General features: G+C 40.5%; 3 protein-coding genes across 10 annotated transcripts in view; 2 read left to right on the forward strand and 1 right to left on the reverse strand.

The window, feature by feature from the left end:
• The window catches only part of SYNCRIP (synaptotagmin binding cytoplasmic RNA interacting protein), a 26,834-nt gene extending 24,696 nt beyond the window's left edge, over nt 1–2,138 (forward strand). For all 3 annotated transcript variants that reach the window (XM_075708386.1, XM_075708387.1, XM_075708388.1), the window contains exon 12: nt 1–2,138. This exon is cut by the window's left edge. The gene's annotated coding sequence lies outside the window, so the exon portion shown is untranslated.
• Nucleotides 2,139–17,920: 15,782 nt separating this feature from the next.
• SNX14 (sorting nexin 14) lies at nt 17,921–74,555 on the forward strand. Of its 6 annotated transcripts, XM_075708483.1 has the most exons (30): nt 17,977–18,004; nt 18,116–18,236; nt 19,095–19,171; nt 19,282–19,360; nt 23,022–23,144; nt 26,179–26,222; nt 31,499–31,586; nt 35,520–35,604; nt 38,659–38,815; nt 39,120–39,195; nt 40,061–40,105; nt 40,192–40,272; nt 40,417–40,531; nt 41,956–42,111; nt 42,402–42,526; nt 43,614–43,672; nt 47,280–47,306; nt 51,331–51,460; nt 56,590–56,791; nt 57,762–57,845; nt 57,982–58,082; nt 58,362–58,473; nt 60,259–60,299; nt 60,473–60,592; nt 68,117–68,240; nt 68,744–68,908; nt 69,982–70,077; nt 70,764–70,855; nt 71,009–71,065; nt 73,813–74,555. In XM_075708483.1, exons 2-30 carry the CDS (start codon nt 18,132–18,134, stop codon nt 73,849–73,851), a joined length of 2,805 nt encoding a protein of 934 aa, XP_075564598.1. In that variant the 5' UTR covers nt 17,977–18,004; nt 18,116–18,131; the 3' UTR covers nt 73,852–74,555. The 6 variants fall into 6 exon arrangements, with proteins under 6 accessions (XP_075564596.1, XP_075564597.1, XP_075564598.1 ...); XM_075708481.1 differs by lacking the exon at nt 23,022–23,144 and having other exon boundaries at nt 17,921–18,004; XM_075708482.1 differs by lacking the exons at nt 23,022–23,144; nt 47,280–47,306 and having other exon boundaries at nt 17,921–18,004.
• A 1,981-nt stretch (nt 74,556–76,536) lies between these two features.
• On the reverse strand, nt 76,537–103,227 carry NT5E (5'-nucleotidase ecto). Its single transcript, XM_075707728.1, has 9 exons — nt 102,877–103,227; nt 97,979–98,201; nt 91,503–91,691; nt 86,177–86,374; nt 84,483–84,634; nt 80,957–81,065; nt 80,042–80,191; nt 78,293–78,493; nt 76,537–76,694 (listed from the first exon to the last, which is right to left on the reverse strand). The coding sequence occupies exons 1-9, from the start codon at nt 103,225–103,227 to the stop codon at nt 76,537–76,539; spliced, it is 1,731 nt and encodes a 576-aa protein (XP_075563843.1).
• Between the last annotated feature and the right edge of the window lie 40,952 nt (nt 103,228–144,179).

Here is a 144,179-nt window from a genome sequence, read left to right on the forward strand (position 1 = left end):
AGCAACTTGTACTAAATACTGCAGTGTCCCTTTATAAAAGGTCAGACTAAAACTGACAACTGTACAGTGAAGCCTGACATTTGGATATTTTGAAGTTTTTCATAAATCATAGAATAGCATATGGCTGTAGTTTAGCTTTTTAGGTAAAAGGTATGTTTTCATTAGTGCATTTCTTAATGCTGATCACTGTAAAAACGTGTGGATCAGCTTTCCATTTCTCTTATGCAGATCATGATAACCTGTAGAGTAGAGTAGAGTACAATCATTTGTGCTATGTTTTTAATTTTCTAAAGCACCTTGATGACAGTGAGTGTTCAGTGGTGAAGCATCCTCTATTGAACCACCCTTAAAGACAAAACAAAAACAAAAGAACCTTGCCAAGTCCAACTTCATATAGGTAAAAGATAAAATTATGACTGACTTCGGACTTGGCATAAAGAGCTTCCCTTAACCCCCTGCCCAAAGGGATACTGCAGTTATACTACATACCCATAGGCACCACAATGAAAATTGAAGCTTATACCTAGTTAAGGTTTTATACACACCAGTTCCCCCAGTAAATGCAAATTTTAACAAAATTAGACATGTCATATGTTGAAAATGCTCATGGCAAACAATCATTTTGCATTCCTGCAAATAAAATTGTTTTATACTGTAAGCTGGAGGCGAGTGTAACTTATTTTTGTAATAAAGTTTTTATTTTTTTTATGTGTCATTAATATAAATGTGTGTTAGTACAGAGATCTTCTGGTTAAAAACTTAGAATCGCACACATTTCAGTATGTTTACTTGTATTTACATAATTTTTAGAATAGTGGTTGCCAATAGCCTGTATGTTTCACAATGATTTTTTTTTTTTTTGTTATCTTAATAAACCATTTTAGTATGTTGTATGTCAATTACTGGGATAGCTGGGACATGAAGTGTAATTTAAAATTGTCAAGTATTCATTGGAATATGTAAATGTGCCTTGCCAGTTTTGAACTTTAAGACAAAGTAAGCGAATGATGGTGAAATGAGTAGTCAATGCGTAAGAGACATTTGCTACCACAGTTTCATATACTGCCCTTGCTAAAGAAAAGTAACCTTTTCCTCAGATTTGAGCATAAAAGTATATAGTTGCATTAGCTTCCGAATTTTCAAATCTAGGGATAGAATATTAGGCTTATGGAAGGTGGGTTTGCTAATTGTAGCCTTAAGTATAATTTTGAATTTCAATGTAATCCTTGGTGCTGGCATTCCCAGTGCCAAGGAGTTTAAATGCTCCCTTCAAAGAGGTTGCCATGCCTACTGGCACTTTTACTGTCATATGGTTTTATAAGGAACACTGTCAAGATGTGGAAACCAATTTCGAACTTGCTATAGAATGAAAACACTGGGGGCTGTAGGAGAGGGGAAGTGCTCAGATTTCTTAATCTTGAAATCTCTCCATTGCTGAAAAACATAAAACACTTGTGGGATCACAAGTGCTAGTGACTAGTTCTTAGTCTGGAAATATGTTGGGGGGGGATAATGTATTTATGGAATTATAACAGTTGATGGAAGTGCGTAAAAACATTGCTATTGAGGCACTACATGTGTTGAAATTGTGGATCATATCCTTAATTTCAGCTCTGATAAAAGCATGGGGGACTATTGTTAAAAATTTTTTTAAAAAAAAGGCAAAATTGACAGGAAAGTGTTTTTAATGGAATGCAAGCAATGGTGAGTGAGCAAAATACCAAGATCTTGACAGTGTTCCCTCTAATTATGAACTCAAGCCATTATAACTTTTAAAATTAAATATGATTTGCACTGTTCTGATATTGGTGCAGTTTTTTAGCAAAATGATCGGAAAACTAAATTGCATGTGGTGATTAATATTGTGGGGAAAAAATCAAAAAAATGTTATTTTCAAAGCTTTAAATTTGATTGTGTAAAGAAAAAACGTTCATTATTAAGTGGAAATACTGGTAAGAATGGGCAAGTGCATATATACAACATCAGTTTGGTTGCACTTGGGTGTTGGTAAACTTGAAATGTTCTACAGCAATAATGCATCTCATACTAGGTGCTTTGGTGACAAATGGACATATAACACACAGTTGTTTTTGGCATGTTGAAGGCAAGTGTTGACTTAATGTATTATGCTGCCTCTGTTTATTCTCACAGGAGGCTTTCTTTACTGAAACACCTGCAAAGGTTTGAGTATAAGCTAGCGTAGTTCCACATTGGTTTGTAACATATTCCTAAATTTGAAGTCTAGTTGAATTTAATAAGAAATTGGAAACTACTGCTGCTTAACACTTCTGGTTTATAAACACTCCAATACACAGCTTTTTAAACTATACTCTTGTTTTAATATTCATTTTTGTTTGAAGGGTTTCACACAGGACATACAGCTGTCCTTTTTTTTTTTAAAAAAAAAAAGAGGAGATGTGTTATGACCATAACTTAAGTTTGTGTTTTTAGTGTTTGGAGGAAGGCTGTTATTACAGATACTAAGACCAGTTTCTGAATTTCTGCATTGTATGACTCTTGCCTAAATACTGTCTTAAAACCTAAAATAAGGAATACTAATTTTGTTCTTGTTTGGGGTGAGGGGTGTGACAGAGTCTAAAATAAACTTAGCCTCCTCTGAAGGTAGAATTCCCAACTTAATATTTCAGGATAGAAATTTTATATATGGCTGCAAATTTCCCCCCGCCTTGTGCCTTTGATAATGCTTCAGAGGCTTAACTTCTCTGTTCAGCCTAGCATTTACTTCAATGCTTCCGTACGTTAGTGAGGGGAAACTTGTTTTTTAAAGAAATAAAACTGAAAGGCAACATGGACATAAACACATACAACATTTTCTGAAAAGAGTGTGTTCAAATTGATACATTCCATGAAATTAAGACTGTTATTCCCTCACTTGTCTTAGTGAAAACTTAGTGGGAAATGTTAATTGTTTAAAATAGAATAGCAAGTTTTGGAAGTAGGCAGTAAGGCAATAAACTTTACAGTGTAGTGTTCTGAGAATTGAAATCAGTAAAGGTGGAGCTTGAGTTTGTGTTCATAGCCTGAAGCTTATGAATCCCAACTTTATGACTGGCTGTGATGGACTTGAAAGTCTGTCTTCGCCAAGTGTCTTGCTGAATTAATTCCAGCACTAGCACATGACATCTCTTGGCTGGGGCTAGCTAGTTGCATTAGTTGGGCAGAGGAAGCACCAGATTGTACGTTGTCATTTGCTCTGTCAGATGAAAATGGTGTGTGGCAAAAGGAGGGGAAGTTGAGCTGAAGAGTCCTTGGTCCTTAATTTGGGTAGTGGGGGGAGAATGAATAAATTAATTGTTACTTTACATCCATCTAGTGCAAACAAAGCTTCTTAGAAGCTCTGATGTTAAACTTTTTTTCTGGGAGACTGATTTTTCATGTAGTTATCTGGTGAACACTTTGCAAGTGTGTAATTAGACTTGTGTTATAAAACCCACAGGGTGAAAGAGTGACTTTTCTTCGGTGCTCCTTTGCCTTGATTGTTACAATAGAGAGTTAGGTTGAAAAGTGCCACAAGGACTAGCTTGTTATTTTACTTGGAATTTGGAGAGAGGGGTGATTGTCCAATGTAATGATATCTTTTTCTTGCCAACTGGTTACTGTTTTTTTCCACAAACATGCATATTTTTAAATGTCCAGCTCTCAAATGTATGTTGCACAGCTGAGCTCATCTGGAAGCATTGGGTTACTTTGATTATTTAAAGCTATCTTCATGAAAGCTTCTTTAGATGGTCAGACTTTCAGATACATGGTAAAAGCTTTTTTTTTTTTTTTAAAAAGGCATCTGTGACAGTCTAGAAAACACAGTCATAGTATGTAGGTGATAGGTAATTAAATACAGCTTGAATATTTAAAATTTGAATCACAAGATACATTTCAGTTCCAAGAGTTGTTTCATTCCTGAATGTTCATGAAACTTGGTGTCTGCTCTAAAGCCAACACTTACTTTCTGACAGTCATTTAGGTAAAACTTGCCGTGTCAGAAATCTGGATTCCCTCTAGTCTGAGAATGATATATTTGGCTGATTAATGGTGACAGTTCACTACTTCTGTTTGCACAGTTAGTGTGACAATACAATTTTACTTGTGTTGGTCACTAATGTGTAGAAAAGATACTGAACCTTACCACTTATTTTCCTTGTGCTAAGGAAGTTATGAAATGCATTCTTAGTTCTGTTACACAGCCAGTAGAATAGCTGATGCCATTTGACTGCGCAGAAGATAATGGTAAGTAAAAATAGACATTCTAGTACTTAAATGACTTGCAGTACCTAAAATCCAACTTTAGTAGACTGTTTAATTGACGACTCATCTGCAGTTACTAGGGAGGTTGTGGGTTTTAACTCTTCAATTTTAGTGTGTCCACTTCAATGCTAAGTGAATGTTGAGTGTAAATCTGTTGAGTGCAATCTGATAGTGTTTAATGTTAAATACTTCAGATCTAAAAATCTCTGAAATGCTTCATAGATCATTCAGTGTGTATTTTTAAACTGATGGGTTAGCAATCATAGTAGTTCAAGGGATTTTCTATGAACACAGTCAGTCATTGAAAGCCAGGAACAGAATATATCAGGTACTGGGTTCCTGGTTCCAAGTGTAGCATTTCCAGTATTGTTCTGCTACGTAAAGTAACATTTTTCAGATCCCCCCCTCCCCCCCCTTTAGTGGAATGAAGAATGCACCTAATTCTGTCACTAGTAGTGGTTATTTAAAAACGGTATGACTAAACGTAGCTAATTTGGGATTAAAAAGCTTCCTCTGAGAATTCAACAAAGGCAATATTATAGATAACCCATTAGTAAATTAGGGCTTTTCTTAAGGTGCAATTTCAGCATACTTAAGAATGAAGCTCTGTATTAGAAAACACTGGTGAGAGCTAGTCTAAAATAAATTATAATTAATGTTTTCATAATGCAGATGTATCACAATTGGAAGGTGATTTTAATCTTTAATACTATAGCATTTGAGGTGACAGATAAAAATACCTAGTCCTTGCATCTGGAAGAGCTGAAGTGGCTATTAAAGGACAGTTCCTGTTTCAGATTGTGGCCAAAGGCTTCCATAGGATAGTGCAGTGAAACCTTTTTTGTTTCAGTGCAAACAGTTGCTCTAACAAGCTAACCTGTTTCCAATCCACAGTTTTCAACGGAATTTTTGAGTTTTGTATAGGCGCTTAAATTGATATTTTCAGCAGAAGACAAACCTCCAGTGACAATCACTGGTGTATATGTGACTAGTACTTTCACCAAGTGGTGACTGATAAGTAACTTTGACTTAAACTAGTCTAGTGAAACTGTCTTTTATTCGTATTACCTACACTTTTACAGAAGTATGTTAGTTTACCTTGCTTTTGAATTAGCTGCTTAAAAGCTACTTTGAAGAAAACCACAGCATGTACATTGTTAAAATCTGTCAAAATTTGCAAATGAAGACATATGCTGCATGTTTCATGCTACTGGAAGACTAGACTTGAACATAAAGGGGAGGAAAAAAGTCTCCACTTCTCTCACTGGAAGTCCTGAAGGTACAACAAGCTTTAGGTGGCTTTAGGCTTTAGCAGTGAGTACAGTGGAAGCTGGATTCATGTAGTTGATTAATCTCTGCTGCCTTGCTCCACTACGTTTTCATAATGCTAACATAACCTCTCAGAAAATTATTTTTTAAAAAACAAACCAAAACATCTCATTATGGGATTAATTCCAGTGAGATCAATCTTCCAGTTAAAATTAAGAAGGATCTGGAAGGTCTTAAATCCATCGGATTTAGAGTAACTTCCTTGTGTGTGTTTGGAAGTTGGTTTTGCATACAAGTGATCTTGCAATGGGAATGGTGTAATAAATGGGGCTTTGCATATTTTTTTTTTAATGGTATACTAATCTGAAATTGATAGAGTTTGGTTTGTTGATGTTCTTAGCCATTCAGGTGGTCATATTTCTATCCAAGAAAATTATGCTAATATTTGTACAGCATGAACTGATCAGTAAGTCTCAGATCCAATAATTGCTTCTTTGAGGTAGTTGGTCTTTTCTTAGGTTAACTGTTGAAATCAGCACAGATTTCTAATAGGAAGTAGAGTTTTGTTTTCTTAATAGCAGCATCTCAACTTCCACAGTTTATTGCCCTCAGTGTAACATTCCTAAAGAGTAGTGCTTTCATTGAGTAACGAGTGAGGAGGAGCATAGAGACAATGGTGAAAAAGCATTGCCTACTAAGCTTTTGCGAAGTGAAGCCTCCCGGTTTGTAATGCGCTTTGAGGTGCATTAAGGTGTACTCGCCACACGGGTACAAACAGCATTGAGGTAAATCAGGTAGTCTCTGGAGGAACAAGAGACAGGCATGCATAATGTGTTTTAAGCCTCTCCTAAATTTCTAAGTCCTTTTGAAGCAAACTTTTTCTGCTTTAATACATGAAGATGAAAGCATGTAAGGTTCCAATTCTGCATGCAGTTTAAAGATACAAGGACACGTTAACTTAGCAGTTCTGGTTTTAAGGTCAGATGGCGGGGTAGAGTTAGAGCCCAGTAATCAAGGTATGTATTTTAGAATCATGGTAATTTTTTGACTCTCTGAAGAAGGGCCTTTTTATTAAACAGAGATTTGATCTATCTTAGAATCCCTGTATCTAGCAAAAAATATATATGGGGGGGACACGACCCAACACAGCACCCTCCTTCCCCCATCTCTGAAAGGTGTTTAGGAGAGGACTTGAATATGCAACACGTTCTAAGGGCATGCGGGTTAAATAGGTGATAGGTGTTGAATTCTTAGATATGCGGCAAGTGAGATGAATGTGATAATCTTGGAACTTCTGCCTCTTGACCACATGTTAAAAATAATGTAGAGATCTCAGGTTTCACAAATAAACTAAAATTGTGTTTAATGTTCAGTTTAAAAAAAGAACAGGCATATCTTGACTCAGACTTCTTGAAGGGCAAAAAGTGTCCCTGCGAAAAGGAAAACTTAAATGGTCTTCTGTAAATACCTTTGTTTTTTCTAAAGCAACCAGATGACAACCAGGGAAGTTCCTCCTCAGCGGAATACAAAGGAGTTCATTTGTCTTGTATTTGAAAGGTTGACCTAGAAGTGATAGACTCGCAAACACTCCCTACTTGGGAAGGCTCTTAACAAAGCGTATTCTTTTTTGCTCCCTGAGAAAATATAAGGTGATGTAACAGTTGGGAAAAGAAAACATCTACCTGTGGGCACAAGACGGCCATTAAATGTGCCTGAACTACACTACTGGCAAGTTTGTAGGCTAGGGTTAAAGGCAAAATAGCCAGGGAAACAACCTGGCAAACCGCAATGGAGAACAACTTCATTTAGCTGTGTTACAGCTTTGTAGGGTCTTTCCTGCTATTAATCAGTCTGTCCTTTTCCTGTGCAAGGTAGGCACACTAAGGCAGGCACCATCTAGCAGCCACAGCGTGATGTGAAGGAAATGTCAGGTGATGGATCTTGCCCAGATTCAAACATCAGGTCGAAAGCAGACACAGGGTCCTTGGATTACATGTCAAAAGGTAAGAAGATCCTGTCCTGCCTGTCATAATCATCAGGGCCACTTTATCTTGGTAGAAATTTCAGAAGAAAATTGTCTGGAAGTATCCTTGGAGGAGGTTTTGAACACAGCAAAATATAAAAATGGTGGAAAAACCCCATTACTAGCCTATTGCTGCTATTTCAAATGTCCTGTTCTGAGAGGCAAGTGATATCCTAGAGCTGCTGTTTGTAAAACCGCTATTTAGAAGCGGTGAACTAACAGTCTCAGCCCCAGGGAAGCAAAGAGCCAGTCTTGAATATCTGATATACCTGTTCCAAAGATAGACCTTTTTTTTCAGTATAGCTGAGGAGTTCTTCCATCTCTTTTTACTGGTATAACCTGTGTGCCACTCAGTGCCCTTAATAATCCCTTAAAGGGTGCACGAAAGTAGGGTAATTGAGGAAAAACTTTAATAGGGCCTGATGATGCTTCCTCATTCAGTGATGCTTGAGGGAATGCAGTGTTCATAGCAAAACTTGCATGTAAAGTCTTGATTTGAATGTCTTAGTGCAGGGGACAAAGTGAGAATAGGTGTTCCACTTGTAAAGCTGGGGTGAACCAGTGCCTACTCAGTAGCCCCTTTGCAGATTTCAAATTCAGGATGGGCCCAAAGAGCTCCAAAGTACAGCGTTGTACAGAGTTGCATTTTTTTCTGGAAAAGCGTGCACTAGAAGCCCAGCATTCTGAGAGAGAGAAGTGGCTGATTTTTTCTTGGGACCAAGCCAGGACTTCAGCTCATCAAAGACCTGGTAGTGCAGGTAGCCCAAATAGGTGTATTCTCAGAAATAAAGCTACTTACAATGAACGGTATGTGCTTGGAAATGGACATCAGGGACCTCAAGAGAGAGGAAAGAGTTAAGAGCCAGTATGAAGGTTGCTGAACTTTGAAGTTGTTCAGTTTCCTCAAGTCTAGGCTAGAGCTTACATGTCCTAATACAAGAAAATACACTTTCTTAATCAATAAAAGGAATTTTATTCTAAGGCTGTCAAATGCAAAAGCCTGTATCAGATTATAAGGTAGGAGAAGGCTGAAGAAGGAATGTGGTAAGGTAGAATACACTGCCTAAATTTTAGTTTGCCAGGATGGTCTCTCCTTACTGAGTTAAAAGAGGGTCAAGTATAGGTAAGGCTTTGTATCTTGTTCATCAGCACTCAGGATATACAGAAGCATTTGTTTTCATGGACAGCTTTCAGTGGGGAAAAGTTGTCATTTTCTCTGCAGGTAAGCATGGTGAACAGCATCTCTGAAGACCCAATGGGAGACGGGAACATTCCTGACCGTAGAAGTAATGCAAAGTGAGCATCCAGTGGAGATCGGTGCATATTCTAAGTTCTTGGTGAAATTCAGGTGAGCAGCTTTGAACTTTGAACACCTTGGACTAAATGCATTAACTCCATGTCTCCTCACTGTCAAAACTGCTTCTCCGGATAATCCATGACTTCAGTTTTGTTCCTTTCTTTTGCTGGCTTTTAACTATTGCCCTTGGGCTTCAGGGAAGAAGAGAGTCATTACTGTATAGGTAGCTTGACTTCTCCTCCAGACCTAAGAAACAACTGAAGGGGAAAATGGAGAGGGGAGCACTGCTGGGCATTGGTCCCCACCGCTGTGGGCCAAGGAGAACACCAGATCCATGGACTTTTCCGAATTGAGACTGGTATTCCAAGTTTCCTGACCATAATATATCCCAGAAACACACTGGATGTAGACAGTACACCACAGTATGGTGATAGGTTAGTACTTGATCTACAGTTTATTGTATCCGAGCTGAATGGTGATCGGTGGAGAACTTACTACTTGTCCTAGATAAGTAATGGTTATGAGACTCATACATGGGCTGCTAGGAACCTGGATGCTATTAGAGAATTCTTTCTCCATTTTGATATCTTCTGAAGCAAAATCTACTTTCTTGAGGGGAAAAAAAAAAATTCTTCCCTCTTGCATCTGAACTGCACTGACCCCAACTTGAGGTCTATCTGAGGCCTCCCAGTTCTGTGTGGTGTTATGAGCTGCATCGTATATGCATCTGTTGAAATCCCAAAGACCTCAGTCTTCACTTGTACCGCCCTGGGGGGGAGGGATACTACAAACTGGACCTACGGAGAATACCCCAAACTTGAGATTAGACTGGAGGACTCAAGGCTTCTTAAGGGGAAGAAAATGTTACTACTTACAGTTTGATATGAAAGATGGTAAACTGATTTTCATATTAAAATGCCCCTTTATTATATATACTTTAAAATACATACGTATCTGTGAAAGAGGAAAAATTTCATGCCTAGTATTTTGAACTTACTTTTGTACTTCTGTAGAACAACAAAGATAAGCCAGGTTGCTTACATAGTAGTAAATCATTCAGTCACAACAGAAATTGATTGAGGAAGTTTTAGAGTAATACTGAGTGTTAATAATAGTTCCCCATACAGTATCAGACCTTACTAGTTTCAATGCCTTACCTAGCTAGAATACTAGTTACTTAAAGAAAACAAAAAGCAAAGCAAAACTTCAAGTAATGGAGTTTCACAAAAATTAGCTAAGTCTCCCAAGTAGTCCTTGTTTCTTGATTTCACAATTTGTCCCTTTTCCAAACAGCTCAAAGTCATCTTACCTGCCTAAGCATGCACTCTCCCTCCCCAAAGGACACTTTAGGGAAAACCACCGTGCAGGTGTGCACCATAGCCAGGAACTGCATTTGCAGAACATCTGGAGGAATCACAAGTAACTGTTCTTCGCTGCTCCAGAAGAGAGACCATGGCTTTCTGTCCTGCCAAGGTATGTCTGCTGATAGGCCCATGGAGGGATCGTCTGCTTCTACAGAAGTACCATTAATGCCAGTGCTAGAGCTGAAGTGGTACATACTAATAGATCACTTTTCTATTAAATATGCCAGCATTCTGGGGGGAAGAAAGGTTTGGCATACCTTCAGGAACTTCGGCAGCTGTCTGATAAAGACAGCATTGATAGGTTATGAGCTGTAAAGAAGCCTGGCCTTGCAGAGCTTGGTACTGAGCCCCACTTCTTAAATTCTCTTACTAAAACTATCATATTACTCTTGTTGTGGAGCTTTACCATGGGCCTATATACTTAAGTTATACCACAAAATTAGTAATACAGGCAAGCTGCCCATGTGCTTCAAAAAATTGTTTTCAAAAAGCCTTAAAACTCATCCTTTTGTATGAGGAAGAATAGTCCTCTGTTCAGGCTCTCATGTATCATCTTGCACATTCTGTCTGTTAGCATAAATCAGAACAGTTTTGCTTTTTTTGTATATTCAATATTCTTGCTAGGGAAACATAACATTTATGTCCTATTGCTTTTTGTTTTCTCCTCTGAAAATGCCTCAGTTCTTGCTGTACGTCATTTAAATGGGGGGAAAATGTTAAATTGATTCCATACATGCTCAGCCAACAAATGGTAAACAAAACAATATCCTGGTTATACAACTGGTTCTGTAACAATTCCTGTAAAGTGTTTGACGAAAGACTTAACTGAAGTGCAAGTAACTTTTTGAGGGTGATAATTAATGTTGCTTAACTCTTAACCTTATACTGCTTTTACATACTTCGTGTTGTTGGATAAACTGGTTGCTCGAACTAAAAATATCTCTGACCTGACAAAAACACTCAAGGCATTTACTGCTGTATCCACAGAAGCTAAAGCAATGGACTTCAGGATACCAGCTCACCAGTCACCAAAAAAAGCCCCACAGATCTCACCACTATGTTTACATGATCATTATCACCACATACAATGGACACATTAGTATCAGTAGAAAGCTTTGTCTAAATACAAGCTGGCTTACAACAGCAGGCTTTAGTTACAATTAGTCTTATTCCCACTTTTGACGAGTTCTGCATGTTGATGAGAACTTCCTGAATATGTGAAGACTTTAGGTCGGGATTTTTTTTCCCCCACTCTTTTTCTTCTAAGGTGGGAAAAAAAATGAATCCATCAAAAATTAAGAGTTGTGTCCAATGAGCGAAAAAGGATCATAAATCTTCATAGGTTAAAATGTTAAAATACACTGAGGTGGGGCAAAAAATAGTTAAGGAACAATTTCAGAAGGCACCAGTTCTACTAATAAAAATGATTTTGAATGGTGTTTTGTTGAACAGTTTTGTTCCCCCTGTTGCAGCCTGACCCTACTCCAGCACTACAAAACAGAGGAGGTAATGAAACTGGAAAAGGATAGGGAGAACAATAAAGATCATAAAAGGTACGAAAGTGCTCTCATGTGAAGAACAATTCACTGGAGCAGGAATCTTCATTTTGGAAAAGATGGTTTGCTCAGGTGGCCAAAGTATTTTGATAAAGTGATAAGCAGCAATTGTGCTGAGTAGGGAATGATTTTTTACCATCTCTAATACTAAATGAAACACATGAACATTTGGAGAGCTGTATCTTTACTCACACGAGTGTAAATAAGTGGTGGAACTCCTTGCTGCATGATTTTTGTGGATGCTAAAGTTCATGGCTGTTTAAAAAACAACTTGAAACTTAGGAAAAAAAATTCTTCCTCAGGGTATCCCCAAGACTGCGAATCAAGAGTAAAAGAATGTTCTGGGAAAACATTAAGATATTCTTGTTATGCTTTTACAACTTTTTCCTAGGTGTGTGTCCCCTGATGGCCATCATCACAAACAGGATGCTCACCTAGTTGAACCTTTGCTGATCCACTACAAATCTATGAAGTATCTGATGAAAAACTTGCACTAGCTTTAAATTCTCCAGGTTTCATTGTAGTTATGAGGCATAGATGCTGCAACACTTTGCAATGATTTAACAAACACGTGTCGCCTTACAAGGATTTTCTTGCTGCTTTTTACTTTAGCTGAAACAAGGGAACTTGAGCCAAAGTTCCTCCTCAAACTCCCTACTTAAAAATTTCCCCCATGACCTCAAAGTTGGTCAGTGGAAGTTCCCTTCAGGACCTGACATAGCTGTTTTCACAAAGTGTATATCCAGGGCAGGGTTTTCTTTATCCCTGTAGAAAGTACACAGCTTAATTTTCATTTAGATTGAGCTCTTAAGTATGTGCTATGGCACTGTTTTAACTATTTGCATTTGTACAGCTCCTTATTTCTTTCACAAACTTTTTCTTACACATTTTTTAACATCCAGCTACCTTTCCCCCCCCCCCCCCCCCCCCCCGTTCCTCTCTGATCAGCATAGGTTTTTGGAAGGAATTATGTTTTCCAGATCTTCCCCCTGCACATACCAACCAGTTCAGCTACCTCACTTAATACTAGATTAAGGTGCATATCCAGAGAGCTTATCTTTTACTCAGGTGAACTAATATAAAATTTCCATAGACTACACCTTTGCCAAATGTTGCCACAAACCTAATATTAATTTCTTAAAGCATTTTTCCTGTCTCCTGTATAGGTCTAGTGCCTCTCTTTATGCCTCATATTCCTTAATGGGGTGTTTTGCCCTTTTTTTTTTTTTTTTTTAATTTTGCAGGCCTCTATTTCTTATTGTCTGTAGTCATCTACACCCACCTTGCAACTTTTTGCTCTATATCCTTCTCTTTTAATGTCCCATAAACTGTAGTTTATGACAGGACAAATTATTTTCATCTCTAATATCTAAATTTTCTCCAGTATCTAGTCTGTGAAAAAATGTATTCAACAAATCCTTCTCGTGTAAGCTGTTTGAAGAAAAGCTCTGTGTATATATATATATATTAGTGTTGCTCTGACCCTTTTTACTTTCTCCTTGAGAGTTACACGTTCCTCAAGGCAAAATTGCCTCTAGCACACTGCCATTTTTTTTCCTTCTTCTTCTTCCCAGTGCTACAATTTCCCAAATGGACTTTGCTTGTCCCAGTGAAATTCTAACACATTCAGTACTCCTCAGCACCTCTTTGGTTTGCCCACCATTGTTCCTGCTGGGCATACTAAACTGGCCCTCTGGAAAGTCTCTCACTTGAAGTGAGTTCTTTTACTTTAATTTCCTTACCAGAACAGTCTCCCTTCCTTTTTTCCCCTGCCGGTCTTTATTCTGCCTGGTGCCAGTCAGTGACTTCATGGCTTCAGTCCTAAACACAGTCTGGTAGGTATTTTCAGGTCTTCTAATTGAATTGTATTTTACAGTCCCTTTTTTTTTTAAAAAAAAAAAAAAGAAAGAAAAGTAATGATGAATTTTGGCTGGCCTGTTATAATTGAAACCCCCTAGCCCCTCCCCTTCAACTTTAGTTGCCTGCTGAATCTGTTTCTGAACAAACAAAAAAGTTTTTAAATCTCTGTAATGTCAGTTGGCAGTTCATTCCCCTGCAATTGTAGAGACCAGTGATTTTTTGGAGTCTTAGAATTGTTGAGTCATTTAGGTTGGAAAAGACCTTTAAGATCATCCAGTCCAACCATAAACCTAACACTGCCAAGTCCACCACTAAACCATGTCCCTAAGCACCACATCTACACGTCTTTTAAATACCTCCAGGGATGGGGACTCAATCACTTCCCTGGGCAGCCTGTTCCAATGCTTGATGAACCTTTCCGGTGCAGAAACTTTTCATAATATCCAGTCTAATTCAATCCTTTGAGAACTATGTCACCCATCTTTTTTTAAACAGTTTCTCCCTTCCACCTGCTGTTTTGCTCCTTACTCTTCTGGAGCAGCTGAGCTTCCCCCATTCTTCTAGAAGACAACTTGTGTGGGATTTTTCCAGGAATCCAAAGCCCTAAAGCCCCTGGTGCTGTATCCAGCAGGTACTTTTTGCCCCAGGTTATCGTTTCCTCATCCAGTTTGCTTTAATCTTACAGTCTGAGGGTCAATGTATGGTCCATAATGTGGCGGTCCAGGAAGCAAATTTAAGAACCTACGCCAACCAATGGCAGCCCACATTCCCGTACAGCTGGCAAGCATGGGTCTGTGTGGGTGGTGCCAGGAGCTGACTCCCAAATGCCATAAATCTGACCATTAGCAGTTTATTAACTCCTTGACAAATGAATGTGACAGTATTTATAAATGTAAAGCTAATTTTGTTTACTTAAGTGCTAATAATTATCATACTACCCAAATCCAACCAGGAATGCATATCAAATGGTCAGCCTCTATTCTTCCCCCAAAGTTTGAGTGTTCCTTCAATACAGAAAATTACTTCAATAAAGAAAAAATACATTTAGCACTCCTAAATATCAGTTTTCATGTTAAGTTTTTTTTGCGCACAGCTGAATTATCTGAACTCACAGAATGAAACCGGTATCTGTTGATGGTATGATACCCTTTAAGTTTTGAACTTAAGTCTAAAGTGCCTACTTTAATGCTTAATTTTCCTGGGATCTGAGTCACCAACTTCAGTTTCACTTTTTTGTTTAAGCTTAGCTATTTGCTAAATATTTTAAATGAACTTTCTCTAAAGTTTTCTGCTAAATGGCTGAAATTAAAGGTTAATATGAAGTCTTCAATTTAAACTTCTGGAAGGGGCCCACAAAAATGATCAGGGAATAATTTACAAAAGGGAAATTCCTTGTTGGGTAAATATGAAGGATTACATTATCTAAGTTAGCCTGGACAACTGCATCCTTGAGAAAGATAAGTATGTCATGCTTTGAAAATGAGATGTTCTAGGCTGACTTGGTTTTTTTTTTAGATACTGGAGAGCAAAAGCAGACTTGCAGAGTAAATTAAATGCAATCAGCTGGCGAGAATCTGTGTATTATGGTTCACTGCCTGGTTTATTAAAACAAGTTTGGGTTTTTTTTAAGCTTAAAAAAAGCACATTGGTAAACAGAATCTCAGCCTTATAACTGATACTATTCAGCCAACAAGTGTAGTTTTATATTTTATGTTGAAAAATCTTTTTTTGAATGCTAGAATATGCAATCTTCTGTTGCTATTAAAAAAAAAAATGGAGAACTGACTGCATAAGAGGACTTGAATGATCAGTGAAAGATCTTTCTACATTTTAAGTATTAAAATAAAATCTAGCTTTCCAGAATAACCCAGTCTTGGCCATGTTGCTTCAGAGCCCATCTCCGGATGCACGTTTTCCCCTTCAGTTCTCCAGTTAACCAGAGAACCTTCCTAATAATTTACATGAAGAGAGAAAGACTTGCTATTGCTGGGGAACGGATAAAGTTCTTATTTCTCACACAAAATCAATAGAATTTTGAAAAGCTTGGTGTTGTCAATACTTCACTTTTGTTCTTCCATGCTTTATTTTGTTGGAAAACAAACTTAAGTTACATCTTTCAGAACAATCTGAGTAGTCACAGGGGCAAGGGTTACAGAGGGTGATGTGCAATGCTAACGCTGCTGTCTCTGGCAGAGCAAGCGGGATGGGATAAAGCAGGTTGTTGTAGTGTCTGTGAATTGAAGGAAATCGCACAGCTTCTCAGATGATAAGGTACAATTAGTGCCAAATGTGAATGGGGCAGTTTTACACTAAACAAACATAACCCTGAACAATGAAGCTAGAAATTAAAGAAACTTTACCCAGAGTAGAGAACACAAATGGAAGCAGGAGTTTGACTTCTGTTCCTGCTGGTTTGCTGTGCAAGTCACTTGCAGAGACATGATGCTGTTCCATCTTCATGAAATATTTTAAGAATTAGATTTTTTGAAAGTTATTCCTTATTAAAAACACTGCAAAATAAATGACTAAAAATGACAAGCAGTAAAGCTGAGGACAAAGCAAGCAGCTAATAAAAAAATGCATCTTCTGAGGAAAATTTATTTTCTCTTAAATAGACTGTATGGAGATTTGCTGTGTGTATGCATCTTATTTGTTGGGTGTTTTTTTTCCCTAATAGAAAACATGTGGACTGACATGAAATAATACTGTGCAGACATTCTTAAAAGAAATTCAATCTGACCATGGGCTTTTGCCAAGCTCTCTGAGAAAGGTCAACATACTGAAGTCAAACTGCAGCATTTCACCTGCTCTAGAGGTCAAGGGAAGTGTTGCATAAAATGACAAACATCTGAGAGAAGAGTCTGAAAGCTATTTTCAGCTTTTGATTTCTAGATATTGACTCACCTTCCAAGTACTGACTTTTCCTTAACAGCATAGTTGCGGGGTTTTCACTGAAGGTTTGCAAACATGACTCTTCTGAACACAAGTATTTCATCCTTTGCCCAAATATGCCTGTGTGGTGCTAGTGCAAATGAATATAAAAGGCAACAGCAACTTCTCAAAACAAGTCAAAAATAAAAGCAGGCACTTCTCCTCGAGCAGGTCTTTTTTGTATTTGCAGCCTGGAAGCCCCTCTCTCAGTAAGATTTCCCAGGAGCAGTTGTTCAAACACTTTTATTTTGTCCATTGAACTAATCTTCCCATAACCAGTAGTGGCATACTAGTTTCTTTGAGCTTCCTAAGACTGAGTAACTACAGAGTTGCTGAAGGCATTCAAGCAATTTGAAAGCTTGTGACTTACACTGTCCCTGAAGGCAGTTATTTACGTGAAGCTGGTTTTAAATTGTTCTCACTAGCAATAATCTACATTCCAGAAAGAGTGTATTTTCAATGTCTTAACCTTGTATACTTACTGATGATAAGGAGGGGTCTGTTAACATTTCCTACCCTGTTACTTTTCCATATAAGCCATTAATGAAGTTTTGAGAGGTGTTTCTACGGTTTTAGTGTCCCAGTCACTAAAGGACTTCGTTCAGTCATCATCTAAATATAGAACATTTAATCAGATGCAGCAGTTTCTGGCTGCTTGGCGCTGGGAGCCCCTGTTGTCCAGAACCTAAGTATTTATAACTAGGTAAGCTTTCTGTCATCAGAGATCTTCTAGTTACAGGGCTTAGCGCAGTATGTTACACAGCAGAGCTCCAAATGCCACCCGAGCGCGTCACGGCAGCGCTGCCGGGGGATCCCTCCGGGACCCGGCTGCTGCCCCAGGCCCGACCGAGCTCCCCCCGGCCTGGGCGCCCGCTCCTCCTCCGCTCTCCCCTCAGAGAAGCGCGACCCGCGGCCGACCTTGCCGCCGCTTCTCCCCGTGCCCCGGGACGCTGCGCTGGGGCCGGCTGGGGCCGGGCCCGCCCGCCGCGGCCTACCGCCGGCCCGCCCGCCTCCGCCATGCCCGCCTCCCCCGAGCTGCGGCGCCGCGGGGCGGGGAGGGGGGTTAGGAGAGGCGGGAGCGCCCGGCCCGGCAGCCGCCCCTTGCTCCTGGCCGGCGGGGCCGGGGCGCCTCACCCACCTCCCGCCGCCGCCGCCGCCGCCGCCTCGGGCCGCCCCCCGCCACCAACATGGCCGCCCGTCACGTGGCCGCCCGTCACGTGGCGCCGGGAGCGGAAGCGGCGCGGCGCGGCCTCCCCCTGCCCCCGGCTGCCGCCCCGGCCCCGCGCGGGGCAGCGGCCGCCATGGGCTGGGTGCGGGCGGCCGGGCAGCGGCTGCGGCAGCGGCTGCGGGGCGCAGAGGTGCTGCGGGAGACCTGCCGGCAGTACCCGCTCTTCTGCTGCCTCCTCCTGGGGCTGTGCGCCGCCACCCTCCTCCTCAACCGGTAACCCGGCCGGGAGGGCTGGGGCGGGGCGGGGGAGCCGGGCCGGGCCCAGTGTGGCGCTGGTGCCTTCTCACGCAGTCGTATTTCCTCCCTGGTTTTTTCTTTTATAAGGTATCTTCACGTTTTAATGATCTTCTGGTCGTTCGTGGCTGGTGTCGTCACCTTCTACTGTTCGTTGGGACCGGATTCCCTCTTGCCCAATATTCTTTTTACCATAAAATACAAACCCAAGGTAAACATGTCTGTTGACGTTCTTGTGCTTTCTTTAAATTTGGTAAGAATTCATGCTGGGTAGCTATTCTTGTGTAATTCTAGCTGCTTTCAGAAATACTACACGTCAGTACGGCTCATATCCACCAACTGATAGAAGTTTTGTAGCAAATACACAGTGATTAAGACTTTGGATTCTTCATGTGTTTCTGCATAGTCCCATCGAATCTACATATGCCTCTGAAGTCAGTGGTTGGGAGTGTCCATGGACGTTATTTTCTGCTTCACTCATTTTTCACTTTTGGCATTCGAGTAGCAGGTAGCTGAGAAATGACACAGTTGCATTCTCTTTTATTGAGACTTCTTTTCTAAAGATGCTCTTCCTTTGACAAGCCAGTGCTAAGTCTTCTTTGCTGATTGTAGTCAAACTCCTTGAAGTGGTACTGCATTTCAAAGAAAAAGAAAAAAAACATTCCCAAAGGGAATTACTGTTTTCTAACTTAAAATGCTTAATGTAGAATTTCATAGGACTAAAAATGTTATAGTTAACAATAGTTCAGGGCTATACGTAAGGCAAGTTTTGTAGAGAAACCAGCTGGTCTGTTGCTAGACCAGCTGATATACAGGGAGATGACTGGAGATGTGAATGGGTATTTACCTCCTCAAACTTTGTTTTAGTGGAAGCGGTTTTTCTGTTTGGTTCAGCTGTTTGTCATACTGTGCCTTGGTATCTTGTTTTCCTGCTGGGAGAGCAACTTTGTCTTTATGCTGTTCAGTTCTCTGTGATTTTATACTCTAAAAAGAAATTAATGAATGTGTCAGTATATTAAGAGAGTCATCATTTTGAAGAATGTAAACTTGTCCAAATATCTTCTCTTAGCAATTAGAATTGCCGGAGCTATTTCCCCACGGTCACAGTTGTGCTGTATGTGGCAAGGTCAAATGCAAGAGGCACAGGTAAATTAAATACATGGCACCGGTAAGCTTAGTATTTCTTATTGTGCTCATAGCAGTAAGAAACTTTCAATTAAATATTGTTACACCAACTTTTCCATGCTCTCCTACAGACCTACTTTGCTTCTGGAAAACTATCAGCCGTGGCTGGATCTGAAAGTGTCTTCCAAGGTTGATGCATCACTTTCAGAGGTAATTGCTGCTTCATTTCTTTAGTACCTTGAAATTCAGCGAGGTGTTTTGTGTTTTTTTTTTTTTTTTTTTTTTTACATATCTCTTAGATCTATTACCTCTGGTTCAGTAGATAGTTCAGATGTGCTTCCCATGTATATTAACTTGTTCCTGTAAAAGTCAAATCAGAAAAAGATATGACAGGAGCAGAGAGGCGAGATGGCCTACTTGTTAATACAGATGTGACTGTTCCTCTAGCAGTGTGCCTAGAACATAGAATAAACATCTATGTAAATTGGGAAGTATATAGGAAAGAATAGTTGTAAGTGAATGTGTCTGGTTCTCAAAAAGTTAAGGATTTCAACCTGCTTAGTTTGTTGAACTGGAGGTTAAGAGATGATTTTCTCCAGCTACAAAATTTCTGTAATGAAGATGATAGATAATGTGATGGTAGCTGTTTAAAATCATCAGACTAAGCTGTAACAAAATCTGTCTAAAAAAGAAATTAGTGTATTTACTCAAAGAAGAATAGCATAAATACCTGTTTTTTAATAAGACTGTAAATATTGTTTTGTTCTTTTCTCTATAAAAAGAGCTAACTGAAGAGCAATTTTTCTTTGGGTTTGGTTTTTTTTTCCCCCTTGATTGGTAATTGATGAAATATATTGGCAGCTAAATAGATAATGTTTTGTCCTTTTTCAAAGCTAGGAAAATTCCAAAGTGCATATGTAACTTAATCTCCATTTACTTAGAATTCCAACTTTGGAGTTCTAGGGTAGGAGGATGAACAGTTGGCATGTCAGAAGCGAGAAGATTCTTGCGTATCAACTCTCGCAATTAACAATATGATGTATCAAGTCAAAGCTGCATGCGTTTGTGGTATAAACTAACACTTTAATTCAGCTGTGTGTGATAGTGTCCTGGGCATGGCCCACAGCAAGATTAGCAAAAGAATGAAAACCTTAAGGGAAGGGAGGGATGGACAGCTGAGGAATGTTTTTAAAAAAACACAGATAACAAGTTGTAGACTTCCTCTGGTTTAATGTAGTGACTTCCCCTGCAATTTCAGAAGCAAACATTTATTGTTTTAAAATACTTAATCTGTTAATTTTTTTTAAATAATTTTGGGCTCAAGTGTATTCAAATAACAGTATTGCTGAACATCATTTCAGTAGGCTTATTTTTTTAACCTTGTCTTTTAATAATAGAATGTAAAATAAGTGCTTCTATGCATGTAATGTTTTTAGAATTTTGGGTAGCAAATAGCTGTGACAGTTTGCCAAAGGATGTGGTGAATGCTGAAGAACTGGAAATTTTTCTGTTTAGCTTAAATGCAAATTTAATGCTAAAAAAGTTCTTTGTAGTAAGTTATTCATAAGAGATACAAGTAGATACCCGTAGTTATCGTCTAAGACTGGTCTTTAAAATGTGTTGCTGCACGCTGGCATTTTGTATTTGATTGCTGTTGATGTAGTTCTGCTTTTAGCAAAGTGGTGGGGGCTTTTCTTTGCTGTTTCTTTTTACTTCAGCGGCACGTCCCTGGCCCTGCTTTATTTAGCAGCGTAGACATGTCTTTTGTATATCTATGCCATGTTTCTCATTCTTTTCTTTTGGTGCTTAACTAGAGGGAAGTACCAGACCCAAGTTCTGTACCTTCCTGGGACACTGAGCCAGGGTGATCGCCTTTGACGTACCCAAACAGGCAGTCCGTCTGAGCCACCATTTTCACTTGTGTAGGATACAATTTGAAATGAGACATCTCATTGCATTGTTCCCCATTGCAACTCTTCTGTACTGGTTGAAAGGGTTGCTGGGGTTCTGCCCACACTGTATTCCTCTTGATCATCTGCTCTGGGGATGCAGCCTGTAATGCGTGCCTGGAATTGGATAGTCTGCCTAGGGTTGGAAGGAGAGACTGCTCTTATTTTCTTTTGTGGGTTAGTCATAACGTTAGAGGGAAGCTGATACAGTGAGAACTGAATTAAGATTAATGAGATTCCAAAGGAGTGTGGAGTGCAGCCTGCTTCTGAAAAGCAGATTCTTCAAATACTTGGGATAATTCTGGGATTTTTTTTATTCTGGATTAGTTTTTCTAGTTCTTCCTTTGCAGGTTGAAGAGTTTTGGCAATGTTCTCATTTCCAAATGTTTCTAATTTGAATCAGTTGTATAGTCTTTAAGCTTGTGTTTTCAAGTGCTTACAGAATAATTTAATACACACTTGAATCAGAAGAAATCCAGATTTTTCTCACAAGTATGGATTTTTCTCTCTTGGCTTGCGATGACGGTTTGTCTCACTTAGCAAATTCTTAATCTTTTGCAGCCTTGTTTTGGTTATCTAGCTGCTGTACGTGGTTTAGAACAATAAGACAGACCTGTGCTTGGACTTTCCTCCCCCCTTCATTTATGTTTATTATTATATTTGAACTCTAAACTGCCTCAGCCATGCATCTATCAATATTCAATAGTTTGTGCCGTATCCTGCACAAAAATAGTGCAGCGACCTAAGTATAATTTTGTTTCTGGTTTCTAATCTGTTGTGCTTTATGTTAGTTTCCCCAATGTTCTCTTTCTTTTTGAATTAGGATGTGGTATCTGTTGGTCACTTTTATGTTGTATATAATTTCAGGTGTATAAAGGAGAATTTAATTCTGTTATTTAGTTAATGAACTCAGCTCTTTCCCTACAGTCTCAGTTTTGCTATGTGAGGGATGGTCACAAGTCAAATCTGCTCAGCTACTTTTGATCAACATCATGAAAGAAATGCCTTAGTGGGTCAAGGTGCTGTCTGTTGATCTCACAAATTTTCCTCTTAATTCTTCAGTTCTCAGGTTCTTGACTTGATTTTTGGGACGACAGTTTTCTCTCTCCTTTTTTTTTTTTTCCTTTTCTAAAAGTGAGAAATGGACAAATGCATGACAAGAAATAGGTTATTGTCTGAACGTTCTCCTTGCCAGTCCTGAACTCTCATAGCAACACAGTGGCCTATATGCTTTCTTATTGGGAATCGCTTGTTCTACCCTCAGGAAGTGGTCTCAGCTATCTAGTTGTACAGTCTTTTAAGGCCTTTCAAATTCTCATTGTGGTTTATTTATTAAATCCTTGCTCCTTTGCAATCTAATTTAGCCTGGTAGTTCTCACCTGCTACGGGATCATTCACCACTCAGCCCTACAGTAACTCCTCCTGACAACTGGGGTCTGTTCTGTGGTGGTCCACAGAAAGCTTGTCTTGGCAGCAGTAGGCTGACTAGCTTGCAGTGCTGCAGTGCATGCTAGAAAATAGTTTCTCTTTTTTTTTTTTTTCTTCAGCTGCTGCTTATATTGCTACCTGCTGCATTTGGTTCTGTGCTTGTAATCTCTTTCCAATTCAAAACTGCTCACACATAGTAGAACCAGTCATTTTGCAAAATGCTTGCAAAATAGGTAGGCTTTAAATGGAATGACTCATCATTTGTATTCAAAGCTGGAGAATAATACTTCACAGAAAAGGAAATTGCTTATGATTAGCTGTCGTCATTTGAGATGTCCTGTCTACTGCGTTGGCATGTGTGCATAGTGTGAGCAATTGAGCTTGAATAATACTGTTGGTGTTGCTAGAATGGAAGTGGGTACACATGTCCCACTTTCCTAGTGCTTTATGAAAGTGCAGTGGATGATGTGACAGGTTTTTTTTCTGACTTACAGAATCACACTGATATATTCTGGAGTGCTCATAGGGTTCATGGGAAAACTGCATGGACTGTACGCCTTGAACACCAGTTACTGGCAGTCAATCGCCTATTATTCCTTGAGTGCTTGTATTTTGTGGTATGGATGATTTCACACTGTAGCTGTTTCTTAGCTTCGGTACAGCACTTTGGTGCAAGGAGCATCATACGTAACTGCCTCTGCCATGCCATGCGTTTAGTAAATGTGCAAATAGGGACTGCTTTCTGTGTGTGCACTGGCAAGTCTGTGACATGGTTCAAGTGGGAGTCAGTTACTACAAACATGGGATAAATTTCAAGGAGACCTTATCCAGAGTGGGATGGGTCATCAGGTCTTGCATCTTTCGTCCTTTCCTTGCTGCTGATTCAAGAACCACAGGAAGATGATTCTCAGAACCATGTGTGTTTGGCTTAGCTAACAGTAAGAGTGAGATCTCTCACTGTTGGAAACAATTCTTCTAGTGGCTTTAGAAGCCTCTGGACTGTAGGCAAAGAGTGCCACCAAGTTATGCTGGCAGCTGATGAACTGAAATTGCAGTGACACATGCCTGATGGACAGGCTTTCAGTTCCAAAGTAGCAGTCATGGATAAAGCAAGCTCTTTGAAGAGGAGTGCGTTGTACTCCCTTTGAGTACACTGTCTTGTGCTTGAAGGCTGTCCAAGTGCATTTTCCACTACAAGTGGAAGGTGGTCTGCTGTTGTTGCTCTTGATGGGGAGGCACATAGCAAAAGTAGAGTAAGAAAGAAGAGGGATCCTTTAACAGACAGATGCACAGTATGGATTTTTCTGCAGGCCTTTGCTTTTGAAAGGCACTTTTTTTGAAAGAGTCTGCAGTTTGAACCCTGAAAGAAGTTTACTTTGTTAGAAACTCTGCATGGACAAAAATAATGTTGCAATAGCTGTGGGACTGAGATTTCTATGGAGTAAATTGGTTTATATACTGGCAGTGCTATGGAAGGCATCAGGGAAATTGTTCTGAGTAGTCTGATCTATTGCTCTTAAGGCCAATGGTCTGTGTTTGCTGACTGGAGCTGGATGTGATCTCCCTTCTGTTGTCTGAAGATTAACTTCCAAAGGAGATTCTCTGGGATTTCTTGATCTCTTCTGGCCTGGGAAGTAAAGCATCTGTTGTCATCTCCCTCCACCCTGCTTTTAATGGAAATACGAGATTTGGGGGCAGGGGGAGGGAGGTGACATTTAACTTACCTATCCATCGTCCACACATGACCATATTACAATTTCAAGATCTATTACTGCTATAGCACACACAGGTAGGAGAAAAGACGTTGATGACTTTGTATAGTCCACAATACAGAAATCTAAAGTTATCCCAAACTGGAAAACATCACCTCAGAGAGAGGGTGAAGGAACAAAATTTATCCTTCACCCTTAAAAACAAAGGGAGGAAAATCACTGTAATGGAACAATTGCAAAAGGGAGAGTATCTTATAAAATTTGAGTAGGTGATATTCTTAGTAGTGAAGACAGAAAAAGAGTATTCATCAACTGCTCGAGTCTGAAGGCTTGAGAGGAATTAAAAAGGCTGTGGTGTGCATTTTACGGAGTGTGCTTTTATAATCGTGAGTAGAGCAGAGGCATGTAGTGCCCTAAAGATAGTATAAATTTAGCAAGTCTTGAATTGTTGCAGCGCACACAGTGTGAATGAGTGCAGCAGCAAATCTTGTAAGAAGAGTAATACTTACTCTCATAAATGACATTTCTGTATCAGCTGTTACATTCTGCTTTCCTTTCAAACAGATTTTACATTTTTCTTTAAACACAGTGACTTCTTTTGAAAAACGTTTCCTTTTATAGACTACAGCACAGCAGTCTCATGTAGCAGCACACGTATTCTCTCTTACTACCCTGATCAGCATTGACGATGCCGAGCACAAACTGATCTCTAAAGCAGTGATTCCAACTGAGGGATAGGCTGTGACAGGAGGAAGTAGTGTGGAGTATATCTTGTGCTTATAGCAAAGGAGGAGAAATCTCAAGAAAATTTCATCCTTCCTCCTCCTTCCTCATGTTTCTTTTTCATGGCACTGTGTGATGTTTCCCCTTCCCTTCAGAAGTTTTCTTCTTGCTAATTGTGGTGCAAGGACTGTAACAGTTACTTGAAACTTTTGTGTAGGTGTAAGGAGAGGTGCCAGAGCTGCAGTCCGGCGAGCAGTACACCCTGTGTATGTATGTGGTGGTGGCAGCCCATTGATTGAACAGGGACTGTCCCCTCCCTGCTGTGACGTTGAAAGCCAAGCTGAACCAGGGCGTGCCGGTGACATGGCTGCAACTGCACTGGTTCTTCCTGAGTAACCTAGGTTTTCTGGCATGGGAAAGGTGACCATGGGCTTGCCCTGTGAGGAACAGGTTTGATGGAAAGGGTGGAAAAGATTTTCCTATAGAGATCCACATAGGTGAGGTATACAGGGGCTAGGAACAGGAGAGAGGAGGTCATGAGGATACATGTAGTACAAGGACTTTAGGAAGCGCTCTGGGTCAGGTCTTCAAGAGATGGCTGGGACCATAAGGCAGGCTTTCTTGAAAGCTGTGGTGCAGGACGTGGAGAAAGGAGAATGGCTTTCGTAGAAATTGCTTTTTAGGATTATTCTTTTGCTTTCTTTGTGAGTGGTGAGCATACAGGATCAACTGTCCCATTTGGAGGGTGAGGGAGCGTTGGAAAAGGTGGAGGTTTGGATGAAAAGGGATGGAGGTGTGTGTAAGTGTAGGATGGTTAGCTGTGCCTGTGAGAGGCTTCACACTGCATCAGAGTACAGGGACTGATCTGAAAAATTAGGGAAGGGCTGTTTGAGGTAAGAGTACATTTTTCATAGCATTCACCTAACAGACTGGCCATAGCACTGTGCTTCACGTTGTCGATAGTGCTAGTGGCAGCCGTTTCATGTTGATACCTGATGAAACCATCACTGTATTGCTATTTGCCCAAAGGACTGATTTTTACGCAAAATGATTGATCTCACAATAGGATCACAACATACACATTTGTATGTTAAAGTTTTACGAAGTAGGAATTATGGTCTATGAGTTTTGGAAGGTGATTGTGTTTTTAACTCTTCTAACAAGGATTTATGGTAAACTCTTTATATTGTAATGTGGTTGTCTTTGTTCTGCACAGGTGCTTGAGTTGGTGCTGGAAAACTTTATTTATCCATGGTACAGGTATGAGCTTTACCTAAAAGTTACTATTTTTGAATGTCATAAATATCCGTCAAACTGTTTAAGAAATAGTCACCTGACAATAAACATTTCTGTTTCTTTAGTAAAAGCATACTTTTAAGTGCTACAGTTTCATCATGTTATTGTTTCTTAGCAGAGTTGAACAGATCTTTTGATAATTTAAGCATGATAGAGGCAGTTCTGAAATTTGTATTTAATCTTAAAAACACTTCTAGATTATTCATTTTTATATGTTAATTTTCAAATAACTCTTACTTAGAAGTACATATGGTTTGATTAAAACCTGTGTAAAAACTCAACCCCCCCGAAATTTATTTCCAGAGTAGACACACACTGATCTTTCACATTGTTTAAAAAAAAAACAAACACTTTACAGTTTTTTAAAAACAAAAATTCCACTTTTAATTAATACAGAAATGGTATTTTGAATACGTGTTGTGGCCACCTTCTTGCAGAACATCTGGTGACTTGCTGAGTTTTAAGGCTATGAGTGGTTATGCTGAGCTGAATAGAGTAGTACTCTGTAAATAACTTTAAAATAGTGTATAAAGAAAAGACTATAGCTAATTCTTTTTTTTTTTCCTTGTACCTTTATATATTAATTATTGCTCCAAAGTACTTTGTAAGAAGATATTAAAAATATTTTTAATGGATCATGATGGCATCAATGTGTTAAAACAAAATTTTGCCTTAATTCTGAATTTGACTTTTTCATTGGATGGAAAGGTTCAGGTTTGTGCTAAAAGAAATTTATACTTTTTTCTTTTACTCTACGCTGTTTTTTTTTCCATCTCTCTGGAATCTAAAATTTTCTGGGCAGACTTCTTTGATTGTTTTTTAATTGTGGCCAATATCTGCATGTCTCACATCTGTCTTTGTGTGATGAATACACAGAGGTATAAAACTTAACTGCTTATGCGAACAGCAGAGGGAGCTTTAGCACCGTGTATTGTGAATGATTGAGTTGGAAAACTCGAGCTTTTTTAACTTTCAAACACAGAAAACTAGAGGATGTTCCATTGAGCTGTTTGATAAAGTAACAAATGTAAGGGAACTGTCTTCTGTATTTTGTAATTTGAAATCAGATAGGATTTTTTGCTGGTGGAAAGTGTCTTCAATGTCTTTGTTTTGGACTGACAAGGAAACTTGGATTCCACATGTTAGTTACATCTCTGACTCCCAAGATGGTGGAAGTCTGGAATACATCGTATGATGGGGATAGTAATACGCATTGTTAGAAGTGCAGTGCAAAATATACTTGGTATGGAGACAGCCAGTCTAGATTCTGCTACATCTTGCCTTCTGGTGAGCTGTATAGATGTTTCTGCACTGTCTTCTTTAGTTTTACATGGCTGCACCTCCAGATTTTGAACTAGCTCCATAAATTCACACCACGCTGATCAGAACTAATAAGCTTTCCATGAACCTGAAGTACTGGGAGTTCAGTGAGCTACCGTGCAGTTGTATCTGAGTAAGTCTGACAACTTGGTCCTGAAAGGCTTACTGGTTTTGGCTTAACAGTAGTAATGTCAGATCTGGTCTCATTTGCTCTAGACGTTCAGGTATTTCTATGCTTTCCTGTATTTCCAGCAACAGTCATGCAGGGAGGCCTTAACTGTGTCTGTGTGCAGCTGTTTGAGGTCTGTCTTGTAGATCATGTTACTTCTGACTTTTCCTACTTAGGTGTACCTACACTGTTTGTATAGCTCAGCTCACCCTGGAGAAAGGACTCTTGCATTCGTGAAATGTTTTTTCTGAGCTAACAAACCTCACTGACTCTGGATAATTCTTCACAGAGCTAAATCCAGAAGCCCATGCATCCAAACTATCCTTATTTAGCAGTGTGGGTAACCACCAGCAGGCAATTCAGACTTGCCAGACTAGGTTGGTAAAGCAGTTTGCTGCTTTCCCTTGCAGAAAACTCTGGGCATAATTCCTTATGCTGTCTGCCCCCTTTCAAGTGAATGGAACTTGTGCAGAAGCTACCCCCTCCCCCCCCCTTTTTTTTTCCTTTTATATTATTTTATTTTTTGTGCCCTGTCAGCTGATGGTGCCTTGCAGCACCTTCAATACTCTGGACATTGGTGAGGTAACATGACATAACTCACTCAGAAGCCTGGTCAGTTTAACACTTACCAGAAATGTATATTGCAAGATAAAATCCTAGATCTATTGCTCAGCAAATAAAGTGCTATAAGCAGGGAAAAGCTGTGGTTTATGTTTGTTTCATTAATAAGCTGTGTAAGAATTTGTAATACTTTATTAGCAGGTTAAAATTTAGAGGAAAACATCCCTAAACTTGGATCAGTTTAGGGGAATGAAGACTAGTACTTAAAATCCAGTGAACTCCACTGAAATAGGTAGTTATACCTATATGCAATTTTTGTTTGGTATTTTTCAAGGTATTTATACTGGTTATATTTAAATATTTGTGTGCTCAGAATTTTTTCAACTGTATGAGAAGAATAGGGCATAGTTGTAAGTAATCAAAGTTTGCAGAGCTACAAAACATTGGTCTGAGTCTATTGCTTATGCTGTATGCTGTACAATAAAACTATGTAATATCTTGCTTACACCAACCTCATTTTGAATAGGAGAGTTTAAAGATTGAATGAGTCAACTATGCTTAGTGAATTTTTTTGGTCATTGATGCTACTTCAACTCCAGTTCTCCTAGATTAGGCTAGAATCCAGTAATTACGGCATTTTTGTAATGCATTACTACGAAAACATTTTTCTTTGATAGTGACTAAAACTAGTGTTTGCACATACGGAGCTCCTTTCATTTTAAATGCAAGTAATGCAAGAAAAACACAGGTTTTCTGTTGAGTTACAAACCATAGCTTTACAGTTTTATCAGCTTGCAACTTATTTTCTTCATCTTTTTGATAGGAGTTGGCCAAATTTTGTAAGAATAAGTGATGCACAGGGGAAAAAAGAAATCACTTTGGTATTTGGATATGGTTTTCATTTGTCAGTAGATCCCATAAGAATTTAGATGCAATAGCAGTTGGGTGTATCTCTTTTGAGACACTGGACTTAGTAACTGTTTACAATTAACAGACTGAGCCTTTTTCTTTTAGCAAATCTCTCCGTTGTACCGACAGTTGTGTTTTTAAGTTTTTCCTCAAATTCTGGGAAAATGCAGCCAATTTTTAAAATGTTTCCAAGCAAGTTATTTGGACTTTCCACTGTGTCATGAGAGATTTGAGATTTTGCAGGTTCTTGATTGTTTTTTCGCCAGTCTTCAGTCTGCTGGTGATTAAAAGAATGTCTCTGCAAACCTGTGGAGTGTTGTGAAAGTACGTGGCATAAAGTCACGTCCAAGTAGAATTAGCCACGATACTGGTTATCCAAGTGTCAATAAAGTAACAACTTCTTGGTCCAAATTACTTAGTGTATCTTGTTTGTCAAATACCAGTAATAGTCTTACAATTTGTTTGCTAATCCCTTGGCTTCCTTTGACAGTGAGGGTATTTGCTAACCATATTGCTTCCAAAATGTCAGCTGCCGATCTTATAACAAACCAAATGTTCCCCTACAGTATTCTTATCTGCATATGATTAGCTGTTGGAGGATGGTTGTATTTCTTATGCCAGGGTGCTTTCTTTGAGGTGCTTTTTCATGCAATTAGTTGCATACTTTGACTGTCAGGTCACTGGTATCTGTACCTAGCATTTCATCTGCAACATGTGTTTGAATGCTATATAACCCAGCCTAATACTGCTTTAAAAAAATTAGATGCTGAATAATATGAAATGATGTTGTAGGCATAAAATTTTTATTTTTCAAATGTACTGTTGTTGCTTGTACTGATTTTTTTTTTTTTTTAATGCAAATAATGTTTGCGTTTACTACATATGCAAACTCATTTGTTACCAAAAACTGTGATGGCTTTTACATATGGTCATTAGCTAAAGCAGGATATAACTTTCTTTGCTGTGTTATTACTCAGCTATTACAATGCAGTTTTACCAATATCTTTAGTCATACCCTAATGTCCATATATGCTTAAATGCTGGTAGATTTTTATTCTTTCTGTTGCATTTTGTGGAATCCTGCTATCATGGTCTTTTTTTCTACTCAGTTTAGTTGCAGTTTCTGCATCTAAGACTTAGTGTATTTCCCATTTTCACTCAGTTTCCCAAAAAAGACATGGAATTAGTCATTTTTCTTCCTGAATCAACTTTAAGTATTTTTACTGTGATTTTTCACTGAACATCCGTTATTGCAGGAGATGGAAACTGGCAAGCTAGATAATAAGTTTAGGTGATATTTTGACATACTGATTTGGGAATCTGTTTAAATTCTTCTTTATTTCTTTGTTTCCAAGCAGAAACCATGCTAAATAATGTAAATTCTGTTCCGAGCAGCTATAGGTTCTTGTTTTGTTTTCTTTGTAATTGATAGTTTCATGTTTTATGCTACATCAAAAGTAGATCAACTTTTCAAAAAACAAGTTCAGTCATTTGTTGGTTTCCTGTGCTATGCTTTTTTTTCCCTTCTAGGAAATGGCAGTCTCTGTTTAGACCAGAAGTAGGCCCAATTTCATATTTAAAAAGGAGAATATTATTGTATTAAATGGCATCTAAGTTTTAGAACTTGTTGAAAAAATACCAATGAAAGTTTCCTATTGGAAGAGGCTGAGCTGAAATACAAGGGATGTACCTGTTTCATTAAAAGCTACATGAGAAACTACCAGTTTTATAATAAAACTTAAACAAAAGAAGTTAACAAAGCCAGATTTGTACTAAAACAGAAGAAAATTATTTGGAATCTTGGAGTATAGAAGATCTTGTAGTATGCAATATGGAAGATACAATTTTGACTAACTTAACTGGGGTATGTACTTGCAGTACTCTTATTCCAAAGTCTTTGCCAATATTAATTCAGTTTCGCTTCATGGCACTGAAACAGGAAGCATTCACATATGTGGAAACTTAAGTTAGATTTTACTCTGTCAAAATCATACAGACAGTATATTAGAGCAGGAATTGGTATATAATTCCAATTTACTGACATATTTCTTAAACCACTGTTGTGTGCACAAACATAGTGGGAATGCTGTGTATTTCACTCGAATAGAAGACTGCTTAATCTGCCCACACTTGGTAGCTTTCATTTCAATTAATATCCGTTGAAGTGTCACCATTGAATGTTCTTATTCCAGCTTTTAGTAGTGCCAAATGTATTGTGGTTAGATTAATATAAATGTATTTTATTCTGTTTTCTTCTGTGACATGCTTTACAACACTGCAGAAATATTACTGATGATGAATCCTCAGTGGATGAACTGAGAGGCACGCTGCGGTTTTTTGCATCTGTATTAGTTCGGAGAATTCACAAGGTAAGGTGACTTAAAGGTATGAATGTTGCTTTTCCATCAGAAGTAACTGATACCCATCTGTTTTTTTAAAATGGTGATTCCAAAGTCAGTCTTAGGGTATAGGCAGTTTCCATCTAAGTTTCTTTCTGTTATCTGTTCCCTCCTTCTGGAGCTTATCCTATTCCTGGTTATAAACCATTTTTCAAGATTTGTCATTGGAAGTCTTCAACATCAGGTTGGACACGGCTTTGAGCAGCTTGATCTAGTGAAAGATGCCCCTGCCCATGGCAGGGGGTTGCACTAGTTGATCTTTGAAGGTCCCTTGCAAGCCAAACCATTCTATGATTCTATGGTTCTTGCAAATGGATTTATTTTTCACACGAATGCAAGGTGTTATTAAAACCTTGGGATGATCTTCTAGCTGACTTATAGTGACCTAATCTAAGTGGAAACAATTTTGAGAATTAATGAAAAAGAATTATTAGAAAATGGTTAGCAGTGTACCTGTCTGATAGCTTCTGCTTGCTTGACTTCTTTAAATGCAGACAAGGTCCTTGCATTGTCTATAAAGAATAGACTGTCATTAAGTGAATAGCTTACTGTAACAATTAAAACAGGTATGGTTCTTATATTAATGTAGTTCTTAAGATACATTCTGAAGACTAACGATTCAGATTTGTTATTCACTATGTTTAATATATTAGCACACATACTCTGTTCTCTGGTAAAGTGCTGCAAGCCTGTTTTACAGGAACTGCTTCTGAATTTCCGGCTATTCTAAGCAGGAAAAGTTGGTAACTCAGTTTCCAGGTTTACCCAGCGCTGGCCCCTCTGTTGGAGCAGCTACTATGAATACGTGTCTTTTTTTCCCTTCTTAGTAACAGCAATATTTCCTGAGCTAAAGTTGTACATGTACTCTGTCATGACTGATTAACAGCCTGATTCTGTCCTTGTTATGTACCAAATCCAGATGACTTTCTTGTTTACTCTAACTCAAGCATGTTGCTTTTTAAAGTGAACATGGGGGAAGATTAGGAAATGTCTGTGTAGCGCAGACATTCTGTGGAGTTGTGAAAGTGGAGTAAGTCTTTCAAAGTGAAAAATCTAGAGCAAGGTCTTAAAATTTAATTTGGACTTGTAATACATGCAGGTGTTAGTTGCACTGTTTGTAGATTGATTGTTGATTCAGAAAATGATGATGTCTCCTTTGTTGATTGGGTAATAAGGTATTAATTGTGTTATCTCAGACCAGCTCTAGCATCTTCAACTAAAGTATCAGTTTACCATATCTGCCTTTAACAATAATGAAGTAAATGTAATATTTAATTCTATATATCTGGGTAAACAATATGTGCAACAAAAAACTTAAGACACGTACAAGTATTAAGCACTGTCAGGAGAACTACAAAACAAAGGCCATCACAGAAATGCATTTCTCTTTACAAATGTTTAGATTTATTTGTATCTGTCCTACAGAATAATATAGTTTATTTTGTCTCTGTGTGTGAAGTGGTACGGCTATCTCAAGCAAAATGATACTCATAGTAACTTTGTGTTTTGGAACAAAATTGAAACTTGGCACACACAGTCACTCAGGGAAGCATGTCGTCTCATGCTACGCTATTTGTTTCAACTCATACTTTTTTTTCTGCTGAACAAGTGTTTCTGTGTGTGTACACACCCCCATACAGATTCAGACAGCCTGAACTAAGAGCTGTGATGCATATACTACTGAAAATTTTGTGCATAGAAATCAGAGTTGATATGCAGGTTGCAAATAAAATACCAACTTTTTGTCATTTTAAGAATCCTAGTTTAAAGCTTCAGTAGTTAGCTGAAAAGGGTTATGACAGAGTGTTTTATAGCCTTTCAGCTCTGATAGTATCCTTTATAACTTCATTTGAGGAGAAATTAATTACTGGTTATGAAGTAAAATAGTCTTATACCTTTGCCAAACAGCTGTACTTTGATTTTGATTTATTATTAAATGCTTGAAAGCAATAGTTGTAGCTAATAGAGATAAAATTTTTAAATTCAGGAACTACTATGTGTAAGAAAAACCAGACTTTTTTTTTTTTTTTTTCCTTTTTTAGGTTATATCTTTATACTTTTTTGCCAAAGAATCTTCCACTTCTGAATTAAGACTTAAAATTACAAATTGCTTCAGTGAACAATTACTTTGTTTTCTGTTTAAGGCTGCCTAGGTGGGTTTTTTGAGGTGTGGTTGTTGAACACAGTAACAAGCACTTCAGGCCAGTCAGCTCTTAAGTATATGCTGAAATACTCCTCTCCTTTTTCTCTCAATCTGGATTTTGTTGCGGCCATTTCTGGGTTGGTTATGGATTTTGAAGGGAAAGTGAAGGGTTTCTGTTTGTACGGTGTGGTGTAGATAGCCCTGCATCTGGTTGAAATTTTTGTCAAAAGTTGATAGTGTCTACTACAGTGTGGATAACAATTTGCTTGCTGTGCTCTTTGACTGACCTCTGCAGGAATAAACACTCCTCTATCCCTATGTTCCATAGGAAACTTGATTTATTGACATTACTGTTGAAATGTGAGTCCCAAAGGACAGGGTTTTCCATTGATGAGCAGAAGCTCCTACTTTCTTGCTTGTAAATAGGAGTTGACCTTAATTTAGTTAGTTAGTTTTGGGCAGTTCTAGTCAATTGTACTAGCTTGTCTGAGCTTGCCAGGTCACGTCATAGCTGTGCACCTCAAATATTACAGGGGAGTGTGCAGGAATACCTGCTATTCTCCTTGTATGAATGAATAAGAAAACAACTTTCCTCTTAGCTCTGGCCTTTGCAATTACACTGTCTCTTTCCTTGTCTTGCAAGAAGAACTTTGATGGTTCTGTTTCATTACTTAAGGTCTTTATTTGACTTAGTATTGAGGAGGGACAAACATGGGAAAAAAAACACGTTTAGAAGTCTTAAATTTTGAACATTTGCAACTGCATGTTTCTGCTTCTCTGAGATGTCTTTTGCTCTTGCTTAAAATAAAGGGCATGCAAAGTGTAAATCAGTTTCTAGATAAGTTTATGTGGAAACTGCTGCAGCTGATAAAGAAGAATCCCTTGAAACTCTACAGGCTGGGGACTGGCTGACTGTGGAGAGAAGCTCTGCTGCAAAGGACCTGGCCCCATAGTAGACAGTAAGCTGAGTATGACCCAGCAGTGTGTACTGGCAGCAAAGGCGGCCAAAAGTATTCTGGGCTGTATTAACAGGAGCAGAGCCAATTGATCAAGGAAAGTGATTATCTGCCTTTACTTGGTGTTCTTTAGATGGCATCTAGGGTACTACATCCAGTTTTGGGCTCCCCATTACAGAAGAGACATTGATAGAGTAGAGCAAGTTCAACCAAGGGGCCACCAAGATGATTGGGGCTGGCGCATTTGACCTGTGAGCAGGAGGATGTGATATCATTGTTGGCACTAACAGTCATCTTGACTCGGTAACTCAAATTTTCTTTTGATTCTGCCGTCACCTGAGCTGGGACGCTTTTTCTGCATATATAGAGAGAGTTTCGCTTTGCTTCTAGTCCTTGTGGACAATGATTGTTGAGGGTTAAGGTACAGAATTACTAGAAGCAGAGTGTAGTTGACTTGCTTTTGTTGGTGGTCAAATCTTCACGTAGAACTAGGTGTCATATACTGTGACTTGGAAATCAAGCTGTATTACTAAATAATTACTGCAATGGAAGAATCGTAATGGGAACAAGCTGACAATAGATGTGTTAACAGTATTGCTTATGACATTTAGTTCTACATGATGTTGTATGCTTTGCCCAGAAGAATGAGCATACTGTCAGGTCACCTAGAGAATTCATGTGTTGTTTCTTCATTTTATGGTTAGAATGGGGACATATAAGCAAATTAATATGTTTGATAGTTGTCTGTAATAAATTTGGGGAAAAAACTAGAACAAGTCTCTTTGTTTTAAAACTGTTCTTTAGGTGGATATTCCAACTGTTGTAACAAAGAAAATGCTCAAGGCAGCAATGAAACACATCGAAGTGATAGCCAAGGCCAGGCAGAAAGGTAAAGACTTAATACATTCTCAGTTTCAAAGAGCAAGTATAAATGTTTCTTTTTGCATGTTTGTTGTTATATTTGCTAAATCTTTTCATCCTCGCTGCCTTCGCTTTAAAAAAAAAAGTGATCCTTTTGCATTTTTCTTCTGGAGGTTGCAAAGACAAATAGGGAAAAAGTTACAGTACAAAAAATTTCTGTTTTGATTTTCATTGCCCCACCTTGAAAATACTAAATTTTCTTCTCTCTGTGGTAAACAGGAATGTGTTTTTTGTCTGTTCAGAGCAATCAATATATTTAGTAACGCTGCTTGAAGTTTATCCTCTCTATCCAGATGAGCAATTATAAATGAAAGGATTTGCACATCCGTGCACTGTCCTTAACTGTAACTCTTATAGCTAGAATGCTTTCACATCTGCACACTAGCATGAGCAGTTAGTGGAGTTGTTCAATATGTTGAAAAGGTAGGTTTATGTTTATAAGCCATGCAGAGACTTTGAGTAGTAGCATATTTAATTATTATCCAAATAAAAATATCTTTACAAGCCTAATGTAAAAATTATATTAATACTGCACATTGAAGGAGTATTAGGAAAATAGAACACTCGCTCTGTTGGAAAATAGTTATCTTTATTTTTTTCACTGGCTGTGTTCCACAATGCTGTATCTACTAAATGTGGTTCCATTCCATTTTTAAGCATAGCTGTTTACTTTCACTGGAGTCATGAACTTTCCTCCCTTCCCTCAAAACGTCTGCTTGATATCCATAAATATATGCCATTGGCCCTGTGAGTAGTGGGTAATGAAGAACATGAATAACGAGCCATAGTGTGATCATGTTAGATGTTTTTCATGGCACAACAACAATTTCAAGACACTAGATTATCCAGCAGTGTGCCCAGGTGGCCAAGAAGGCCAACAGCATCCTGGCTTGTATCAGGAATAGTGTGGCCAGCAGGAGCAGGGAAGTGATCGTCCCCCTGTACTCAGCACTGGTGAGGCTGCACCTGGAATCCTGTGTCCAGTTTTGGGCCCCTCAATACAAGAAAGACATTGAGGTGCTGGAGCATGTCCAGAGAAGGGCAATGAAGCTGGTGAAGGGTCTGGAGCACAGGCCTTATGAGGAGCGGCTGAGGGAACTGGGGTTGTTTAGTGTGGAGAAGAGGAGGCTGAGGGGAGACCTTATCGCTCTCTACAACTGCCTGACAGGAGGTTGTAGTGAGGTGGGTGTTGGTCTCTTCTCCCAAGTAGCTAGCAATAGGATGAGAGGAAATGGGCTTAAGCTGCATCAGGGGAGGTTTAGATTTGATATTAGGAAAAATTTCTTCACGGAAAGGGTAGTCAAGCATTGGAACAGGCTGCCTAGAGAGGTGGTGGAGTCCCCATCCCTGGAAGTGTTCAAAAAGCGGGTAGACGTGGCACTTTGGGTCATGGTTTAGTGGGCATGGTGGTGTTGGTTTGATGATTGGACTGATGATCTTAGAGGTCCTTTCCAGTCTTAATGATTCCTAGTTTTTACTTTCTTTATAAATAATCCAGCCCCCAAGCCAGGAAACATGAAATTGCTACTCTCCCCTTGATTGGTTTAGTGGTGGACTTGGTAATGTTAGTCTAATGGTTGGACTGGATGATCTTAAAGGTCTTTTCCAACCTAAATGATTCTATGGTTCTATGATTATCTTGCAGTGCTGTTTATGCCAAATTTCGTATTTCCTTTGATTTCTACTATGGAGTTGAAAACACTTCTTTAGCAGCAAAGAACTGTATTTTAAATGTATGGCACTGAAAATATAGCTATTTTCTTCAATGTTTTAAAGGAAAAGACTCGTTCCTTGAGGGCAGATATGTGAAGTAGCAGCTGAAAATGACTTTTAGTACTGCTTTCTGGTAAACATTGCTAAACCAGCCACTGTAATACATGATTCAGAGGCAGCTTTCAGGCCTTGCTTTGGTTGCTAATTGAGCCTAGCCTTTTCTGTTTATTTTCTAAACGCTTTTTAAAATTATTGCTTTAGGGGGCATTTCCTTTTTTCCTGTTCTTCTTACCATTACGTCTCTTAGTAATTCCTCAGTATTTGCAGAGACGCCTCCATCATTCATTACCTGTCCTTGCCAAGAGTGCATGCCTCCTCTCTGCTTTTAGTGACACCAGCTAGGCAGATTTATCAGGCAATATACATTCCTGCATCCCCACTATCAGCTGATACCATTCATGGTTCTTGGTTGTGAAGGACAAGCTAGCAGGCTTCTGTACTAAATTCAATATGCTAGAAATGAGCTTTAACCTTCTACTACATAACAGGTATGTATTAGGTACCTGACCTGTGACTGGTGTGGTTCTTGGCATGAGGCTGTGCCAGATTGCTAGTGCAGCTAGGTGTGATTTATTACAGCTCAGTTCTTGCCTTTGAAATTATTTGAAGGAATGTAACGTTGTTGCTTCTAATTAATATGTATAGTTTTTAATCTGATAAAGCAGGTATTCTTTCAACTCCATACAACTACTTATAAGAGGCAGCACTCTTGCAGATCCCCATGCTGGTTTTGGTTTGATTTATGTTGTGTTTATACGTTCCTTCACATTTGTTTCTAAACGTTCTAAGCAGGAAATGGATATAACAGGATTGAATGAAAATTTAAGTTTACATTGATTTCAAATTGTGTTGTAGGCAAGTCAATAGGTAGAAGCCCAATAAATGGGAGACAGTGAAGGAGGTCAGGAAAAAAGCAAGTAGAGGCAGGCTTTGAGCAATGCATTTTTTTAGAATAATCAAGATGTTGAGTTCTTCAATAATTATAAATGAGAAAAAATTCTGGAAAACATGCAAACTGCAATTGTTTGGTGAAGGAATTCTTATTTCAGTGTGAGGTTTTACTTTTACATGTCCAGGCTTCAAAGTCTAAGCCAAGGTTCTTTTGTAAATATTCAACATCGCATCCTTTTTGGCAGGTGTATATGTACTAAAAGTATTAACTTTTTAGCTCAAATGAAAAGCAGTCACCTCTTATTTCACAATAAGAAAAAGCTGAAACAACTTGTAATACTGTTTTTTTTACTTGCAGTAAAAAATGCAGAATTTTTACAGCAAGCTGCTTTAGAAGAATATGGACCAGAACTCCATGTTGCTTTGAGAAGCCGAAGAGATGAACTTCACTACTTAAGAAAACTTACTGAACTTCTTTTTCCTTATATTTTGCCCCCAAAGTCAACAGAGTGCAGGTATAGAAATTATTTAGAATTATATTCTTTAAAGTATCTGCATACTATGTAGTACAATAATTTTGGGTAGTGAAAGAATGAACTCCAAAATCATCCTCATCATCCCTCCTTGTTATCCCTTTGCTTATGGGTGTTTTGATTGGTTTTAAAAATATTCTAGCACACTTAAGGTATTTTAGTGTTTAATAATATTTCCCAGTAAAATATAATGGCATTGGAAGCGTCACTTAGAAAATTATGTAATCTAGTATTGGTTCTGATTTTTTTTTTTTCTTTCTTTCCCCCCCCCCCCCCCCTTTTTCAGATCCCTGGCTCTTCTGATACGAGAGATTCTACCTGGTTCTGTTTTCCTTCCCTCAATGGATTTCTTAGCTGATCCTGTAAGACTTAGGAGCACAGGCATAATCTTAACTTATTCAGTATTACTGTTTTCTTACTAAGTATATTGTGGTAAAGCAAATGAGGCACAGTGACTTGACTTGCTGTGCATTTTGGCTGGGTAGAAGAAAAAGAAATCTTGTGGCCAATGTTTTTGTTTGTTCATTGTAACTGGTTTGAATGCTTAACTGACTAAAATACAGTATTGGCATGATCTCTTAAGAATGTATTTTTAATGAGGGACTATTATTTCTGTCAAATGGGAGAATACCGTGCTAGTTATAAGCACCTTCTAATTGCTATAACTACATTGAAACAAGGGCTCAATTACTTGAGCTCTAGCTGTATGTATCTTTATAGCAGTGTAAGTAAACCAGCCTTTTTTGCAGCTGTATTGAAATCAATTCTTTTGTCCTTAATTCTGCAAATAAGAGAGTGTTTATTTCTAAAGATGGAACACTGCCATCTTTTATTTTATTTATGCATGTATTTTAATAGGCAAAATTGCAATACTTAAGAAGGTATCACCTAGCTGTGGGCAGAAAGTACTGTAGCTGTGGAAGTATTAGTAGTTCATTAGGTCTGCAGGAACAGTAAAAATACTTTGTAGAGCTTTCCTCCACTGGGTAAAGAATGTTTCTGTGCAGGACTCTTCGGAAATTCCCTGACTTGTAAATACTTGAAGGACACTGTTGAAGGTTAATTCTCAAACATGTGTTGCCAGGCTTTGTGGTTTTGGTTTTGGATTTTTTTTTAAATATTAATATATTCACAGGTTTAAACTTGGTCATAACATAGTAGTGAAATGATTTTCATCTAATCTGTTGAGTTTCTTTAATAGTAATTTTGTATTGTGTTTTCCTGCAGGACACTGTCAACCATTTGCTGCTGATCTTCATTGATGATAGTCCAGTGAGTACTGACAAAGTTAAAACAGTAGTAGTTTGTTCATCCATTAAGGAAGCTTTCTAATTGTCTCTTGTCATTTTTTTCTACAGCCTGAGAAAGCAACTGAACCTACTTCTTCATTGGTTCCATTCCTTCAGAAATTTGCAGAGCCAAGAAATAAAAAACCATCTGTAAGCAAAGGCAACATTTATTTCCTTCCCTGTTTTAAATAAGTATTTTACTTTACCTGTTGTTTTTGTTCTACAACTCCTTGCATTATTTATGTACTCACTGAAAGTTTGAACATTAGCTGACTGCATTTTTTACCTATTAAGGTCCTAAAACTGGAGCTAAAGGAGATCAGAGATCAGCAAGACCTTTTATTTCGGTTTATGAACTTCCTGAAACAGGAAGGGGCAGTCCATGTGCTGCAGTTCTGCCTGACTGTAGGTAAGATTGCATACGTGTGCTGAGGTATGTTTGGCGATCTCTAAAAGCTTTAAGCATTCGCACATTGAAGTGAATATTCTGTCTCAGAACTAGGCAATATTGTTAAGTAAGAGATTACCTTTCAGGATCTGTGCTTACTTTCTTTAATATGTCCTGATTCTTGAATGCTAATCTTGGCAATGTTAATGTCGATGTGGACTGTAGGTCTTAATTGTATTTCTGTTTATTGATAAAGGTTGGACATTTTAAAATAGAATGTTCTTGTAAGAAAAATGTTCTGGCCACTGATACAAACTACAGTTGCCTTTTTTTAATATGTGGTTACTAAAGTATTACTAAAATAAGCTGTTCTTCATGAAAAGCTTTTCATGTTCTTTTAGCTTTAAAATTCTGATTTCTGTAAAGAATAGAAACGTAACAGGAACATTAAAGGTGTTGAAAACTTCTGTTCAGTAACCTGTACTTTGGTTACGAAGTGTGCATTTGGTTTTACCATTACACAAGTACTGTTTGAAAAGCCTTCTGTTTTCCAATGATAAGATTTTCTGTGAAGCTTCTGTAAGTTAGAGTGGTTTATTTCAAGTTTTTTGGTCAATTAGTAGTTAATCACTGGCGTACCAAAATAATGGCTTTTTGGTTTTTGTTTTTAGTAAATGAGTATTTCCATGTTGCATAGGAAATAATGGGTGCGTCTTCATATCCCGAGCCCATACATACATCAGAAAGATGTGAAATTAAATTAGACAGACTTTATCTCATAAAATACTGCAGAAATCATTAATCTTTACGTAAGAGAAATATAAATAATCTCTGTGCATGCAGCTTCTTATGTGCTCATAATCCTTCCAATTGGGATGGGCCAATAAATCAGGCAGGATTGCATAATAATTGTGCTGAACAGAATTTTTATTTTGTCAGGGAGGTTCATTCTCAAGTTAGTATGATATTAAAGATATTATTGAAAATATTATGATGGGTTGGGTCTTAGGAATGAAATAGCAGCAGAATAGGCACATGACTGGTATAAATGGCTGTTGGGACTGTGTGTGTCTGGCATGAACTGGAAATCATGCTAGAAGAAAACTACAATTTACAATTTGGTAATTTAGGAAGAAAAAATTCATTCTTCTGATTCATTCACCAGCCAGGAACAACTTCATGGATTTATCCTTACTGTGATAAGGAATAATTAGTTTTAATTGCAATATATTTTTAGTAATAATTTTATGAACAAATGTGAATTATAGTAATAAGGCAGCTACCTTATTACCTGAGATTTTGAAATGTCTTCTGTTTCTGTTGATTTTAAGGTTTTACAAATTACTGTATTTGCTGGAAAATGAGTTGATGTTATATGTTGCTTCAAGATGCTATTTGTTAGCAAAGTGGATCAACAAATGCATTTTCTTTCCTTTACTTCTCAGAGGAATTCAATGACAGAATTTTGCGACCAGAACTATCGGATACTGAAAAGATGTCTCTTCATGAAGAAGTACAGAAAATTTACAAAACTTACTGTTTGGATGAAAGCATTGACAAAATTAGATTTGACCCTTTTATTGTGGAAGAGATTCAAAGAAGTAAGTTTGAATTTGAAAGGAATAATTTACACTGGAATTTAAACAGCACTCTGTAATAAAGTGAAGACTAATTCATCTGAATATGATCAATCTTTACTTTTGTTATAGTTTTGAAAGTTGTTACCCCCTTGCTATATTGTGCTTAAGCCTTGTTTTGTCAGTTTATTTCTGTTTTTTATGTCAGACTTATAGTAGCTTGCAAAGCAATCACAAACTCAGACCAGAAAAAAACTCAAACTTTCTATGCCCATATATATCTGTATCTATTTATATTTACAATTTTTTTATAGTTGCTGAAGGTCCATATATGGATGTTGTGAAACTTCAAACTATGAGGTGTCTTTTTGAAGCTTATGAGCATGTACTTTCTCTACTTGAGAATGTTTTTACGCCTATGTTCTGTCACAGTGATGAGGTAAGTCTGAAAGATTTGAAGAGTAGTCTTAAAGCAAGACTTTATTTTTTTAGGATACCTTATTCACAACAGTCGTGCGTGTGGAACTGAAAAATATGTCTCCATTTTTCACTTCAGTTAGCATGCCAGAGCTGAGACCACTCTCAGTAAGAGAATTGAATTTATTCTAGTTCAACACACCACCAACAGAATAAGAAAACCTCTTCATTTTTTGATGTGACAATTTGTGTATACCACTGCTATTATAAAATCCTCTGCAACCCTTCTTTTATGATTGCAAGTTTGGCGTAAGTCATCTGCATGATAGACATAGAACATTTTTAAGAATCTATTTACTTTTTAAAATACAATGGTACTTAAAGAAAGATACAAAGGTTGTATTTAGGTACCTTCAGCTGCATTCCAGCAGCTAAAAGTCAGGTGTCTGTTTTCAGGAAGGTCATTCAAAGCAATTTACTAGGCATTTGAGATTGTTCTATGATTAGGTTCTGAATGCAAGTGTTAAAAAAAAAAAAAAAAATCAAAAAAATCCCTACATTGAGCCAACAGCTGCCTAAAGCTGCCTAATAGGAAACACTTTAAACACAGGGCTGAGTCTGAATTCTTGTCCATTTTAGAGTTTGTGTATGTAAATCAGGTTGCATGTTAAGCTTCTTGTGCTTATTTGAAGCAGAATATATTGAGTTGTCCTGGGAATGGGTACTTAGCTTACTTGGCATTGTTCTTAATAAAGTGTATTTCTCAAAAATGGCATTGATGATCATCTTTTCCATAATAGCTATAATGCTTCAAATCCTTGATTTTTAGCAAGGAGGAGACATGGATTTTGGTGCTTAATTTTAGTTTTACTTCTGGTTTGGTTTTCATTTTTTAATCCCAAGACTATGTGAAGTGAAATAAGTGGTCCTGGGAGCATGTTTTGCAAATTTGGTGTGTCCTTTTCCAGATGACTATTCTAATTCCTAGATTATGGGCAGCTTACCTTTTACTTCTGTTCTTGTTTCCTGAATTCTGCAATGTTGTTGCATAGTAGCCCTCACTGCAGTTAACCCAGTATTTTCTTTGATACCTTATTTGTCTGTTATAGTACTTCAGACACCTTTTAAGAGGAGCAGAGTCACCAACACGCAATTCAAAGTTTAACAGGTAGGTATGGTATTATCTTTTAAGTGTTTTTCTTCGTCTATTAGTTAAAAATAATAATAATTTTAATATAATAATAATAATTTAATAAAATATTAAACCATAGGAATTTTGCTACTGCCTGATACTAATTTGACTAAATTTTTAGCTCTACTTTTTTTTAAAATGCACTAATTACATACTGATGGAGCAAGCAATATTATAGAAGATGTCTCCGTTGCTTTGAGGTGTTTTACATTAAAGAATTTAAAATGTGATTTAGACCTCAACATTTGAGAAGCGGGAAGGGAAAAATAAATTTACAGTGAGAATATCATAACGTGGAAATAAAGTGGTGATTTAATTGACTGTATATATGAATACCATTTTGTTGGTGCAAACCTGGGTTGTCTTGGATTTCGGGTCTTACAGGGATGGGTACAGCATACCCTGCGTCTGACCAACCTGGTCATGCAATGGGTATCTCCTGTTGTTGTGACAAGGAGCATTTGCCATTTTTCCTAGGTCAAATGTGTTTTCTGTCCCCCAGCTCTCCCCATTCATTGCAGAAATGTAGTGTCAGAAGCCTTGTTTCTGGGTTTTTGACTGTATACTTACAGACCACCTTCAGGCTCCTTAGGGCCTGTGGAGAAGAGGAGCATCTCCTGTGGTATGGTTGGGTGATCTTCCACTGTGGGGATGGGTTGAGGAAGCTTGAGGTCTCATAATTTCTTGTCTTTCATTCTATGCTGGATGGCTCAGTCATGGACTAGCCCAGCTGAATTGTTCTCATGGTCTAGCCAAAAGAAGAACTTCAATGAGACAGTCTTTAATTTGGATAGGCTTGCTTTCTTGGTATGAAATAAGATCCATGGTACTGTAGAAAATGCTAGTTTTTATCATCTTAGAGTACTCTTCAGCAATTTATTTAACTTTTTCTGCTTTTGTTAGAGATACACCTAGCAGCAGCCCTCTTGATTTGCAGCCTACCGTAAGGTGTATTATTGCAAGATCCCTGTCTCCCCTGCTAACGTTCTTCAAAAACTACGTGGTGGTTCTTTTTAATATATCTCCATTAGTGACATCTATTACGTAATCTTTATAGTTCTTGTAGATCCAGGACTTAAGCTGTGGTGTAGTGCTTTCTCAGATTGGTGCTGACAAGCTTTTGTTTCTTACCAAAGAGGCATGGGAGGCAGCTAGACCAAACTGCATTTATCCCCTATGTGATACTCCACTAGGAATAGTGACCTTAAAACACACTCCTGCTTCTGTCAAAGATGGCTACAGGGTTTCATCCAGACCTTTAAATCTGCCTTCTGGTATCTTTCTCAGAATTACTCATGTCAAGGGTTGAAAGTATCCTGTCATACAGTTCTTAAATCTAGTTAAAGTATGAAACATTTAGGTCACCTCCCTGGTGCTTGGGTTTCCAAAACAGAAAGGGTGAAATTGCAGGCAGTCTCTGCCTAGAGTTTTTGAAATATGTCTCTGGCTACAAAATAAGCAAATTTTGTTTGGGGAGTGTTACAACATATTTGCCTGGAGTTCAAACAGTATCCACAGCATTACTGAAATGTATCTGGTTTACATTTTAGACCAATTTGAATGCCCTGAGTATATATGCTGTTTATGATACGAGATACTGCATGTTTCTGAAGTGGTGCCTCAGTGATTATTTCCATGAAACAGCTCCTATCTGAGGTCCTATCTGCAAGTAGTTTGCCTGTTGCTTTGGAGTTTCCCTCTGCAGAGTCTGGGACAGTCACTGTCAAGGAAAAAAAAACCCAAATTAAAAAAAGGTTACTTAGGGAATTATTCCAGATGTTATCCATATGCACATACATCATTCTGCCTTCTCTTCCCTATTCTAGCATTAGTTCCAGTTGAGAGAAACTACATGCAAAGAGATGAGTTTTGTTTTCCATATCTTTGATGCTTTGCTAGGGGTACTGTGTGTGTATTGCATAGATACTGCTGGTTAGAAAGTCAGATCAAGTAGTAGATATAAAATCCCAGTGGAATGTACATGTGGGTAATGTGTTGAAAGATTTCACTTATTGTAAGACAAGAAGATTTTAGAGTAGTTTCTAGAAAATACAAGTGGGAAAGTAGGAAGAAGTGACTATCAGCGTGTAATTTCTGGTTTGAATCACTTCTTTGAACTGTACAAAATAATCATAGCTTTTTGTGTACAGATAGGACAAATAATGTGCTATGAAAACTGCTAAGGTAATAGACGAGAAGTCCCAAGTGTTTCTGGAGTGTAAAGAAGTCACATTGAGGATATTATGATAACTTGATAACTAGCTGTGATTGTCAACAGTTTAACTCTGTAACTGGTGTTTTCCACCTAATGTTTAATGTGTGTGGCCAATGAAAATGGATGTTTTAAGTTCCAATTTTGGCGACTTAATTTTGGGTGCATGGAAGAGAGGACAAGAATTCCTTCTCCCTCTCTTATATGTATGTATTTATAATATGTTACTACATTACTTAAAGGTATTTTGCGTTGGAAGTCTAACAAAAAAAGAAAAGCCTGCATGTGATATAAACTCCCAGATTTCTGGATAGCCTTGATTTTCTACATATGACTACATATAGAAATAGATGCATCCTGATTTCTCATCATTGGGATAGCAATAAAATTAAAACATAGTAAAGGATCAAGTAGAAAAGGACCAAGTAAAGGACCAAGTAGAAAAGATGTTAACAATTTTGGGGAGTGGTTAGGAGTAAAAACAACAGAATTAAGTTGGTAAACAGTTGTATGCAATGTAATTGTCACCATCAGTTCCAACTTGGTAGGTTATGTTTCCAGTTTCACAGTTAACATGACTAAAGTCAGTGTAAGATGCCTTAGAATCAGTTCCTCTTGTAAAACAAAATCTAAAATTTGAATATTTTAATGCCATATCAGTTTGTCCAGAATTCAGTAGCGCCAGTGAATTAAAATCATGTGCGCGGTGACTCTGTTTCTGGTTAATCCATTTAAACATCTCAGTTGGAATTGCTGAATTGATGGCCAAGGCATTGGTTCCATGTAGAACCAGGTTATGTAGAATGTCAAAAATACATGACAGTTCTTAAAATCTGTGAAATAAATAAAAAAAAAATTAATAGTGTTTTTTACGATATCTAATATGGGGGGGTGGGGTGAGGCATTATTACATAAATAAGTCCACAGCCTTTTCTTTGTATTGGCCAAGTGAACTAGATTCCTACATGACTTCTGAACACAGGTTATGGGAAAAGTTAGCTGCCTGTTTGGCACTGCAGGTAACTTTAAGAATGAAAGTCATTCTCTATAAATTGGTAGCCACTTGTGCTGAATGTCAGAGAAGACCTGAAAGTTTCAATAACTAAGGTTTTAAATTCAAAAGCCAAGATTGTGGTGATGAAATGTGCAGGTACTGTTCGCATTTCACTTTCTTAGGATTTTAGGTCAGGAACTCCTAATCGTACCACATTTTTTAATAATCTGTAGTGATGGTCAAAGCCTATTCAGTTTTGTTGGGGCAGGCCTGTCAAATTTGGTTGTGGGATGGTTTTTTGGGCTTGGTTTTTTTTTTCTTCTTTTAATGTTATTTTCTCCTGGGCTCTGAGGTAATTTATGTGCCTGTTGTTGCAGAAGTAGCCTGAGTTTGGATGACTTCCGGTAAGTCTGTCTAACACTCGATAATTGTGTGTTAGTTACACTGTATCTATCATGACTGCATCACGCAGCCTTTGTAACAGCAATTAACTGCCCATTGTATTTGTAAAAATGTGAGTGTCTTCTCTGGACTAAACTGCATTTTTCTCCACAACAAGCTTTGCTCCCCATGTTCTCTTTACAAGTGTTGAGAAATTGCTTAATTACTAATTTCATAAGTTTGCAGTATATTAATATTGTTTGCTGTTAACAATTTGTCTGTTTTTATTAGTTTTGAAATATATTTGTATAACTTGAAGCTTTTTTTTTTTGGCCTGTGACTGCTAGCTGCTCCAAAATTTTGTTTGTTCCATGTCACATTTCCAGATCCTGTTTGAGGTTTTATCAACTGCTTGTTTTATCTTGCACAGCTGTGTCCAGGATGATCATTGCCTAACACTGCATGAAAATATAACTATTTTATGAATATTATCAAGCATTCAAAACCAGCAGGTCCCTAAATTAGTTCTCTCTGCAGCTTTCCTTGTGACTGTTACAGGTTTGATTACAACTTACGCTATTTTTTATAATTTGCTCTAGGTAGTCTACGGTCACTCATTAATGCCTTAATAGCTGCTCAGTCGTTTGTTTTGTCATTATTTGTGCCTCTTTAAATTCATGATATCCAAACTCAGAAAACAATTTTTTCGTTATGGGCTTTTCCTTAGAATTTGTCAGAGCATCAGTATTTCATATATTACTTGTACCATTCTTGAGTCTTGAGGGAACATCATCAACTTCATTTTACAGGTTAGGAAGCAAAGTATATAGACACTTTTTATCTTTCATGTGGCAGTTCAGTGTGTTGTATTATAACTTGCTAGAATGTTGAGCAATGAGAAGTACTTGAGATATAAGTACAGTTCATTGATTTTTAAGTGCAGCTATGAGCTCAGCGTTTCTCCTAATTGGGTGTAGTGGTTTTAGTCAGCCAAAAGAAAATGGCACTCTGCCTTCAAATGCATGTAAATATCTAGCTTGTCTGATACATATGACTTGGCTGGTACTTCTTGACCTGCAGAGGTTCACAATAGCACTCTTCAGCTGCATAGCCCTGGCTGATCACTAGCAAAGATCTGTTCAGTGTGCTGAATGAGGCAGGGATCCTGTAGGAAAATTATTTTGCAACCATCCACAATTAAAGAATGCCACAGTGCACAGTGGCACTAATGCAATCTTTGGTCTGCAATTCCCAGCTGTGGAGTGAACAACAATTGTTAATTTTTTAATGTTATGTATGTGTGACTTCTGGACCTTTTTTTAAAAAAAAAAGAAAGAAAAAAAGAAAAGAAAAATGTATTCCAACCTCTTGTTGTCACATCATTCATCAGAAATGTTGGAACCTGTAGACTCTCTGCTCAGGGTCCTGCCAAGACAATAACTATAGAATGACGATCTAATAATGCTGTTACATGGATCAGCACTAGAGGGAGGGGCATACTTTTCCCAGTGAGTTTTGTGTATATGTATTTGTTGACAGTAGCAGAGTTGACAGGTCTTGAAAGACTTGGTCTCTGTTCTAAACTGGCCACCTCCTCTCGTCTTTCTTCCCTCATGCCTTGAACCTGACCATATCCTAGTCCCGTCTCTTCCCTTCTACCTAGCCTTAAGTTCTTTCTCCTATTTCTGCTTAACCAGTGAATCTATTAGATTTTCATCCTGATACCTGGGGGTTTTTTTGGGTTTTGGTTTTTTTTTTTTTCTTTGCTCAGCATCCTCAAAAGATTGATCATCCTGTTGTCTGTCTCTGCTAACATCCCCACATTTTTTCCATGGTCATCTAATCTGGTTTGTGCTCTGCGTGCTTGCTCAAGGATTTTTGCCGGACCAGTCTATGTTTTCTCCACGTGTTGTCCACCATGTCTCTGTGTACCCTCTTATTCACCAGTGTTTGTTCTGAATTTGTGTCTCTTCCTGCAGAGATCCCATCCTAGTTTGTCACTTCATACTTGTTCCAGTTTAGTGATTGCTCTGTATTGATTAGGCGTGATCTCTCGGCTCAGCACTGGGGCAGGAAGGGGTGGTTCCCAGCTACCAGGTTGAATCCTGGCTCCATATAGCTCAGTACTGCAGTTACAGGCAAAGCTGTATTCTGCCTTCAGCTGGAGCACGATCAGTGTGGGAAAGAACTGATCTGAGCCTGCAGTACTCTTATCAAATCTCTGAGCTTGTGCAAATTAATGTTTTTGTTCAACATCTTGAGAACTGCACGAGTTTTCACAGGAATGATGAAAACTTCTTCAAGAGTCAAGCCAGAGGTCTGAAGTATTACCCTTCTAGAAAAGCTGTCTAGTTTTGTCTGAATAAGGTTTGTATTTTGCTAGCCCAGTGATTAAGTTCTTGAACAAGATTCAGGTAGGTCCCCATTGTGAAGAAAAAGTTCAGTTCAGCACAGTAACATGTAGAATAAGTTGTTTAAAAATGAGTAAAATTGTTCAAACATGGATTTAGACTACAAACAGCCAAGCAACCTTATTTTTGGTTAGCAGAGATTAAGTAAGATAAATGGTATCTGTCTGCTTTGGAACTGATAATAATAATATGAGATAGAAAAAGCAAAATATTTGGAAAAATGGTGGATTGTTTATGCAATTTTAGTCATGTACACAGTCTGGATAAAATTATAAACAGGAAGATTGTCGGCAACACACACATGCACATTTTGAGTCAGCAGTGTGGTTTCATGGCCGATGAAGATGCTTTACCTGATGGTCTCTGCTGTTCCATTGGTACTACTGTTCAGTAGTTAATAATTTTTTGTTTTAAAGGAAAAAGAAACACTTAGGATATTTTTTGGTCCTCTTAAGTGCCTTTCTTTACGGAAAGGGTGGTCAAGAATTGGAACAGGCTGCCCAGAGAAGTGGTGGAGTCACCATCCCTGGAAGTGTTCAAAAAACGGGTAGATGTGGCACTTCGGGACATGGTTTAGTCTAGTCTATCCGTGATTGGCTTAGAGTAGACTTGGTAGTGTAGGTTAATGGTTGGACTGGATGATCTTAAAGGTCTTTTCCAACCTAAACGATTCTATGATTCTAATTGTGCTTTTAATCTCAGTAATCTATAAAAATTCTTTTGAGTCTTTGATTCTGCAGTTCACTGTATTGATTTTTAACTCGCCTATCAATCGTATTTATTAAACTACCGTAAGTAACCTTAGGCTGATTCCATATTCAACAGAAACCTTTTTTCTTTCTGGAATTACTAGCATTTCTATGTAAGAAATAATCTTTGGTGTCAGGTCTCATGTAAGGGCATAAGAATGCTATAAAATCTGTTCTCAGTAAGGAGTGCACTTCCTGCCCAGTTATCTTTCTTTTTCCATATCTTGTTGCTTTTTGGATGCTTTGTCATAAGTAGCAAGACTTCAGAAAGTCTTCATCTTTCACTCAGACTGGCTCTTCAAGCCAAGATTCTTCAGTTGCATCTGTTTTCTCTCATTCTCAGTCTTGCTCCTTGCACATTCCTTTTGTCTGTCCCTAATGCTTAAAAGTTGAGATCTATCTTGAATCATACAACCTTGTAAAATTCTGGGATGTTTATGTAAAAAATGCATCTAAGGACACCATTTACAGTACTGGCAAGAGTGGATAAATATTTAAATATGAGTACACGGAAAAGGACAGAGTTAGTGACCTCCTTGGCATGCATGCCTGTAGCAATACAACAGTTTCTGCTGTCAAAACAAAATTGTTTTGCATGGTTGATTGTTTATTCTATGTCCTGCATTACTGGGATACTATTGTAAGAGTGTTAATGTTTGCTCATGGTTAAGCATATGGGAATCTCCTATCTCTTAAGTGTTACCAAGAAATTTTGCTCATCGATCACAGAACAAATTTGCTATAAATGAATTTCAGTTTAAGTGGAATTGTAAATATATTGGCTACTTGTTTATAGAGTTGTTTCTCTTACCTACAGTTGATGTGCAACGGCCTACCCAAGCTGCTGTGTAATAATATGCCTTGTGTTGTGAACTCTGTAATCCTAGGACCACACAGAAGAGAGGAGAATCATTTGGAATCAGCAGAATAGGCAACAAAATAAAAGGTGTATTCAAGAGTTCTGCAATGGAAGGAGCTATGTTGCCCAACTATAACTTAAATGAAGAAGATGACTTTGTGAGTAAAAGCTTTAAATTTGTCTTGAAGTCTGTGGTGGTGGTGGTGGTCTTTTTTCTTTCTTTATTTCAAAATGTTAAGTTTTTGCCTTTTCTGCTGTGTTATGTCACTGCAGGGTTTCCATGTGCTGGCTTCTGATTGTTGCCTTGTTTTCCCTGTATTCATTCCCAAGCCGAGGTCACATCCTCAATTAGTGAGGAGAGGCGGTGGGATGGCTCTGTATGTTAGGGAGTGTTTCGATTGTATAGAGCTCAACAGTTGTGATGATAAGGTCGAGTGCTCATGGGTAAGGATGAGAGGGTAGGCCAACAAGGCAGATGTCGTGCTGGAAGTCTGTTATAGACCACCCAACCAGGATGAAGAGGTAGATGAAGCATTCTATAAGCGGCTGGCAGAAGTCTCACAATCGCTAGCCCTTGTTCTCGTGGGGGACTTCAACTTGCCAGACATCTGCTGGAAATACAACACAGCAGAGAGGAAGCAGTCTTGGAGGTTCCTGGACTGTGTGGAAGACAACTTCCTGATGCAGCTGGAAAGTGAGCCTACCAGGAGAGGTGCCCTGCTTGACCTGCTGTTTACAAACAGAGAAGGACTTGTGGGAGATGCCGTGGTCGGAGGCCATCTTGGGCTTAGCAACTATGATATGATAGAGTTTTCGATTCTTGGCGAAGTAAGGAGGAGGGCCAGCAAAACCGCTACCATGGATTTCTGTAGGGCACGCTTTGGCCTGTTCAGGACACTGGTTGAGAAAGTCCCATGGGAGACAGTCCTGAAGGGCAGAGGGGTCCAGGAAGGCTCGGCATTCTTCAAGAAGGAAGTCTTAAAGGCACAGGAGTGGGCTGTCCCCATGTGCTGTAAGATGAACTGGCGGGGAAGATGACTGGCCTGGCTGCAGGGAGCTTTTGCTGGGACTCAGGGGGAAAAAAGGAGAGTCTACCACCTTTGGAAGAAGGGGCAGGCAACTCAAGAAGAGTACAGGGATCTGATTAGGTCATGCAGAGAGGAAACTGGAAAGGCAAAAGCGCAGCTAGAACTCAATGTGGCCACTGTTGTAAGAGATAATAAAAAATGTTTTTACAAGTACATTAAGAACAGAAAGAGAGCCAAGGAGAATCTCCATCCTTTGCTGGATGCGGGGCGGGGGGGGGGGGAACATTATCACCAAGGATGAGGAAAAGGTTGAGGTACTTAATGCCTTCTTTGCCTCTGTCTTTAATAGCCAGATGAGTTACCCCCAGGGTATTCAGCCCCCTGAGCTGGAAGACAGGGACAGAGAGCACAGTGGAGCCCCCATAATCCAGGAGGAAGCAGCTAATGACCTGCTACACCACCTGGATGCTCACAAGTCTATGGGGCCGGATGGAATCCGCCTGAGAGTACGGAGGGAGCTGATGGAGGAGCTTACCAAGCCACTCTCCATCATCTATCAGCAGTCCTGGTTAACAGGGGAGGTCCCTGATGACTGGAGGCTTGCCAATGTGATGCCCATCTACAAGAAGGGCCGGAAAGAGGATCTGGGGAACTACAGGCCTGTCAGCCTGACCTCAGTGCCAGGGAAGATCATGGAGCGGTTTATCTTGAGTATGCTCAACAGGCATGTACAGGCCAACCAGGGGATCAGGCCCAGCCAGCATGGGTTCATGAAAGGCAGGTCCTGCTTGACCAACCTGATCTCCTGTGATCTGGTGACCCACCTAGTGCATGAGGGAAAGGCTGTGGATGTCATCTACCTGACATCATCTCCCACAGCATTCTCCTAAGGAACCTGGCAGCTCATGGTTTGGACGGGTGTACTCTTCGCTGCGTAAAAAACTGGCTGGGTGGCTGAGCCCAGAGAGTTGTGGTGAATGGAGTTAAATCCAGTTGGTGACTGGTCACAAGTGGTGTTCCCCAGGGCTCAGTTTTGGGGCCAGTCTTGTTTAATATCTTTATCAACGATCTGGATGAGGGGATTGAGTGTGCCCTCAGTAAGTTTGCAGGTGACACCAAACTGGGTGGGAGTGTCCATCTGCTCGAGGGTAGGATGGCCCTGCAGGGGGATCTGGACAGGCTGGACTGATGGGCTGAGGCCAACTGTATGAGGTTCAACAAGGCCAAGTGCCGGGTCCTGCCCTTAGGTCACAACAACCCCATGCAATGCTACAGGCTTGGGGAAGAGTGGCTGGAAAGCTGCCCAGTGGAAAAGGACGTGGGGGTGCTGGTTGACAGCCGGCTGAATATGAGCCAGCAGTGTCCCCAGGTAGCCAAGAAGGCCAACCCATTTTTTGAATGCTTCCAGGGATGGTGACTCCACCACCTCTCTAGGCAGCCTGTTCCAATGCTTCACTACCCTTTCCGTGAAGAAATTTTTCCTAATATCCAACCTAAACCTCCCCTGGCACAGCTTGAGCCCATTTCCTCTCGTCCTATTGCTAGCTACTTGGGAGAAGAGACCAACACCCACCTCACTACAACCTCCTGTCAGGTAGTTGTAGAGAGCGATAAGGTCTCCCCTCAGCCTCCTCTTCTCCAGGCTAAACAACCCCAGTTCCCTCAGCCGCTCCTCATAAGGCCTGTGCTCCAGACCCTTCACCAGCCTCGTTGCCCTTCTCTGAACAGGCTTGAGCACCTTAATGTCTTTCTTGTATTGAGGGGCCCAAAACTGGACACAGTATTCCAGGTGCGGCCTCACCAGCGCCGAGTACAGGGGGACAACCACCTCCCTGCTCCTGCTGGCCACACTATTCCTGATACAAGCCAGGATGCTGTTGGCCTTCTTGGCCACCTGGGCACACTGCTGGCTCATGTTCAGCTGGCTGTCTACCAGCACCCCCAGGTCCTTTTCAGCCAGGCAGCTTTCCAGCCACTCTTTCCCAAGCCTGTAGTGTTGCATGGGGTTGTTGTGACTGGAGTGCAGGACCCGGCACATTTCAAAAATGACTGACCCCTACCTGCTTTAAGCCCTTATTCTAACTGTGCAGTGCTGGGAGTGTTATCACTGTATCAACTGATACGATAAATGGTAGGAGATGAGAGTGGCAAGTAGTGGTAAATTAAAGAGAAGGAATCAGAAAACATAGGCAAGAGTTGAGTTTTGATCAAGTCCATTTTCTAAGCCTTTAGTTTAGTCAAAAACTACAGAATCAGGTAAGCCTGAGTGTTTGCAGAATGGCCTTGCATTTTTGCAAGGAGGTGTTTGTGGAGATTGTTATTTAGTGCTGATGCAAATATGCACATTTAATCAGGATAGATTATGAAGTCTTTAAGTTTGGCAGCTGATAGCTCAGCCCTCACAGGGTTGGGGGAGTGAGGGCAAATTGCACCCAGTTCATGTGGGCGCAGTTGCAGAAACTCAGCTGTTGTTGACTTTGGAGTTGCTGTCCTGAAACGTTGTTCTGCGGTTTCTACCCAGTGGTGACAACTGCATAAAGCCTGGGGAAGGGGGAAAATGAGGGTAAGACCTCATACGGAAGATTTTGTAGGTGTAAAGCTACCTGACGACCCTGTCATTGTGGTTCAGAGCATCTGTCCTATTTATTCCATTCTTCCGTGTAAGTTTGTCCCACAGTTTGTGAGCCCTGATTGTTCATTCCAGGCTGGGGTTATTTTTATTTGCTTTGTGAAAGAACGCAGCCTATAATTCAGCTCTCAAATCATGAAGCACCTTAGCTGAGCATGGTCTCTGTGCAGTAGCAACTGACTACTCTTCACCTGTCACAGTTTCTCTTTTTATCAAATAAATCAGGTAAGTGGAAGCAAAAATGTGTTTTGAAGAGATTCAGTTAGTGGATCTACGGCGATCTGTTTTGATAGACAACAGCCCATGCTGTAACCAGTTTAAGGATCATTTCAGTATTATGCAAAGGCAAAACAAAACTGAACAAAGATTGCTCGTGTGTTGAACCATTTATGCTTCAGCTGCAGTTGAGTCATGATCATGTGAATATTGTAGTGCAGACACAGCCAAAATTATTTCAGGATTGCTGTATTGCATTAATTAGACTATCCCAATACCAGAAAAACTTGTTAAACCACCGAGGCTTGGCCTTTGAGGGAAATTTGGCTTTAAATTATGAAGCTAAGGGAAAAGGAGTTGAAAGTTAGATTCATGCTTTCCAGTTTGCTGTAGTTTTCACATGTTGTAAATTCATATGTTAAAATCTCCTATTATAACTTTTAACAAGTGGCAGTACTCTCAAGTGTCTATGCGAGACTGACTGAAGTACTCTACTTTTGAACTGTCGCTCAACTCTAACCTATCTCAATGTAGTTAATAGCTCTGTAAGTTGTGGTGGGAAGAGCGAGGCGCTGGCCGCTGCTGTGGCGGGCACAGGCTGGAGGCAGGACGATGGGCTTGGGTGTTGGTCCTTGTCAGGCAGCGCCTGCCTCCTCACAGGGTTCTGATGTTATAGAAGCCCTTGCAGCCTGGCAGCAGGCTAAATTAGATTTAGACAATTTCAGTTTTACAAGGAAACAGGACTGCTCTTTTTTAACTTGTTTGCCCACGCTTGTGAAAATACAAGCAGCTGTGGGCTGCAGGAATCATTCAATCCCCATTGTGGTTGTGTTGCACCTTGCGGAGCAAGTCAGATTCATGTGTTCACAACGTACTCCGTTGCACTTGGCTGTGGGGGTGGCAGACCTGCTAGCTTGGTGCACTGTTGGCTTCTGTCCCTTGTTTTGTTTAGATAGCTTCCTGGCCTGACCTAGTAAGCTCAAGTCTTCAATTTGGGTCCTAGTGTGCGGGAAAATGCAGTGCAGCTAAATATGCTGAACCCAAGCTGGTTCCTGTAGCATTCAGTCGGTGTCTAAGGCATTCTTCCATCTGTTTCCTCTAGTACTTCTATTCCGTGCCCCCCCCCCCCCCCCCGAAGTGTCAGATTGGAACTTGATAGTGCTATAAAAACTTTCAGTTCTCATTAAAAGTTGCTAAATTCAAATTAATTTGCAGTGGATCTAAAAACAGAAAATCATCTACTTGACAACTCCATTAATGAAATGGTTTTTTTTGTTCTTTTATTACTTAGTGACACATACTTAAAGACTGGATTTGTGTTTCATTATCGTGTATATTTCTTGATACTGTTTTGTAAAGGTAGACTGGACCAATTAAAATAGAACTGTAGATCTTGATGTTTGAATCTTTACAGATTGAAGAAGGCGTTATGGTGATGGAAGATGATTCTCCTGAGGAGGCTGTTAGTACCCCAAATACACCCCGCAACCTTGCCGCATGGAAAATTAGCATCCCATATGTAGATTTTTTTGATGATCCCTCTTTGGAAAGAAAAGACAGAAAGGAGAGAATTCCTGTGTTCTGCATTGATGTTGAGAGAAATGATAGAAGGGCAGGTATGCAGTACTGTGGATAAATAAAATGTCATTTAAAAAAGAACTCAGAGTATTCTAGTGTGCTGTACTCTGATGGCTGTTGCAGTGTGTTTTGCATACATGTTCTTCTGATTTTGAAACAATGACTTGAAAATTCTGAGGAGATGTGTTTGAGAGCTAAATGATCTCATTTAGTATTTGCAAATTGAGAACTGACTTCTCAGCACGAATCAGTTCCATTTAGACTTCGTGCCAAAGTTTGAGATTTTCTTTTTCCAAAAACTACTGATCTTATGAATCATATTAATAAACATGTGGCATATTTTTATTTCACCCACTCTGAACTTTGGAATAATGAACAGTAAATAACTTTATAACCTTAAAATATAGTTCTTGGGAAATGAAAATGTTTTCCTTATTAGGAACCATCCTGGCTTGCAGATAGTTTATCAGTATTTAGATAGCAATACATACATACTGAGTGGGGAAAACAGCATCATCCTGGGGTTGCATAGATTTGTGTTAGGGAAGCTAATACTTCCACAATAAGTAGGAAGTGTTTAAGAGCTATTTAGTGATATCTTTGAGGAGGAAGAATGATCAGGATTCAAGCTGATGGTGCAGAGGACTGTATTCAACAAGTAGTATTTCTGTAAATCATTTGGTTAAAAGTTTGAAAATATGTCTAACATAGTCAGCTCTGATACATTTTGAAGTTACGCAGTGCTCCATTGTTTAGACTTTAGGGATTCCCTAAATGAGATGATAATTTCCATGTTCGTACCCTGCCTGTCTACCAGGTGTGCATTTTAGCTTAACACTTAAATTATCTGGCTGGGATATTTTTTTGTTATGGCAATAGGGGGGGCTAATATCATTGAGGTTTTTCCTATAATAATCCAACATACACTTGCTGTTTTTTAATTCATCTCTCAAGTGGCATAAAACCTGGTTTGTTTTTAATGTTGGTTTGGGTCTCTTTTCCCCCTAGTTGGGCATGAACCTGAACACTGGTCTGTCTACAGGAGGTATCTTGAATTTTATGTGCTTGAGTCGAAGCTAACGGAATTTCATGGTACGTTCTCCATCATCTGGAAAGCCACTTTCCCACTGCTGTGATTATCATTCAGTGCTGAGCTGAAATTTAAAATAATGAAACCAATTTTTGCTGCATTACAAGAATAATTTAATCTCCTTGATATCTTTATTAGGTACGTTTCCTGATGCTCAGCTTCCCTCAAAGAGAATCATTGGCCCCAAGAACTACGAGTTCTTAAAATCCAAGAGAGAGGAGTTTCAGGAATATCTGCAGGTATCAAGCAGACTTCTGGAGCAAAGAATATTCTAAATATTATAAGATTAATAAAACAATGTCTGCTATTTTTTTTGTTTGTTTCCAAGCAACTTGGGTTATAGAAAGGATTGAAGTGGGCAGATAAAACTTGTTAAAGCTTCATGTGACTGAAAACAGAAATTACAGTATCTGTGGTAATATAATGCTCTTTGGATACCTGTCTTTGCTGAAGAGAAACTGATTTTTAAAGATGAGTTTTGAAGTACTTACACTTCTTTCTTTCCTTCTGTCTCAAAGAAACTTCTGCAACATCCAGAACTAAGCAACAGCCAGCTTTTAGCTGACTTCCTGTCCCCTAATGGAGGAGAGACTCAGTTTCTTGATAAAATGTTGCCTGATGTGAATCTTGGTATGTAATATGCTAGTTGTTTATGCTGACAAATAGTAATACTGTAGATACTGTGATTGAATGATAGTAGTAATGAATAGATAACTCTTGTGGAAGGATATGGAGGTGGGTAATAAGAACTTTGCTCCTTCACAGCCCTTAAAATTGTAGCTCAAGAAGCAAGATATGCTGATACCTTTTCCTTGAAGAAAAAGAATGTTTTGAGATTATGGAAAAAAGTGTTTAAGTGGTTGCTTTTGAATCTTTATGTCCGCAAGCAAGGTGATAAGATTCCTCTAACAAATTTCATAGTTCAAGAAGACGTACGGTATTGTCATGAGTCAAATCTGCAGAAGTCCATCATTGTTTACAGGTGTGACGGTATAAATGATTTCTTAATATAAACTACCTTTGGGTGTTAGGTGATTTAAAATCTGTTTATTTTAATCTGAAAACTGCAATATTAAATAATTTCTAGTATCAGAATTAAGATCTCTTTTAACATGAGCTACGTAATAGAATTTGAGGCAGTGGGGTGTCTGATAGAGGCAGGCCAAATGAAAATTGAGGAGTTGAGAAATTCTTGATGTCTAATGTAACAGTTGATAATAAATCCAAAAAGTAGACTGCAGTGTGACTTTACATCTTGGCTGCAATGTAGCTGTCTCAGGATAATGGTCCTGAGCTGGCAAGGTCAACCTCGTGGCCATTCTGTCTTTGTGTATTGTAGCACTTGTGGTTCTGGCACCAGCGTGGTCCAGGAAAGCTGTGTCTGAACTGTGCCACTGCATTTCTGCTTCTCCTGGTCCTTGTGTGAACCTGCTGGGGTGGTTGTTCTTTTAGTGTGTTTACTGAGTTGTTGAGTGAGATTTCAGTGGTCATCTTCCAGTTAAAGGGTTTTGTTTCAGACCTCTCCTCTAGATCCAACTGTACATTGTTAAAAAAAGCTTATAACTATGGTGTTTACTGTAATGCATCTAATGTCTGAGACCGTGCTTCGCTTCGCTAAACATAATTTTAAAAAGTCTTGGCATTTGGTGAGAATGAGCAATTTTATTATTATCATTTGGTCATTGTACATATTTTCTGATGTAAGTTCCAAATTTAATGACATGTAGATATGAAAAATAATACTGTAAATGTAGTGCTTAAAATAAAACTAATCCTAGACACTTTCATTTCTCAGCGTTAAGTTACTATGGTGTATCCTGATAGCCTTAACAGAACAGAAGAGCTGATTTTTAAGACCACAGCTGTAGCCTGTCCAATTTATAAAACTTTACTCACCAGTATTTTCAAGACTGGATCCTTCCAGAATCTCTCCAGATGAGCTGATCTTTTCAGGGAAAGAGGATAATCTCACTTTTTGTGATTTCTTTTGTGATAAATGTTTATGAAGGATGAAGAACTTAGATACAGAAAATTGTGCCTATGCTGGTGTCACATAGTACTGACATTATGGTGCTATAGCTATTTATATTTGAGCTTCTAGAAAAATTACAAAGGTAGATCTAGAATACTTTGCTTTTTTTTTTTTTCAAAAGTATTAAGATAGTCATGTGTATGTTTTTCATATTTTAAGTATCTTTTCTTGAAAAGTACTAAGCCTTAAGTTATAAACTAGATATGTGGAAGACTTTATTTTCATAGCTTTTTGTGCCAAATTTAAAAAAAAAATACCGATTTTAAAAACTATTGTATTTTTAAATTAAGTGCTAGACAATGAGTACATAAAATGTAGCAGAGCAAAATGTCTTTAAGATCATGCAGTGCTAACAGAAAGTTTTTGTTTGTTTCTAATTATAGGTAAAATTATAAAATCTGTTCCAGGAAAGCTGATGAAAGAGGTGAGTTAAGTCTTCCAGGTTGCCAACATTTTAACTTCAGTGACTAATTTTATGTGCTACTAACTTATAGGGTAGTCAAAAATTTGTTTGGAAACTCAGGTTTTTGTTTGTTTGGTTGGTTGGGTTTTTTTCTATAATTATGCAAGTGACAGGTCACTTGTATCTTATTTCAGAAAGGTCAGCATTTGGAGCCATTCATCATGAATTTTATCAACTCCTGTGAATCTCCCAAGCCTAAACCAAGTAGGCCTGAACTTACCATTTTGAGTCCCACTTCTGAAAACAACAAGAAGGTACAGTAAGTCATCTTCCTTCCCTGCTTTACAGGAGTGGGGAAAATTGACCATACTCTGAAAATGCAAAGAACAGAAAAACCCACAAATACAACAGCTTACCTATTTTGCATTGTCTTTTCCCACAAGAAAGAGAATAGTAGTGCAGGGAGATATGTCATCTTCTGTCTTGTAAATGTCTTAGTCTGAATGACTTTTGAGGGTTGGTTGGTTGGGGTTTTTTTGGTTTTGTTTTTTAAACTCTTACTGGATTTGGAGATGAGGATACAGAGTAGAGAGCCTGGGAAGTACAGAGAGAAGAGGAGGGAAAGCAGAGGTGTAAAATGAGGAATGTTTTAATACCATAAAGCAGCTTCCTTTTTGAAGTGAAATGAGCTTGAGTGTTTGACAAATGTGTGGCTTGTCAAAGTGCTACAAGCCAAAATTGTGAAGTTGCCAATACCTGTTTATCTGCCTTTAAAACGTTAGTATACAGTTTGTTGATGTCTGGCATACATAATATATTAGCCATATAACTTAACTGTAGTTTCTCTCTCCGACATTGCCACTGCTAAAGCCCAACACTTCCAATTTTAACCCTTTATTTAACTATAGGAAAAGGTCATTCCTTTCATAATTTTCCTGTATTTGTGGCTAGAGACTGGTAAGTTACTTGAAAGACTTCCATTAGGTTCAGGGGCTTTAAGAAGACACTGGTCTTTATTTTTGTGTTAGATTGCTTTAGAGTGTAAATATATTTGTGGAATTTACAGAGGAATATTGTTTCTGGACTACGATTTCAGAGACCCAAGCTCAGTGTTACAGAGTTGATGTGATTTGGGACAAAATATTTAATGTGCATACACTTTGCCGTGTGAGAAATTCTAAAAGAAAACTCAGTACTATATGCTTTTCTGCTATCTCATTGGCTTTGGAAAGAGGAGTTGAAACAGGAGTACATAAGCTGGGACATTTCATTTTGCAAAGTGATAAATTAGAGATGTATGTAGTCTAAAGAATAATGCATACCATGAGAGGGCAGGGGATTAAGACTGGGTTTTTTCCCCTCTCTTTTCTAGTGCAAAAACTAAGAGGCATTAAATGAAGGTGGTAGGAGCCAGGTTCAAAACAAAAAGCTGTAGCTCTTGCAATGGTTAGTAGATTGGTGGAACTCCTTGCCAGAAGATGATGTGAATACCAGAAGTTTAAATAACTATAAGGCGAGACTGGACAAATTCACAAAAAAGGAAATATATTCAAGGTGAATACCTGTAGAGAAGCTGCATCCAGCTCTTGAACTTTTTTTTTAGTTAAAAACAATTGGAGGCTGGAAGAGTGTTGGTGAAAAGTACTGTCTATGCGTGTTTTTTTTCTTGCAAGAGCTAGAAGCCCAGGATCCATTTATGGTTCATGTTGGTGATGGGCTGTTAAAAAAGTGGACCTTTTGATTTCCTCTGCTATGGACATTTTTACAGTGTTATGACACTTACAGAATTTGCAGGTACAAAACTTTTATACTGATTAAGTATAATGGCAGTTAAATCGATTAATTTGTTTACATCTTCTAAACTTGAAGTCTGAATTACTACAGCCAATATTGTATTGTTAGCTTACACGTGCACACACAAATAGTAGTTTTCAAGTCCTTTCTTACCTTGGACGCTGTTTCTAAGGTTAAGATATTTTGCTGTTGCTGTCTATTCAGAGGGGTATCAGCAGTTTTAAAAATCAGATGTAGAGTTTTTGACTTGCGCTAGAAACAGTACATGCGTAAATACTTCAGCTGTTTTTTATAAAACAGCTGGCAGCATACTACAGCATAGTATGAACAATCAGTTAATTTTTTACTGTGATCTGTCCAGAACAGGGTCTGGAATGAGGTTTTCCCAATTCTTCAGGGTGATGCCCGGGAAGCAAAGAGCTGGCTGCATTTTGGCTTTCATTTGGAATACTGAAGTTTCCTTAAACAAAACGTAGATCTTTACTGCCTTCTGTTTTCTAATGTCATTTTCAGAAATAGTATTGTGGGGGAAATCTTATCACCGTTGACTAACTGTCCATGTAGGCACTCCATTGGAGACACAAGTTAGTAGAGTCAAAATTGTTGCTAGTACCGCTGATTACCCTGTAGGAGGTGCTTCTGTCACGAGATAGGAGTTTCTTTGCAGACAGCAAAAAAGATGAGGCTAGCCCCAGCTCTCCACTACTCACTATTGTGAGAGTGAGTTCACTGTTTTTCTAAGCAACTTTATTCTAATTAGCTGTTTTATGAATAAGTACTTGGTTCTACATATATTTTAGATTTTCTTTTCTCTTTCCCAAAAGAAACCTGTTTTGTTTTGGGGAGCCATTTGCTGTAAATGGATGGAAAGTTTCAGACTTCAGTATATCTCCTGCAGAGCTATGGTTATTATTTAATGATGGGCACTCAAGACAGTTTGCCTTGGGGGATGCTGCAAGACAGTTCTATGATCAGATACTCGGTATTTGTGATAAAATTATACTGCCAATTTTGACCAGCAGAGGCACGTATGCGTAAGGAATTAATGTGCTGACTGCTTTCTCACTAATTTCCCATCTATCAGTTTAGCTAGAGCGCACACACGTACTCACATGTTAACTGTAATTATTAGAGATCTGATATCCCAGGTTGTGCTGTATTACGGTCTCTGCTGAGTCTTCCCATGCACATTGTAAAATTCATCTCTCTTGCTGATTTGTTGGGGTGCTTGCGCCTTCTTTGGAAGACAGTTTTCTCTTTCTCGAGTCAGCCCACGCTTAGGAAAAGCTTTGTGCCAGGTGCCAGGACACTGTGCCATTTACATCTTGTCACTTCTTGGAGTTGATTTGGAAGCCACAGTGGTTTCATCTGCCAGACTGTTTTAGTTCAGATCAGCACTGCTTTTTTGGAAGCAAATCTCCTGATCATCTCTGCTTATCGCTTTTTCTCTTGCACAAGGGAGCTGTCTTAGAACTCATTAACTGAATTTATTTCAGATGAAATTAAGCTGGAAAACGCTGTCTAGGAATGCAGGTGCCAAGGGGTGTTCAGTCCAAAGGCCAGACAAAGGTAGACTGAGGTAACATCCCTCCCTACCCCGCCAAATACATCTGGCATAGACTTCAGTTGTTCAGTTCTGCAGTTTCACTTCTGTTGTGCCACGTGACATCTTCATGAAGACGTAAGCACTGTGCAGCACCCTTACCCAGTAGAAGCTGGTGATGGAGATGAATGCTAAATGCCTGTACCAAGATTGTGTGAGCTACCTGTATAGAGTCGATGAGGAGATCTGGCAGGCAGCTGAAGAGATGCAAGGTTGGCACTTACAAGTGCCCGTGTGAGCAGAGCATGTTATCTCATAGCAAGAAGGTTGTACAGCACAGAATCTTTTGGTTAATGCTAGAGTCAATTTCCAGCTGATGCTTGTATTGCCACAGTGTTCCCATATACCTTGTCTGGCACAGTTCTGTTTATTCTAGTACCAACATGTTGGAATCCACTGTACAATACATATTCCCCAGTGCTTGTGCTGCCAACTCTGTTGCAATGAATAGGGTACGCCCAGCCTACCTCTTCTTCAACAGGCTGAATAAGAAATGCCTGAAAGTCTGTCAGGACAGGTGAAGGCTTGAGTTCAGTCAGAGATGTGCCTACTTCTCTGAGAGATTTTCCGCATGCTGCTTCCTTTTGAATATTCCTGGTGTATGTATGTTTGTATGTTTTAAATATTGGTGGAAAGACTTCTAGTTAAAAATACATAATGAATGTGGGTTACAGCCAGTAGCTATTGGATTTTGTCCTGTATCAGAACCACTAGATCAAAAGAGTTACCAACCTCCCTGGTTAAAACAAACAGGCAAACAAAAAACGCTGCTCCCTCCTCCTAGGGGCACCAACAGGATTTCTGGCTTTCCCAGCTATGTTTCTATTCTGAAGGTCTGTTAGCAGCTTGATCGTCTTCCGAACATACTTTTGTCAGACTTGCTAGAATAGGTCAGGACTTGTCAGCTGATGCAGACTTTGCAAAATATGTCTACAGAGGGATTGTTCTACTGGCTTGTGATGACCTGCTAACAGCAATAAAAACTGCTTTTGGAACACCAACAGTATAATGTATGTTTATGCATAGTTACTTGGAGGAAGACACGGTTGCTTTTCAATATGCTAACTGATGTGGTTCAGGCACTATGTACATTCTTTCATCTTACCGTTTTGGTATAGTCATCTGTACTGTGCAAATGAGCAGGAAAAACAGTAGAGAGGTTAATGCCTCTGGGTGTGGATGTTTGTTCATAATTGTGGTATTGCTTCTATAAACTTCACACCTATGCTGGAATGTCTAGGCATATATTTGCATATGTGCTCACTAACTGTGAGTAACTTTCTTTTTTCTATTAGGCACTTTAGGTAAGCATTCATATTTACTTTGCTAGCTTCTCCTATCGAGGTACAACAGATAGCTTCTCATACAGGGGATTACTTTGGTCTTTTTCTTAATACTGGCCTTTTATCTTTCACTTGCTTCAAGAGCTTGGCTTCCATTATTAACCAGCACCAATCCATGGAATTTCTTCATTGAAAACCTTTTAAGAGTATTTCATGGTTATAATCACAGTTACTGTTTGATCTTAAAGATATTAATAATGATAGCATTGGAGTTTGTCTTGTCTTTTTTTAGTCTAATTACAACTGAGCTTTATTATATCACGTGTCAAATATTAACATACGCAGAAACATTTAAAAGCAAAATCCTGTGCTTAACCTGAATTGTGAATATAATCTCTACTTCTGTATTAGATATCCAATTGTATGTTTTTCACTTGGCTTTCCTCTGAGCCAAAATCCTGCAAAGTGCGTCAGACCTTCTGAGTAGAGGTGTAATGCCACTTTGTGTTACGGCTGCCACATCCTTCAGATGTGCATTACTAATGAATAGTGTAAAGTATTTACTTTATAAAACTGCTCATTAGCTCAGTAATTTTGGCATGCATTGATCTGCTGTTGCTTTCTGAAATGCCATGTGCAAAAGTCTAAGCTTTCAAAGCTTGACAATGATCAAGGAACCATTCCATTCAAGGTGCAAGACAGATTATCCATGTGTAGAGGTACGTACAACATTCAAAAGATACTGCTTCTGGTTTGGGGTGAAAGTTGAAATAACTTTTGGAAGTCAAAAAGCTTTGCCCTAAGATGTCCTTGATGTCTGATTTTTTTTTTATAGATCACCTACTGGACTGCTGTTAATGATTTAGTTTGGCCTGTACACACTCCTCTGAACCTATATCTATGTTGCACAATGAGCTGCTTTGAGTTGGCTCAGTATGTATCACCTCTATCAGGTCGTGGAGTGTATCTAAAAAATAAATGAGGCTCTTGTTTAAGTTACAGTAATTCAACTAAGATTTCTCCAGTGTCCTAGAATCAGTATTGAGGAAGATATAGACTTCAGTTTATACACTTTTTTTTAAACAACATACCGGGGATGCCTTCATACAGTAGGCGTGAATAATTATGTGTTCTTTTTAGGTTTGTTACTTTCCTGGATACCAGTCATCCAGTGGTGCATTAACCGTATTTGCTCTTCCATGTAATTTATGTGATAACTTGGTGTTTAATTTGCGTGAACTTTGTGAAGATAATTCCAGCAGTTCAGCACTTAACAAAAGAGAAGGCCTAAAGAAGTACAAGTCAAAACCTGGGTCTCACCAGATTTCCTGATGTAATTTTTCCTAAGAATGCAGAGCACTTTTGTCCTGGTTTCAGCTGGGATAGAATTAATTTTCTTCCTAATAGCTGGCATAGTGCTGTGTTTTGGATTTAGTAGGAGAAGAATGCTGATAACACGTTGATGTTTTAGTTGTTGCTAAGTACTGCTTATACTGGTCAAGAACTTTTCAGCTTCCCATGCTCTGCCAGGTGCACAAGAAGCTGGGAGGGAGCACAGCCAGGACAGCTGACCCAAACTGACCAAAGGGCTATTCCATACCACATGATGTCATGCTCAGTATAGAAACTGGGGGGGGTTGGCCGGGGGGCAGCGATTGCTGCTCAAGAACTGTCTGGGTATTGGTCAGCAGGTGGTGAGCAACTGCATTGTGCATCACTTGTTTTTTATTATTATTATTATTATTATTTATTTTTCCCTTCCTTTTCTGTCCTATTAAACTGTCTCTATCTCAACCCACAAATTTTACTTTTTTTTTTTCCCCCCTTCCAATTCTCTCCCCCATCCCACTGGGGAGGGCAAGAGTGAGCAAACAGCTGTATGGTGTTTAGCTGCCTGCTGGGTTAAACCACAACAATTCTGTTTAGAGACTTGCATGGTTCAGAGCCTGTTGTGATGTTTTATGGCCTTACTTATTTCAGGGAGAATTGCTCTACAGAAAGTAAACCACATATAAGCAAATTACTTCCAATTCCTTGGAACTATTTTTAATTTGGGAGTGATACTGAAAAATCTGTGTCAGTAGCAATCATCTCAATCTTGGCAACACTAACTATGTTGTATTTGTCTTTAGTTCTGGGATGCATTTTTAGAAGCTTGGCATAAACTTTTAACTTTCTTTTCATAATACAGAGTATTTTGTGTAAATTCTTTTTTATCTTTAGATCAACAGTTTTGCGGATAAGATAATTTGAAATAAACTGTTAATGGTGATTGCTAGGTTTTGTCAAATGTAGAGAGCCTCAGGATTCAGAGAACTCCTCCTTTCCAGCTACTGGAGCCCACAGTAGCCTTCACCTGGGGCGGATGAAGGAGTACTGCCTAGGTGGTATGGGACTCCTTACAGGATGCAGGGAAGAGCCTCTTGGAATTTTACAAGTGTTACAATGGTATCTTTTGGGGAAGAACAAAAGGCAAGGAAATGGAGGGATCATGGTGGCGGTGGTGGGAACATGGGAAAATAGAAGGTTAAAGGAATAAAATGAGAAATGGGATAAATGGAAGGAAACCCAAACTTTGGTAACTTACAAAGATTCATGAAGTTTTTGCTATAAATAATCAAGCTGGCAGGGGAAAAAAAGGATTTCTCTGTGTAAAAAGTTGGATAATTTGTCCAGAAACCATTGCATTTATTTCAGAGTGGAAGCCAACAGGAAATTTTAGGAACACTTGGATGTTGTAGGGTTCCCCTGTGATTTAAAGCTGACAAACTCCTATCCTTTATGCCCCTCATTGACAGAACGGGGTGCATCAAAGGAATCAAAGCCTGCGATAAAAGTCTAGATACGTAAAGGTATTGGGAGCAAAAGGGCTCGGGAATTAACCTCTTGGTTGCCCTGCTGATTTGTTCTGAATCCAGGTATTTTGGTTGTCGGGAATCTTGGCAACATGTGACATGCTCTTTCTTTTCCCCCCCCCTTTGGAAAGTAAAAAGGTTTCTTTAAAAAAAAAAAGAAAAGAAAAAAAAAAGGAAAATTGATTAGTTCTTTGAAAGCTCTGGAAAAAAGCTACTTCTAATTAAAAAAAAAAAGCCAAAGAACTGATAGCTATCCTTTTGCCTTTAAATGCAGTGTTTTTAGTCTTATGTTTCTATTTTTAGCTTTTCAATGATTTATTCAAGAATAATGCAAACCGATCTGAGAATACAGAAAGACGACAAAATCAGAACTACTTCATGGAAATGATGACTGTAGAAGGAGTCTATGACTACTTAATGTATGTTGGTAAGAAGTGATTTCTCTTAATTGTTCTTATACTTCATGCCAAATATGAAGTTTTGGTTCTTTAGTAAGAAATAAAATTCTGTTGTAATCATCATATATGATTCAGCACTTGCAAGCTTAACAATATACAACTTAGGAACACAGTCATTCTTTAAAAGACTTCATTGCTGTGCTAAAATATCATAATTTATTATTCATTACTGCTCAGTTGTTTTGTTATATCTCTTTCTTTCTGCATCTCGGTGTATGAGCTTATGGGAGTAGGTCCCTTCCCTTTTCTCAGATGTGCCTAGACTGTTTGTACACTCTGGGAACTAATTAATAAAAATAGTTAAAGGAAATATTTGATAAGCAGTCTGGAGAATAGTGGGTTCTTTCAGCATTGCACTAAGAAAACTAAAATAATATTTGCTTGTTTTCTTTCTTTTTTATTTTGAATAAGTGAGCCATTTGTTATCATTATTAGGAGAACGTTATAAATATGTGCTACTGTAACTTTGCAGGTAGGGTAGTTTTCCGCATTCCTGACTGGCTGCATCACCTCTTGATGGGAGGAAGAATTCTCTTCAAAAATACATTGGAATTGTACACTGACTATTACTTGCATTGTAAGTTAGAACAGCTGTTTCAGGAGCACCGTTTGGTTTCTCTGATAACACTGCTGAGAGGTTAGTAAAAGTTACGTCTTTGATGTGAAAATACTGCTTTAGTTTGATATATGAAATCCCTTCTTTTAAGTTTCCAGTACTAAACTTTGCAATGCTTGACTAAAGCTAATGGAGTTTTAAAAATCAAGTTGGCCTATAAAAAGATTCCAAAAGCTCATTGTGGAAAGATGCCGAGTCAGCCATGTTGCCTGTCAATGATGATTACAGAAAAAAGTATTATGAATAGTAATTTGCGAAGGTTTGCAAAGAACAAGAAAAGCAGAATAAAGGCGGTTTAGTATAGCAGAGTGTGAATATTTTGTGCAATCTCTAAATTACTTTTCACTTGTGTGCTATATCACAGTCCTTTATTGTTAATTTTTTGTTCCCTTTTTTGTGGTGGGCTTTGGAGAGGGCTTGAGTGTTCCTGACCTTCAAATAAGGGAAGGGGATAGATGTTAAAAAAAAAAAAAAAAAAAAAAAAATTACCTCACAGCTGTAGAGAAGTAGTATCTGACTACAGTCTGATCTAAACAACACATCTGGCCAAAGCTCTGGAATCAAGACAGCTCTGTCCTTCACAAGCTTTCTTTTTGGCTTGATAAAGACAAAAAAGGAAAGGAGTTAAGTCTTTCACAGCATAAAACCAAAACTGAGTGCCTAATATTTCTGATGAACAACAATTCTTGTTTTTTCATGCACAGCTAAATCTGAAATTTTTGACAGTTCCAGACAGTGTTTTAGCACAAGGTATAAATACTGCTTGTTGTTTTGAAAGTATAAGGGAAACTGTAAGCAAGGAGATTGTAACTACCCTGAAGTAGAATTGATCCAAACCTAGAAGATAATGCTTTAAAAATTTGAAAAGAATGGGAACAAATTGGCAAAAGATTGTCCTCCACACAGGTGGGGTATTCTGGATTCGATCAGGCTAGTGTAAGCGAAAGACTATTATCTAGCAAGGCTGGAATTCCCTTTCAGTCAAGATCATACAGAAAAGAAGCTCAACTTCGAAGCCGTAATCCAAAACACGTTTTATAGGCCAGTGATGCATAGCTGCCTAAAGACTTTTTTTCAATGTGTCTTTGCTGCAGATGCCGTGTTCTGTGAGAACACTGAACCTCGCTCTCTTCAGGATAAACAGAAGCGAGCAAAGCAGACTTTTGAAGAAATGATGAGATACATTCCAGGTTCTGTATTTCATGACTCTCTATATGACTATGGTTAATTGTTCAAGCAGATATAACCCAAGTACAGTCACATTAGCTTTCCAAATCAGTAGTTACACTGCTGAGATTTGAGTTGACTAGAATACTAGGTGTAAAACCCCAGGAGTTCAGTTTCGTCACTGAAGCGTTGCTGAATAAGGTTGTAACATAGTGATTAATAAAGACATGATGGAAATAGAGCTTTACAAATGTATTTCATACCATAATTTCTTCATCTTTAGAATGCTCCTATGGTTTGTATTTTATCCAGATGAAAACTGGGTTAAAAAATGCACACCATGAAGCCAGAAGATAAATCTTGAGCTCTCCTTACACTGTATAAACTAGGGAAGAGGGTCCAATTTGCTAGGTTAGTCAGTAATTTAAAAAATTCAGCTTATGGCTTGTTAAACAATGCATTAGGAAAATACATTGATATTATAAACTATAACAATTACTGAGGTGTCCAACCCTGAAGGAAAGGGAGGAAAAAAGGAAGAACCAAAGGAGTGTTTGTTTTTCCATTTACCACTTTAGATGGATAAAATTTGAAGTCTTTCTTCAGTTTAAACTTTTTTTTTAATTACTGTAGTTCTAGAACTGTATCATATATGTGTTTTGCAGTGCTTCCTAACGACTTGTGTATTTATTGTTGGTGTCTGGCCTAGATTTAATAGGCAAGTGCATTGGGGAAGAGGCTAAATACGAAGGCATCAGGCTTCTGTTTGATGGAATGCAGCAGCCAGTGCTCAACAAACAGGTGACTTGCAACACGCGAGAAACGTGCCTTTTGGCACAGGATATCCTGAAGTGAATGTATGGCTGTGGTGGAGGAGTGAGCTCTAATTCAGTTAAAAATAAAAAGCAGTAGTCTTGCCTTGGAGTGTTCTTAATTTTCTTTCTTTTCTTTTAGTTAACTTACGTTCTGCTGGATATTGGGATTCAAGAACTCTTTCCAGAGCTGAGTAAGGTATGTACTACCTCAATCAAAGAGCTGCAGAATCCTTCAAGCTGCTAGTGAGTCTCTGGTCATTGGTGCGTTTTTGCTGTTGTTCCCTTGTAACACTAATTTTAAGTTTTTGGAAACATCTATATTTTACTAATGTGTTGAAATCACCAAAATCTGGATTATTTAAATTTTTGTTGATAAACTCTTCTCAAATCAGTTTAGGCCCATTTGTCCAGCATAGAGCAAGTCTGAGCCGCCTTTCAGTAGAATTGGACAGATCAGTCGGCGGTCGGGATCTCTGTGCCTTTCTTTCTGATTGATTGTCTCCACTCTATTTTATGCATTTCCTGATTTAGGAAGTGAATTCTGCATGCAGAGCTCAGGTCGAGCTTCAGCATTTTTCTTGAGAATATTTGGCAGGAGAATATTTCTTACCTCTAGTTTGGTCACTGCAATGTTAACTCCAACTATCCAGATAAAGGAGAAAGAATTCGCACAACAAAAAATGCTGTATAAATGCATATCGTTAGATTTGTGATCCATCTGATGTTTGTACTTATGTATATAAAACCTTCACAGAGTTTTACATAGTAATTTTACAGTTTGGTCTTCATGGTAAGCAGGAGATATTAGCTAGTTAACTAGATATAAAAAGAAAACCAACAAAAAAACCCCTCACTTATAATAGATGTTCATTCCATGAGCACTGTGTCTGACAGCTGTGGAGTGCCAGCAGTGGTTTGTTTTGCATGATAAATAGAAACAAATGATAGATGTCAGAACAGGCTAGGGTACCTTCCGTTGTTCTCACTGAAATAAGACCAGCTTAGCAAGCCTAACCTACTTCTGTGCATCATCTCTGTAGCTGGCCTCCTCACCTCTTCAGAACATCGATGTTTTTTCAGTTGATGCTGAAAAAAAGCTAAAGGCTTTGTGTGTTAAGCATTTAAATAGTCTTTAAAGCACTGGTCAGGCCCAGAGGGTGGTGATCAGTGGAATGAAGTCTAGTTGGAGGCCAGTAACCAGGGAGGTATCCCAGGAGTCAGTTCAGGGTCCAGTCCTGTTTAACATCTTCATTAATGATCTGGATGATGGGGCAGAGTGCAAGGCTGCTGCTGGCACAGAACTGGAAGAAGTGGCTGATACACGAAAGGGTTGTGCTGCCGTCCAGAGGGACCTCGACAGGCTGGAGAAATGGGCTGACAGGAACCTCGTGAAATTCAACAAAGGGAAGTGCAAAGGGAGGAACAACCCCAGGCACCAGTATATGCTGGGAGCCACCCAGCTGGAAAGTAGGTTGGCAGAAAAGGACCTGGGGGCCCTGGTGGGCACCAAGTTGACCATGAGCCAGCAATGTGCCTTTGCTGCAAAGAAAGCAAATGGTATCCTGGGCTGCACTGGGAGGAGTGTTGCCAGCAGGTCAAGGGAGGTGATGCTGCCCCTCTACTACACTGGTGAGGCCACACCTGGAGTGCTGTGTCCAGGTCTAATGCTACCTTTGGTCCTGGTGAAACAGCAGAGTTGAGGCCTGGGCTCCCCTTGCCCCCTGTGACTGAAGGTGATGGGAACAGAGCGAGGGAATTCACTGGCCCAGATTTTGGTAGAGGAAAGGAAGAGAAAATACTCTAACCAGGAACTTCAGCCATTTTCCTCTTTTGGATGTACCAAGAGAAATGCAGAATGAAGTATTGCTTTTGTGACGTTTGACAGCGGGACCTGGGCATGGGTGTGCTAGGACTGTGGTGGACTGAGGCAGGCAGCTGAGGAGGGAAATGCAAGGTGGAGAGGGTGTGGGCGGAGGGTAGTGGTTTTCATCTGGAGCCCTAAATAAATAAAAAAAACAATTCCCCCAAATCACTGCAAACTGACTGTGAAGCCATTTGGGAAAAGAATTGTTTCCTCCAAACAATTGTAATGGGCAAGTATAAAAGTAATGACTGGTTCTTACCCATTTGTCAGTCATATTGGGGGGGGGGGTGGGGGGTGTTAGAAATCACTCCAGTGACTATTCTGTCTGTTCAACAGAGACTGCTCCTTTTTGAGTTGCTTGATACCAAAATGTGTTTGTAGTTACAGCAAAGAAAGGAAAAAAATTTCGGGTCAGTCAGCATTTAAAGGGAAAACTGAGCATCCTGGAAGTTTTGCTTTGAGTACTGCTTCTTCAGCAGGGGAAACGGCAATGGGAGAAATGGGAAGATTTTCATTAGCAGGGATGTCAGTCTGCTTCGCACTCTAGAGATCTGATATCTTGAAGGTATATCCTGCTACACATACTGATGCAGATATATACTGGATCACTTCAGATGCACTGTGTTTAATGGCAGCATGTGTAAGTGAACAAGTTCTAAGCATAAAAGCTGAAAAACACCTAATATATGAGTTTTGCCTTTGATGCAATGTACAGCCGGTCCCTTGGGAGTCTGTTAGGATACAAGGAAAAGGGATAGCTGAGAGAGGAGAAGCATTCCTAGCAGAGGAAGGAAAGAAGTTGAAAAAATAATCATGCCAGTGCCATTTCCAGAGCAGAAAATTGTATTTAGCAGTTAGGAATGGGAGAGGCGAGAACTTCCAGAGAAAGAAGAAAGTACCTATTTTGAGAAATAGTATTAAAAACCTGAAAGCAGTAGCCTTCCTTTCTCTTAACTCTGGCTTCAAGTGGATGTTTTCAAATACCATTACTCATTGCAGCTTGGTTCAGTCATTTATATGTAAATATGCATTTTCATACTTAATAAGTAATTTTTTTTTTCTCCATTACTGTTTGGCAGGGTCCGAAGGAAGCTAGCTCTGTGTCATGTTGGATGTGAATGCAGAGACCTTGCCGGACACCCAGCAGAAACACCTGCTGTGCACTATTGTAATGGACATGTGACATTTTAACCTTGCATTGTATATTTTCTTGTAAATAACTTAAAATTTAAGTTCTAAAAAAATCTCTTTATGCAATAAAGACATTAAAATTTAATACCAATTACAAGTAAATAATATATCTGTACTTTTTATTTAAAATTTGTTTTAGCTGTTATCAGTAAAAGTCAAATTAATTTCCCCAAAATCTCAGTGTGTGAAATTACAGGACTACATAAAATAAGACAGCTGGGAGACCAGCCAATGTGTGCTTTGCTAGAAGAGCAATTACTGTTGTCTTCCTTAAAGGTTATGTAGAAAAATTGTTTGGAAGAAGTTGTAGAATGCTCCCATGAAGTTTTTTTTTTAACTGTTTTAATAAATCTTACTAGTTTTTTTTAAAACAAAATTACACAATTGAATCTATTGCATACAAATAATCTCAGAACTATCTTTGGCCTTCATGCTTTCTGTGAGCATGGAAAATCATGTGTGTACTTAATATCTGATGTTCAAATTTAAAGCACTCTTAAAATAATAATGGGTGTGAAAAGTGGTTTTGACTTTTACGTTAGCCTTTATTTTTCTGCAATTTCACACCTGGGTTCGTCGGGTTTTTTCTGACATCCTCTTTACAGGCTTAGAAAAGAGAATGTGAGTCTGTTCATAGCATTTTCTAAAACTTTATTAGTATAAAAATGTGTGGAAGACTTTTCCTGTAAATCTTAATTTGTTGGCCCAGCCTTTATAAAAGAGACTTTGAAAAGGACTTTCATGCGTGGATTTTTAAACAAGTTTTACTCGGAGAACAATAGAGAGATAATAGGCATTCCTCAGTTTTTTTCAGACAACACCCATTTTCTCCTTTTACAAACGAACTAATCTAATGCAGTGTTCGTGTCCTCTTGTCAATACAATTAGCATAATATCTGTATTACTTTTGCATACCTTTTCCTTCTGTATGTCAGAAGAAGGTAAAAGTGTTATTTCTCCCTGGGTATGCTGAAGGAGCAGTCACAACTCTTAAAAACTGGTGTGCAGGTACAGCCCGGTCCACAAGTGCACTCTCTGTTACTGGTTTTATGTTGATTTGGGGAAGACCATTCTGTAAACTAGTAACTTTAGGGGCTGGTATTGACAAATCATCAATGCCATGTTATAACTAGTAGTGTGTCAAGGTCAGTTGTTGTTTTGTCTCCCTGTTCTAACACAGCTTACCCAATGCAGCTGTGTAGTCCAGATCTTTTCATGCACAGCCCTTGAATTTATGTGGAAACTAACGAGGTCTTGAAATTTAACATACTGAATGCTTATCTTAATGCACCTTCTCCTTTGAAATCTGCAGGTGCAGTGCATTTAAGAGGTGAGTAGCTTGGGTCTGAAAAAGAGTGTAGTGTGCTTTCCAGAAAGACAGAGCAGGTTTATTCAAAACACTGAGAATCAGTTTAATACAGCAATAAACAACATGGAAACATGTTGATGTCAAAATTCCAAATATGAACAAACCTTAAAAACATAATCATCGTTTGCACTCATTTATAAGCAATCGCTTCTTGATAAAATGTCAGAAATGTAGACTTAGCATTTAAGCTGATTTCTCATTTTATACTCATTAGCCTTATCTCTTACAGCTGTGTATTTTTTTTTAAACACAGCCTTCCCTTAGAGAGAGATGGGCTTTTGAGTTATGATCACAATTATGATAAAGCCAGGTTATGCTGTAAAAAGCCCCATTACTGGGCAACTCCAAAGCTTGCCACAGTGCTGCAGGAGTCAATGTGTGTATGCAACGTTCTCTGAATGTGGCTGATACAGAGTAATGCTCAGGGGTCCTGTGCTTTGGTCTTTGGAAAAAGGTGTAAAATTGAGCACGTTGATATGAAACATAATCATAGATTGTGTTCTCACTCTACATATAGTCCCCAAATTGGTCGTATTAAATTGTGAAGTGTATAGATACTCAATTTGTTAAAATTGATCAAAATCAAGTCAAGCTTTTATTGCATCCTTTATTAATGGAAAATGTAAGTGAGGTGTTACATCTTCAAAAGTAAAATGGAAAAACTTGTTTTAATTGCCTGTAAATGGACCTCATGCTTTCAATGACACCAAGTTTAATCTAGCTCTTTAAGGCATTTGGTGTAGGTATGATAAATATGGCTGGAAGCAGAGCAGAATTACTAGAGTGAAAGCTATAACCCTGAGTGTAGTTCAAAGGAAGGTATATATACCTTTAATAAATCTATTTCTAGAAGCTTGCTTACATTACTGGAATCAAACTCTTAATCAACTTGCTATCTAAAGCAGCTAAAAGAATCTGAAAAAATAAAAATACCCCATTGTTGGTTGTTTCATGATGGAGCATTAGTATTCACTGGAACTTTGCTTCTTGAAACCTCAAACTGAATTGCAGGTACCTGCTGACTGAAACTAAGATAAGTCATGAATTCTGCCTACTCCTTGTGTGCAGTGTGCTTCAATGACCCTACCAGATTAAAGGCAATTGCTTGTGCTGTTTACTGATGACATGCAGAAACCTAAACATTTCATTTTAAGGTGTAAGAAAAGAGAACAGTTCTCTTTTCCCTTTGTCAGCATCATCTCTCCTCTTGCCTTCCTCCAAACAAAAACATTGTGAGCAAAAATCAAGTATGCAAGAATGTTACAGTGAACAATACAGAAATCAGGGTAAGACTTCCCTCAGTAAGACTTCCAGAAGAAAACTTTATTCGACCTTCAACTGCTGGGTAAACTCTTTTCATTCTCTGGAGGTAACGGGAAACAACCTCAATATCAGGTTCACCTAAACAAACAAACAAAAAAGGGTACAGCGTTCTCTGCAGTAGCCAAGCTCTGAACTAAAATTTAAGAACCTGTCTAAAACGGCAGTTTTAGCTCATGTCTTAAAGCAAACTGTTTTCTACAGTTTGCTGTTCTGAATCTGTATCTCTTGATGTGTAGGGGTGTGGTGAGTTGTTTTTTGTGTACAGATAAAACATCTTGAGGTGGTCTGTAGCCAGAATTTTTGGTAGCAACTCATATTTTACTAAAAAAAGAATTATTTTTCCATCATCTGGCTTCTTTTTGTTTGTTTTGCATGTTACAATGGTAACTTCCAGTCAGATTTAGGTAGATTGCGACAGTCTCCTAGCTGTTTCAGGCAGAGTGCTATATATCTGGCAAAGCTATTGCTTACACCTCTTCCATCACTGGTGACAACCATGTCACGAGCCCCTTCTGATCCAAGTTTTTGCAATCCTGAAGTGCAACACCTCCATCCTAAAAAAAATTATAGCCCCTCTGCTATACTGGAAGACTTTAGCAGAACCTTTCAAGTTGTTCCCTTTCATTATTCCTAATGATTTCTCTCTATGTGAATTTGTTTCTGCATACACAGATGCTTACTGAAAACTACAGCTCCACCAAATTCACAAGCTGTTAGCTAAATTTGATTTAAAATGCCAGTCCTGTGAGAATCAATTTTAAATTGAAACACCCTGTAGAACCAAAAAAATAGTCTGTAACAAAGGTCCAAAATGAAAATTTTTGTGGTAAAAGCATGCTTTTACCATCCAGAAGCAGAACATATGAAACTAAAGTTCTGTAAGATGTAGATGTGCTCCTAGAAGACTCTATTTAAAAAAAAAAAATCTTTGTCTTTTCACATCCTATTTGTGTTTTCAGAAATAATGAATTTTAATCTCAAAATTTTTTTCAATTTTCTCTTTGTCCTAAAAGATGCAGAAGTCAATTGTATGAATGCTGAATTTCTAACAGTTTGCATGCAACTTTAGTGGGTCTTAACACAGCACTGTAAAACATTTCCTTTCTACCTCTCTAGCGTGGTGTCTGCCGGCACCCTGCGTGCTGCTGCTGGCAGAACTTGTGGGAGTCCCGCTGCTTTCGGAGGGGCAGGCTAATTCCCGCAGAGCGAGTCGGCATCTTTCCGCTTGCCCTCTGTGTTCCTTGCCTGAGCTGCATGTCCTTTAGGAGTAGAGGTGACGATTCTGTCTTTGCAAATACTTCTGCACAGTGGAAATTTAAGGTCTAAAGAAAACAATACCTTCCTTTTTCATGCATTGTTTTGTAATGAGTACAAGTCCAAGGCAGTACACGTAATGTGTACTCTCTATATGATCTATCATGATCTATCATGATCTCAGAACTGCTTTCTAAGCAGTGCTGAATTGATAAGGCTCAGTTTCTCTTTGTGACTTTTGTGATTTAACTGAAGAAGAACATAGTTGCTGGCTACAACAAAAACTAGCAATCCAGAGCAGTCAGGTTAGAAGCAAATTTAATCTATCCAATAAAAGCAGAAAATCTGAGACTTGTAATATAAAAAGATCTTTTAACTTTTAGGAATTATTTGTCTGCTACCCTGTTGGTGCCCATACTTACCTTTACTGTATCCCAGATTTTTGTCTTTAAACATACGATAGCCATCTCCTCCAAATAACATATAGGATGGAAGAGTCACGTTGTATATTTCATCCATCTGGAGTGGGACGTAGGCTGGGACTCGGCAGGCCGTGCAAAGCACTTCTAAGCTAACAACTCTACTTCCTGGGGCTCTGGAGAGATCATAAACCACATGGATGCCTACGAAAATACATGTTTGAATGCCACTTTATGCAGTGCCTATTGAACATACAGGGCTAGAAGCAGCATCTTCCACCATTTTCAATGGATTCTTTATATTAGTTTCTGTGACTAAGAGGTTGTATTGTTTGATACCAGCTAATTTCCATTTTCTTTGCACAATAATCAACTTTTATTCAAGCAAATTCATGAGATTAGAGAATTGCTGCAATACTGTCCCACCTCAGTTACTTATCTGCTCATCTGGTCTCTTCTTGTCACTACTCCACAGAAGGAAATTACTGGTCTTGGCACTAGGATGCTGTGAGATAAAAATACCTTCCCTTATTTCTGAAGTCATATGCTTTCTCACTCCACTGTCTTGTTGGCTGACATGACTTCTTTTAAAGGCAGCCAGCCACCCTAACCCAGCAGCTATTATGGATAATAAGTACTGTCCTGAAAAAAGCAAGCCAGGCCAAGGCTGAACGTTGTGGTTTCTACTCATTGTAGCAGTAATGTTTCTAGTTGCAAGCCTTCCTCAGTCAAAGTCTGGGGAGAGTTAGGCCCCCAGAACAGCACTACAAAGAATTTGCTGATCAGGAAGCCACTTAAAGCTAGTCCAAAGCGTGGAGGGTCTTCCAATCCTGGTGCTCTTCCTGCTCTGGATCTTCTGTCCTGAACCCTTTCCAGAGCTAACTAGTTATCTTCTTCTGCGAGAAGGCAGCAAGCAGAGGGGCTGCTGCTGCTTTACCTTAGTGGTACCCAAGAACGTGGTAACTTGTGAAAGCACTTGCCTCGTGTGCAAGATGTGGGATTGCATGGTGGGGAAATGCCCCCATCACCAGGCTACGTGGCGGGGGAGAGGCATGGAGGGGGAGAAATCCCTCAGCCCCTGCCCTTGAAGTTCAGCTTTTCTGCTAAATAAACAATAACATCTGCACCGCATCACAGAGAGACGGGGAGTAAATGTGACTGTAGCCTAGTTCACATCTGGATGAAAATAGGGAGCTGCAATTCAAGAAATGTGAATGTTTTTAATATTAACTGTTTATCCCTAAAATATTTAGAAATTCACTGGAGCAATTCCATAGCCCACTTGGACTACCTCTAAAACTGTCAGCAATCATTAGACAATGTCACCAAATTATTTTGATAAACTGAACTTTGGCAGTAACTGGCAGAGACATCCAGTTTGGGGCTTCAGGTAGGCTGCCAGTGAAGAACTGAAAACAGGAGTCTGTTGTAGCGATTGCTGTATAACAGCCACACTCAATTATATCTTCCTGTAGTTAATTGTAGTGTTAAACGGCTGGCATTGCGGGTTACTGAACCAACTGGGAATCCTGTCTGCTGAAGGGAACAGCGATGGCCTGTGTGCTGCAGCAGCTCAACTAAACATACGCGGGATAAACAGCGTCAGTTAGCAGGCACGCATGAGGGACGGAGCCAGGATGTATGGCTGATTTGATTTCCATTCTTAAAGTGGCTTCCAGGTGCAATACAAACAAGGCCAACAGAAGGGATGCCTGGCTTGGAAAACTGAGAAGAGAAATGAAGAAAACATACCTCCAACCTGCAGCAGCTCTCCGCTTCCGCCTCCATATCTGTGCACACTGTGTTCAAAAGCTTCTTTCAGAGTGGAGCCTTTTACCCTTACCAAATCAAAACGACCTCCAAATGGCAAAACGGACAGCAAATCTTCCACAGTAATGCTACCTGGGGAATGAGACTTTGTTTACGTTAATTTTTTTTTAAGTCTACAATATAATTTTAGGATTGTTTCACAGTACGCTTTTGACAAGGAACGTGGCAAATACAATTTGAGGAAGTGAGGGCCAGTAGAGGTGAGGATCACATCCAAACCAAAGAACCTGCGTCTTTATCATCCAGCATGTACCAAGATCGAGAAATCCAAGTTTGATGTTGCTATTCAAATAACTCTGCTGAAAGAGATTACAAACCACCAACCGAAGATGAAGAAAAACAGATATTCTTACAAAAAGTCAGGCAATTTTTCCAATTTACTCACATAGTCCTACAGAAAGATTCAGCTACATTGAAAAAGGTGTTTCAGTTTTCATTTATGCAATATCAGGAAAATAAAAACTGTAAAACCTTACCATTCAGAAAACCCTAGAATTCACTTATAACAGCAGACTACAGAGGGCTCCCAGCAACCATACCGTATGACCTCTACAGTAGGAGGTGAAGAATATCCACTGTCTTTGTTCCATAGCAGCAAGGAGAAGGAAATTATAAAAAGCACTATGTACAAACAATGCTAGTAACTTCTATTAATGTCCGCCTCAGTGCAGTTGTGCTCTCATGATGGATAACCATTTGAGAAAGTTTGAAATCACTTCCAAACACTGTGCAAATCCCATCAAAACAAGCCCATACCTAACACTGGGTTCAGGCTTGCATAACAACTTGATTCTTCCTTCTTGATAAAGTTGTCATTCCACTTGTAATTTTACGTACCATTAGTGGTCTGTTCGTCAATGGGTGACCGTATCCCACCTCCATTCAGGATGCACATTGAAACATGGTTCCATGACTTTCTATCTGGATGTCCAACATTCTCATGAAGCTGCCAAGGGAAAATGTTTAAACTGATTTTTTAATCTTCACTTAGTCTAGGCTCGGGCAATTTACATCCAATACAATCTGAGACTGAAAAGACACAGAAAGGTCTTATATCTTCTTTGACATTACCTTCAGCCCCACTGCAAAATGCTGAATTATTACAGAACAAGGCAAAAAACATTACAGTAAGTATTTTGCTTTTTTTAAACTTTTAACAAGAAAAAATATTTGCCGCCTTCTGTAATGAATTCTTGGATTCTCCCATAGTCTGTGTGTATATGACATGACCAGGGAAGGCCAGCTGAACAAAGGAAGGATGGTATTTTGATTCCAACCACTGTGATAAAGACAAACGATTTGAGCATACTTGGAGAATTGGGAAGTGAAGAGGACCTTAAATATAGCTGCACATTAAAAACATGTAGGGGAATGTATAAATTAATCTAACTCTTGTTGTACATTTTTGGGAATTAAGAGTTTTCAGCTTCTCTGAGGCTGATCTTTAATATTTGGAATGGTCTTGACAAACTAGAAAGATGTAGAAGAGTGGAGGAACAGGAAAAAGATGTATCAGATGAGACCCAAAAGTCTACTCTGTACAGCATTGTGTCTCCAACAGTAGCAAAGCTCTGACAAAAGCAAGTTGCAAGGACAAGATAATATTTGCTTGAGACATCCTAAGTAGTACAGAAAATGGAGACTGGGGATTTACTCAGTTGCATAAGTATGATAAGCCTACAGTGTTAATCTTCAGAAATAACTGAGTAGAACAGGAAAAGGTTAAGAAAAGAAACAAAGGTAATGGAAGGAATGGACTAATTTCTGTACAGGAAAGACTATGGTTATGACTCTTCCATCTCACAAAGACAGAAAATACAGGAAGGACATGACAGAAGTCTATAAAATCAAGGGGGGCATGTGGAGGCTGGGTAAGAATCAATGTGTTTTCTCATTTCAAGAATGATGAAAAACTAAGAAAGATCCAGACAGGGATGACAAGAATGGTCACAGACACAGAAAAGCTTCTGAATGTAGAATGATGATGTATGCTTGGACTGTCTGACCTGGTAAAGAGACAATGGAAGGAAAATATTTGAGAAGCCTATAAAATCATGAGTGGTGTGAAGAGGGTGGACAACGACCAAGTGTTCCAGTGCAAGGACTACTCCTTGGCCTCCTCCAGCAGGCATCCAGCCAGCGGGCAGCAGGCTGCACACAGACAAAAGACCAAGGTCTCTGCAGGATGCACAGGTCAGTGGTGGAACACCCTGCCACCAGCTGTTGTGAAGGCTGAAGGGGCTCAAGGGGACATGGGGCAAGTTCAGGGAAGAGAAGTTCCAGTGGGAACTAGTAAATACCAAGACACCACTTCTGGCCTGGGAAGTGCCTGAGCTGCAAGCTGGTGGGAGACGGGGACAGATTTGAGTACAGCGTCTCCACAGGCTTGTCCACGCTTTCCTCACCATCCTCCCTTGGTCACTCTTGGAGACAAGACGTTGGGATGGATGGTCCTGTCCCCTGCTCCACTTTGGCCACTCCTTTGCTGCACCCCTGTGCTTAGTGTTTGTGGCCTCTGACTTGTAGGTAGGTGTGCAAATGCTTTGTGGCTCCAGCTTAGCGATCAAAGTTATTCCCTACAGCCAGAACCATGAGATACTCTTAAGTTCGTAACTCATACTTAATCAATGAATGGATCTTTTTCTGTTTGCTGATTTCAGTCTGAACGATACCCCCTAATTTACTAATTTGCCTGGAACAGATATCAGGATTACAAATCTGTAATTCCTCAGTTCCCCATAGAAGTATTTTTAAATTGTGGTACTACACTTGCTGCTCTCCAGTCCTGAGCATAGAGGCAGTTTAAAAATAAAGAGCTCACACACTACTGTTAGCAATTTCACAGCCATTTCACATTTGAGTTCCTTTAAAGACCTTTGTAAAATGCCATCTGTGTCTGTCAACCTTTTATTCTGAGATTTTGGGCTAATGTTGGAGAAGCATCACTGAACTAAATGGACCTCTGTTTTGACCCAGTACAAATCAATCAATCTTCCACATTTCTCAATCTGTACATTTCCTAGGACAACCCTAAATATTAAAGCCCATGGAACAGGCAGGTCTGGTTTTTACTTTCATACCCCTGAATGCATGGCAGCAGACAGGAGAGCAAGTGTAGAACTGGTAAGGCAAAGAACATGAAGGGTAATCCATGTATCTACTGATGACTGCAGATGGTTGTCTAGAGACATTGATTTAACTAAAGTAGAATTTGACCTCCCAAGACAAAATGTATAGTAAGAAAATCTACAGACTTCTGAAAGATTAGAGAGTTACTTTCTTTTAGCTTTAGAAGTGCCAAAGCATTTGATCACATTTTTAAAATAAAAATATTAAAAAGTCTAGCAGGAAGAAAAAACAAGGTGCTGCAATTTGAGTAGAACTGCATGCAGAATTCCCAAATCTTAACCTAATTTGGAAATTAGCCCATGAACTAGAATTATTTTAAGGATTACAAGAAAACCAATCCCATGGACTGGATAAATAGCTTTGGGGGACACACCTAAATAAAAAGTCATGATTATTAATTGGCGCCTGACTTTGTGGCAATGCTGCAGGACATTTATGGCAATGTTTACTTTCTGGAAACAGTCACGTTAGTGAACGTTTTACCCTGGAGCACCCAAAGGAAACGGTGCTGCTGTGGGTGAGTAAAACAATCAAAACCAGCTAGTTTAAAAACTGGAAGTGACTCCTTGTAGAGACCTTCTGGTGTTATATGATTGTTAAAGCCCAGCGATACCCGTCAGGATGCAGCAGGGGCTGGTGGCTCCCTCTGGGCTGGGGTGCTGAGGGCTTTCACCTCTTCTGTGCCTGGCTGTGTGTATGGCCTTTACCCCTCCTTTGCTTCAGCTGGCACCTTTTGGACTCTTCAGGGGGACAATTCATGTCAGTAATTTGACAGAAAATTACCCAGAATTTTTTTTTTCCTGGGCTAGTGCATTAAAAAAGTGTGACAGCAGAGCCCAGTGAGTAATGACGGGGCAGAAGGTAAGTACCGTGAGCAGGGGACTGGTAGCAGGGCAGGAGAGAGGCAGAGGAGCCGAGTTCTCCTCCTTGCTTGAGGAATGGGCTTTTAGATCAGATGGCTGTGTCTCTTAAAACTGCAACTTCAGAGACAGCTGCGAACAAGTCGTTCTCTATATGAGGATATATGCAAAGAATAAACCACTCCTTACTCTATACAGCCAGATTCGTTATAGCCTTGCTTCTGCCAGATCTTTCTAGGGACACACTAGATGTTATGGTGTTGGAAAGAAGTGCAGAGCCCGTGCGCTGATAGTTTGGAGCCTGGGAGCATTTCACCTGGTAGCTCTGGAGTAACACTTAGATGTGATTGCCACTTGTGGTGGCAATGTCTTACCACAGCATCACAAAGCAAATTTCCCATGTTACATTCTTGGAAACGGCACGCTTGGCTTGTACCGTTCAGGTAAACACTAGTTTTTCCAATCTCTTTAGAATAATTCCCCAGGTTTTTCCTCCATTTTTCCACTTCTTCTTTAATGTGTTCATCTATAAAGTAGTATAAAAGTGTAAAATAAGCATTGCACGTTATCTCCTATTAATGACACTTCAGTGAATACAAAGCTTAGGAAAAAAACCCTGCTCCTCATGATTCTAAAATGTTACACTTTCCCTAAAGGCTCTTCAAGCAACATGACATCAACACTCACTTCAAATAAAGCCTGTAAAGGGAGCAGGCAGGACAGGACAATGAAGTGAACGAGCTATTCCTGTGCCACAGCAAGGTTATCTCCTCTATAACACTGAAAAATATTTTTGCCCAGTCCTGTTCTAACCTCTCACCGACGGGGTTTCTAGCACCTGCCTTGACAGATGAGAGCTTCTATACAAGGATTTTTAATATACAAGTGAGCTTGGTCTCTATTTGACATAGCTTTTTTTTTTTCCTAATTATAGCTTCTTTTCCTAATTGTAGCTTCTTCCCCTTTAATGTAGTGCTAAAAGGAATACTAGCTCAAATATCAATGTCACGGAACAAACCCTTTATAGAAATTAATTCTCTATGCACATCTGTCTGCCAGGTGCAAATCTAATTCTTTCAGAAAAAAAATAGGTACAAAGATACTTGTATATACAGACAGACATTGTCACAAGTGTTTTATATCAGCTACTAGTTTTAAGCAGTTGACACGTAACTGTCAGCAACAGCAATATTTATGAAGAAAGAACACCTATGTATCTGAATTTTTACTTCTACTGACATCAGAAAGAGAATGTAAAGTCTCTTTACATCATCTCATTACATTAATAGATCACCGAGAATAACATAGTAAATAAGAATATCTATAAACACATCATTTTGAAAGGATTTCTTTTACAAATACTCTGGTAGAACCTAGAAAGTCTGATAAAAGCTCAGAGCTTCATACAGCAAACACTGGACAAGAAACAAAGACTAAAGAACCAGCCCCGGGTAATTACAGAGCCAACAAAAATCAAGTAACAGAGCTTGGACAGAGCTACAAACAGAAAGCAGCAGAGACGACTCCTCCCAGTTCTTTAAATGTTTCAGAGTTGAAACGTTGAACACACTCAGCATTGAAAACGAGAAGCCGTGGGGTTTGTATATTACATTTGCACACTGCCAGAGTATTCCAATTTTTTTCTGCAACGTTTCCACTTTCCTATATTGCCCTAAACTCTGTTCTGAAGAACCCAGCCCCTGGCAAAACAGTGTAAATTAGTCCTAATAATCTTTTAAATCATAATGATAGGGCTAGCTAAAATGGGCTCTACTAAATGGTAGGGTAATGCATCACCTGAGTTCCTACAAAAGGACTTTTAGTGATTTTAAATAGACAAAAACATACACTGAATTTGTGCATATTCAAAGGCCACTGTTCAGAAAGAGAAACAGAAGCAAATGGGTACACCTGTAACACAGCCTGAACCCTACGCCAAAGAGAACTGTAAGCTTGGGAAGAAAGCTGAATTCTTCTGTGACATTGTACTGTGTATTTAACATAATTAACATAATACTTGAATTGTAGTAGAGCGCTGCAGGCAAATTCAAATGTCTAGGCCACATACCTTCAGGAACACTGCTGTCCAGCAGAATGGGGTTTCCAACTGCTTCAACTACATTTCCTTTCTTGTCAAATGTAACATTTAAGTAACCAAGATATTTTCCATATGCGTAAGCTTGTACAACTGGCACCTTCCTCCCATCATCTGAGTCAACCATGAATGGATACGGGCCAGCTGGCTGTTCAGTAGAGGGTGGTGTGCCTGCGTGAAACAAGCATGTAAAGCGGGTCTTCAGCTCATGTGACCCTCAAAGAATTATTAGAATGACATTTCAAATGTTTCTCAGCTTTAAAAAAACCAAGTGGGATATTAAGCAGAAACAACAATTAATGTATTGGATGACAAGCACACATTTGATTGTTGAGTTATGTTACTTCATAAGAGACAATGTTGTTTTCAGGACATGAGCTCTAATGACCGCCACAGTGTTTTTTAAGTTGTGACTGCACACTCCTCCATGCCATCATGTCACAATAGCAACAAAGGAACTTTTCATTCCAATTATTTCAATTTAAACCTCTCAGTAATGCACACATATCAGCCTCTCGCTGAAAACTTTATTGTTAAGCCTTCACACTACATTATTCTGCACCAGATAGATAGAAAATGAGAATGTTAGTACAACATACATAAGACTTCCTGATATGAAAAAGTCTAAACTCTTTTTATTGATAATATGCAGTCAGAATACCTACAAGCAGTTTTGTGAATTTGTGCATACACCCAACTGATTTTTTTTTTTACTATACCAAACTCAGCCTCCAAAATTTCAGACAGGCTGCAAACCCTCTGCAAAAGCAAACTTCGTTAGCATTAGAGTTATGTGGTCATGGATTTAAAACTCTTATCAACCTGCAAAGCTTGAAGGGTGATTAGATGTAGGACTTGGAAACAGATAGATTAAAGCAAGGCATTTACAGAGAAAAGAGATCTCAGCTCAACTGGCATAGGCTACCACAGGATTAAGAAACTACACAGGGGAGGAAAGCAGCAAATAAAACTAGGCAGCACAGCTCTTGTCTCAAGGGTACCAGCCTTCTCCCTGTCTCCTTGACAGTATTATCTCCCTATCTCCTTGACCTGTTATTCCCGTCAGTATTTCTACCCCACCGTCAGCAAAGACCAAGGTCGGGCAGGTCTGAGAGGCATCGCGTGCTGCGTGGCAGGTCCCACTGCAGAGCCCCCTCAACGCCTGCTGCTCGCTCCTGTCCCAAAGCTGGCAGCATTTCCCATCCATGTGTCGGCGAGAGCTGGGATGCTGGTGGGGTGGGGGCATGGGGGAGTGGGCGCAGAGGATGTGGATCTGGAGGAAGGCACTTCCACTGCTCACAGAACAACTGGTTTCCTTCCATTTACAGTTGTTTACATAGTATGAAATCCTGGGATAAATAAGCAGCATGACAAATGTCCCTCCTAGAACTCCAGTACAATTCATGTTTATCTCTAATCCCTCCTCCAGGGCTGTAATGAATTACAAGCTGAACCAAATTTACCAGAGAACTAGTTTTTCTACTTTCAGCCTGGCCAACAGAGTTGGTTTCTTGGTGAAGAGCACTACTGGATATTTAATTTGGGAAGAATTGAAGAAATCCTGTAGCTAATGAGAACCTTGCAGTATTTATGCATGCAAAAGTGGCTCTGTGTTTTCTGGAACTGAAAAAGGAATCGGTTTTGATCTCCTGCCCTGGTGTAGTCCTTGAATGAACAGAGCATTAGCAAGAGAAAGTTATGCTTTTATAAAGTTACGCATCATTTTAGTTTACATCAGCCGCGCATGTGCTTGTCCAGAGCCTTATTAATTTCTTGCTTTCTGAAGAAATACTCTCTGATACTGATACTTTCTTAGAGGATTAATTATCACTACAACATTGTGCTGTTGTAAGATAGACGTGTTCCTTCTGAAATGACAAGACTTTTCAATGCATCTTATCCCCAAAGAAAACAGCACTAGAATTCATGCACACATCTCAGTCGAAGTGTGAGATGCTGTTTCATTACAAAGGCACAAATTCATATTGGTAACCGAAGAACCTGTAACACTTTCCTATTTCCTTACCTTGTTTTAGCCAACACACTGTGTTCTCAGAACATCCTTTCTGATGAAAACCAGAAATTAAAATGCTCTAACCTAAAACTACCATTACTGTTTGGATCAGTTCTACAAACCCAAAGCACGCCTGAACAAATCAAGACAACATTTGCCACATACTCTGTGGATATACCGCAGATTTGCAAATGTCTTGGAGACAGATAGGTTTGACTAGTCCAAGACGAGTCCCTTACATTAAGATATCTCTATGGAGGTGTCTGCATGGGCACCATGTCTCTCAACTGCCATGACAGCCAGAGATTCAGTTGACCAGCTGGTACATCTCTACTTAGACTAAGCTGAAACATTCTCCCAAATTCTGCTGCCAGTTATTGATTACATCTCTTGATTTGAATGAAAGCTTATAGGCTTAATGTACACATAGATACACACACGCAGACACTTAAAATTAGATGTCTTACTCTGCAGTCAAATCACCTCCACAGATGTGGCTATTTCATTGTGAATGTTGGCTGATGGCTTTGACTCAGAAGGGAATGGTTTACAAATGCACTCATGGTGCTCCTGGATGGATTAGCAAGTGCTTCTCAGCACTTGGAATAAAAATTACACACTGAGGCCACATTCTGTCAAAAAACATATTTTGACTAAATAAGTGGATACATTTTTTCTTTGTGTATTTCCCCCAGATATTTCTTCTTATTTTTTATCTTTCTCACTTCTCCAGTGTTAAGAAAAAAGTAAGACAGACTTGTTTAATCAAAACAATACAGCCCTTGGAAAAGAGACCAGAACCCACTTCCAGCTGAGGTCTTTAACCTGAAGGCTGCAGAATCCCATGCTATGTGCTCTCTCTGGCCTTGTGAATCCTGAACAGCTTCAAATGGGGAGAGATGGAACAGCTTGACCTAGTCTAGTTTGACAGTGGGGTACTCTCTGGGATGACAAGAGATGTGCATGTGAACTCCTACAGATCTAGATAGGATATGAACTCAGATATCTCAACTCCTGGAGCACTTCAGATCACAATTCCAAATTGTGAACAGTTGCATCTCTTTGGACCACACCAAATAAGGCATTTTGACTACTATGGCTACCACTTCAAGGCACAAACTCTCCACAGGCATTGGCCAACAAGCCTGTGCAAAAGAATTCGAATTCCACTGTGTGAACCCACAATGAATGCACACTTTGAATACTGTGTGCATCCTTGGTTTTCCCATCTCAAAAATAATTCAATAAAACTGCTGAAAAATACCATCAGTGGGCAGCAGGCCGCACACAGACAAAAGACCAAGGTCTCTGCAGGATGCACAGGTCAGTGGTGGAACACCCTGCCACCAGCTGTTGTGAAGGCTGAAGGGGCTCAAGGGGACATGGGGCAAGTTCAGGGAAGAGAAGTTCCAGTGGGAACTAGTAAATACCAAGACACCACTTCTGGCCTGGGAAGTGCCTGAGCTGCAAGCTGGTGGGAGACGGGGACAGATTTGAGTACAGCGTCTCCACAGGCTTGTCCACTCTTCCCTCACCATCCTCCCTTGGTCACTCTTGGAGACAAGACGTTGGGATGGACGGTCCTGTCCCCTGCTCCACTTTGGCCACTCCTTTGCTGCACCCCTGTGCTTAGTGTTTGTGGCCTCTGACTTGTAGGTAGGTGTGCAAATGCTTTGTGGCTCCAGCTTAGTGATCAAAGTTATTCCCTGAGGCCGAATTCAAGAGATATTCCAAACTGTTTAATGTGTAACTGTAGCATGCAATTGTTTCCCTTTAACAAGTGGGATAGTAAAAGGTGAGAGCCTGAATAAGATGAAAAAGGCATGAGAAAGGGAGAAGAGATGAGTAGGGAGAGGCCAGGATGAAATGGACAGTGCAAAACCTTGAAGTGGTTAAGTTCCCAGGGTACATGGTGCTATTCCTGTGACTAGGGCACAACGGAAATTTCGCTGAAAGTTACAGAAAGCTCCTGTTACAGTCTCAACCAGTTAATGAAGTTTCTACTAAATTTAATGAGCTATCTTTGACAGTGTCCTGGTTTCGGCTGGGATAGAGTTAATTTTCTTCCTAGTAGCTGGCATAGTGCTGTGTTTTGGATTTAGTATGAGCACAATGCTGATAACACACTGATGTTTTAGTTGTTGCTAAGTACTGCTTATGCTAGTCAAGGACTTTTCAGCTTCCCATGCTCTGCCAGGTGCACAAGAAGCTGGGAGGGAGCACAGCCAGGACAGCTGACCCAGACTGACCAAAGGGCTATTCCATACCATACGGCATCATGCTCAGTATAGAAACTGGGAGGAGTTGGCCGGGGGGCAGCGATCGCTGCTCAGAAACTGGCTGGGTATTGGTCAGCGGGTGGCGAGCAATTGCATTGTGCATCACTTGCTTTGTATATTATTATTATGACTATTATATTGTTATTATTATCATTACTATTTTACTTTATTTCAATTAGTACATTGTTCTTATCTCAACCCAGGAGTTTTCTCACTCTTACTCCTCCAATTCTCTCCCCCATCCCATCAGGGTAGCGGGACTGAGTGAGTGGCTGCGTGGTGCTTAGTTTCTGGCTGGGGTTAAACCACGACAGATGGCTGTGAAAAACCCCAGCCTTTCTTTTACTTTTGTCCTGGCACATGGTAGGCAGCAGCACTGGAGAGGCTGCTGAAGGAAGGTTTTGCCTAAAGTGGCATTGCTGCAGAAGAAATCAGATCAACAATGTTTATCTCTGGAATTATGTCTACCTCTAGGGAAAAGAAGAATAAAGTCAGAGATTAAAAGATGGACTGAAAAAGACAGAGGAAACTTGGGAAAAGTTTTTTAATGGCAGAGCTAATGGAGACCTGTGAATACAGAATCAGATTCTACGGAAAATGAACATTGGTATCACTTTCAAAGTGTTATATGATTGATTTTTTTGTCAAGTCACATACAAGTTTAAATGTAAACATCTTATTTACTCCTTTATATGCATGAGCTTGAAACAGGTACAATATGTTTGGCAGTAATTTATCGGTACTACTACCTTTGTTCCTCTGTCCTGCTTTGTATAGGTCACCTTGAACATCCACAGCATTAAGGAACCTTCCAGTGAGTTAGGGCACTTCTTGCTCACAGACTGTTTTAAATTAGTTTCTTCCATGAAAGTTATGAATAGGTACCAGCTATGAATCTGGCCCAGTACAGCCAGCAGTAAACTATATTTGTGAAAGTTCTCCAAGTTTAAAGAGAAACAGTTTCAGCTTTGTTTTAGAAGCAACATTTTAGTAAGAAGTAAAATACCTGTATAGAGAAATGTGTTTGTATGTCCTCCAATTACAACATCCACTCCTTTCACTTTTTGGGCAATATTTTTGTCCACAGTAAAGCCAGAATGTCCGAGTGCAATTATTTTGTTCACTCCCATAGCGGTAAGTTTATTCACTTGTACTTGCAGTGTTTCAATTTCATCTTCAAAGATTACATCATCCCCTTAAAAATAAAACAAAACCACAAACGAATGTATTTACAAAGTACTTCAATTACTAGTTAAAAAAAAATAGTACTTGATATTGGATACTATTTTGTGTAATCAATGGAACTTTGAATATCAGTGGCTTTCAAATGCCCTTAGTTGGTTCAAGCTCCTGATCTGATCTGATATTCTCCAGTTTCTCAGGAGCAGCTGTGTGCTTAGACTAATACAACATTCCTGCATTGAGCCGTATGTACTTGCCTATACTAAACAAGGTGTAACTCTGTAAAAAAATTCCAGTGACATCAATTGCAGGATCAAAAATTGAATGGCTTTTATTATTTAACTAGAGAAAGAAAACTAAATATGTCAATAAATGTTTGAGTATAAACACTTGTATTGTACTATAAAGCTTTTTCTCCTCCCAGATTGTATTTCTTTGAGATCTTCTATCTTCTCCCGAGTTAAATCTCTCTCTTTTTACTCCACACTTATCTCCTCCTTCCCCCTTGCCCCCGAGGCTTTAAACAGCAGCTTCTTCAAAGTCCTGCACTAAACTCTGAATTGCCTTTTTACACAAATTATCTCACCTAATGTGAACCATTCTCAGTAACACCAATACAGCACAGCCCACAACTGAGCTACCATTCTGAAATGAGAACATAAAGAACGGAAAGTCTGGAAAGGAGAAACCTTTCCGGACCACAACGTTGGGAAACTCACAATCTTTCTGCAAAGTTTCTGTGCCTGCTGAAATTATTCTAACATGACAGTTACAAGAGCACTAGACAAACATGCACTTTTATCCTGGGCACGGTGTTTTGGGTTGTGCAAAAGGACTTTTTATGTAACAGGCAAATTGATTTGACAAAGTTTTAAGAACAGAGTCAACAAACTGTAATCCTAAACTTCCCAGTGAAGGCAACTGAGTAACATTTCTACCAATTCCCCTTCTACCTGATTCCTCTCCTTCCTGCAGATTTTTCTGATCACACCATTTTGAAATATGCCTTTAAAGTCAAAAGATTTACGTTATTTCATAACAAAGGGAGAAGTGAAACGAATTCACAATCCAGTGCAAAATGTCTCAGGAAATGAAGAGGAAGCTGCTACAATGGAAGAGATAAAAGAGGGTTACATAAATTGGTTCACCACCACACCCACTGAATAGTTCTGTTACTGCCAGAGGGAATTTCTGTACCACACATTGCAGACTGAATTGTGCAGTGCATCCCCACATTTTCTTCCTGTGGACCTCTTCTCAGATTCAAATGGTTGTAAGTTAACTGAGGTTGGAAGAGACCTCCAGGGGCCATTAGACCTCCAAAAACAGATCAAAGCAGGACCTCAAAGCCAGACAAGGATGCTCAGAGCCTTGTCCGAGCAAGCTGAAATTCCACAACCTCCCTGGGCAACCTGTTTCATGGCTTAATTGCTCTTACTGTGACAAATTTTTTCCTTATGTCCCACCATAATTTCCTGTGGTGCTACTTGAGCCCATTGTTTCAGGTCCTTTCTCTGTGCCCCTGTGGGAAGAGTCTGTCCCTCCCTGTCTTCTCTATAAACCCCCTTAAGACAGTGTAACGCTGCACTTAGTTCCCCCTTAGGTTTCCTTCTCCAGGCTGAAGGAAGCCACCAGCTTCAGCCCCTCTTTGTACATCCTTGTGCTTGACAGAAGCTGGGCCTGATGCAGAGCTACTAGCAAAGGGAGAAGTCTGAGAAATGTTCCTTGAAAGCAGGCCATTCACATGCTCATTTCACCTCTCATGGACCATCTACAACGGCCATGCACACCACGGTACAGGGGCCAGTTCTGTAACAGAGCCGAGCTCTCTAAACGAAGAGCAAGAGTGAGCTGCTGACTAGCTGTGCTAGCACACACTTGCCTGCAGGCTAACTTCGCCCATGGCATGCAGCCTGGTGGCCCATGATAACCAAGCTCTCCCCATCAGCACCAGCTCTGTTACCCCTCTACACCACTGCAGCCTACAATGCTGTGTACGCTGAAGACATATTATTATTAATCTTCAACTCACAATAAAACAAACCAATCTACTTTCATAATGAGAGGGAAAACAAGGCCTGTCCCATGCCAGTAAGTCCATCTCTCTCCCGGGACTGTTACCACAGGGCACAGGCAGGCACGGGCACTGGGGCAGGCAGTGGCACTTCCAACCTGCCCGCCCAGCAACTGTGTGCTGCCCACCTCGCCCTCAGAAAGGGATTCCTGCTTGGGAGCTGCAGGGGCTTCTTGCACCCCCTTTCTGTGACCTAGCCGTAGCATCTCACACAGCTTCGTATCCTAGTTGTCTCAGCACTTGATCTAATTGAGCCGAAATGGGCCAGCAGGTTCAAAAGTTATACAGTGGGGGACTATAAGAGCAATTACACAGCACTCATTTCTCTAAGAAACCAGGCAAAAAGCAGTATATTGAGTATATTAGCACTCAACTGCACATTTTTCAAAACAATATGAATCAAAATAAAGTGCTTATTTACAAGTTAGTTATTGCTCGTGTCAGTATTTCACTTCAAGGCATTAAACTGATGTGACATCCTCTTCTCTTTTTAGATGGGGTAGACTTTCAGATAAAACATCCAACCTGTTCTATAAATGAACAAGGAAAAAGAACTGGTGGCATGTTAAAAATATTACGCAAGCTAGCCAGAATAAACTGGAACAAATGGAATTTTAAATTCTGTGTTAGAAAACTCTGCCAGTTTGATAGTTTTAGTAAATATTTTGCTGCCTGTAGGGTTATAGAGTAAGAAGCTTTGGGTTTCCACCTTATACAAAAAGACGGTGGACAAAATGAGTTATATTATTTCACAGCACCAAATGTGTATGTAGCATCTCTCAGGACAGATAAAGACATTAACTGTTTTGTGGGGTTTACAACACCATTGCAGAACTAAAGCAAGTGATTCGAGACAGCCAGCACGGATTCACCAAGGGCAAGTCCTGCCTGACCAACCTAGTGGCTTTCTATGAAGGAGTGACTGCATCAGTGGACAAGGGAAAAGCAATGGATGTCATCTATTTGGACTTCTGTAAAGCCTTCAACACGGTCCCCCACAACATCTTTCTCTCTAAATTGGGGAGGTATGGATTTGATGGGTGGACTGTTTGGTGGATAAGGAATTGGCTAGATGGTCACATCCAGAGGGTCGTGGTCAATGGCTCAATGTCCACATGGAGACCAGTGACAAGTGGGGTCCCTCAGGGGTCCGTACTGGGACCCGTGCTGTTTAACATCTTCATCAATGACATAGACAGTGGGATCGAGTGCACCCTCAGCAAGTTTGCAGATGACACCAAGCTGAGTAGTGCGGTTGACACGCCAGAAGGATGAGATGTCATCCAGAGGGACCTGGACAAGCTGGAGAGGTGGGCCTGTGTGAACCTCATGAGGTTCAACAAGGCCAAGTGCAGGGTCCTGCACCTGGGGCAGGGCAACCCCCGGTATCAGTACAGGTTGGGGGATGAAGTGATTGAGAGCATCCCTGCAGAGAAGGACTTGGGGGTACTGGTGGATGAAAAGCTGGACATGAGCCAGCAGTGTGCACTTGCAGCCCAGAAAGCCAACCGCATCCTGGGCTGCATCAAAAGCAGCGTGGCCAGCAGGTCGAGGGAGGGGATTCTGCCCCTCTGTTCTGCTCTGGTGAGACCTCACCTGGAGTACTGCGTCCAGCTCTGGGGCCCTCAGCACAAGAAGGACATGGACCTGCTGGAGTGGGTCCAGAAGAGGGCAACAAAAATGATCAGAGGGCTGGAGCACCTCTCCTACGAGGCCAGGCTGAGAGAGTTGGGGTTGTTCAGCCTGGAGAAGAGAATGCTGCAAGGAGACCTTATTGCAGCCTGTCAGTACTTAAAGGGGGCCTATAGGAAAGATGGGGGCAATCTTTCTAGGAAGGCCTGTTGTGACAGAACAAGGAATAACGGATTTAAAATAAAGAAGAATAGATTTAGACTAGACATAAGAAAGAAATTTTTTACAATGAGGGTGGTCAAGCAGTGGAACAGGTTGCCCAGAGAGGTGGTAGAGGCCCCATTCCTGGCAACATTCAAGGTCAGGTTGGATGGGGCTCTGAGCAACCTGATCTGGTTAAAGCTGTCCCTGCTCACTGCAGGGGGGTTGGGCTAGATGACCTCTAAAGGTCCCTTCCAACCCAAAGCATTCTATGATTCTATGATTCTATGATTCTATGATTCTATGACAAGTGAGCTGGTACCATCAAATACTACAAAGATGGTTTTGGGATTATCAGTGCAAAGCGAAAACACAGACAACTCTGTCCATGTGCCAAGTTATAAACAACTCTTGCAGGATGTGGAAAAAACCGGCTGGGTATTCAGCTGACAGCTGTATACAGCAAAACAGAGGAGAACTTTAGCAAAACTGCCAATTGGCTATAATCTATAAATTGTGCTAAGAGTTCCCCATTCCTGTCGCTTCCAAACAGTAACATTAACAGTACCTTCAGCAGAGATCAATTGTTCCTTCTCAATGCAAACACTGAGATTCAAGGACTTTATGCTCTGTTCAAATATGTTGATAGCTGTTTTAAGCAGACTATGAAAAGTACGAGCTGTAATGTCATAACTGTGTGGAAGTTACTGAGATTTAACAATAGAAGAAATCACACTCATAAAAGATGTCCATGAAAGTAGTCATGTAGGAATTCATGTTTCAGCATTTTCAAGGTTCCTATTTTGAAGCCTTCAGAATGTCCTAAGAGCGTACAGCATGCCAAAGCAATTGCTGCAGAGTCTAAGAAAAATTAATCATCTGGAAGGTGTAGAGATAAGCAAGGTGCTGAATTTAAAAATCGCAATGTATCTTATTCATTGAATTAAGGAATTAGGTTGATAATTATTTTGCCACCGACCCACCTCTGCCATGAGTTTATCACTCTGAAGGATTGCTATGTCATGGGTGATATATAGTCACTGAGTTACATTAACATATCCTGAATTCACATTTTCAAAGCTTCCAAATGTTCCTCCACACACTGAGAAGGCAAAGCGGAAGATTACAAAAACTCTGATCACTATAAATGTTGCTGTTAGAATCTCCCTGCTTGTTGCTCAATTACACTTAACCTAGGGCTGCTTCAGCTCCACCTATGGATCTAACAAGACTTCCCTTTTAACACTGTTTTTTTCTACTTGTCGTTTCTGCTATAATGTCTCAGCATACTGAGGCATTCAATATGACGTCTAGATGTTACCGGAAATGTATTTAAATGCTTCAGAGAATCATTACAACACTATCTAGATTGTCCTCTAGTATATTTTTGCAAGAAATTTAAATTATATTTGCAAGAAAGTTAATTTGATGACCTCACTGCACCAACACAGTTGTTTGGAAGAAGCGCTGAGATCTATTTTATTAATCCTTAATGAAGAACAATATTGGCTGTCTGTCCATTTTTCAAACTTGGCATGATGTCAGATGATATCCTATCCTCATTTCCTCAGGCACAGGTGAAATTCTATTGCCTACACAAAATACACATCAATTTTCTTGTTCGCTGGGGGGAAAAAAGAAAGGACTCCAAAAACTCCTACAGCTGATTTAAATGTGTTTCTCATTCCAGTAGACCATTTTATTTTACTAAAAAAAAAAGCTTCAACAAACCAAAACCCCTTAGATGTTGGAAAAAATAGTCAGAAATTGATAAATCTTTCCTCCTCAATTCTAATTTTACTCATGAATGAAGCAATTGTGGTAAAAGCTGAATGGGTGTTCCTCTGTTGTCTAATTTCTGGAAATATTTCAGAGGCTAAAAGCATCTTGGGCAACTTCTGCTTCAAAAACACATATGAAGCTCTCCTTGCTTTTACTAGGACTTGAGCATGGAGGCATCCAAGAGCAAAATTTCAACACACAGAGAAATGTCTTGGTTTGAACACATTTCACGCTAGAGACAAGCTGTATTCATGTTTTAACATTTGTTTATATGGATAAATAACAATAAAAGAATACAAAACTAAACACCCAAACAACAATAAAAACCCCAAAGCCCCCCCAGCTCTTCTACAATCTCACTGACTTTATATTCTTAGATAATTCAGGGATGCCAAGTAACTCAGGTCTCTATGAAAATGTCTTTTAATGTTAACAAGCCTTCTCCAGTTTAAAAATCAGGTGGTTACAAAGTTGAATAATACAAGTATATACTGATAAAACAACAAACTTCTCACTTTTCAGCTGAAAACATTCATCTTTGGATTCAAACAAGCGGGCAAGTAATAAAATAATAACAAAGGATATAAACTTAAATACTAAAGAAAACATACCTGGCTGTGAAAGAAAAGAAGTTTCCTTTGTAGTATAGCCAACAATTCCTACTGACTCTGAGTCAAAATGTACTATTTTAAAAGGATTAACATACTCCATCATTTTGTTCGCTAATGGGGTTTTCCCCTTAATGTTTGCACTCAGGATTGTAAAATTGGCATTTTTAAGAAGAGGATCCAATAATCCACTCACACCTTCATCAAACTCATGGTTTCCCAAAGCCTGTGAAAAGCAAGAAGAAAATATAAGACTCTACCTCCAATATTCAGTCTAAATATTCTCATAAATTATATACAAGGTATGTTTGAGAAAACAAAGGCTATGTTCTAGGGAAGAAAACCCTATCTTGTCTATAACAGCACATTCCTGTTTCTCATGAACACAGAAATGCTAATTTTTTTTTAGGTTTCAGTTTTTGCTTTTCAGACTCTCTTACATCAATACAGATGTGAAAGTTGAAATCTAAAACCTGTCTAAATAAGTGTTTATAATCATATACCAGATTAAAACCCTCTGGTTTTTCATCCTGTAACTTCAAGAAAGAGGATTAACAATAACCACAAAGGAAAACATGTATTTTGTGTACAGAAAATACATTGTTTAAAAAAATGCGGAAGAAAATGTTAAATGACGATGACAATATTTGTTATCTTTAAATAAAGCATGCATTTTAAGAGTGTGCTTGGACTACACATTTTAAAACATATTTAATTCACATTTAGTAAGAGTTCTTGTGCGCTTTAACATGTAACAAGAAAATATCATTTTCTAGCCATCATCAGTATCATTACCTAGTGGAAGCTCTAACGTTTATCAACTAGGGAGGATCTCCATAGACAATCCATAGTAGATGTGTGCGCACACATGCAAGTGTGTGCGTAAACACTGTGAAGTGCTAAGGCTATCACACAAAACAAGCAGTCCAGTTCATTTTTTAGCAAGTTAATACCAACAAGATGGGAATGTTTAGTTGTTCTAGGTTGGTTAAGCAGACAAAAATGGACTTACCCTAAAGGACCATGGAACTTCCTCCTACCCTCCCCTTTTTCATTCTCAGCCTAAGTTGCCACATGCCTGTGGCTGCAAGTTTGGCGATAGCCAGCAAAACCTCCACAGACAGCAACTTTGCAGAACCACAATATATACAAGAACCTTGTAGCATATTTAGGTGTTAATGAAGGAAAAGATATATCTATAGAAATGGGGTAATAGCGTAACTTGGTACATGGTAACTTGGTGCAAGTTTTCAGGTGGCAACTGGAGCAGAGCATGAAAGGGGTGCTAAAGCCAATGGGCCAACTCTTCCAGACAAAAGTGTGCTCATAATTTCATTCTGAAGATTAAGTGGGGAAAGTCGCATTCATCATCTAAAAAGACTTACATACCTCTCTGCTCTACTTAGATAAACAACCCCTATGCATTTTTTCCAACTTTTATTCCCCAAACAGATTATATTGTTCCAACCCAAAGAGGACCCTGAAGCTGCTACAGGCATGGAAGCTCAGTATTTCAATCAACTGATTGGCAGTGTCTTTCTTTTGGAGGAGACAAAGACTCCTGACTCCTCTGATCCCTACAGGCAGGCAGTCAATGGCCCTGAGGAACAATCAGGATATTGGCAGTAACTTGCATTGGCAACCAGCTGCTCCCAGTGACACTAGTGAGAACACTACTCACACCCCAGGGAAGGAGCCAAATTGTTTGAATGCTGCTGCAGCAGTCTTCCAAAAGAACCGAGAACTATCTTTAAGAAAATCCTGACTTGGGAAGACACAATGCATTCCAACTATATTGCATTTCTAACCGTATTCTAACTGCAATCTAATTTGCTGTAAAAAATAAATAATAATTTTAAAAAAAGAATAACATTCTAAGGAAACTCATGTTGATGTTGACTGATGTTCTGAAAAGATGTCCACAGACTGGTAGAGCACCTCAGAATGGTAACAACCTATGCCCTTTTGTCTGACGCATATGCCTTCATCCGAAATATGCAATTAACACCCCCCCCAAAAAAAAAGGTTGTAAATGAAATAAGAATTTGAATTGGATGTAGCTGCTATTAGCCTGTTGTGAAAAAAAAAAAAAACAACCAACCACTTACGAAACCTTGTTTCTCTTGGCTTTGTATGTTGCATTTGGGTTATTTCATGTCCATTAAGATAAAGGCTTTGCTCAAAACTTTTCCCATGGTGTGGGTGGTTATAAAGTCTCTTGTTCATGAGAAATCACTAGTGGCTAATAATATAGTTTTATTTTTGATGCAGCTCCTTCTCTGGGGAGGAAGATGTGGAGCATTTGGGGTTCCTGTACTCTACCTAAGTACCCTTACGCCCAGAGCTTCTAGGACTCTCTGCCTGTGCAATATCCCTTCACCAAATCTGAATCCATTGGCCAGCATAAGTGTAAGTCACAAGGGGGAATAAACAGAAATATTCAGGTGCATAGCATATGATCATATAATCCTCCTTTTCACAAGAAAACAGATTAAAAATATTTCAAAATCAGGATACAAATTAACAGAAGGATGCAGCTTAAAAGTGAAACTAGAAGACTTCTATTACCCTTCCAATTACTGCCTTTGCAATGCTTAATTTGGATTTCAGTGTCAATTACACCATAAAGCAAGGCTAGTGCCAAGAAAATTTGGAAGGCAATACCTAGGTAATATGGAGAAAATAGGCTTGAGGTGATAATGGGCATAAATGAGAAAAGGGCAAACCTAAGAAAGGAAATTTGTTGCATTCGTGGAACAAACATCTAATGCTGCCAGGCTGCCCTAAATCCTCCTGTGGCTCCTGCCCCCGTCCTCTAACAACTTTTGTGACTCATGTGCCCTCCTTCATCCTGTTTGTAATCCTACTCCTGTATCTCACTCCTAACCATTTCGGTAATCCCCACCCCTTCTGTTAAGGCTGTGACTTCCCAAATTTTGCTTAAAGAAACACTAGCTCACCCTTCAGAAGTGTGGCTCTTACCTTACTCCCTGTGCACCCCCACTCCCAAGCCACCATCCCCAGTGCATGGTCCCCATGGTCCATGGGCAGAAGAATCGAAAAGGATGCTGCAGCACTGCCCAGCACTCAGCATCTGTCCTCAGGCTCTTTGGCAGCACAGAAAGGTGCTGAAGTCTCTGTGGCTTCTCAGTCTATCCTGTCCCCTTCTATCCACTGCCAATATTCAAACTATAATATGCAGCACCTCCACATACAGCAAGTGGTTGACTACTTCACCTAAGGCATTAGCATCCAGTACAAGCCTCTGGCTATCCAGTATGGTGTGGAATTATTTTTTCATCTTATTCTGATAAAAAAGGTCATGGGATCTCCTAAACAGTCAGCAGATGCTTCCTACATAACATGTTTCTAAAACTGAGCACTAGTTCAACACTGCTGATTTTGCCTGAAAGAATTTCTTATTGTGGTATGATCAGGAACTGTACAAGCTCCCAGCCTGCCCATGAACCAGTCAAACCAGCAAACCCAAGGCTGAGAAATGACAGCCAGCAGCAAGCTTTGGGAAGAAAGAAAGGTAGGAAAAACCACCTTGAGCTATTTTTGCACTGCAGAACCCCAAAGCGCTCCCCAGCTCTCAGTGAGGATGAGTCCTGAATGCACACACTCCTCCCTGTCACCACTGGGAGGAAAAACCCTGTTAATGTTATTTTTACGATTAGGAAACCGTTCTTCACCCACGTGGACAAGGAGCAGTACCCTTCACAGACCTGTCTGTCTGGTATGAAGCGTGTTTAGCCTAGGGGAGTGCACTGGGGCATCCCCTTCCCTTCCGTAGCTGTTCTGAGGCAGAGGGAAGAAATGGGTGAAACCATTTTTACTGGGAAAGGAAAGTGCAGTCCTTTCCAGAGAAAGCAAAAAAGATGAAGACAAAGGATGTGATATGCACAGAAGATATTCCCCTCAAGCTGTCAACAAGGATGAAATAAATATGCAGTCACTCTCAAACAGCAGTCACTCTCAAACATAACTTCTATCTCTCTCCTGCTTTCTGGGGTTCTACGCAAGCAAAATAAGCCACAAAAATATATATTATATATTTTTATATATTAATAGGCTACTGCCCTGAGGCAAAAGATTTAAGGACATGGAGTGACATCCCCCAATATCAGTCTGAAATTCTTCTACCTTCCTGTCAGCACTTGGACGACCAAAAGAGACAAAAGTGCAGGACCGGCCGCCTCTCAAGAGAGCTCCCTCATAGATGTGCTCTCACAGTCCCTGGGCCACTCGCACACACCCTGTCATGACCACAGCTCTGGTGGGACTGGACACGACCAGGGTGGGACTGATGAAAACTAAAAAATCCTCACGCTTCTAACCAGCACTGCCGACGTGTGCCATCTGTCCCTTCCCACAGGATCAAAGCCGGCAGGGCAGGCTGGGAGCCTCGGCCAGGGTTAACCCCCCCGTCGCAGACCAGGCTCCTCGCCCAGCTTTTGCTGGGCTCGCTTCCATGCTCCTGCCGATCCCTCTCCAACAGAGCCCGTCCAGCCCCCCGCCCGCCCCAACCCCCTGCCTCTCCCAAGGGGAGCTCTTCCACTGCATCCCTGTCCTTTCCTCCGGGTAGCCTTGGCGTCAGCTCCCGGTTTCTGGCTGCCCGTGGGGCTGCCAGCTCATGACTTCATCCGGCCGGCTGCCCGTCACCTAGCGCATCCTTTCTCTTCTCCTTGCTTACCTCCTGGCCGCCTTTGCCCACGATTTTAGCGCGACTACAGCCTTCTGCCATGCAACGCTAGGCACTCAAGGAGGGGGAAAAAAAAAAAAAAGAAAAAAAAAAAAACCAAACCCGGCAGAGGGGGAGGGAAGGGAGGAACAGACCCAGCACCCAAGGCGGGGGAAGCCCCCCCCGAGCCGCTCGCCGTGCCCCCGGCCCGCTTTACCATGGCATCGTAGCGCAGGAGGTTCATGAAGTGGACCGCCTCCCTGCCCTTGAAGCGGGAGAACCACACCGTGCCCTGGTACTGGTCCCCGGCGTCCAGCAGCAGCACGTTGGGGTGCGCGGCCCGCTCGGCCGCCACCCGCGCCGCCCGCCGCGCCACGCCGCCGAAGCATCCCGCCGCCCCCTCCGCGGCCGCGCAGCTCCGCGGGCCCGCGCCCTGCGCCTCCACCCGCCCGTGCACGTCGTTGGTGTGCAGCAGGGTGAGCCGCAGCTCCGCCGCCGCGCACAGCTCCGCCGCCGCGCACAGCACCGCCGCCGCGCACAGCCACCGCGCGCCCGCCCGCCCCGCCATGCCGCGGGGGCTCCGCGCCGCTCCGCGGGCCAGCGGCGGCCGGCAGAAGCGGGGCGGGGGGTGGCTACCGGAGGGGAGGAGGGACGGGGAGCGCCGCGGCGGGGCGGGGAGCGGGCGAGCCGCCGGGGAACCCGCGGAGCCTGCGGGCTGGGCTGCGCCGGGCGGGCGGCCCCGACCCGCCCGCGGCGAAGGCGCTCGCCGCCCCGCCGGGCGCGGAGGCCGCAGGTGCTCCGCGGCCGCTGGGCGTGTGCAGGGGCTTGCGGCGGCCCCCCCCGGGGCTACCGGGCGCTCTCCTCGCTGTGCCGGGCGGCCGACACCGCCGCCCGCCGGCCCTCGGGGCTCTCCGAGCCCCGGGCGCTGCCCTGCGCCTGCCGCGATCGCGGCCCCCGCTGCCCCGTCCGCCCCAGCGCCGTCCTGCCCCGCGGCGCGGCTGCTGCCGGCTTGGAGACGGGCTTTCGGCCGGCTGCTGGAGGTCAAACGGGACCAAAATGCAGCCAGCGGCGAAAGGACAAACTCCACTGCTTACAGGAAGCCTTGGTGAATGTTTAGTACGCTGCAGGTTTCCAAACCTCCGCAGGAAAATGTTTGTTTTAAGGGTTCCACTCAACCTCTCTCCTCTTCTCCAACGATGCCTAAAATAAAGAGTGCTCGTTCAGCCCTAAAAAGAGTTACGCTGCTTTGAGAGTTGATTGAATTATAGCTCTGGTCTTTTTAGCGTAGATTCAGAAACTGCTTTCAGGACTTCCTTTCCGTGGTTAAATGCTAAGCTTTTTAGCCGTGCTTTGGCATACGCACGCTAAGGGGAAAAGCCGCCAACACCTTAAATAGACAGCTCGTCAGGGGTACGGCGTGGGCTGGTCGCCGCTTTGGTAAACCAAACTGACCGGTGTCCCCACCTGCTCCTTCAAGTTGTGCATCCACAGCGTGGGTTCACATCTTCTACCGCTATTAAATGATGAAATTAGCTGGAGAAAGAAACTTTTTCAAAGTTAGCTTTTGAAGTGCTGCAACTTCCGCATACTTCCTTGCAGCTTTTGGACAAGCGCACGTTGTAAGCAGTGACTGACTGGTCAATTTTTTTCTTAAAAACAGAAGCTTCCCCACTGCGTAGAGAAATGACGGTTTCTCACAGCATTAGAGAGGCAGTTGGAATAGCTGTCTCCTTTCTGCTGGATGATGTCATGCCCTGGTTTCCTGGGTACCCAAAGTCTGCGGGATGGAATCTGAACTCATTTGGTCTGTTTGTTTCCCCAGATGGCTGGAAAGCGAATGAGCCTGTGTTTTCTTCCATGATGGCTGTGCTCCACTGCCCCCATGCTCCCATATGCGACTTGAATTAATATAGCTGTGTGGTATCTTCTCATTCCCTTGGATGACCGCACTGTGCACTGCCTACCCCATCCCGAGGAAATCCCTAATGGCATGAGCCGTGCTAGCAAAACCTAGAGTTGTGCTTTCTCTCCTCCTTTTCACACCCCCTTTGGCTACGCTTCCCCCCTCCGCTGGCCTGTGCTGACAGCCTGGCTGGGATTCAGTTCAAAGCCAAGACACATTTAGATGTCCACAAGCAGGTGCCTATGTGTGCTCTAGTTTGTGTAAGTTTTCATTGTGGCCAACGGAAATCTTGTCAGGACAGTCACTGGCACTTAGAGAGTGATCCAGTCACCCTAAACAGACCGGCTGGGATTCGTCACTTAAACAAAGGTGCTGGTGCTGTTTGGCGGTCTCCAGGTCTCCCTCCAGAAAGGAGGATCTTGTGTAGCTCTTGTGTCGTATCTGCCATGTGAAAATGCACAGAAATATACCTGGGGCTGCTGGAACTGAAGCTAGAGAAGACAAGAAAGCACCAGGAAGTGTGTGTCTAACAAGTCTGTGAGAAAGAGAGAGGGCTAAAGAGAGGAAAAAAGTGCTGCATGTGTAACTGTTTGTTGACTCCTTCCTTTCTCGCCTTCTGCTCCTCTGAAAGCAGCGATTAAGCCATGCTCCAGGATGTCAGCGGCACATCCCATGACACTGGAGATTGGTCTTTGTATTCAGCACTGGCGTATGTCTCAGGAAAGCTCTTCCAGAGCTTCTTTAATAATTTCCAAAGCTCGCACACAGGACTGGTTCTGACACGGGGTAAAGTGTTGCAAACCTTGGTTAGGCAAGGGTGAATTCCACAGCCAGCCAGCCAGCCGTACATTGAGAGAGCATGGGTATTACCTCTCCTTCGTTGTGGTTTCCCTCTAGGAAGTGGGTTGCTCTGTGTTATTCCTCTAGGTCACTCAGCAGAGCTGTATGGGCAATGAGCTCTTGGTCTTACTCTGGAAGATGGCATGGAACAAAGGTTAATGAATATGTCTTGACTTTTTGGGTTAAATGTTACTAGAAATAATTTCTGGAGCTTCTGCAGAGGGCTTGAGAAAAACGCTTCTTTTGTCACTGTATTACTTCCTGACATCTCTGTCGCAGGGCCCAGCAGCTCACATCAGGTGTTGCAACATACTTGGTTTCAAAATATTCTGGAATGGGGCAAGAACGGGCCACTCAGCTGCACTGGAAGACTTCTAGAGGAACTCAGGACACTGAGGCCAAGGGAGCCCTCTCTTTAGGGGCTGGCTGGGTAAACATCTGGCAGCCAGCTGGATAAACATCCCACGTGGGTGGAATTTCTCATGCTCTACCACAAGCATGCCAGGGTGGTTTGTCTCAGCAATCAACTGAGCTGCTAGGAATGGCAGTTCCCAGAATTTCTCTGCTTGGAGTGTTACATGAATACTCAGGCTTCCCTCTTTGGGCTTTCCATAGAAAGGGGCTTTCTCTGCTATCCTACCTGTATGATTGAGAGCCTGAACTGAAGTCAGCCACTTCTTCCCCAAGAGTGAGAACCCAGAAACAAGGAACTGTCTCAGCAGATTTCAGAAGACTGTCAGTGTCATAAACAATGTCACTGGCTTCTCATACAGCTCATCACCTGGATGTGATGAGCTCCATCACCTTCATGCATGGCTTCATTTTGCCCCAGCTCACATAATCTCTGAGGCATGCTGCCATTGCTTTTCCAGGGCTGGACAAGATGTTCTTCCTCCTTGGGTACACTCCCACCATTGTGGAAGTGGGCTCTTAGGTATGCCTTAGAAGACAGAATGATCCCCCACACTGTTTCTTCCCTCAGTAAATCCTTTGGACATCATTCTCATTTCCATCCTGGTGGAGCGGAGATCCTCACTCCTTAGCTCTCCCTCCTGTGTCTTACAAGTATGAATTTTCATTGTAATGCTTAGTCCAAACAGAGTCAGTCCCTTTTGATGCAGCTATACTTTTCTTTTCTTGATATCACTAACTGTTGTTAGACTCATGGCATTAACTGAAGTAATATCTACTGCTTTATCTCTGGTATAGGGATTTTACTTTAATAACATCAAAAGGTGAAGTACTTTGCTTTTATGGAGAATAATTCACTAACTACTCTGTGCATGTAATTGAGTGGATAGGGAAAAGGAGAGAGTGGCCACCTACCGCGCATAATATTTTTTTGGGGGGGGGGGGGGGGCTGCACACAGGTTTGTCAAGCAGTATGGCTAGTCAGAAATGTGCAAAAAACCCCTCTAGAAAAAGGACTACTTCCTTCCCACAGTAGAATAGAGCTGGAGTGGGAAGGGGCCAGTGACTAATACCATCCCTTCCAGCTGGTTAGGAACAGTCGTTACTTCTTCCCTTAGGATGGAACAGCAACTGCATGTGGTTGGTTGAACCCTGTGCTACTGCTGAAAGCAGATTTAACTTCCTCATTCTCTGTTCCCATTCCCACAGCACCTGCATGGTATGGTTCACTGTCGACAAAGTGCATTTTACCAGGTATTCCTTAGACCTCCTGGATGAAGTGCCTAGATTCAGCCATGTATCTTTGGCATATAGTGCTTCATTTCTACTTGACTGGAAACCATTATGATACTGGTATTATGAGTATTTATTGCCTGTTCTACAGAAGTGCTTAGATTCCAACCCAAGAAGTGTCTCAGATGTTAGGTGTTACTGAGACAGGACATTAAAAAAGAGTCCTTATGCCAGAGTTTACAGTCTAGATTAAGAGTACATGGAGCAGGCTGTTAAACAAATAATTGGGTAGGGAAAAGTATCAGATGGAAAAAAGGGAAAGATAATGTAGAAATCTAAAATAAAACAGTTTTTTAGGTCAAAGTTGGATTTTACTTACGCATTTATGGTTTGGTCAGAAAATAGTTTGGAAATCAAATCCACAGACTAGCTGGGTCTCTTCTTGCCTGACCTGATAAATTGGGTAGTTGTGTATTTTGCACCTGCCATTAATAAAGTATGTTGGTTGTCACTAACAATGCAAAATATCATAGTATTTTTTAAGGCACGATGCAAAAGATCTAGTTCTTAAATACATTTCCCATGAGGAAACAGCTGACAAGTAGTCAATGTGGAGAAATAAGCATCCTACCTTTCATGGGCACCTGCTTTAGAGTAGAAGTTCTATTGACTGGAGCAAGTCTAGGTGACTGAAGTTAGGTCAGACGAATCCCATGTGCATACAGGATGTAAGCATACCTTTCAACATACACATGCAATCTTATGTACATATAACATGCATTATGGTGGTATATAAAATTAAAATGAAGTTGTACTATACTCTTAAAAGACAGGAAATCTCACAACCAATGTTGGCCATACAATCTCAATTTGACTTCACTGTGCATATGTATTATGACTGGGTTTTAATTATAAGACTATAAAATATGCTTTTCAGTTGGACTTCTGATTCATGCACTGTGCAGGATGAACTATGGAACGCCTCACTGCTGTACGTCAGTGTTACCAGAATGTTACTTAATTTCTAGACCACCCCTCTGGGGTAATGTAGTGATCTCATCAACGTTTCACAAACCAGGGATTTGTGATGCACAGAAATTAAGATATCACCTTCCCCAGCCTCAGGGGGGTATAGTCCTTTTCTCAAGCACACTACAACTTCAGTTGTAGCCTTTGGTAGTCCTACACGCTGCAGACTACTGATCCTCAAGTCAAGCACCAGATGACATGATCATCACTTTGAAAACACAAGTGAGCAGCAACTGGCAAAAGTTTCACTAAGCGAATTCATGGCGAGCCTATGAAGGTGCAAAGGTGCTGAAATAAAGTTCTGTACTTCAGGGTTTGTCCAGTGACTCTAACCATGACACCATCCTTCTTCTATAAAACCCTGTCTCATGTCCTTTGTACTTCTGCAACAAATGAAGTATGAAGGAAGGGAAAGCACCCTCCCTCACTGTACAAACCTCATCACCCGCAAAACAAGCTTTTTCCATGCAGAGGATGAAACAGAATTCCAGTGGAGAAATAGCAGGTGGCCATATACTTCAAGACCCCATCATAATGCCTTCTCACAGGGGACTTGGATAAAAATAATTTTAATGCTGGCACTGCCTGATTTTTCTAGATTTGATTCTGCAACCTTAAAAAGGCTTTTAAAAATAATTTTGTCTGCAATGTCTCAGGGTTTTTAAAAAAGCAAATTAGAACAAAAACAAAACCAGAATTTCTATCGTGTGGCAGCATATTATTATCTCTATGGTACCACAGTTGGTTCAGAACCTCTAAATCCACAGTAGAGACCTCTTCCAGCTGACTTCTGCCAAAATGACAGACAGCAATAGCATATTTTCATCCTCCGTGGTGCAGTATTATGCTAGGTCAGACATGGGGTTTCACAGACTTGCAGGAAGTAGAATAGTGTCACATACACATCCCAAGGTCTCTGTAGAGAGATGTGCTTTACTGGTTAACAGAACACCATTTCTGCTTGTTTGTTCCCTCTTTGATCCCTCCTGTCTCATCCCTTCCAGCACGTTTTTTTTCCCTGTCTCCAGCTCCAGGTACTAATACTATTGTCTTTGCCTGTTCTCATTTCAATCTCTGCTCTGTCAATCCTGTGAGTTCATTTGATTTCAATGTCATGCCCTACCACCAGGCTACCAGTCAACTCATTATTTCTTCGAGTAATCCTCCACTCCTCCTTTTGTGTCTGGCCTGGATATTCCTGTCTCCCACTTCCAATTCCAGTCCCAGGTTCTTTCTCCTACTTTCCATCCCCAAAACATTTATGTTGAAAAATACAGTCAATCACTTAAGAGCATCGAAGTATTACTCAAAATGCATATATGGAAAGGTATCATTCTTTTTCTGGGAGATTTGCTTATTTGCAACTAATGCCTATTATTTAATCAGAAGGCAAAGGGTTCACAGCCGTCTTGCCCATGCACTGTTCGGCTAGGGTGATGCTGCACTCTGCTGGATGAGGCTAGTTCTGTCACTTGCATTTTTTAGTCTCCCTTCCCCTTTTTTCCTGAAATTAGTTTTGTATTTAGCACTTTTCAGTGCAAGTACAGTTTTAGCCGAAGTCATTTCTATTTTGCGGCATTGGTTTTCATGGAAGCTGACTGACATCCCTCTTTCTGATTTGGCTTCCATTATACCCAAATCCTAAGGTGTAAGAAAATTAGAGGAAGAAAAAAAGATGAAGGAGTGGAGATACATCCGACCCTCCAGGTGCTTCCTTTGTGTTTGCCAGACCTCAGTTCTGCAAGTGCCATCTCTTGTGAGAGAGGTCTCCATAGTCCATGCCCCTTTGACCAAACATCCCAACTATGATAGGCTCCAGGCATCTTTCTGTAGCTCCTCTTCCTTAGAAGCACCGCTAAGGAAAAGTCTGCATGAAATTTGCAAACAATCAAGGACTCAACCGGTCTAATTAAAACAGAATGTACTAAGAATGTATAGGAAAACCAGAGTGGACCAAAAGGACTTGTCTGAGTAACTAACTCAGTTTACTCTGCAAATGTCAGGCCAGGGAGGTACATCTTGCATTCATTACAAAGGAAGCAATATCTTACTTGTCCTCCGCGCCTATCCTCGGGCAGCTGTCAGCAAGACAATCTCTTCCTTCCTCTCCTTTCTGATCCTCTTGACTACAGCATCTCAGAGACACAGCCTCCAGTGTCCGACATTTCTCGTCCCTACTGCTCCCACAAACACCGTTCCTTTATAGCCTGTGACCACTTTTGATGTTCAAGTTGTGACAGATTTCATTACCTTATAACATGGGCTGGTCGCAGTTATATTTCAACAATGAAATGTCTGCACCATCTGGGATAAGAGTCTCTCTCCTCTCTACAGTGGTTAACACCTTCTAACATGACCCTCATCCCTGCCCCCTCCAGCTAACTCTGGAGTTATATTTCCCAATTTCCTTTCTCAGAACTTGGCATTTCAAAAGCCTCTTTGATCTTGCCATCACCTCGGCATGCCTGAAGGGTAAAGATGTGTAGACCATGGTTTGCATGTCAGTCTCCCCTCATTCAAGGTGTTGGACTGGCTAGGTCGATTTGTCCATAAAGCAACAAGACTGGTATTTTTGTACCATTTTATTATTGATACTTCTCCCCCTTAACACTGATGAATCATTGACAAATTAAAGTCCATCCATCCCAGTGGCTAAGGACTTTACTACCTTTTGGTCCATGGAGTTCTGTTTCTGGGTTGTGTTTAATTCCGTATTTTTCATACCCAACGCATTTGTTTCCTGTTTGACCTGAATTGTCAGCAAAGCAAAAGAAGATTCCAGCAGTAGAATGACAAGCGAAACAAAAGCACAATACTGCACTTCTGACTCCTTATTTATGGCAGAGATGGGGACGCAGTATCTGCAAGGCCTCACCTATGAAGAGCAAGTCCAATCAAACTTTGGAATAAAAAATTAAACCACGTGTTCCCACAGGAATGGTGTCATACTACTTGGTTGCAAATACCTAGGTCCCCTAAAAGTGTAAATGGCATTAATTTTGCTCCTCCAGTGCTATGCAGCAACAAAAGGCAGTATTTTATTCTACACAAGCTCAGGACAATTTCAAGCTATAAAGATTTCACTATAGGACAACCTGAAAAATCTGTAACTCTCTTTCCCTGGCTCCAGCACTGGTAGGTACTTTCTGATGTTGTCCATAACATAAGCGCTTCCTGATCCCCAAAGGCCATGCACACAGGAAGGACCCAGTAAGCCTCTTCTTTTGCCATATTATTTTGCACACTCATAAACCAGCTGCCGTTTTCGAGCTATTCCCATACAGCTTAGCATGACTGCGAGGAGGCTCCTCTGAGAAAATGACAAGTATTTCCCCTTAGCTCATCCCTTTCACCCTCCATCTCACATTTCGGAAACAGCTTTTATTAAGCAGCTATGTGCTTATTCTGCCTGTTGAGATGCACCACCATGAACATGAGCCATCAGTGTGCCCAGGTGGCCAAGAAGGCCAACAGCATCCTGGCTTGTATCAGGAATGCTGTGGTCAGCAGCAGCAGGGAGGTGATTGTCCCCCTGTACTCGGCGCTGGTGAGGCCGCACCTGGAATACTGTGTCCAGTTTTGGGCCCCTCAATACAAGAAAGACATTGAGGTGCTCAAGCGTGTTCAGAGAAGGGCAACAAAGCTGGTGAAGGGTCTGGAAAACAAGTCTTATGAGGAGCGGTTGAGGGAACTGGGGTTGTTTAGTGTGGAGAAGAGGAGGCTGAGGGGAGACCTTATCGCTCTCTACAACTACCTGAAAGGAGGTTGTAGTGAGGTGGGTGTTGGTCTCTTCTCCCAAGTAGCTAACGATAGGACAAGAGGAATGGGCTCAAGCTGCGTTAGGGGAGGTTTAGGTTGGATATTAGGAAAAATTTCTTCACAGAAAGGGTAGTCAAGCATTGGAACAGGCTGCCCAGAGAGGTGGTGGAGTCACCATCCCTGGAAGTGTTCAAAAAATGGGTAGATGTGGCACTTCAGGACATGGTTTAGTCTAGTCTACCCTTGATTGGTTTAGTGTGGACTTGGTAGTGTAGGTTAATGGTTGGACTGGATGATCTTAAAGGTCTTTTCCAACCTAAACGATTCTATGATTCTATGATTCTAAAGAGTAACAGTAAGCATGGCCTGTTGATAACTGTAGATACTAGAGACACGGGGATTTCAGAAGAGAACTGACATCTCTTGGTGCCAAATAGTGTTGGTGACATATTGTTATTCCACTAGAGAACAACAGTGACTTTTGGAATAAAATGACATGCTAAAAGGATCAGTTCCCATTAATCTCCTGACTAAAATATGTGTCAAAAAGATGGTAAGAGTTACCAGCATAACCTGTTTCGCATTTTAAATGGAAACTTTTTCTTTTTAATTTGGAAGTGCACATTCATTTGAAATTTTAGCTAATTTATGCTGAAATGGGTGGAAAAGTGTTAAGGTAAAAATAAAATCGTCCTTTACATTTTTCAGTGGACCTGGTTTATTTTCAGTTCAGATTATTAGTTCATAAAAATGTTTAAAGCATTGCCTTTTTGACTGGTTTTAGAGCAGGACTTCCAGTTTTGTGCTACAAACCCTTCCTGCATAGCTACACCACCACTTGCCAGAGGCAGGTACGTACAAATTACTGATGAGGCCCACAGACAACAGCAGGCCTGTAGGTGACACCAACCCTGCTTGGGACGAAGGCAAGAGAGGGCAAAATAGACACGGAGAAGCATTTAGACCATGAGGCAGGATCTGGACACAGACGGACTTGGATCAAGTCCTGGGAGGTGCCAAGGACACAGTCTTCTAATGGCTCGGTCTTTCCACTGCTGCCTCCTTCCTGCATCCTGGGGTAGACCAGGTGTCTGTGGTGGAAACTGAAGCCTTGGGATGGGATGACAGGCGGGAACGTTACCATGAAACTTCATTAGGTGGCATTTGGCTAACTGGGGGATGTGGGCAGCAGAGAGGAAACAACAGTAGGTTTCCCCGTCCCCGTTGCTAGCGGGGGAATTGCTGCTCCCCTCTTGCGAGGCTGGTGCTGGGGTAGGAGTGGCCGCTGGGCAGAGCCAGACCTGGGGCTGGTAGTGGTGGGAGCCCCTCACCCACCTTGGCTCCCGCACGGCCAGAGCAGGGCCCATGCCTCCTCCCGCCCTCACCCCGGAGCACCCCGTCAGCACCCCGGGGTTGAGAAACCCCTCAGGGACAAGACGCTTGAGTAGCTTTTCCTTCAGAAGGAGGCAAAACTGGTGGTGGGAACGATTGCCTGCAAGGGAGCCGCTGTGAGGTGCGAGGGACGCGGCGGGCACTTCTCCTCTGGGGCCGTGGCAGGACTGCGGGGCGGCTGGGCCTGCCTTGGGTGCAGAGCTGGGGATGGAGGGCCCCCACGGGTCTGGGGGAGGTCCCGGCAGCATGCCCTCTCATGTGGGGGCTAGCCAGGCTTCTGGGCTTCATGCAGGAGGGCCAGAGCCAACGAAAAAGTTGTTGCTGAGGAGATGCCTCACACTTCAGGTCAGTGTCAGGATAATCCCAGTCTGAGTCTCAGCTGATTGTAATCCCAGGTGGAAAAGGGACACTAAAATCATAATTCCCAAGTATTGTCATATTTAAAAATATTTGGAGTTCTTCAGTAGATATAAAACCGGAGTAAAAGCTGGCACGGAAAAGGCATGCTGCAGGTATCTCTCATCGAAAGCTGTTATCTTCTCTCCTGCTTTCATCATCAGAGAGAAAATCTAAAAATGTCATTTGGTTTAGATTACAAAAATAACAAGATAAAGTAGCCATGAGAAAGCAGAGGTTGTGCGTCTCTCTTTGCTAACAGAGTACAACAGACCTAGGAACAAAATGGCTGCTGCCTTTGCACAGCAGCAGCAGTGATGGGAAAATAGGGAAAATGCACACAGCTCTGCTCCTCAGCTACATCCCTTGATGCTATCCATCCTTCTTTGCAAGTCTAAGAAATTGGTTTTGCACTGAAGCTGGTGGGTGTTTGCATTTGTAACTTATTAAGTAATGTGCAATTCTTAGTATTTTGCTTGACTATTTTTAAGGGTCTTCAGGTGGTCAGACTAGTATTAATCCTAAGATGCAGTTTATGAACATTAGAAAGGTTTGCATATTGCAAATCTGTATATCATTTTCCAGTGTATACACTGGAAGGGGAAAGTGTGCAGTTGACACCAATCTGGGGGGATTTTGTCTCACCAAAGGTGTTAGCTCCAGTCCTGCTACTCCTTCAGTTGAAGGGAGAGGCGTGAATCCATTACGTAGTGGGCATAGCGGTTGTCTTCACAGAAAGCTCCAAGTCTGTGGCTCTCTTCCAGCTACCAACTCTGTTTTGAAAGGACAGTTGATAGTATAGGTGATAAAATTTAAAATTATAAGTAACGTTGCTGATACCTGAAGAACAGGTGAGAGAAAAAAAAAAAATTCCTGTTTTCTCACAGTTGTTGTAAATGTGATGTTCTAAGGATGTAAGTGAGGCAAGGTTTGTAGAGAGAGTTGACATGTTTTATTAGGTTAGCTTATATAGTTGGAAAAATATGTACAAGCTGTTGGGCACATAAGCACTTCTTAAGAGAGCTTGTGTGTTTTTTCCAGTTATATCCTGTTTTCTTGATATTCAGCTGAATATCTGAATTTCCAGGTATCTGAATTTGTCAGAACCTTTCAAGGCCTTTCTCAGAGCCTATTGTAGAAATCCTCTAATTTATGTCTGAAATTTCTTTCAACTTATTTCTTTTAAAACTAGGTGTACGCATAAGCAGTGCTCTGATTGCATCCCTAATATGTGTGTGTGTGTGTGTGTGTGCACCCTTAAATATAAATATAAATAGCTGAAATGCAAAGAGAAGTATGCAAAAAATTATTTGCAACAAAACAAGGCATACAGAAGACCGTAAATGTATAGCACGGGAAGTGAGAACATTTCGCATTGCATAGACAACTTAGGATGGGCCACTTTGCGGTCAGCTGTTACTTCCCAGTAATAGATATTAACCATCAGAGGGCACTCCTGATCCTACAAAGAAATAATGTGGTTTGCTAGAACAATAGTGAACAGTCAGACTTTCCTAATCTGGAAACATGCTTTACATGATTTATATCCCATTGGCATCTGGATTATGAGTCAACAGATGATAAAGTCAGATATTTATGACACCTCCATTTACCACCCTTTACAGCACAGTGCTAAATACCGTATAACTGATGCACTTGATTTAAAAGTCACTTGCAGCATGGTAGTTCTAGTAATTTCTTCACAATTTAATATAGTGCTTAGCTCAGGCTGTGAAGGAAGTTTGCGAAAAGAAATGATTAACAATAGGGTCTGTGTTTCTTTAGCAATGTCCTTAGCGTCCATATAAGAGTGTTAGTCCGGGTCAAGATGCTGTGTCTGGTATAGTATAGTATGTTCTTACTAACATTGACCTAGGAGCAGCTTATTTGCCTGTATGTGAGAGGAGAGGCAGTCAGATAGGTTAGGCGTATGCTTAGCAGAGAAGTGTGGTAAGCTTTAATATTTCCTTTCATATGGTCTTACACCCCTGCAAATTTTGCCTTATATGTCTTTTTGTAGAAGTGTCTTTTCCTGTGAGAAACATTCCTAAACTATGCATTTCTTTTTTTTTTTTTTCAATGCACTTCCATGCTGTTTGAAAGGGACCACTTTTTTCTCCTTGCAAAAGCAAAAACTTGAAAATAGCGCAATTTCTGAGTTTATAACAGAATGCTCACAAAAACAACAAATCAACTACTAGAATGTTTTTCTTTCCCCCCGCCCCTTGAGAAACTCGCCTGCTAGCAACCCCTGACTCTAAGACAGGCATAAAAGGGGGGGTGGGGGGAACCTGTCATACCTTTTTTACCCAGCCTCAGCCCCACAGCATATTAACATGTTTATTCCTTGAGAATAGACAACTTCATGGGATTGGTTCTACACACTCTCCTTGTAACAGTGTCAAGACTGCATAGAGGGATATGCAGGAAATAGGAACATACCCAAGCTGAGGGAACAGCAGGCACTGCTTACATGTATGATCCAAGACCTTTAGTCTAGTCTACCCTTGATTGGCTTAGAGTAGACTTGGTAGTGTAGGTTAATGGTTGGACTGGATGATCTTAAAGGTCTTTTCCAACCTAAACGATTCTATGATTCTATGACCTCAGGGGTAGGATTATCGTTTGGTCTCTGGTCTGGGCTCTGTATTCATCCCAGTGTTCCCATCTGTGTTTTATCTGACACTGATGCTGGTGCTTGAACCCAGCAAAAGATTTCCATTTTAATGGGTAGATCCTGTTGCATCTTTTTTTAGGGAGACAGGTTTGGACTGTGTATTCAGAGATCTGTTGTGCCATTCAGTTTAGTTCCGGTACTCTGCTCTTTGAGCTTCAACATCCATGTGGTTTCAATAGTGTTGAAATTGCTCAATGCTGCTGTGATGGTACAAACTGGGTTGACATCTAGCTTGACCCAAAATCCCAAATCCCAGCCCAAATCAATGGGTCTCCAGAAGAGTTCTGGAGAGAATTTGCTGGCTTTTGCCACTGCCATTCTGTGTTGGCTGATGGCTAGAAAGCGAACATATGTCGGCAGTTTCAGAGAGTTTTTAAGTTGCCTGGAGTGCAAAAGGGAAAGTTGACTCCTTCATATTGTCATAATAGGCTTATTAAATTAGAGTTTACTTTTCTAGAATTAATTTTCATGCTAAGGCAATTGGCCAATAACACAAAGAGGTCTGATTACTTGTTACTGTGTCTCATACAGATGACAGAAATACCCAATATGAAAGTAGAGTTGGTTTTTTATGACTAAAACCATCTTGTTTCCTGTAAGTAACTTACTGTTGAGTACTTGGGATTTTAGGAAGCACTGCTGTTGAGTCATCTCTCTGTTTACTGTGTAGATTCAGAAATGCTTTTAACGAAGCAAATTCATCCAGAACTTTTCTGCGGCTTGTTAAAATGTCTTCACTGATAGCAAAGAATATGAAAAAGTGTGGGTTGGGAGGACTGAAGGGAGGACATGCCAAAGGTTGATTTCTCTTCAGCAGGTCAAATGTTTCCAAGCTGGGAACAAGAAAAGTTTTTAATGGCCTGGCACACTCACGGGGAGCTGCCTGAGGAGTTTGTGTGTGTGTGTACATGCTGCACTCCCGGAGGTTTACTGGAAGCTCGTAGGCACTGATAGTCCCTGGGCTGGGTGAGTTTTTGGCTGGATCAAGGAGGCATGATGGCTAAGGTGAGCAGAGCCAAGTAATTGTCACCTGTTGGCAGGATACTTAGACTCTTCACTTCAGGCCGCGGTCAGATATCTAAATCCCATCTCAGCCCCTCTGCCCTCGCCTATGGGGAGCTGGGCAGCTCTGATGGCTTCTGGAGAGCAACCCAGAGAGTCTCTAAACAAGACATTGAACAGGGAGATATGTAAAGGAATAGGGAAGAAGAGTTGGTTTTGGTCAATAAGCAACATGGACTGGATGTCCCTACATGCGGAGAGCTGAGATTTGTGTGGAATTGAGGCTATTAGAATATAGTTCTTCCGTTCAGTAGTTGTCTCTCCCACCTTAAGGAGGGAAGGACACAGACAAACTGTTGATGAAGAGGCCAAAACCAGTCATGCTACTCATGAGAGTGTTAATACCCAACATGTCTCAAGATCCATGTGGTCAGGGCCAAGAACTGATGTGGACCATTAAGCTTTATGTGATTAGAAAAACACAGTCCTCCTGTTTTGACATCACTTCTAACCTTCCCTTAGAAGGACAGTACAACAGGTTTTCTGTGGTTCAGACTTGCAGATTAGTATGTATTTGTTTTTGACTTTTTTTTTTCACCCATGGGAAATTATGACAGAGAGCAATTGTGATTACTTGGCTAGAAAATGACTTTAAACTATCTGGTGTTGAGTGTCCATTTCGAAACTATTTCTCTTATCAGTGTCTCCTTTTTTTTTTCCATATTTTCCTCACACTTTCACAAGATTTATTAAATGCCCACCCGCTGGAAAGAGTTCTGCAGGGATTTCTGCTCCTCTTAAATCAAGGGCAGCAGTCATAGGACTTACACTGCATCTGATCATAGGACTGTTTCTTATATTTCCTTGAAATGATACATTCATGGGGAAAAATGATCCAGGAATAATGAGATTCTTTGAAATTCAGAGATAAAGTCCATCTGAAATGGACTTCAAGGCATTTGGGCGTAATGATGGCAACCCTCTGCTGCCCCCAGAGCGGAGATAACTGGAGAAAGGTGTTGGGGCACACTGGTTTCTGCCATCTCAGTGCTAGGGGTGGTCACCTCTGGGATTGGGGAAAGGCTTACAATGGGGCACTGGTGTCTTTGACTGTCTTAGCTGGGCCTGGCAGAGCTAATCCATGGAGCCCAAGGAGAGTAAAGGGGTTGTTCAGTGCCAGTCTTTCGAGCAGCCCCAATAAATCTGAGATCATCCTATTCATCAGTACTACAGAAGTGATGCCTGAGGTTGGTTGAAACATTGGGAGTGTGCAGATGCTGGAGTGGGCTTAGTGGAGGGCTACCAAGGGGTTCACAGGCCTGGAAGACATGCTTTTTGGGGCAAGGTGAAGGGAGCTGTGCTTGGAGAGCCTGGTGGGGAGGCAGCTATGGGGCAGCCTAATGGCATGCAACTGCTTGAAGGCAAGCTATGGAGATGAGAAGCCAAACCCTTCTTGATAGTTTCAAATGGCAAAAAAGGGGCCACAGCATCAAATTGTGGCTTTGGAGATTAGAAAGGAAGTTAGGAATAATCTTTTCTCTTTGGAGTGTAGTGCAGGACTGGAGCAGGGTACCCAGAGAGGAGGTAGAATATCTATCCCTGAAAATTTTCAGCACTTGACTAAACAAAACCATGGCTGACTTGGTCTGCTGCTGGTGATAGTCCTGCAGGCAAGCCGTCGGACTAGATGACCTCCAGAAGACACCTCAAAATCAACATTTCTGTGATTCTGTGAAAAATGTAAGGATTTTGCTCAAATTTGACTTTAAAATAACATACTGTTTGCAAGCAAGTTAGAAGAGGTGATTTCTTTATTAAAAATTCTAGGCAAAAGTGTTCACAGAAAACACCACCGCTCCTCAGTGTTTTAAACAATGCTAGTGCTGCTGTAGGTTTTGCTTAAAAATTATTTTCTTTTCAAACAATCTTTAAAATGAAGTTTTGTCACTTAATTTGCACAAAATAAAGAACTCTCTTTTCTTAACACTGAGTAAGCACTGTAGTTGATTAGGTACATCTCCATATCCACTATGGATAGCTGCTGCACATATATGTGTGTGTGTGTATATATATATATATAGGATATCTCTAAAAAGGATAAATGCAAACATTTTTTTCACTCAGCAGACTGCTAGCTCTCAGTTGTCACCTCATAACTATAAATAATAGCTTTGGAGCTAGGTATATTTCAGACAGAGGCACAGAAAGAGCGAGCAAATAGAGTTATTTTTTTCCGTATCATTGGCACACCATTGTTCCGCTGTGGTCAGTGGTAGGATGTACAAACAGTATTTCAGATTCCATAGGAACCTGTTTTGTATTTATGCTAGGCCAGCGTCATGTGTTACTCGACCGACTGGAGGGATGGGAATGATAACCAGCAGCTTGCTTGGGCAAGAAGGAAGAGGTGCTCTTCCATAGTTAATAAAGAGGCAGAAACTTGAAACAAAATCGGACTAAGCTATATGTTTTTAGAACTTGAATTTGCCTGCGTCAGCTAAGTTTTGTCATGGCAAAAGTGCAAAGAGGAATGTGGGAATGCTTTCACCAGGTTGTCTTCATCTGAAAAAACAAAGGAAGAAAGTGAGCAAATTTTAACCAGAAATTGAACGTTAGCCACTTCTGTGAGTCTTTAAATGTTAACATCTATGGAAGAAATACTATATTGCTGTGGCTTTTCCTCAGTGCATTTGCAGGAAATGCCAAACAGTAATACTCTCCAGTTTAAAACATGAGAGTCATGTGACAAAAGGAAAATGCACGTGTAAAGCTGATTACTGGGCTGTTACAATCGATTTTCTGCCTTTTTTCATAAATTTTAATGAAGAAGTTAGCTTTTTTTTTTTTTGTTGAAGTCAGCTTTTTGCTATAATTTACGTGGGGTGGTAACTGCTACTGTAGCATCACTGGAGAAGAGCAGGTCAGTGGTTGCACACGGCAGTACTCTGGAAATGTCCTGCTGCTCAGATGCACCCCAGTTTGCTCTTGTCACATTAAGGGTGTTTTAAAACGAGCCGTCATTTACAGATTCCACCTAAAGGAGTTTTCAGTTGGCCCTGCAGCGCGTCTTTATGACCATTTCCTCCGCCACATATTTATCCTCGGAGAATTACGAAATGCAGAGACCAAGTGGTTGTTCAGGTTCACTGAAATGCACAGGAAAGATTTTTACTGATAATTTCAAATCCTGTATTAACTGCATGGAAAAAATATTTAGTATCTTTAGTAATCTGACCACATAATTCCCCTTGCTGCTTCATGGTATATTTTCATGCAATTTTAAAGAAAGAGAAAGAAGGAGAAGCCATACTTGAATCTGACATAACTTGTCTAAAATTTTTGAAGAATTTTTTCAGAGTGTTAACCTGCCATCTCAGATTCAGAGAACAATTGTTGTGGATTTCTAAATTTATATCAATGCAGATTAATGCTTTGCAGTTTGCCTACATGAAGTTGGATTGGCAAAGAAAGTGGCTTTTCTATTGTTACAGTGATGCCCAGTCAGCTATGCAGTTGATAAGTGGACTAGTCAGACATAGAAGGTCACAAGGAAATGCAGATCCATTGGTTGCACAAAAATTAAAAGCACTCTGCGCCCTTTCAAAATAAGTTACTTTAAGTCAGGTTCTAAGATTCAGTTTTATCTTTAAATTCATTCTTGTGGAAATTTTCTTACATCAGTAGTGGAAATGCTAAATGACCTGCTCAAAAGTTGCATTTCTGCTTATTTTATGCTTTCATTGTTATCATTAAGAGAATTCTTTGGGCAAATCACAGTAGAAGTTACTGGTGTTTTATAAATGTATCTGTACTTTCCAATTTATTTCAGTACCAAAGGCCCAATGGCAGTTATGTACAGTAAGGCAAGTTCTTACACGCTTAAGTCTGGTCCTGTGTGTATAATAAATGAGATCTACTCCGAAGAATTTGGAAAGCCAGGAGGTTGCAGGGTTAGCCTGCTATGAAATACCAGGGGACTGAGGCCCTGATCCCCAGTCCATTCTTATTTGTAAAAGCACTTCAGCACACATGTATCTCTAGGCATGTGTTTAAGACCCATTGACATCAATGAGACTTTAGCTGATGCTTAACCTCTGAGCATATGCTTAAGTTTCCTGCTGAATAAGGAGGACCTTGAGCATATGCTTAAAAATACCCTGCTGAATTGCTGATCTCTCTCAGGCCTCTAGTGTGCCCCAAATACAAACCTTTACTTGCTTCTCTAGGTCACTTGTTTTGGCTTGGACTTCAGATTTTTTCTTCTTTAGCATTTCCTTTTTACTCAGCTGGCCAGATCTATTTTCTACAACCCCCATTATCACACACACATGGTGTTCATTAGCACTCCACATTGCTCCACATTACAAAGTCAAGTACCCGGTTGGCTAATTCAATGCTTTCAGTGAAAGTGCTATCTATTTATAGTTTTCCGCAAATTTAAAATTGTGTGTGGAAGAAGCTGTTGTCAGTTAAACAAACATATTATTTATATTCAGGTGTTGTTGGGATACAAACCTTTCACTCTAATCCTTTCACTCTCTTCCACAGTGCGACATTATTACTGTATTAAGTGGGGTATATAAAAGGTTCCAAAAATCTATTGTAGCTTTCCCAGACTTTTGGACAAGTTGTAATTACTGTTGGCCACAGTATTTAGTGCAGAAAATTTTCTTACCAAAAATATTATTTTGTTTATGCTGAATTTTTATAGCATTACTTTATTTACACTGGAAATTTTCAATTTCCCTGCAGCAAATACATCCAAAAGTGTTCTTCAAATTGAATCAATGTTTTGGAATGAAATATTTTTTAATTATTTTGATTAGCATGTTGGGTTTTTTGGTGAAAAAATAACAGTACTTTAAGTCAAAGTGAAACTAAAACACAACTTTAAAATTGTCAAAAGTTTCCCATAATGAAAACCTACAATTTCAAAGGAAAAAGTTCAAATAAAGATTTTTTTCCATAAAACATTTCCCACATGAAAAAGTGGTTTTCCATTTACTCCTAGTTAACAATGTAGGATTTACCTGATGTCTTTGTTAATACCAAGAGAAGCCTGTGAAAGAATGCCCTCAATATGGGCTCAATGTTTTGCATTTTTATGCAGTAGTCATTATGTTAGAAGACCAACTGCGCCAATCCAAGTTGTGGATCTGAAATCCCCCCAAATTCAGGGGTCTCAAGATATGTGTTTCTTAGGTTTAGTAAAGGGAAATGAGAGCTCCTGAATGTGCCTGCGGCTCATGGATTTCTGTTAGAACACAGGATAATCTTAGCAGATACCTAGGCACGTGTAAAAGGCTAAACATCTCCCACTTCCAACAAATGTCTTTGGAAATCATAAAGAATTACTTAACTGTTGTTTTTATTATGTGATGTCCACTTTCAGATGTTTACCACTGAACATTCATGACTAAAAATGCTTTCCGTTGCACATGCTGTTTAAATACATTTCTTGGATGAATCCAGAAAACCACCAATCAGTGAACTGAAACTCAAGCTCATACTCTACTTGTCAAGAGATTCTAGATCCTCATGTTACACCAAAACATAACAAACTGTTAAGACCATTTTATGCTTCATTGGCTTCAAAAAAACCAGAAGCACCCAGAAAAAGGTTTCCTCCAACTTTCATTTGTCTGCGTCTGAATTTGCCAAAATTCAGATGTTCTGCACGCTTTGCTCTTGGCTTCAGTCACTGCGTCTTACTAGTAGGGCAGTGGATTTTGTTTTCCTTGCAGGTAAGGAACAGAAGAAACAGTTTTTCAGAGAAGCATTGTGGTTCAGGCAAAATGGGGTGTTTGTATTTTACTGCCCACACAGGCCCACATCGTTAGCTTGCAATATGTTGCCCCTGGTTGACAGAGTCCAAAGGCTCCTTGTTGTGGGGCAGGTTGCAGTGCCACCACAGGCACAAGGATCCCATGCGAGTGCCGGTAGTTGGCATGCTCAGAGTGGGGATCCTCTAGGACAGATGGAATCCAACGCATATTTTATAAGATTTAAGGACAGACCAGATTCTTAATTCAATGAAAAATTCCTTTTGCCTCCTTTTTTTGCTGACTCAGCATATTGTTTGCAGCTGGACCAGAGTGGGAATGCCTGTGTAGAAGAGTTACATGACTTTCTGGCAAGACTAACTAGTATGGAACTAATTGCAGCCCACCCAAACCTAGCAGGAGGCAGGGTTTTCCTTTCAATTAAAAGCATTCTGCTAGAAGGCAGTGTTTGGATGAATGCTTAATAATAGCTTTCATGGGCTTTAGAAAAAAAAGTCTTCAGAAATGAAGGCAAACAGGCCATGGAATTTAAAGAAAAATATTAACTAAAGGGTCCAACTCCAAACCAGAAGCTGCGAATATCTTTCCTGAAAATAATTTTTCATGTACTAAAGGGATAGGTCTGAAAGAAAAATTATAAAGGCCATTATTAAGTGGACTGATCTAACTTATCAACATTCCTATAGCAGGCTGGCACTGCTCATCTTTGCAACCCTTCTTGTTAGCAAATTTTGAACCCTCTGGTTCTTGCAGTCTCTTATCTATTTGGCAGGTATAAGACACTGACTCCATCCTTGTTGTAAGGTGGGGGGAGTTGGAAGGGTAATTACATCCTAAAATACAGGCAGCTGTGATTTAGGAAAGGAATTTTACTGAGGAAAGCTCAGGAACAGCTTGGCTCAGTTGGCAATTATGTTTGTGCTCTTATTACTCAAATTACCCACAAAACCAACTCCTCCCCAGAAGACTAAAGGATTCCGATTAAATATGGTGGAGGGAAACTCTTCAAAGCATGCTGTCTTGCCTGCCAGGAGGTAAAAATGAGGTTTCAAGCTGCCTGCTGCACAAATGAAATTGTGAGCAGAGAAGACAGGAATGGAAATGAAGCTGTGGAAGAGCAGGGGGAGGTGACCTCATCCCTACTGAAGGACAGGCTAGAAATGGTGATGACTGAACGATTTACTCTCATCAAGTGGGATACGGATCTTTCACAAAAGGCCAGAAGACAGGGAAGGGTAAGGAAAGCTGAGGGAGTCCATGTAGAGCTGGCCTCCGGTGGCAAAGGGGCTAAGGAAGGCCCATGGTGCTGTGAGGTGTGACCAGGGAAGAGCATGGGGGGTGTGTGAAAGGTGCTGAATAGACTGAAAACTAATGTGTGAGAAGTCCCCATGCCAGGGGACTGAGGGAGGGAGGCAGAAGCCTGTATTCAGGAAAAGGAGAGCAGGAACATGGTGATGGGTTAAAGGTGAGGACCACAGCACTATTGCTGGTCAGGCATGGCTGAGGGGAGGGGGAACCAGGGGAAGACTTTGGATCTACTGGAATTTTTGTGATCCCAGTGGAAGGAGCTAGGCTATTCTGCCGTCATAAACAGCCGTTCTCCCCCTTCTATGTTGTTGATTATTGGGGCATTGTATGGAGGACGTCTTTTCCTCCTCTTTTAGAAATGTACACAGTATTTTTTTTTTTCATGTTTTTGGGTGCTAAGTGAAAAGGCCCTGCTATCTATTGTGGACCTCTGGCTGCCTGTCTTTGAAGATCTGTATTTGAATAAGGATTGTTTTCCATCCAGTAATAACAGAGAAAGATGTGATCTTAGTATTGTGGTGCAAGTTGCAAAAATAATTTCTGCTTGCTTGGTAACTCCATCCTTTGAAGTATCCAGATTCTCTCAAGGGTGTATGTGACCTCACCTTCTAGTTACCAAACTTTTCCAAATGTCGGATTACACTCAACACCAGATTAGGAATGTGCTTGACATTTCTTTATAAGGTGCAGGAAAATATCTGGGTAGAGATGAAAGCAGATACAAGTGTAACTGGGATATTGGAATAAATTATATATTGCTACTATTACACTTCTCTTCCTGTGCTTCAGCCTACCTTTGTGCTGGAGCTTTGGCTAACATTCAATTGTCTGCATACTTTCTGAGAATTCACGAGAAATTTCTTCATTACAAGTCCAAATCACCTCAGCAAAGGGACTGCAATGATTTGCTCTGTAGCATTCACATTCAGAAACAAACTGACAGACTACTTTTAGACCCTTGGTTATTGACGTCCACATCTTAAATTACAGGTGGCATTGCTGGTGCAGTAGAGTTGGCAGTTTGATGACTATGGACTACTGGAAATACCAGTACAGTGTTTGATCCTGCTGCTATTTGTATCCAAAATTTATGTGTGGAAAACTGTAGGCCAGCACTTGAAAATGCTCCAGAAAATTTGTTATAAATACATAAATATGATGAATATTTTACAGAAGAGTGAATGACTGATCATATGCCTCAGCAAGAGGTATCATCTGTCCTTCATGAATAAATATTTTTAAAACACTGAGACAAAACTTCACAATTTGGAATAGGAAAGAAACAGAATTTTGCTGGGAGGTATGCAGGGCTACCCTACAGGAATGTTCAGCTCTGGTCATGACATGAATAATAGAGGCATCAAGATAATAATCTCTGAGCATTCAATATTTCTTATTCACTCTTACTCAATAGCATTCTTATGGAGCATTCAGTATTTTTTTAGCATGGCTTACATTAATATATTGCTAGTTTTCTTAGGCAGAATGGGTCTTATTGTTTATCATAATTTTAACCTGTTTAAAGGAGTTCAATTCAATGAGCAGAAAAATAAACTAAGTGTGTCTGTTGAATGACATATGTTGGTCTGTTTACTTTTCTTAGTATGTTTTATACCTATTTGCTGTTTTTACTTTTTTCCTGAACAGTCCCCCATTTCCACCTGGGGGGTTAAAATGACCATGTCATTAATCTCTTGCGTCTTAACCTCTTTCCTTATTTGACCCTTAGTTCTGGCATTTATAAAAATGGCCATCACCTGTACCTTCTCCTCACCAAGTGCTGCTCCACTTTTCTCTCTTAGCAGGTTCCTTCTCTCTGGCCACTTTCATTACTTTCAGCAAACCATCACTGCTGTCTTTCACTCTGCTCTTTACACAGACCAGTGCATGTGTTCTCTCTGCCATTTTCAGGCTCTTTTTTCCTTTCCTTATGGCATAGTAGGGTTGTCTGATTGTGAGCAGGTATGCTGTTTTAACTTTGTATGGTATCTTACTCAGAATTAATGTTCTTATGTGGGTGAGTTTGTGGCTGCTCATTTGCTCTGCTCTTAGCAGTTCTTGAATAGCTGAGTCCCTCTGCCAAGCCTCTAGTCTCTCCTGCCAGCATCACTTCAGTCCAGTGGTCTGCCTTGGCTTGGTATGGCTTAGTATCTCCCAAGGAAGAACTTGTGACCTGTGGACGTCTTTGATCATTCAGACATCTTTTTTGCTTCCTTCCAAATCATTACAGCCCCACTAGCATATTCAGAGGTGCCCTTCTCCTCCAGCAGACTAGTGGGAATGTAATGGCAAATTAGCTGGATTCAGTACTGCGGCTTTTCTGTCTGTGTTGATATGAGTCCGTGGCCTTGTCTTACCACTTCATCTGCTGCCATTCATTCAGGGACTCCCAGCATGGTAGTTTATAAGACAGAAACAAATGATAGAGAGGACTTTAAGCTGAATAACACTGGAGTTAGCAGACTGTGGTATGAAAGGCTGAGTAATACTTTTGATTTGAATGTTAACTATTCTAATAATTTTGAAACCTGCTTGTTTCTTTGGATCACCTTGTACTATGCTTTATCTCATGAGGCTTTAAGTATAATCTTGATTTCTAAACTGAGGACTGTTTCAGCAAGGGGTTCCCAAGAGCTTCTTGACAAGTAAAAGCAATTTATGAAATGACCAGGTGGCCACACTGACTTTTTTACTTGTTTCTAGGAGAAGTGACAGGGGTTGCACAGATGCATCTGAGATTCATGTGGTGCCTGTGGTCTCCCCCTGAATGATGCCTATCACTTGTCAGCTAGTCCTGCACTTGCAATAGGGACTGAAGCATCTGCACATGATAGGACTAGGCAAAACACTTTGCAGCCAGCCTCCTCTTAGGAAAGTGGCTGGCTCAAGGGCTTGTTCTGTGGTCACTGAACCTGCAAGAAACCCATATAGGGAAAGCTGAACCCTATCACTGGCAGAAACCTGAGAGTGGCTGTGGGCCTGTTGTTATTGTTGACCTCTGTCTGTCAGGGATTATGTTTTTGTTTTGTTCTTACTATTGGGCAATGTGCCCTGCTAATCTATAGTTAATTTAGAAGAGGCTCTGAGGTTTTTTTGGAAGGCAAAAAGGCCACGTGTTTTCTTGTGCAAGTATTTAAGAATGATTGCTGACTTGTGGCTACTTTTCAAACCTGAGGGAATATTACGGAGAGCACCAGTATCTGCCAATCAGTTAGCGTTGATTAAAAAGATTGGAGATGAAGGACAGTTGTGATACTGTAATTGCACTTCCTGAATAATGGACCTGGCTGTAATTAAGACCATGGCATTCCTCATACACACCCCTGGCAGTCTGAGATGTTTTGTAAAAATTCTTGCTAAGTTGTGCTGGTTCAAAAGTAGGAAATAAGGGGCAGGGATAACAGTGAGAAGGAAAGTGAATCTGTATGAGATTCACAGGCTGAGGTCTGGCATTTGAAGAGATCAGGAAGGGGGGATCATAAGTGGATTGGAAGGAGCATGAAGCTGTTTATGGCAGTAGTGGAGGGAGGGGACCAGGATGGTTGTACTCGGCTTTGGGGAACTATTATTTGGGCTATTCATGTTAGTTAGACCAGTGAGGATAGTCCTGTTCTGAATCTACATCTAAAGGAGCTGTTCTCTACTGACTATGGAGAGAACCAAGAGAAATTAGCATCTCTAGGCTAAAAGTAGCCTTCCTGAGTCCTGAAGTAATAGCCTGCTGTAGGAAATGACTGTGAGAGCTCATCTACTCCACCACTTACTCCAAGGCAATTATCTACAACATTTATTATACGCGTTGGTGAAAGATGTTCTTAAAACTCTTTGTTAATAGATTGGGACTGTTGAATTTCCACTGCACCATGTCACCAGTCTTGCCAGAGAAAGAAGTCTCTAATGGCTAAACTAAACCTCTTTTGCTATAAGTTCAGAGCATTCTTGGCCAATTCAAAATGAGCCATGTTCATGTTAACTGGTTAATCCCGTTCACTTTGCACTACCTTATCTTTAAAGTACTATCGTAATTTTGCAAATCAGTCTGTTTTCTTCTAGACTTAAACAGCTTGAGGTCCTTCAGTGATTCCTAATTTTCCTCATATTTCTAGACTTCTTCTCCAGAATCCTCACAGGAGGCTCACATCTTTCATGAAGTGCTGCACCACCATCTGACAATGAGACATGAACTGGAAGAATTACTGCTTTTTGACAGTGTCCTCATCTTTGCTTTTTTAAAGAACTGCCAGTCCTCCTGGATTCTCTTTTTTCCTTCTAACCTGTTAAAATGGCATTTCTTGATGGCTGTTTTCCTGAAGTCTGTTGTCCTTGCTCTTTGCCTCTTTATCTTCTAAAGAATCCACAATCACAATTACACTCCCGCCTTCCTTACCCCGTCCCTCCCTGCTCCTTGGAGTGGAGTCCAGACAAGTCCTCTCCTTTTTGCCCCAGGATGGACACATTCCAAGACCTTGCTGGGGAGGAGTCAGCTCACATATCGTAAACATCTAGACATTAAGTACCCAGGCCAGGTATCCAGGCTGTCTGTCCAGTCACTGGATACACTAGGGGCACATCCAGGAGTGATTGACTCCATTCTATGATATCAGCCTAGGATTAATAACTCATGTCAAGTACTTATCTCTCTCCATTGACTATAAAAATGTTTGAATATTTGGCCAACTTGGATGAGACAGGCCTTGCAATATTCTTTTTTCAGCTAAAGGCTGGGAAATTAAAATCCTAATAGATTTTACCAAACACCAAATTATACAGTTGAGGTCATTTTGATTATGATCATCACAAGCATTGCCATGTGGATTTCCCAATGTGATATTGTGCTGTGCTCTAATCCAAGACAGCCCCAACAGTCCTCTACCCCTTCTAATATTGTCCAAAGACCTTAAAGCAGCAGGTCTTTCTCTGTTTGGACCTCAGAGAAAGTGTATATGTGCTTAATATGTAAGACTTTTCCTGTCCCTCCTGCTTGAATGAAGTGTAACCTCCTATAAATATGCCAGCTCTCTATTTTGTCTGATTAATTCTGCCATGTCAATGAAGTAATAATTCTGATATTAGGATAAGACTTTGGGCTCAGTGCTCTTTTTCTCCTTACTTTGTTAATGGAAAAGATACGGTTCATTGACCACCATCCTCCTTTGGCCTTCTATAACCTTAGTGTAACTTTATCTTTTATGATTTTAAGCCCCTTCTGCAGGCTGCTCTCATTTAATCCTTTCTTGAGAATTTCAAATTCTAGTCTCCACCAGTTCTGGTTTAAAACTCTGCTCATTATGTTAGCGAGCCAGTGTGCAAAGATTCTTCGTTGTTACTAAGTAAGCTCAGGGTGTGAAGGAGGATATTGGGACAGTAGGTCACTGGGGAGAGAGCATGTAGAAGAGGTCAAAACACAAGCCTAAAACTGATTGACTTTGAAAGTATTTCTCACAAGAAATTTGAAGGACAAAATTAAAAATCAAGTTTCTGTCCAAAATTTTGCATTTATGGCAAACATCTTCACTAAAGTAAAATAAAATGCTAGTTTTTAAAAATATTAGTCACCTCACAGGAAAAAAAACCCAGCTTTATTTTAGTAAAACTGGGTTGGTGGGGTTTTTTTTGGTGTGGTTTGTTCCCAGTCTCTTTCATAGAATCGTTTAGGTTGGAAAAGACCTTTAAGATCATCCAGTCCAACCATTAACCTACCATTACCAAGTCCACACTAAACCAATTAAGGGTGGACTAGACTAAACCATGTCCCAGAGTGCCACGTCTACTGGTTTTTTGAATGCTTCCAGGGATGGTGACTCCACCACCTCTCTGGGCAGCCTGTTCCAATGCTTGACTACCCTTTCTATGAAGAAATTTTTCCTAATATCCAACCTAAACCTCCCCTAACGCAGCGTGAGCCCATTTCCTCTCGTCCTATCGCTAGCTACTTGGGAGAAGAGACCAACACCCACCTCACTACAACCTCCTTTCAGGCAGTTGTAGAGAGCGATAAGGTCTCCCCTCAGCCTCCTCTTCTCCAGACTAAACAACCCCAGTTCCCTCAGCCACTCCTCATAAGACTTGTTTTCCAGACCCTTCACCAGCCTTGTTGCCCTTCTCTGAACACGCTCCAGCACCTCAATGTCTTTCTTGTATTGAGGGGCCCAAAACTGGACACAGTATTCGAGGTGCGGCCTCACCAGCGCCAAGTACAGGGACTCATAGTGTGCTGATGCTTAGAGAACTTGACAGTGTAGTAGTGAGGAACTTGAAAGTGTATATGAAATATAAAAGAAGAGAATAGAAGTTCCTCACTGGAAATTTTGTACTGCAGAGTAGTTTGAAGCAGGGTTTTTCTTCATTCTAAAACCAGTTTGAGTCTGAGAGATCTTATAAGAACAAACCCGCATGCTTGGCAGTGATCAGAGCAATTTCCATCCTGCTCCAGTGTGAAATGTCGTGTTCTAGGCAGGCAATGAAATTCCCTAATGCTTTCATTTTTTCCAGTGGCCTCAGAAAAATGGCAAACTCGGTTGTGATTGTACTTCATTAAATAAAATAGCTGTTAAACAGTGTTTCAATATATTTCAGTTAATATCCAGTTACTAGAGAACTGGCCCCACCTAATGCATCCCATCAGACTTAAACAGCTTAACAGGTTTAACATTCTGCATCACTTTCAGAATGTCAGGCGATTGTTCAAATACTGGATTTGCAAGTAAGGTATGGGACTATACTGGCCCCTTCTTGCGAAGAGGAAAAGCTGTTTGCAATCTCAGCCTACGTGTCACATCAAGCTCTTTGTAACTTTTTCTGTTGCATTCTGAGTGCTTTTAGAGATGATCCATCATACACCCAAATCGGGTCTAAACTCATCTGTGAGTCCTTCTGCTCAAGACTCCTGGTGCATTCACTGCTGGTCTCTCTTGACAGCAGAGGAGTCTGCCGTATCTTCTATTCTTCTGTACCAGTGGCAGCCATGGGGATCTAGACCCTCTCTGTGCTTAAAAAATTGCTGGACCTGCTGAGAAATGCTGCCAGTGGTTTAGCAGACTGCCAAGAATGAGGTGTGTGTATACGTGGCAATGAAGGAGAGGTTACTGATGGCAGTTACGCAATTGATGGAGCTGTTTGTTTAACAAATGAGCTCATAAGAACTTGAATTCATGTGTGCAAAGTAATAGTGCTTCAGAAAGTAATGTAAAAGTTCACACTTTTATTTCCTTGCTTTGGGTGTTAATGTTGCTCCTCTGTAATTTATGGATATCAGATTTGTAGGTATTCAAGCCTGAAGCCTAGTTGTGGATCTGAGAAGGAATACTTTTATAGGATGTCTTCTAAAGAACTTGGTCTCTAAGTTTTGGAGACAAGAAATTTTAAATATTTAGATCTTTTTAAATACAGATAGTCCATAGGTCTGTTCTCTAATCACAGACTAGAAAAAAGCGAGCATTTTTGTGACTTGAGGAAGGTTGAACTTCTGGAGAACAAGCTTTTATTTATAAATAGGACTCGGAATAAAACTCCTTAAGCTAATTTGCTGTAAGACCATGAAGACCAGATCCTCAGCAAATTTGAAAGGTAAATTGGCATGGCTTCACTGAAGTCAGAGAAGCTGCATCCATTTATACCAGCTGAGGATGATAAATTTCCAGGGTCTATTAATGAGAGGCCTGGAAGTGGGTGGAGGCATGAAATTACTTCAGTATTATTACTTCAGCAAGGCCTTCTGCACATGTTCCTACCATGGGACCACCACGGAGCATTTGTCTGAGGAGCATTTTTGTCACATCAAACTAAATGAGTTTCTGTTGCTGCTCTCAGCACTCAGTCCCATCAAGGGCCCTCACACGGCTGCTCCAGCACACAAGAATGCATTCAGGAAGGAGCTGTGATCAAAGCTTCCTGGCTCTACTGAAAATTGGAGTCTGGACACAGGACCGACGCACTTCTGCAGAGCAGCACACCCAGGGTGTGTGCTTGTGGGGGAAGGCGGAGGTGGGCTGAGTACAGTGGGTGGGTGTCGATTCCAGTTCTGCTCCAAGTTACGTGTCTTTGCTTATGTTTCCTTCAATGTGAAACTATTTTTATATGTATTTAATTTACTTTAATGATTTACTCTAATTTGACTGTCTTCATTAGGCTTCATAGAAAAAAATCTGAACTATATCAAAGAAAAAGCCAAGCCAACTGAACTAAATTGCCTGATGTAGGTTTTCCAAGAGTCAGTAACTGACATCATCTGTAGCCTTGGACTTATTTAATTTTTCAGATTTTTCTGGGGCTAGATGTAGATCCTGAGTAGTTTCCTGCTTACAGGTTGCAGCAGATGTCTCAGCTGGAGTGAGCTCCTCTCTCCCCAGAAACAGAGCTTCTGAACATGGACTGGCAGTTGAGCAACTGGTTTTGTGAGACAAAAGCGCTATCAAAAAAGTGGCCTCACTCCCACTCCTGCATGCTCCAACCACTTACCTTGGCCTGGCTGTGGGAGTGAGACCCTGCTGGGAGCTGATTCAACTCACTGAAGTGGCAGAAAACAAGCCCAACAAAAAAGTGAATGATTTTCTGCTCTGTAGTGAGTTAAATTGCCACAGCAAGGGTCCTGTGAGCATCACAACCAGCACAAAAGATGGGATGGCATTGCGTGGCTGGGAGTAAGAGAGGAAGGAAGGGAAGTGAGGCACCCTCTCTAACTTCTTTTGGGAGTGTGTTCAGTTGGCTCTGCTGAACATGTAACTGTAAATTAGTTGCCCGGGGAGTTTTCAGGCAGGGGAGGGAAATGCCTGATGAATTCAGGCGCCTAAAAGGTAGGCAGTTCTGGAAAGCAGGCAGAGTGGATCAGTGTTGGTATACATGGGTTTTAGACACTGAAGTTCCATCTTTGGCGGGATTTGAGCAAGCCAGATCCCACCCTGAATGATCTGCTTATAAAACAAACAAACAAAAGAGTTGTTCTGTGTTTTTCACTGGAATGCCACTAACTGTGTTAATGACAATGGGGACCACCAATAGTGTGAACACCCTGTTCTAATGCAATACTTCCAGGCTTCTTTAAACTGCATTTTATAAGAGGCATCAAAGGCAAAAAAATTCTGCATTAGCTCTATGGGAGCTGCGTGCATACATCAGAGGGCAAATTTGGCCCCCAGTGTTCTCCCTACAGTGAATTTGAGTCTCTGATAGCATCAGTGCAAGAAGAATAGAGCAGTAGCTTAGGAGGCATGTGGCATTTCCTGGCTGGGTGCAATGGATTCCCCAGCTGAAACCAATAAAAATCAGTTCAGGAAGAATTTTTCAGAAAATCAGTGGTGAAATTGACAGTCTTGAAATGCTCACACAATCCTTGCAGCTGTGGAGTCCTTAAAGTCAATGAGTTCCAGGAAAAATGACAATAGTTCTGGAAACTTTCCCATGACTGCCTCTGGGCAAGCATTCAGAATAGCTCGTTTACTCCACGATGTTAATTCATTAATCATTACAGATACTTTTGTTCAGTTTCCTTTGAAGTTGGCCACAACTTTTCTTTTCTCCTAAGATGAAATGTGGTCAATTATATCCATACATAGATTTAACACGGGGCAGGTTCTTCTCTTTGACAAATTATTTACTAGCTTTGTCAACCCAGACTTCTCACTCTCTGATGTTTCTCAATTGTATATACTGACCAGAAAATGTTGCAAGTCATCCAGTTTTACTGTATTAGATCGGCTTTTCTTTCATTAAGGCTCAGTCCTTAATATCCTCAGTCGCTGTGGTAAACTTTGATATGATTGGTCCTTAATTTTCTTATTATAGGACACATATTTTGTGCTCACAGCCAACCATAGCATTATCCTTTCAAAGGCATGACTAGTCCAGCAGTACTCCTTCTGCAGGAACTGATAGGTTTTGACAACCTCCCTTGCCTTTCCTGCCTTTCCTTCCATTTCTGAGTTGATGGGTGACCAAACTTGAAGCCAGATGGTGTCACAGCACTCCTCGGAGAAGACTTAGTCTTACCTAGCCCTGCTTTTCTAGTGGCTTGGGCCCTCCAGCACTGCAGCTGAACTGGAAAGACCTCAGTCTATCTCTCCTAGTCCTCCTTAGTGTATCTGGCCTCTCCAACAGGCTTTTTCCTCTCCTGTGGGTGAGGCTTCATGAGGCAGCTGAGTCAGCCCACGAACTTGCTGCTGGTGAAAGGAGCAGGCCTATTCCTGGGTACATGCTCCATTTGTCTCCCTTCTGTCATCTCTGGGATGTGTCTGATCCATTAGCTCACTAAAGTGGTGAAAACTATTCACTTTTTCTTGATTTGTTTTGTTTTGTTGGGTTAGATTTCTGCCAGTTTAGTGAGCTAAATTCACTTTCTAAGGGGTCAAATGAATGCCAGAGCTGGTGAAAGGGAAGGGTAGGTTTCCATAGCTGGCAGCAAGAGACACAGTGGAAATGATGTTGGTTAAACTGAGCTGTTTTGAAAGAGGATGGCAGCTGCTGCTGCATTTTGAGTGTTTCTGAGAGCACTTGCTGCATTGAGTGTCTCAAGAGAGATTGACAGAGAGTGTTTCATTTGTGGATCTGAGCAGGGTTCAGGCCTAAGGTAAGTGTTGAGCTGCTCAGGCATTTCAACCTGGGGTGTTTCCTAGTGGTTGTCCAGAAATGAAGTTTGAAGGGAGAGAGAACTGTGGATTTTAGGCGTGTAGCTTAACTGGAGAAGTAAGCATATTTGGGGCTGGCAAGAGACACTACATGCTGCAATTTTGGATGTTAGTGTCTAAATTCTACCTAAGGTATCTTTTGGCTGTGGACATTTCTTCCTTCTGTCTAGCCAAGAATGTTGTGGTCATGAGAACGGCTGTTACAGTAGGATACCATACTGGTACTCGGATATTGTATTTGGGCTTGCAGTTTCAGCATGTAGTGTTGAAAATTACCAACAAGAGGTGCTCAACAAATTCTGCAGTAAGCAAGATGCTCTGAGATATGGCAGAGCAGAGGAGCAAGCTTCCACCTCACTGTAATGTTAAAGACCTCAGTGTGAGTCCTGCTACCCATTGTTTTTGGGGAGAGCAGGATTGCCACTGAAAAATAACAGCATGAGCTCCAAGGAAATATGCCACTGGCTGGGATCCCAAGTCCTGAAGATGTCTACATCTTATTTTTAGGTTGTTCTAGATGCCTGCATCTCAACTAGTCACTGAAGGTCAAGAGGAATAGACATCTAAGGTAACATGAATCATTCTCTATTTTAGATGCTTATCCTACAAGATAGATTTTGCCCAAGAAATACTAATTTTTCTCCATTGTCTAGAAACCTACTTTGGGCAAGTTTCCATATAGATGTCTGTGTCTGATCAGATGAATCAGGGTTGGGTAACCACACTGAACTATCATCATCATCATCAGGGGCAGTATGGTCATCAGTTTCTGTGTGATTACTTCTGGAGCAGGAGGAAAAGGGAAGTTCACCAACGCTGTTTTCTTATGACTGCTGTATGTGTTCCTGATGACTGTGTTCAGCTGATTTCTGGGTAACTTTGTAGCTGTAGGAAGGCTGTTATCAGTCTTCACTTGAGTGGAAGGGATGAGAGTCTGGACAGAGCTACAGGCAATTGAAGACATGCCAGAACTCCACGTTTGAATGGGACACTTTCCTGGGGAGGAAACACAGAGGTCTGAAATTCCTGTAGTAGATTAAAAAAAAAAACATAGCAACTGGTCCTATTTTCAGTAATCTGCTCTAGAAGAAGTCAGACAAATTAATTTACTTTAAATGCTCTAGCTGAGCAGTTGAAATGCTGAAGCTTAGTCTCCTGAAACAACATCTTCAGGACAGAAGGGCTACTTAATTCTGACTGATTTGTACATGTGAAGTTTTGAGGCCAAATAGTTTTTGCAGGGTGCTTATAGACACAGGAATTAGCTACACAAATAGAGAAGTCCAGTAAGTCTATAAATCTGTTTTCTTTCTTAATTGTGTTTTGCCAATTAAACTGAGCTTCTGACTTGCACCTGTGGAGGATTTGACATTTCTTGATAGGTTCATCAGTTATACTTTTCTGATTGCATCCTTTTTACTTTATGGGAAGAAGCGAGAGTAATCCCCCTATAAAACCAGGTGAATTGCTTATATATTAAGTGAACCTGAATTCGTGTGTCTTTCTGGAGTCCTGGGGCTGTTATTTTCCAGCATGTGGAAAATTTTTTTAACTTCTCTTTTTTTTCTTAGTGTTTTAACAAGGCAAGAACTGCTGAAAAAACTGAATTGGTAGCCACTTTGTCTTCTGGACACATAATTCACAGATCTGTCATAGTGACATGTGTATAAAAATAACAGTGCCAAATATGTTTCCGCTCCTTCATATAATAGAGACACCAGAGAACATCTCACTTGTCCCAGTGTTAAATGGACCCTGTGAAGATGTTGACCAAATACAGTGTAGGCAAATATGGATCTGTTAAATATCTTTCATGTTATTTGAGATGGCACATCAGATGGCATGAGCTTGTCTTGGAAGGATAAGCAGCCCCATTGGACATTTTGACATGAAAAATAAGTGACTTGCACATTTGTTGGAGGGTAGAGAGGGAGAGGAAGTAAGCAAGAAGTACCAGGCAGAGAGTGAAAGAGAAAGCAGGCCTCCCATTTATTTAATTTGATGTCATGGGATACTTGAGTCTCTTGGGGACCATATTCATGCACCTGATGCAATCAACCACTCCCACCAATGACTTCAAGTCTGAGAGTTACACCCATCTACATCAGGGGATGGAAATGTTCCTCAAAGAATACTTAGCTCTGTGGGGCTTTGACCTTTAAGCTACTCTACTTTGTCATTTGTTTTCTGACCAATCCCATTTCTGTGATTTAATTCTAACTGCTGCAAAACTTGGCTTATAGTCCACAGAACCATACAGATGAAGCAGAGGTAACTTTGTGAAACCAATTATTTAAGGAAGCAACTATTTTAGTTACAAAATAGAGCTGGTTTTGCTCCAAATCTTAATTCTGAACCTTCTCTCATTGTTTTTTATTAGACTAACTGGTAAAATAACACAGACAAGCTTTCAGGCATACAAGCCCTCTTTCAGATATGAAGCAGAAACAGCAGACATCAAGTTAAGGGCCTAATTCATTGCTTCTGTTATTGCCCCATTCCATGAATGTCCTTTGTGCCAGTTTCTGTCTGATGACTCCTGTGTTATGCTGACAGAACCATTTGCAATGGGTCCTACTGAATTAGGTTAGGAAACTGATGCAGGTGAGGAATGGCTGTGCTTTGCTTCTTACTTTCCAGCCAGGTGAACTCTTTGCTGCGTTGCTGCCTGAATGCGTGTGTTGACACAAGGGAGAAAAGAACTGAGCATAGACCAAGATAGGTTGACACTGAACAAGGGCAGGGTCTCGGCCGGCCATCTCTAGCAGTAGGCTGTGCTCAACACAAAGGTAGGATTTAGAGCTTGCACTTAGGAGTACTGATCTCAGCTTATGTTGCAAAGAAACATATCCTTTGAATCTATTATCTAGCTCCCCTCTCTTTTGAGCTCAACCTACTTACCCTGGCAATTTCAGATGTCTGTTTTATGACCCATCCCATGCATCCCTGCTGTCTTTTCCCCTGCCGTTCCAGTCTGTCATGCATGTTTTTATGTGATATCACCATACTGAGGACTAGGAAATGCAGGTATCTCGCCATTCTTTCTTTTGCTGTAGGACTTTTCTTATTGCCTTTGCACATTATCCTCTTTTCCACCCATACCTCTTAAAACTTTTTTCCATTTACTGCAGAAATTTCTCCTTGAGTTATTCTTCTGCAGATTCCTTCTGTGATATCCACCTGTGTCTCCCATCAATTCCAAGAACATCTGAGGTTATTCAGAACCTTTGAAAACTCAGGTAGATACCTGAAAATGGATTTGGTGAAGTGAAGGTGAGAAAAACCTACTGAAACTCATTTTATGGCTAACTCATAACAGCTGGTCCAGTGGGGCATGGTGGTCACCATCTCCACCTTGGTGTCCTGTCACAAACTCAAAGTGCTATTGCACAAAGGATGAGAGCTGTGCTGCAATGGATTTTATCTGTCTGCAGTAATTCTCAGTTTAATTGTGTCCCTATTTCTGAAACTGGGAACAGTACATTCCCAGGAATTGTGTTTCTGAGAAACAACGGCAGCACAAAATGGCATGCTGCACTGCTGGGAGTGACCCTTTGAAATAAAATGAATGTTCTCTGACATTCTTTCTCTCTTCATTGTAGCTTAACTGGCATCAATACAAAGCTTTACATCTGTATTAAAGATGTTAGTGATTGCTGAATGCATGATACATGGATGGCCATTATCATCTGCAGAGAGTTAGTGTACTGTGCATATAATCAATCAGATTCTGTTCATGTCAGGAGCTGGCCAGCACATTACAGCTCGTATCACATTAACCCTTGCAGTGGAGTGATAAAAGGCAGAAATATTCTGGAACAGGCCAAGCAGTGATCCAACCTACCCACTTTTTGCCTGCCAACACTGTAGGCACGTAGATTTGTTAGACACCAACCCAGACAGCCTGAACATTTACATTTAGCCACTTGCATCTAGTCTTGAGTCTATTTCTCACTCACTCAGAAGAGGAGTTTGTTTCCCTCTTAGCACGGTCCTGATGTCCAAGTTCTAGGCAATCTGGTACTGGATCTGGTCAGGGGAGCAACTGTTATCATTTGACATGCTGTCATCTGCCTTGTGTGTGTGATGGTTAGTGGTAAAAACACTCACCCGGGAAGTAGGAGGTGGAAAGCAGGAGGCAGGAGGGAGCCCGACTCTAGTCCTGCACTGTGGGCTATGCCTAGACCAAAGACAGAACTGGGATTCCAGACCATGCTCCCAGGGTTCTGTTGTTTTATCCAATGGCAAATCATTGAATTAAAGTAAAAACAGAATTGAGAGCATGGCCTGGAAGGCCAGCTTCATAATGCCGCACACACTCCACCAGCCAGCAAAGCAAGCCAGTTAAAATAATAGACGAAAAAATGCATTTTATAGAAGAGTTAAATAACACTGATAAAGCTACTTTGGCTGCAAGATATATAGATTTAAGGACTTTTATCAACTCTATTACAAAGGAAATCAGATAATCTATCTGGCCTCATAATCTATAAAAGGCCTCGATCCCTTGCTTTGCTGCTCTACTGATGCTTCACAGCCACAATGCTGGCTTAACTGGCCATGTCAAGCATAGGAGGAGACAGGGCTTCAGCAACAGCTGGAGAAAGATTATCTATCTGTAAATCAGTCATTTTGCCATGACCTTTTCAAGGAATAGGAAAAAACAAAGAACCTCATGTTTCAACTGTCATGGCAGAATTAGTTTAGCATGACTGTGGCTTTCTGTGCTCAAGTCATTGCTAATTTCCATGATAACTCTCAGGCTCTACAGGACGCTGAACTTGCACTGAGGGATAGTCCAGCACACGTCCTAGGAGTCCAAAGATGTCCTCAGACATGCGTTCCCACCTCTTGAATTGGCTGTGCTGAGATCTGAATCCATATAAACAGCTGGGGAACCTCTTAAAATAGCCTTAATTTTTTGCAGTGAGATGATGACATCTTTGAAACTGTAGTCAGGCTTTGAAGCTGACAGTAGCAAAGCTGAAGCTTCTGGAACTGCAGCCCCAGACCCTGGCACAGATGCCTGCTCTTCACCCTGCGTTTGGTTTATAATTGTTGGCATAATTTTTGAGTTATTAGAATTTCAAGAATAAGAAATTCTTCTAATCTAAACAAGTAAAATAGCACTATAAATAACATTTAATCTTCATTGTGACTAAATTAAGTGAAACAAGAAGTTATTAAACACATTTCAATTCATTGCCATAGCTTCTATTAAATTTTATGTGAAGCAGGAAGCTGCAGTTGAAAGCAGGGAAAGACAAAAGTTTCTGTCTGAGCCAAGGATGTGGCACAGCTGGGAAAAAAGTAAATATAAATTCCAGGCAAAGTATTGCTAGCAGAGGCATTAAATGAAAGGAGAACTTTTCTGTGCGGTACCAATATGACCTTAGCTGAATTCTTACATGATTTTATCTGCCTGTGTTAAAAAGGATTCAAACTGGAACAGGTGCAGAGAATGGTGGAAGAGGAAGCAGGCATGAGTCTGCTTTAGGAGGGCAGACTCAAAAAATTTGTTATTTAGCCTGACTGATGAAGGTTGAGAAGGGATGTGAATGGTTTATAAATATATTTTGTGGGTTAGGAGAATAGAGAATAAACACACTTGGGAACTACTCAGCCTTACCTAACTCTGGAAGGAAGGCATGGGGCTGCAAACTGATACAGATACATTTAGGCTGAAAGTTAGAAGAGTATTCATAACCACTGGAGCAACAAGATTGTGGTTATTTTGTCCTTTTCCTTTTAGGACTAATGCCCAGCCCTAACCAGTGTCAAGTCTTCACCAGTTGGGAAAGGGCCAAAGAAACAGGAAACACAAGGAGAAGAATTAAGTCAGGAGGAGAACTGATGAAAACTGAAAGGATGTGGTGTGCGGGTTGGAAAAGAGAATTGCTAAGGGATGGGGTGGGGGACACTGAGTGCCCAGGGAATGGTTGGAAGCTGCCTGGTGTGCTGGGCTCTACTCAGAAATGGGGGTGGAGGAGGGAGCACACAGGTAATGACACCCCAGGTTGCTGGGATCCTTGCTGTCACATATCCTCCTCCTGCGGACCTGGGAGGCCAGTTTGGCCAAGGCCAGGGGGAGATTGTTGAGGAAAGGTCCCTTGACTTGGTGGAATCTGCCTTCTAGTAGGGCTCTCAGAGGAAAAAATGTTACATTTAAGGTGGCACTTCTCTGTACAGGAAAGAATTGTATGTTGTAGTTCTACATACAGCAAGGTGATGGCACTCTATAGGAACGGTCCCTACAGTTCTACTGCTACTGTTTCAAAAAAAAGCCCCCAAAAAGCAACTATTTCTCTAGCCAGCAATGTTACTGTTACAGTCTGAAGACTTGTTTTGCCTCAGAAAGAATTGATTAATTACACATAAAGTTCATTATAAGCCTGCTGACTAACATTACTGTGCAATTACATCTTTGGGAAACTTAAGTCAGTTTTTTTGGCTGGGTTTTTTTTCTCTTTTCTTTTCTTGAGAGGTATGGCAAAAGGCTTCAGGTTTCATATCAAGCTCTGATCACAGTAATAAAGCTGGACAGAGCTGGTTGTAATGACAGCTGCCTGTGCAATATTGACATACAGCCGTGTTTGATTGTAAGGCTCTTTTAAGTTAAAAGTGGAAAAATGCTTCTCAGCTTAATATCTTCACATGTCAGTATTTCATTCACTGCATAGAAATGGGTGAGAGACAGACAGCCTTGACAATGTTATGTGCCAGAATCCATCTTGTGAAGACATCTTTCAAGCACTTGGCATTGTTCGGTTTTTAATGTCTCTAAGAATCAGATAAGAACAGAGAGAAACTCAGGACATTGCGGCAAGAGCCAAGTGCAAATTGCTGAAGCTGTTTGAATAGGAGTGGAAAAGAAATGATTTCCCACTTTCTTTGGGAAACCTCATTGGAGTTCACATCAGATTCAGACTGAAAGTATAATTCCAACACTGTTGCTCAAAGGTGTTTTATAACTGCCTTTTTATCTTTCCTTCCCAGCTCTGCAGCTAGTTCCACTCCCCATGAATTCATTGGAAGAATGGATGCCACTAGAGCCATGCCACCTTACATGTCCTGAGCATCTCTTGTTGTTTCCTCACCAAAATCTCTTCAGATTCCATTTGATATGAATTAGGTTACTGCTGTGATATGACAAGATGCCATATATCTAAGATGTAAATAAATACATCATTGCTGTTGTTGGGTGACCTTCTGGAATCAGTCTGAGACACCAGCGAGACTCTGGCTTCTCACTATTTTACCTGGACTCATTTTTCAAACCCTAATTGTTAAACAACCTGCAGTATATCCTTAGGAAGACACAGGTTCACATATAATAGCCCTAAGTGAAAGTGATAATTTTTACTGAACATTTAGCTATTAACCATTCCATGAGGAAAGCCAAAAAATCCCCTCAAAACTCTCTAAACCCAACCCCTGAACCCCTGTTTAAACACCTGTATTTTAACTGCCCTAGGAAAAAAAGCTTATCAATGCTATGAAAATAAAGTAATGCACAGAATCTATAATGATGTCTACTGGGAGAGCAAGTTTCATGGGGCCATCTTCAGTCTGCAACCTCTAATGGGTGTTTCTTTGACATTAACCTAAATAGTAATAATCTGCATTGACCAGAGGTCACACTAATTATGGAATAGTGCTTCTCCTGAATTTGAACTTTAGTGTTTTCTCTACCCTGTTTTGCACATTGTTTCTGTGCTGGTTTTGGCTGGGATAGAGTTAATTCATAGAAGCTAGTGTGGGGCTATGTTTTGGATTTGTGCTGAAAACAGTGTTGATGATACAGGGATGTTTTTGTTATTGCTGAGCAGTGCTTACACAGGGTAAGGACCTTTGCTGTCTCTCACCCCACCAGCGAGTAGGCTGGGGGTGCACAAGAAGCTGGGAGGGGACACAGCTGGGACAGCTGACCCCAGCTGACCAAAGAGATATCCCACACCATATGACATCATGCTCAGCGTATAAAGCTGGGGGAAGAAGAAGGAAAGGGGGGCGATGTTCAAAGTGATGACGTTTGTCTTCCCAAGTAACCATTACATGAGATGGAGCCCTGCTTTCCTGGAGATGGCTGAACACCTGCCTGCCGATGGGAAGTAGTGAATGAATTCCTTGTTTTGCTTTGCTTGTGTGCATGGCTTTTGCTTTACCTATTAAACTGTCTTTATCTCAATCCATGAGCTTTCCCACTTTTGCTCTTCTGATTCTCTCCCCCATCCTATCGTGGGAGCAGTGAGTGAGCAGCTATGTGGCGCTTAGCTGCCAGCTGGGATTAAACCACGACAGTCTCTTTCAACACTGTCCTTTTTACAATAGAACTGTTGGACATATAATGAAGCATATTCTTTCTCCATATTCTTTTATGATGTCACAATTATATAAAGCATATTAATTTTAATATACATTTTAAAAAAAACATATAGTTTTAAAATGCTGCAAAGCCCTTTCTTCCAAGCAAGGATGACCAAGCGATGCATCTAAAAGAAGTAGAGACTTAGAAGTATCTCACTATCAGATAGACTTGTTGGCTTTAGTTCATTTTTACATTCTTTGACTGGCGCCATTAAAAAGATTGTCCTACTTTTGGCTGGGATTTTTCTCCCCTGAATTTAGGTGTTCAACCTGGAAACTCAACTAGGAGTTTAAACTGCCTCTATCGCTGAGACAGGCACTGTCATGTTTCATCTTGCTCATTTTAAACACCTGGTCTAGGGTGGGATGCCCCATCCTCAGAAGCATTTCCTTCCCTTCCTTCACTACAACTAGAATTTAAGATGAGCTTTGAATAAGCATTTAACCTTTGAATGATCACCTTGAGATGGTGCGTAATGAACCTATACTGTTTAGGTAAATGTGATTTTAATTCCAAGGTATTCAAACCTATTACCACGGTGTATTTAGTCTTAATCATGGCTAGGCCTATTTTAAGTAACAAGCTTTAATAGTGTTACTCTCCATTATTATTATTTTACTTACTGGTGGTATAGGTTTTATAACTTGCTCATTAGAAGTTAGTGTTTTTTCCTCTTGCTCGACAGTCTGTGTCAATAGGCCATTCAAAAGTATTTGCTTAACTTGTATCAGTTATGATATCTCTCGGACGGCATACACTTGAGATAAATAAGAAGTGGGCAGTTTATATAGATGAAAAAC

This window comes from Pelecanus crispus, chromosome 3 (assembly GCF_030463565.1).
Source record: "Pelecanus crispus isolate bPelCri1 chromosome 3, bPelCri1.pri, whole genome shotgun sequence".
In the NCBI taxonomy this organism is placed as follows: domain Eukaryota; kingdom Metazoa; phylum Chordata; class Aves; order Pelecaniformes; family Pelecanidae; genus Pelecanus; species Pelecanus crispus.

Excerpts from the sequence above, each read along its gene's own strand:
- SNX14 (XM_075708483.1), top strand. The coding sequence starts at position 18,132 with ATGATCTTCTGGTCGTTCGTGGCTGGTGTCGTCACCTTCTACTGTTCG. Across the intron at positions 23,145-26,178 it reads TTGAGTGCTTGTATTTTGTG|GTGCTTGAGTTGGTGCTGGA; the intron begins GTATGGATGATT and ends TGTTCTGCACAG. Across the intron at positions 70,078-70,763 it reads AATGATGAGATACATTCCAG|ATTTAATAGGCAAGTGCATT; the intron begins GTTCTGTATTTC and ends TGTCTGGCCTAG.
- NT5E (XM_075707728.1), bottom strand. The coding sequence starts at position 103,227 with ATGGCGGGGCGGGCGGGCGCGCGGTGGCTGTGCGCGGCGGCGGTGCTG. Across the intron at positions 91,692-97,978 it reads TTCTTTTCTTTCACAGCCAG|GGGATGATGTAATCTTTGAA; the intron begins GTATGTTTTCTT and ends TTTATTTTTAAG. Across the intron at positions 80,192-80,956 it reads TGACGAACAGACCACTAATG|GTAGCATTACTGTGGAAGAT; the intron begins GTACGTAAAATT and ends CTCATTCCCCAG.